General features: G+C 36.3%; 7 protein-coding genes, 1 long non-coding RNA gene and 1 pseudogene across 9 annotated transcripts; 5 read left to right on the forward strand and 4 right to left on the reverse strand.

The window, feature by feature from the left end:
* Positions 1-1,742: 1,742 nt before the first annotated feature.
* Positions 1,743-11,741, reverse strand: LOC142612892 (vicilin Jug r 6.0101). The gene is given in 7 exon segments (XM_075785068.1): positions 1,743-1,903; positions 2,710-3,024; positions 9,116-9,248; positions 9,250-9,393; positions 9,489-9,569; positions 9,982-10,184; positions 11,252-11,741. Coding segments are annotated over 7 exon segments (1,527 nt in total).
* Positions 7,105-7,811, reverse strand: LOC142613847 (uncharacterized). Its single transcript, XR_012840317.1, has 3 exons — positions 7,679-7,811; positions 7,479-7,566; positions 7,105-7,340 (listed from the first exon to the last, which is right to left on the reverse strand). It is a non-coding gene; the product is annotated as an uncharacterized LOC142613847 (long non-coding RNA).
* Positions 11,742-40,098: 28,357 nt separating the features above from the next.
* Positions 40,099-41,021, reverse strand: LOC142612172 (major pollen allergen Ole e 6-like). Its single transcript, XM_075784288.1, has 2 exons — positions 40,820-41,021; positions 40,099-40,103 (listed from the first exon to the last, which is right to left on the reverse strand). The coding sequence occupies exons 1-2, from the start codon at positions 41,019-41,021 to the stop codon at positions 40,099-40,101; spliced, it is 207 nt and encodes a 68-aa protein (XP_075640403.1).
* A 1,308-nt stretch (positions 41,022-42,329) lies between these two features.
* Positions 42,330-44,031, reverse strand: LOC142613818 (non-specific lipid transfer protein GPI-anchored 16-like). 2 transcript variants are annotated; one of them, XM_075786327.1, is made up of 6 exons: positions 43,632-44,031; positions 43,501-43,527; positions 43,297-43,356; positions 43,169-43,228; positions 43,034-43,093; positions 42,330-42,789 (listed from the first exon to the last, which is right to left on the reverse strand). In XM_075786327.1, exons 1-6 carry the CDS (start codon positions 43,963-43,965, stop codon positions 42,590-42,592), a joined length of 741 nt encoding a protein of 246 aa, XP_075642442.1. In that variant the 5' UTR covers positions 43,966-44,031; the 3' UTR covers positions 42,330-42,589. The 2 variants fall into 2 exon arrangements, with proteins under 2 accessions (XP_075642442.1, XP_075642443.1); XM_075786328.1 differs by lacking the exon at positions 43,169-43,228.
* Positions 44,032-44,716: 685 nt separating this feature from the next.
* Positions 44,717-46,151, forward strand: LOC142613726 (non-specific lipid transfer protein GPI-anchored 15-like). Its single transcript, XM_075786199.1, has 3 exons — positions 44,717-45,135; positions 45,355-45,450; positions 45,860-46,151. The coding sequence occupies exons 1-3, from the start codon at positions 44,817-44,819 to the stop codon at positions 45,988-45,990; spliced, it is 546 nt and encodes a 181-aa protein (XP_075642314.1). The 5' UTR covers positions 44,717-44,816; the 3' UTR covers positions 45,991-46,151.
* A 2,345-nt stretch (positions 46,152-48,496) lies between these two features.
* On the forward strand, positions 48,497-49,579 carry LOC142611549 (non-specific lipid transfer protein GPI-anchored 26-like). Its single transcript, XM_075783611.1, has 3 exons — positions 48,497-49,008; positions 49,116-49,160; positions 49,346-49,579. Exons 1-3 carry the CDS (start codon positions 48,684-48,686, stop codon positions 49,528-49,530), a joined length of 555 nt encoding a protein of 184 aa, XP_075639726.1. The 5' UTR covers positions 48,497-48,683; the 3' UTR covers positions 49,531-49,579.
* A 10,834-nt stretch (positions 49,580-60,413) lies between these two features.
* LOC142614050 (F-box/kelch-repeat protein SKIP30) lies at positions 60,414-65,172 on the forward strand. Its single transcript, XM_075786578.1, has 2 exons — positions 60,414-60,589; positions 63,955-65,172. The coding sequence occupies exon 2, from the start codon at positions 64,033-64,035 to the stop codon at positions 65,062-65,064; it is 1,032 nt and encodes a 343-aa protein (XP_075642693.1). The 5' UTR covers positions 60,414-60,589; positions 63,955-64,032; the 3' UTR covers positions 65,065-65,172.
* An 11,342-nt stretch (positions 65,173-76,514) lies between these two features.
* On the forward strand, positions 76,515-80,635 carry LOC142613896 (uncharacterized). The gene is made up of 10 exons (XM_075786417.1): positions 76,515-76,740; positions 77,296-77,460; positions 77,756-77,936; positions 78,126-78,182; positions 78,276-78,346; positions 78,663-78,741; positions 78,828-78,887; positions 79,524-79,627; positions 79,723-79,783; positions 80,146-80,635. The coding sequence occupies exons 1-10, from the start codon at positions 76,607-76,609 to the stop codon at positions 80,521-80,523; spliced, it is 1,290 nt and encodes a 429-aa protein (XP_075642532.1). The 5' UTR covers positions 76,515-76,606; the 3' UTR covers positions 80,524-80,635.
* Positions 80,635-85,281, forward strand: LOC142612173 (putative disease resistance protein RGA3; annotated as a pseudogene).
* The last annotated feature ends 35,414 nt before the right edge of the window (positions 85,282-120,695 follow it).

A 120,695-nucleotide genomic window follows, 5' to 3' on the forward strand; every position in this document is an offset into this window, starting at 1 on the left:
AAATAAATACCTGTAAATAAGAAATGGCATTTACAGGATTAATCTCGCGCACTTTGAACTGCAGGGTCTTGTCTCTACCTTCAGACCTTCTCTTATTGATCCCAGCAGTAGGCAGCTCAGTTGTTGTTTCCATTGGAAGTTTGGAACCACTTTTTGTTGGTCTCTGCTGCTTAGAGTACTATGGTGTTTTCTAGTGCTGGTGTTTCTGCATTTTTTTTTTTTTTTTTTTTTTTTTTTGTGTAGCTTCGAACATTTATTAACTTGAAATTTTATTTTGTGTTACCTTCAACTCCTTCTTTCGTGAAACAGAGATTACACTATTATCTTTATGTTGTTGCTTATTGTTGGGCTGTGTTTTATATAGAGAAGACTCATACCTCAATTTTGTTTTAAATTTTAGGCAAAACTTGGGTTCAGTGTCTAGTAACACTAAATTGTGTAATAGCATTGAATTTGTCATGAGGGTGACATGTGTCCATTTTTAACCACATGTCATCATCGCAACGGGTCCATTACATTGGAGACACTGGACTTAAGTTAAATCTTTATTTTAAAAAAAATTAAATTAAAAACAAGTGACAGCCCCTTGGCAACTTAAGTGGCATAAAAAATTATCACCATTAATCATATCAACATTTTTTTACCAACTATTTTAATACAATTCCAACGATTCCAAAAAATTAGGACCTAGACTCACATATTTAAAATATTAAAAACCAAATTGACACACTATATAATTAACCTTTTTTTTTTATTTGAGAAACACACACACATATATTTTAAATTATGTTTAAATTTTATTCTATATTTAAACTCTTAATTAATTAGAATCTTACGTCATATAATTAATTAGAATCTTATGTCATATTTTCTTTAATTGATAGTCATAATTTAATATTTTATGTAATTAATATATTTTCTTTAATTAATAGTTTCTTTAATTGATAGTCATATTTGACTTAATTGGTAGTTTCTTTAATAGATAAAATAAATAATTCTCTATACAAGCACATCATAATAAATATTTATTAATAATTATTATAACAATATATTTAATAATTACATTTTAAAGCACATCATATTAAATACCTATTAATAAATGTCATAATTATCAAATTCATAATTTTCAAATAGGTCAAAATGCAAAATTCATCTTTTAAGTTTCATCATTTTTTCATTTCAGTCATATAAATTTAGGTTACATTGAGTATGCACTTTCCTTTAGGTTACATTGAGTATGCACTTTCCATGAGCGTAACTATTATAATTTTCAAATAATACAGAATCATAGTAAACTTTTTTTTTTTTTTTTTTTTTAGAAGATAGTAAACTCCCTTGTTTATTGCAAGAGTTGCTGACTCATGTTTGGGGGAGAGACTAAAATTTTAAAATACCTTAACGAGGAATATAATACAATTTGGATAGAAGCATCCGTCTCTTTGAGCTTGCAAGAATAGTCAGTCACCAGGAGAGGGAAAACACAAATAAAATCCAAACTCCTTTTTATTTAGTAGAAGTGTCTCTTATTCAAGGTTAGTACTCCAGCATATATTTACACCATTGCTTATATACTCAAGCATATTTTTACATCTTTGCACATACTCAGCATATATCATACATATAAGGAAACCACAAAACCCTAAAACCCTCCTCAAAAGCTCTTATTTTATAGCCTCTTCCTACACCAACATTCAACCCCCCATGCAATCCTCCTCACTCAAAAGCACCCCCATGACCATATCTCACTCAAAAGCACGACCATATTCCTCTTCTCGTTCCTTTGGCCCCTGGAAAAACAAGTCCCCATCTTGGAGGTTGAAGATGCTTTCCACCTCTCTTGCTGGCAAGTTAAAGGCCAACTCCTTTGCCTCCTTCTCTAACTTATTCATAACATTCCCTTTCCCTAAACAACCAAATAAGGAAGAAATAAGCACACAACACAGAAATGTAACAACTTTAGAATATAGCTAATTTGCAAATGTCCAATAACACATTTCTAATCTCCCTAGTTAACTTTTTACTAAATTTTTTTTTGTCAAGAGAGTAAAAAATTAACTTAAGTAATTGCCAAATTTGCAAATATGGGTGTCCAATAACAAATTTCTAATCTCCCTAGGTAAGTATAGGCACCATTCATGAAGGTGACCCGTAAAATATAGACTAAGACTTAAATCTACGAATATCTCATGAATCACATGAGACTTGGAAAGTGAAAAGGATACTCCTAAAATTGTAGTACACTTTTTAGTCATTGGAATTTAGGAGTACTTTTCTTGTACCTTAATAAAGTATTTTGCTTGTATAGCACTAGAGGGATGCCACAAGACTTGCGTCTAAAACTTAAACTTAGGACCTCACATCACATGTATAAGGCCAAAACGACTAGACAACCCCTGGGATATATTCTAGTCTATTTATTCATAAGAAGCACCTTAAACTTAGGACCTCACATATATAAGGCCAAAACGACTTGACAACCCCTGGGATATATTCTAGTCTATTTATTCATAAGAAGTACCTTGCTTATAAATTAATACAATATAAATTATGAATACAATATTTTGCTTCTACAGTGCATGACACAAGGAATAACAATACTATAGTTTGCTTCTACAATGCATGAAACTCCTACAGAGTAACATTACACAGTTTTCTCATTTTTTTCTAAATCAAAAGCAATATGGTGGATCAAGGTAAACACAAAAATACCTGCAAGATTGTACCTAATGTTTCCTTTGGCATTGATCTCGAAGCAAACGACTTTCAGGTCACTATTCCGTGAAGCAATGACCACAAAAGGATGGCTAGCCGGAGTTACAAACACCACACCAGGTCTCAAGGCACCGCTAACCTTCCGGTATCTTGTGCTACTCTTTCTTGGTCTAGAGCTTTCCCTGCCTCCTCTTTGCCCTCTTGATCTAGAGGAAGAAAGATGAGGGCATGCCATCTCGAAGTATCCTTCACCTTCAACTATGACAGAGATCTTTGTCGCCTTTGAGTAGTAAATCGGACCAACCATAGAATATAGATCCCTATAGTTCAAATATTACAAAAACATGTATATATATCCACTGGCGGAGATAGAGGGGGGGGGGGCGAGGGGACACCTGCCCCTGACTCCTAATTTTTTTTTTTTTTTTGTATTAGTAGTCACATGAAAAGAAAAAAAAAATTCTACTTGTTGAAACTTGAAAGTGACCAAACCACCTATTTTACTATTTTTTTATTTTTATTTTATATCATTATTTACACAATTTTTACTATTTATGATACACTTTTTTTTATATCATTATTTACACAATTTTTACTATTTATGATACACTTTTCACACTTGAAAGTGACCAAACCACCTATTTTACTATTTTTTTATATTTTATATCATTATTTACACCATTTTTACTATTTATGATACTTTTCACAGCATTTTATCTTTGAATGATGCTAGAGATATTACAAATTTTACTACTTATGTCTTACAAATTGGCATGTCACCAATCACAAAAAATAATTTCAAACATTTATTCATTATATTTTTTTAAGTAACACTAATCATATTTTTAGTCCATCAGTTTTTAATAGCTATGAATTGGTTGTTTTTGTTTATTTATTTTAATAATATAAAATATATTCATATTTGCTTATGATTGTTTATTTATTTTGTTATTATTTTTTATTAATGTTTTTTAGATAAATTTCACTTTTAATATCGTCTTTTAATTTTGCCCCCTTTAGACTAAAATCCTAGCTCCGTCACTATATATATCCATCAAGAAAGGAATTAGTTGAAGAAAGTAAATATTTTTAAAGGAAAAAAATGGAAAGGAAAAAAAAAAATCTTATAGAAAAAATGGAAATGGAAAGTAACTTGTGTATATTTTTACTTCAATGACGTCACCTATATAATAAATCTATTTAATAATCATATGAGTTGTTTAATCACTTATATATCAATCATATGAATGTTAAACAATCATTTAACAACACGGCACTACAAAAAACGGGGTCTATAGCCGCGTTTCAAAAACACGGCTATAGACCCCGAAAACGCGGCTATATCCTATAGCCGCGTTTTCTAGAGCCGCGTTTGTAAACGCGGCCTAAGCGGCGCGACAACAGACCCGCGGGGTCTGTAGTCGCGTTTTTAAAAACGCGGCTACAGACCAGACCTGAAGCCACGTTTTTGAACCACGGCTATAGGCGTCAGGTCTATAGCCGCGTTTTTGGAAAACGCGGCTACAGACCCGCTTGAACCGCGGTTATTAATGCGGCTACAGGCTACAGACTATAGCCGCGTTTATAAAAAACGCGGCTATAGCCCTCTGTCAGTTCGTTTGCCTACCTTGCATAGAAACTATAGCCGCGTTTTTAAAACGCGGCTATATCTTCTCTTTTTTTTTTTTTTTTCCTGCCCTCTTTTTTGTTGTTTTTTTCCACATTATCGAAGCTGAAGAATTTTTCCCTGCTATCACAAGTTTCCAACACAACACAACCATCCAAAATAAACAAGTTCCAACACAACCATCCAAAATAAACAAGTTCCAACACAACACAACCATCCAACAGCAGCAAGTTTTCAACACAACACAACCATCCAAAATAAACAAGTTCCAACACAACACAAGCATCCAACAGCAGCAAGTTTCCAACATGTCACAAATGTGTTATCTATCTCAAGAACAATTAAATTTAACAATGTGGCTCATGGATTAATACAACCACTTCCAGAAGCTTGTTCATCATGTCACAAAGCCAATTTAACAGGGCATGAAGCAGCCAAATAGGTATAGAGAAAGCTCAAAAAGGGGCAACGTTGGTATTGCACGATTTGTGGTTGATTAAAAAGCTTTTACTTTCTTTTAGAAAATAAAAACAACGTAATACTAATACATGAAGCCCTTCTTTAACCTAGGCACTTTGTATCTTCATTAGCACTCTACCCTCACGGTGACTCCCTAGATTTTGGTTCAGCGTCTATTTTAGCTCTTGAATTTAAAAAGTTCTTTTTCAAATTCAAAATTTTTAAAATACACTCATTTAGTCCTTTGTGAACAAATAGTAACAAAATACCAAAGAGAAATGAAATGAGAAAAGAAAGAAGGCCAAAATACCTCAATATTCAATATTTTATTCATCACTACATCTATTCTTTCTAGTACATTGAGTAATATATATATATATATATATATATATATATATATATATATATATATATATATATATATATATATATATAAAAGGGCCCTTTCTAGTACTGGCAGAAAGTTAATTCTAAAAGTTGGCAATTGGATTTGTTCCAAAGCAATTACGCAGCCTTCACTTGCAATATTAACTTTTCAAGCATGAAAAGGTACTTCCATAATCTTCTTGTTTTTGGAAAATATATAAAGCTATATTAAAAATAATTCTTTCAAGTTGAGGGAACAAAAAAAAGTAAGGGAAACTATTGTCTAAAAATAGTAAAAAATGACATGTCAATTATGAAAGTAATAGAGCGTACGACTTTAAATAGAATAAAATGACAAACAAGAATACAAGTGGTTGACCCTTATTAATCTGTGAAGAATCCATGGTCAAATCCCAAAATATTCTGGACTTAGGCTTTATTGTTGTTGTAGTTGCTGTTGTTGTTGTTTATATTAAAAATAATTCTTTAAAAAAAATTAAATAAATAAGAACTCTGCTTTACATAGTACCTAGATTTTTCAAGATCTGTCACCCTAGCCAGCAATTACAAGCCTTTGACATTATCATCTAGGGTGTGCTTTTTCCTGGGTTAAAGTTACTACCCTAGTGATGATACCTGGCCCACGCTCTACTTCTTGTATAGGCGATTTTATGTAAAACAAAAGTTTCAATTTGGCAAGTCTTATTCCTTTAACAAATAAATTTTGTTAAGGTATAAAAAAGAAAGATGAAAATTCAAGACTACAAGGATAGCTTCAAAGGCTTCATCCAATCATTTTTAGGCTTTTAAACCCTTCCCTAAACTTTTATGTATTATACGATATTTGAATCCTTGATCAAGACAAAAGCGATTGAATCTCTGAAGAAGAGTATTCTAAATAGATGGTGTCAAAATTATTATTAAACAAAAAATTCATTTTTGGTTCTAACCTTTGAGGAAGGAAGGTGCAAATGGAAGCCAAGCAATGCGTCAATTCCTCAAAGGGATCCTTGATTTGTCAACCCCTCAATCTGATGATTGACATATTATTTATCCCATTGAGTATTACTCTTCTCACTTCCAAAGGAGCATGCCTTACAGTGGATAGTATAAGGAAGTTAGCAGGAAGAATATGTAAAGAAGATGACCAGCATTCAAAAATATTTCAACTACATTCAGTCATTTAGACAAGTTTTGACTAGTACAATATGGGAGAATATGGCAAAAAATATTACTGCATCGAAGAGGAAGACAATGGCAAAATGTTCAAACAAAACGAGGGAGATGTATCACCATCCAAGTTCATCAACAATTCACCGGCACAAAGATACTTTAATAGGTAGCCCGGACATAAATTTTTTACAAGTTAAACGGGATTTCACACCGCATCACATTACAAAACTCACCTTCTAAACCAAATTATGGTTCCTGGTTCCTTAAAGGAAATTTTCCACCTTCAATATCAGAGACAAGAAAACGATTCATACTCTCTAAATGTTTCCCAACCCTACAACATAAAGACAAGTTTTAAAAAGTAAAACATAATTACAAGTTCATTTTTCCATATTGCTATGTAGTATAAAAGTACCAGTATCAAGTTGTTAAACTTAAACTTACCATTCCATAATTGATGGATGAAGAGTTCGGTTATCTAACATTACAGTCAATTCATCATTAAATAAAATCAAAGGTAAGGACGACTGTTTGCAAGAGTCCAGAGATGTTTTTAAGAGTTCCAAAGCCTCTTTTTCAGTTTGAATTATGTGTGAAATGATGTTCAGGAATGGTGAATGCACAATCTAGAATATATTCGTAAGATACAGATCATGACAAAACCTAAGAAATTAATGCTGATTGCGTCTCAACGAAATCATTCACAAACAAGAAAATTTAAAAATCATCAGCTCATTGAAATATTTTAGCAATGAAAACAACATACATTTGAATGCAAACACTCTATTATAATAATCATAACAAAATTCATAGAACACTGAGCAACAAACTAATCCATTAACACAAGGCGCCATCACCCATGGAAGATTTCTAATTGAATTACTACTAGGTCCAACCTGAGATGCAGACGCACAGCAAACTCTATTCGCATCTCCAAAGCAGGAAACTATATGTAGAGTTCCAATTAAGCTTATCTTCTTGTACCTCGGATCTGGTTGCTTACCTACTCAGTGGGAGGGGCAGAACAAATCAAATTGCTTTACAAGTAACAGTAACAGTATAAAGACAATGAATACAACCAAAACAAAGATTCCAAAATTCATCAAAATTTTTTAAAAAAATTAATGTATACATTACTTACCAAAAAGGCTTTTACAGTACCTGCTTCCTTACTATCATCAATAGTTTATTTGCAATGGAAGATCCATATGAATCTGCACTTGATCAAGCTGAAAGTGCCAAATGGCTAAAAGCCTCATTAACTTGCACAAATAGGAAAGCCAGTGAAACAATGTCATGTAGAACCACTTATATAAGAATGCCCACAATACCATGAAATACCTTGTACAGATTTTCAACACTGTATCCATCCAAGTAATCCAAAATACCTGAGTTTCAGAACAAAGAACACATCAAGAAATCTTGGAAACAAATGACTTCAAAAAATGCACATGAATCTAGAACAAACAAGGCACAGTTAGATGAGAAGAAAGAGGAATCAAATCTTGTGCATATTTGGAGGAGGCCGACGAGAGTCATAGTCTCCAAAGCAGACTGAACTTCAAAAGTAACGCCTGATCCAAAATGAGTAACTAGTGCGCCTAGAACCTGCAAAGAAACCACCACAAAGATTTCCCAAAATACATATTTTTCATCATTTAACAAACTAGATTATTTTGAAACTGCTTACTTCCTGTTTTGAGTAAATATCTATGAACTCTTCAAACAGACAAGTATACATGTGAATTCCAAACTCCCTTGCTTTTTGTTCTTTGCAAGCCAACAGTTACTCAGACAACGAAACAAAACAGTGGGAAATAATCCTAATGAAAACAGAGATTGGGTTTTGTGTTTATCAGGTTTTAGTTTGTGGGTATGGTGGGTTTTGATTGAGGAAGGAGAAGGCAGAGAGGAGAAGGGGAACGTGAGAAATAGGGTCTGAGGAAGGAGATCTCGTTGGTTTGTGGGTATGGTGGGTTTTGATTGAGGAAGGAGAAGACACTTAGGGTTTTTTGCGATCTGATTTATGGATAGATTTTTTTTTTTTTTTTTTATTTATACTAAATTTTGGAGCTGCGTTTCATTAAACGCAGCTCCAACATTTAGGAGCTGCGTTTAATGAAACGCAGCTTCAACATGTCTGGAGCTGCGTTTCTTAAACGCCGCTCCAGAAATAATGAAAAAGAAGAAAAAAAATTCCCTACAGCCGCGTTTTTAGAAACGCGGCTGAAATCCTACCAGCCAAACGCAGCCTCAACACCGAAGAACGCGGCTTCAGTGCGGGTCTATAGCCGCGTTTACTAAACGCGGCTATACGTGTTTCCTGGAGCTGCGTTTTTCATAAACGCGGTTCAAAACCCCTGTCTGTAGCGGCGTTTTCGAAAAACGCGGCTAAAAAACGCGGCCCAAAAGCCCGTTTTTTGTAGTGCGGGTGATTAAAATATATACATGTGAAGATTGAAGGGAAACGTGAGTAAAATATTAAAAATCAATTATGCAATCATACAAATGCTTGATAACTTCTTGTTTGTTGTGTAATATATTGATACATAATCAAATTTTTGTTTCTTTGTGCAATATATTGATATATAATGAGGTGTTAGTGTTGGAATGATGTATAATTTGTAGCGATTGATACACAAAAAAAAAAAGTAAAATGATATTCCAATTAAGATTTTCACTTAAACAAGTTTTAAAAAAAATGTATTTTTAATATTTGATCTTTAAATATAGATGGGATAAAAATACATTGAAAATAGAATGGGAGATTTTTTATTACTCTAGTGATGTTAGCAAAGGCAACAGAGAGGTCGACGTCTTGTAGCTGCTTGTAATCATTGGGTAGGGCTTCGTAGAGACTGCCATATTGGTTCGACTTAGATGGCTGTTTGTTGAAAAGATTATATATATGGAGCGCTTGAGAAGCTACCAAAAGGCCAAATGCCAGCTGAACCTTGCTTGTGTTGACGCAAGGCGTCGATTTTTTCTTTGGAGGCTTTCATAATGCTTCCTTTCCTCTGCTTATGAAAGAGCTTGTCCAATTGAAACCCGTCTGCCTGGCACATTTTGAAATTGAAAGAAGAAATATAAGAGTGAATCAAAATTAATTATAGAATCCCCAAGTGAAACAAATTAGAGAGAGAACCTATACCTTCAAAGTGGCCTGAAGAACTTCCCGGCTGAATGCCGTGTAGAAAGATTCTGGGTCTTCGCCACCTGGTCCATTGAATGCCTACACCACAAGAATTACTGCAAGCAATCATAAGTTACAAAAATTAAGGGCCTGTTTGGAGCAAAGAGGAGGGAGTGAAGTTAAGTAGAATAGATTTAGTTCATAATTAGTCTATTTTTAGACAATTCTACTCTATTCTATTCTCCTTCACTTTCTCTCCCCCCTCTCTCCCCCTCAATTCATCTCTCTCCCCCTCTCTCCCCCTCTCTCCCCCTCAATTCAAATAGACCCATAGACCCTAAGTGTTGCTTTCTAAGATGTCATGGTCTTGGAACATATTCAAACCAGTTGGAATGTAATGTTACCATTTAACCCTAACCCTATGATCGATGTTATTTCATCATTATTCTTCTACTCTAATTTCATTATGCCATCTTTGTAACAAGAAACTATACGGAGACATTGAGATTACCTCGAAATGCCCAGGAATAGAGATGGTTTGAAGGATTTTGACAACATAAAGCTTCTCGTTTTCATCCCTATTGATCATATAAAAAGGCGTCCCCATTGGAACCCTAATTACATCTCCACATTCCAGGTTAAAGCTCTTTCTATCCTCATCGCACACAATGCTCATTCTCTCCTCATCCCTCACCATAGTAATAGTTGCTCGCCCTGATCACATTATACAATATTAACAAGAACCACAAATTTAGAATCCAAGCTAGATCTAGAATTGTAAATAACACAACGTAGTTCTTAAATCTAACAAAATAAGTAATAGTTTTTTTAATAACATATTTCACATTAGATGACATGCATGTGACATGTCATAATTCTGTTGGTGCAAGATTATGCATGATACAAATAGTATAAGTAGGAAGCCGATATAAAAGAATTACTATATATAATTTCATGACACATTATAACATATTATAATAAAAGTAATACTATATATAAATTCATGACACATTATAACACATTATAATGAATGGAGATTCGATTCGATTTGATTTGATTTTTATAAATTCATGACACGTTATAACATATGATAATGTATTAAGGTGTAAATGTGTAAATCTTAGTAGTACTATATACTCCATTACCAATTTAAAAAAAAAAAAAAATTCAATTTATTACCTTAATCAAGTGATGAAGACAGATCTACTCTCAAGGAAAAAGATTATCTCCATAACATAACATATCAAATTAAGAAGATCATCTCCATAACTTAGACATATCAAATAGTAAAGCTTATGTACTAAAATTTAAAATATTTCTAGAAATACTTTATTCCATGTTTCCATTACCGATTTAATACCTTAAACAACTGATAAAAAAAAAATTAAAAAGCTACAATCATCGAGAATGAATCCATTTCATAAAGTTTTCATAAAGTCGTGATTGAATGTGATGCAAGTTTCTACTTATTTAAGTTTTTAACTTCTTTTTAGTCCTATTTATAGGTACCATTATAGTATACAACTAACTTTTACCATTATAGTATTCAACTAAATTTTACTATTTTCTTTTTAAATTTTCAGCAATTTTTTTTTCAATTAAAAAAAAAAAGAAAAAAAAAGAAAAAGAAAAAAAAGCTGTTCCCAGAGAGGGAACGGAACCTAAGTGCTCATTTGAGAAAATTAAAAACTGCCCCTAAAGGAGATGATCATATCCCTTATCCTCATCATTGCTCTAACTAATAACTAAATAAGATAAGAATTAGTAGGACGAAAAATTACCCTTGGCAACAAAGAGAACAAGTTCAGCATCAAAGTGAGCTGGGCTTATGAATGTCAGAGGATCGGCTTCAAGAATCGCCACACGATAGTTCTCAATGCCACGAAGAAGTTTGGACCTCTTTGTAAACCTCTGAAGAACCTGAACACTACCTTCATCAGTCTCAACCCTGGACTCAAAATCCTCATCTTCAAACAAGAAAGGATTATCTTCCGCTTCTTCTTCTTCTTCTTCTTCTTCTTGCTCCTCTCTCTCCTCTTCCCTGTCATAGCTTTCCCTTTCCACTCCACCATTTCCCTCTCCTCTTTGCCTCTCTCGCTCCTTTTTCTCTCTTATGTACTCGTCACAATTTCGCTCACACTGTTGCTTTTGTCGCTTACATTGGTTTTGGCATATTTTGAGCTCTGGGTCCTTGGCCTGAGCTAAACTAGCACATAAAACCAAAAGAGACAAGAGCAAGAGAGCTAAAGAAACCTTAGCTTTGGAAGCCATTCTTGATGTCACTATAGACTATAGAGTTTAGTTCTTGATGAAGAGTGCGAACATGGTGGTGGAGTATATATAGCGTGAGTGAATTAGGGAAAGATATGGTGATGAGAACGAGAAAAGGGAAGCCATGCATGAGGACGAGTGGACCTAACGTGTCTATCATCTGAGAAGGGATTGACAGGTGCTAGCTAGCTATATATAGCAAGGACAACAATTATGTCATTATCTTTTTTTTTTTTTTTTTTGAAAAGAATTATGTCATTATCTTGAAGCAATTGTTTCTTCGATCTTCTACATCATTATATGGGATAGGAATACCATTTTTACTATTAAAAAAATTAGGGTAAAATTCAATTTTCAAACTAGCTCTTCTGATTTAATTTTTGTGAATTTAATTGTACATTTTAAAAAATGATTTAATGTGATCATTTCGTTCAAATATGTTACTAAACTATGCCATTTATTTTTTTTTTTAAATAAGAAGATATAGAGGAAAGCTTATTGAAATGTGTGCCATTTAATAGACCTTGTTATTTAGTGAGTAATAATTTAAAAAATTACACAGTTTCATTTGCTAATAAATTCGAGTGGAAGTACCTAATTAATTCATTTTGATAAAATAAAATACTAAATTGAAAAATTAAATTTTAAAGACTAATTTAACTATCAAAGTAAAAATTAAGGAAATAAATTAAATTAAAACAAAAATCTTAGACCTTGGTAGAAGCAAAGTACTAGCCATGCTACACCCAAAAAAAAAAAAAAAAAAAATCTAATGTTTCTACTTTCAATCTATCCATGATTGCCATGACACCTAAAGTTAAGGAACTAAATGATAAATGATAATTGATGGGGCCTCAATAGCTTCATATATAATTGTTTCCAATTATTTTTGTTTTATATCAATTTAAAAAATTGATTATCATTTATAAATTATTATGTATTAAAAGTTGTACTATTTTTGTTTGTAGCCCTCTGGCTTGACCCGGGTTGTATTTGAAGGTGATTCATTGGTGATCATCAATGCACTTACCAAAGAATCTGGGGAATTGGCCACCTATGGAGCTGTTCTAGAGGACATTCGTGTACTGGTTTCAGGCTTCCAGATGGTAGAATTTCAACATGTTCCTCACAATTGTAATGCAGTAGCTGAAGCTCTAGCTAAGAAAGCGAGCTCAACATTTGGTCTACAGGTTTGGTTAGAGGATATTCCCGCAGACCTTGTCCCTCTTGTGTTAAGGGATGTTCTGTATTGGTTGTTTTTTGGATTAAAGTCCCAGGCCTTTGGTCTGGTTTCTAAAAAAAAAACGTTGTTTTCGATTAGAATGCATTTGTGATGGTATGGACAAAGGAAACTAGGGGATGCTTCAAGGTTAAGGTTGGTGACTGTTCTGAAATTTAGATTGATTAAAAAAGGTTGCAGAAAAGACAAACACTTAGCTCAGCCGGTAGAGCGCATGGCTTTTAACCATGTGGTCGTGGGTTTGATTCCAACAGACGGCGTGTAGTTCAGTTTAATTAGGCCTTTTATGCCAAAAGGTTTACATTTCTGAACTTAACAGCATAATAAACTCCTGACCTAAGTCCAACTTAACAGCGTAATACACTCCTGACCTGAGTCCTAACTCCTAACTCCATCGCTACTATTTAAAAATAAAATAAAATAACATTTTTCACATATGGCACAATATTTAAATAAAATTATAATTTTATTTAAATAAAATCATTTTTGTTTAATCCAAACTTAACAAGAAATGAAACTCTATCTTTTTAACAAGTCCAACTTAAACTTAAACTCATCATTATCATTAATATTTAGCATTGCATCCGTTCTTTAAGGTTTGGAATTGGCACTTCTTTAAAAGCTTTGTTTCTTCTTTGCTTTACTTTCTCAACTTCTCTTTGCTTTATTCTTGGTAATTTGTTTAACTTTCTCATTTTCTTGTTCTTTATACTTTCTTTACACTCTAGACAAGCACAGGAGTAAGCTAATTTTTGTCCTTTCATCTAAAATATGGGGTGAGAATGGGACGGGGCATAAGGCCTTTTTGGCTATTTATTTGATTTTCACAAACAATTTCTTAAAGTAGCCTCAAACGAAGCTATTTCATTAATTAAGTAACATCAAACTAAACTATTTTGTTATGTAATCTCAATTGACACCTGATTATATATATATATATATATATATATATATATATATATATATATATATATATATATATATATATATATATTAGGCCTATCCAAGACAACCCAGTAACCTGATCCACCCAAAATTTCAACCGACCCAATTCGAAAACCGCCTGATCCGACTTCGGTTGACGGGTCAGCGACAATTTCTGAGGTACCCAACCCGATTTTGGCGGGTCAACTGGCAGGTTCTTGCATTTAAACCCAATTTCAACCGACCCAATCGATTCTACTACCAAAAAGGCCACCGATCTCCACTGCCTATACATTTTCTCAATCGATTCTTGCCAGATCTGACGAGATCTAGTTGAGATCTAGTGTGATCTCGTCGAGATATCACCAGATCTCTTCGAGATCCGCTTGGATCCAACAAGATCTTGCCATAAAAGGCTAGTTTTCGGCCAAATTAATCCGCTGGATTTTGGCCAGATCTCCCCTATTTTATACCAGATCTTACCCCGATTGAGACCTGATTTTCTGGCCAGTCGGTGGCGGGTCTGAAAATTTGGAGCCCGACTTGGTCAGGTCAATCGCGGGTTGGGCACAAACCCAACCCAGACCGACCCGTGGTCACCCCTAATATATATATATATATATATATATATATATATATATATATATATATATAACCGAAACCTCTGAAACTCCCACAATTTTCACGTTAGCACAATATTTAAATAAAATTATTTTTGTTTAGTCCAAACTTAACAAGGAGTGAAACTCTATCTTTCTAACAAGTCCAACTTGAACTCAAACTCATCATTATCATTAATATTTAAATAAAAGTATCATTTTATTTAAATAAAATTATTTTTGTTTAGTCCAAACTTAAGAAGGATTGAAACTCTATCTCTCTAACAAATCTAACTTAAACTCAAACTCACTATAAGGATAAAAGAATCAGATAAAGGTACTAGGCCACGGGCCACCTTCGAGGATGCCAAAAGGCCGAAGGACAAACAAATATTAAAGAGGACAAGTAGGTTATTGGGCCAAGGATGAGGGCTGGTAGTAACAGACATGCGGTGTTATCCGAGGAGATAAACTTCCTCAAAAAATATAACGGAAGTCTGAAGCTTGACCACCCACCAAATACTGGGCAAAGGGAAACCGTGCTTGGAAGGATAAGCTTCAAAGAGGTGAGTCAACAGAGAACTGAGAAATATCTATGAAGAAAGCTGTTATCACCGCATTGAATACTCTGCACCTAACCAATAGGCCGCATAAATGTGGAAGTGATGTCTGAACAGTGATTTTCAGTCTTACAGTTACACATAGAGACTTCAAGAAAGTTCTGATGAGACAAGCATCTAGAAGATTAATTATTTGATCAACAAGTGGAAGGTTAAGATAAGAGGAGGGGGAGGAGTACAAAAGGAAAAGGATTCCTTCACATAAGAGGATCATCTAAAAGAGAGAGAGGAAGAGAGAGAGAGAGAGAGGAGAAGAACTAAGTGTAACTGAGAACTCTGAACATTTGTACAAGGTCTGAAAAAGATATATATAAGAACAAACCTTCCTCGGACTTGACCGAGAAGCATTTTCCTCTTCAACTTGTTCTTCTCAAGCATCCCAATACTAAATCAACCCATCGTGATTCACATTTGACTTGTTAAGTATTCAGCATTGAACCCACTCTCTAATAAATTTATTTTTGTGGCCCAACATTTGACTTGTTAAGTGTTTGAGCACACTCTTGACGCTTCAGCATTTAGGACGCTTCATCAATTAATTTACACAGCACCCTATCCCCTACGTTCTACGGTGTGATGAAGATCCTGCGGTAGAAGTTTTTCATAGGGATTCGAGTGGGAAATTTCCCTTTCACCCTCTTGTCCTATGTAAAATGCACAAAGAATCCAAATTCCCCATTTTTTTGAATCTTCAACTCTCAAGAAACAGTCTGAGGTGCTATTTTCCTATACTTTTGTAAGTAACCTTTAGCCCACCTACTGATTACTAGGACCTTTTCTTCATCAGCCCTTTATTTTTCACTTTATTCTTCTAACACACCTTGCTCACTTCCTAAATGGGTAGATTTGCTAGTTTGGTAGATACTCCCGAGGGCATAGAAAGTTTTAAGGCCCGATATAACATACCACCTAGGGTTTCTATTCGGCATTGCCTTCAAGGAGAATGTCAATGCTTTAAGATCAAAAGGAGAAGTGTTGATCCCTATGATTGCCTTTATAGAGGGAGGGATGGGGATCCCTATGGATAGAGTAACTAGGGATTTCTTGATTTCCCACAGACTTTGCCTGACTCAGTATTCCCCAAACATGTTTAGGATACTAGGTAGTGTAGACGCTCTCAACAAAAAGATGGGTGTAAACCTTACCCATCACGATGTTAACTGGGTGTATAATTGCCAGCTCCTTAAGAGTACGGGTACTACCTTAAAACTATGGTCCTTGAAGTCAGACTCATCTCATGTCTCCCCAAGTCAAACAAGGGTATGGACAAAGATTTTCTGATTGTCTCGGGTGAATGGCATGATGGGCTTCATTGCCCAACACTAGATGGGAAACCAGGTGGGGTACTTAGGTTTAGGTTCCTTGTTCTAACCATGAACAATTTAAACCCATAATCTCTTCTTCTTCTTCTTCTTCTTCTGGTAATCCGAAAACATATTTTTCTCTATTTAACAAATCTCCTTTCTAACAACACTTTTGTTTTTGGGATTTTTGCAGATAATAACTTCACAGCCCCCAATCTCAACTTCATCAACGAACCCGATCTGACGAGGATTCTCAAGTCTGAGATCTTCCTTCATACATACGGACAGCTACGGGCCGTTCACATCATCCTTGGGTACAAGCCGATATCCACAAGCTTCCAATCCCCAAAATGCGTCATATAGGCAAAAGATCCTCGGCTACACCAAATCAATATCGCGATACCTGGCTTTCTCAACAGTCCTCCCCCCGCAGGCACTCATCAAGTTGAACAACTTGCTTAGCAAGCTTCTGAGGAAGAAGCAACCCCTTGAAACCGAGTTCACGAGGAAGAAACAACCAAAGTAATAGAGGTTGTAGACTCCAATGAGGATTTCGACGAGGACTTTGGATTTTTTGACCAGTCCTTCTCTATAGAGTCCCCTTTTGCTACCTTCACTCACTAACCCTCACAAGTAAGTAACTCTCAGGAGCCATCCAATGTCCTCGAAGCCATGGTGCTCCAATGTAAGCAAAAATATATCCTCCTCGAGCTTTTAGAGTCACATGCTGGGGGATCTACCCCTGAAGTGGCCATTCAGACCCGACCTTCAACTCCCCTTCTAATCCATACTACCCCCTTTGAACCAGCAGATAAGAAGAGGAAGCGGGATAAAAAAGGTAAGGAGGTGTCCAAGGAGGGCGAAGTTATTCCTTCCAAAGAGCTTGAACCCCAAAAAGGGGCAAAAATAGCCAAAGGGGCGCAAAGGAAGTCCTCAACCGAAGGTACTGTTGCTAAGACGATGCCTAAGCGTCGTCCTAGGGTTCTGACCTAGAATCCCCCTCTCGAGCTGGATGGAGCCCCCCTCCTAATGGATTCTTCCATTAGGGACTTTTAAAAAGGCAAAGCCAGCTATGTGGCTAACGCCTTGGAACAACCTTTATTCCTTCCTCAAGATATGGCCGACTTGAGGACTTTAAAGAAGCATGAGGTGTTCCTTACTCTGAAGAGGGATTTAGCCATAGTATGTCCTTTAATTTACTTCTTGTATCGCATGTATGTGCATTATTTTCATTATTGCTGTCATACCCTTATATTTTTGTTACATATACTTTGCTACTTTCTTCCAAGAAATCTAGGCAACAAACATTGCTGAGGAATGGGTAGATGATGCCCATGCTCAACTGAAAAATGAGGAGGCACGCCGTGTAGCTGCTGTCAAGACTCTGGGCATGGCCAAGAAGAAGATTAAGGACCTTGGCGCCAAACTAACTAAAGCAGACAGAGAAAAGAAAAGTGTTGAGGTTGTACTAGTCGGGGCTTAAAAGTAGGCCAAAGACTAGTGTCTGCAACTTCGCAGGGCCGAGGAGCAATTGGCCATTGCCCACAAATAGATCGAGGCTCAGAAAAAAGAGCTGGAGAAGAGAGAGGAAGCTATTGCCCAGGTTGAATTTTCCGGCTATGACATTGGAGTAAAGGAGACCAAGGACGCTCTCATGGCCCAAGTCACGGGAGTTTGTCGAGGATACTGCTTGCAAGTGTGGACTGAGGCTTTAAATCTACCTGGAGTGGGAGCTTCCTCGAACCTGAGGAAGACAGAGAACATCTTCTACCCTTCGGCTATGAGAATAGTAGCCCCTTCAGCCTCTTAAGCAATCATTGCCCCTAAAGCTCCCACAAATGTTCAGTCTATTAGCAAGGCCTCCAACACTACTTCATCCACTGCCAAAGCTTCTACAACCGCTCAACTTTCTAGCGTGGCTGCCCCAAAATCCATTTCTAAACCCACCTAGGTACCTAAAGGGAAGGGGGTTTCTCAGGGCAAAAAGGTTGCCACAAAAACCTCCTCGAAACCCCCAAAGGCATCAAAGGAGAAAAAGACTTCCCCAGGGAAAAGAAACAGAGCAGTCAGAGTCATGATCAACAACTAAGGCTGATCCTCCACCTATAGCCAAGGAGGCTTCCAAAGAGAAAGAAGCAACCAAGGACAAAGTGTCTGAGTCTTCTTCCCAGCCAGCAGCTAAAGCTAACCCTCCTCCACCTACTAGTAGCTAGGGTAGTGTAACTCTTTATGTATTTATTTTATTTTATTTTATTTTTTAGGAGAAGAAGTAATACCAAGTGTAAGGTACTTTTCTTGTTTTTCCTAAGAGAGGATTTTATGATTCAAAGGGAAATCTCTGCTCTTACTTAATAAAAAGAAAATTTTAATTCCTTTGAGACATGTGCTAATATTTATTATTATTATTATTATTATTATTATTATTATTATTATTATTATTATTATTATTATTATTATTATTATTATTATTATTATTATTATTTTAAATAAACCCTGTTATTGACCATATTTCAATCTTGTGTACATTTGAATGTATAAAAGAGAATGACTTGTAGATCCCTAAAAACTATCAATTGGCACTAAATTACTCTAACATATTTGTAAATACCAAAGCAACAAGGCAAAAGAAATGCTGAATAAAATACGTAGGTACTTGAGATTGAATCAAACAAACGATGTAATGTACTCAAGGTGGGTGATCTGAAGAGCAATGCATAATGACTAAATGCTCATCACCAATGAATATTTCATGGATATACTTTCAAATGCTTTAAGTGATGCTTATGGAGATTTCTTCAACTAGGGCGATGCATTAAGAGTCTCTAGTATCCATTACTAGTACATCAGGTGCTAGTTTACCCAAGGTAGGTGATCCATGAAATCGAACTTGACCAAGATTTTGTTTAGCCCTCAATGATAAACTAGGTGTTAATTTACCCAAGGTATGTGGTCTGAGGAACTAGACATAACCGAAGTTCTGTTTAACACTTAAAAAAGTAAGAAGTATTAGTTTACCCAAGGTATGTGGTCCGAGGAATTAGACATAAATGAGGTTCTGTTTAACACTTAGAAAAGCGAGAAACATTAATTTACCCAAGGTATGTGATCCGAGGAACCAAGCATGACCAATGTTCTGTTTAGCACTTAGAAAAGTAAGAAGCATTAATTTACCCAAGGTATGTGGTCTAAGGAACCAGACATAACCGAGATTTTGTTTAATAATTAGATGAATAAATAGTATTAATTTACTCAAGGTATGTGGTCTGATGAGCCAGACATGACCGAGGTTCTGTTTAACACTTAGAGGAATAAAATTAAAACATATAATAGTTGAAACAAAAGATGGCAAGATTGCCTTTCATTAATAATAATACTTTCGAAGATTATTTACATTCCACGGACATGGTACAACATTTTTATCTAAATCTTCTAGAAAGTAAGCTCCTATACCAGCTACCGAGGTGATGCAATATGGCCCCTCCCAATTGGGTGCTAGCTTTCCCAAAGATGGGTTCTTTGTGGTACCTACTACTTTCCTCAATACCAAGTCACCTGGTGTCAATGGTCTTGCCCTCACACCTATATCATACCACTATCTATGCTTTTGCTGGTAATGCGCTAGTTGAACCATAGCTGCCTCTCTTCACTCATCAACCAAATCTAAACTTCTTTCCAACAACTAATCATTATTGCCTAGGGTGAACAAGCTTGTCCTTCGAGTTGGAAACCAAGTCTCTAGAGGGATCACAGCCTCGGGCCCATATGTCATTGAAAAGGGTGTTTTCCCGGTTGACCGACGAGGAGTGGTCCGATATGTCCAAAGAACATGTGGTAGCTCTTCCACCCATCTACCCTTTGCCTTATCCAACCTCTGCTTAAGTCCATTAACTATGACTTTGTTGACTACTTCAGCTTGCCCATTTCCTTGCAGGTAGGCTGGGGTTGAATATCTATTCCTAATGCCCAATTTACAGCAATATCTCTTGAAAGTTTTACTATCAAATTGAAACCCGTTGTCCGAGATGAGGGTATGAGGGATCCCAAATCGGGTAACAATACTTTTCCAAACAAACTTTTTTGCATCTACGTCCCTAATATTGGATAATGGCTTAGCTTCCACCCACTTGTGAAATAGTTGGTGCCGAGTAGAAGCCATCTTCGGTTTCCCACAGCCTTGGGGAATAGTCCCACAATATCCAGGTCCCACTGAGCAAATGGCCATGGACTAGACAAGGGATTAAGTACACCATCAGGCTGGTGAATGTTCGAAGCAAATCCCTGGTATTAGTCACATTATTTAACATACTCTTATGCCTCTTTTTGCATACTAGGCCACCAATATCTCTAGGTGAGAGCTTTGTGCGATAACGATCTGCCCCCTGTATGACTTCCATATATTCCCTCATGTAATTCCTCCAAAAGTGGTTCCACTGCCTCAAGATGGACAAAAAGCAAGCATGGTCCTGAGAAAGAACGTTTGTACAACTTTCGCTCCTCGGATAACAAAAAACGAGGAGTTTTTCTTCGTATCTTTTCTGCCTCCCCGCTCTCATGAGGTAACACGCCTTCTTTCAAAAATAAAACTATGGGATCCATCCAACTAGGTCCTACCCTGACCTAGTGTACCTGGACTTTCTCCATCTCCTCCTCAGCAGGCTTATTTAAATCCTCAACAAGGATGATCCGGGGAAAATCCTGTCCGGAAGAGGTTGCCAAAGTTGCTAAATAATCTACATGTGCATTTCTACTTCTTGGGATTTGTTGTATGGTGAAAAACTCAAAGCCTAACTGTAAATACTGAGCTTAACTCAAATACTCCTGCATTCTTAAATCCCTAGCTTCCAACTCTCCCTTTACTTGTCCTACGATTAACCTTGAGTCTGAGAACATTTCGACAACTTGTCCTCCCATCTCTTGAATCATAGTTATCCCTATTAGTAGAGCCTCATATTCAGCTTTGTTGTTTGTGGCCGAGAAGCCTAACTTCAAGGATTTCTCAATGGTGATTCTGTCTGGAGACACTATTACCAATCCTACCTCGGATCCCTTTTGATTTGTCAACATATAGCTTCCAGGGTGAGGGTCCCGGTAGAGAAATTGCTGGAACTTGCTTTCCTTCTAATCTATGATCCTCGACCTCTACCTTTATTAAAGACTCGATAAACTTTGCCACCAAATCCGCAAGAACTTGCCCTTTAGTTGAGGTACGAGGCATGTACTTTATGTCAAATGCCTTCAAGATCGTCCCCCATTTGGCAATTCTCCCTATATAATCAACTTTTTGTAGCAACGATTGCAGAGGGAGTTGAGTTAAAACCACTATTGTATGTGCTTGGAAGTAATGGGGGAGTTTAAGTGTAGCATGCACCATAGCCAAAATGGATTTCTCTTAGGGTAAGTAACGAACTTCTGTTTCGTGTAGCGACTTACTCACATAATAGACTGGCCTTTGTACCCCATTTTCTACTCTCACCAATACCAGACTAATTGCATGAGAGGCCACAACAATGTAGGTAAAAAGGACTTCTTCCTTTTCGGATCTAAACATAATGGGTGGCCGAGAAAGGTAATTCTTCAATTGCTAAAAAGCGAGGGCACATTCTTCACTCCATTCAAAACCTTTCCACTTGTGCAAGAGTTGGAAAAAAGACCTACATCTATCTGCTGATCAAGAGAAAATCTGTTCAAGGCTATGGTCATAGTTAACTTTTGCACTTCTTTGGGATTTTGAGGAGGCTGTAAATCATTGATTGCTTTAATCTTTTCAATGTTAACTTCAATCCCACAGTGGGTGACCATATAGCCCAAAACTTTTCTTGAGCTAACGCCAAATGAACATTTAGAAGCATTAAGGTGCAATTTATGCTTTCTTAACATCTCAAAGACACTTCTGAGGTCACCCACATGCTCAGTCTCTACTTTACTTTTCACCACCATATCATCAATATAAACCTCAATTTTCTTGCCAAGTTGGTGTTCGAACATTCTAGTCATCATCCGTTGGTAAGTAGACCTAGCATTTTTCAATCCGAAAGGCATCACTTTATAGTGATAATTTCTAGTAGGTGTCACAAAAGCAGTCTTCTCCTGGTCGGCCAGAGCAAATGGTATTTGATGGTACCCCTGAAAGGCATCCACAAAGCTTATCCAAGGATGTCCAACCATCACATCCACTAACTGGTCTATTCGGGGTATCGGGAAGGGATCCTTGGGGTTGGCCTTTCCCTTCCCCTACTGTTGATCTTCCTTGACCCGTTTGTGCTCGTCAATACAATCCATCAATTGACGCATGTTGCGCGCAGGCTTTCTAGTCAAGGATTTCCTCAGCTTATTTTCAATGGGGAGTCTAACCTTAAACGTCCTTATAGCCACATCTTTAAATCTCCGTCTATTTTATTAAACATCTCCCAATACCTATCTGAATAAGTCTTTAAAGTTTCCCCCTCCCTCATTGCTATTGATAACAAGGAATTCAAGGGATGAGGAACCCTACTACATGTAACAAATCGATCCCTAAATGCCCTGGTAAGTTCTTGAAAGGAGCTAATAGAGTCCTCCTCTAGCCCATCAAACCATCTCATTGCCACAGGCCCCAAACTAGATGGAAATACCTTACACATCAATGCCTCATTCCTCGAGTGAACTACCATCCTCTGATTAAAATGGCTTACATGCTCCACTGGGTCTGTCCTATCATTATACATGGTAAAAGTTGGCTATGTAAACCAGCAAGGAAGCTTTGTCCTCTCAATCCTCCATGCAAACGGTGACTTTGAGATTTGGTGCAAAGCCTTACTCATAGCATCATTCCCTAAGCCCCTATAGGTCGGGCTTCTACTCCTTTGCCTGTGATGGTGTTCCTCATTATAAGAGAAGGACTCGCTGGGAGGGGTTCTTGATCTAGGTCTTTAACTATCATCATCATCATCACCTTGAGCTCGATGGAGACTCCCTTCTTTGCTTATGGCGTAATTTCCGACGTAATTTCTTACGTAAATGATCTATCTCCAGTTGCAAGTTTCTAGTATCCTCCCCATGTGAAACATAACTCCCAGTTCTAGACTGGCTTCTACTAGTGTGAGTCGTATGCACACTCACTTTACGATCTCTCCTTCGCTCTAGATTTAGGAAGTGGTCATGGCACTGAGATCCCACAGATTTTTCTTAGTTTGGCCCTAAGCCCACCATGATTGAACAAGTTCACAGATGTTCAGTCCCCACAGATGGCGCTAATTGTAAGGACGCAAACTGATCCACAACCCAAAATATTTGGACAATGACCCAACAAGCCCACAACAATAAATTTGTTAGAGAGTGAGTTTAATACTGAACACTTAACGAGTCAAATGTGAATCATGATGGGTTGATTTAGTATTGGGATGATTGAGAAGAACAAGTTGAAGAGGAAAACGTCCTTAGTCAAGTCCAAGGAAGGTCTGTTCTTATATATATATATATATATATATATCTTTTTCAAACTTTGTACAAATGTTCAAAGTTCTAAGTTACACTTAGTTCTTCTCCTCTCTCTCTCTCTCTATCTCTCTCTTTTTTCTTATATGATCCTCTTATGTGAAGGAACCCTTTTCCTTTTATACTCCTCCTCCCCCTCTCATCTTAGCCTTCCACTTGTTGATCAAATAATTAATCTTCTAGATGCTTGTCCCATCAAAATTTTCTTGAAGTCTCTATGTGTAGCTGTAAGGCTAAATATCACTATTCATGCACCACTTTCACATTAATGCGGTCAGTTAGTTAGGTGTAGAGCATTCAATGCGGTGGTAGCAGCTTTCTTCATAGATATTTCTTAGTTCTCTGTTGACTCACATCTTTGAAGCTTATCCTCCCAAGCACGGTTTCCCTTTGCCAAGTATTTGGTGGGTGGTCGTGCTTCAGACTTTCGTTATATTTTCCGAGGAAGTTTATCTCCTCAAACAACACCGCTTGTCTGTTACTACCGGCCCTCGTCCTTGGCCTAATAACCTACTTGTCCTCCTTAATACTTGGCTGTCCTCGGGCTCTTTGGCATCCTCAGATTTAGTCTGTGGCCCAGTATCCTTATCTGATTCTCTCATCCTCACAATTATTTTTTTAAAAAAATTATTTAAATTTTTTATACCTCATTATAATTTTTTTTTTTTTTTAATTTCTTCAATTAGATTGGAAAAAAATAACAACTTAAAAATACAAACATAAAATGTATCAATCCAAAGTCAAGTTCTAAAGGACACAAACTTTCATAAAAAAAAAAAAAAAAAAAACACCAACGAACCGTGTGTGTATATATATATATATATACATTCTCCACTTAAAAGGAGTCCAAGTAAAAATCAAATACCTTAAAATTCTTGAACTCTACGTTAATACCATGTATGTATCAAAAGTTTTTTTGTTTTTTGTTTTTGGAGGGGGAATATATACAAAAGGAGAATGTATATAATCAGGTTTCTTACTAAAAATGTAATTAAAAACTGGATGCTACTTTGAAAACCAATTTTTTGAAACCCTAAGATTGAAAGGGTTAAAACAAACCAACATCAAAATCTGAATCATAGTATTAAATAGATTGAAAGAGTTTTATTTTTAAATTATGTATATATAACAATTGAACTCTTCGAATACTAAAACATCATGATAGACATATATATTAGAACTTTGGGAGACTAACCGCTTGGTGGAGAAGTTATTGGCACAAGCATAGATGGCTCTCAGTGGTGATGGCTTGATTGGTGAGGAAGAAAAGAATTCGCATTATATATATAATTTTGATCTCAAGTCTCAACAACAAGCTATTATCCTAGGGTAAACTTGGCACTAGATTCAACCCACCAATTGATTGTTTCATCTAAATAATTACATTGTGTTTTAACTGTTGACTTTTTGGTTAATTTTTTTTAACATTTAAAATTTTCTTGCAAATTTTAACAATTATAGCAATGGATTATTCTTTTAAGGGCAGAATATCTTTCTTTTATATTTCTCTATGTGTAGTTACATTTTTTTTTTTTTGTTTATATTTTGTTTCAATAATTTGTAGGTACTGAATTTTCTAATTCTTTAGTTTCATCTGAATTTTTGGGTTTATTTTTTGCATTATATGAAACCGTATGGCATATTTCAACGGCATCTTTCTCTTATATTTCTCTTTTGTGTGTAATGACTATAGTCATATATTTTTTTTTCTGTTGTTTCAATAATTCTAGGTTTAGAATCTTGTAATTTGTTTTAAATTATTTTTTGGCATTTTAGAAGTTTTAACATCTGAATTTTTGCATTAGTTTTAGCAATATTTGAACATGTTTGGTAGATTTCAACAACAATACAATGGGTAATTCTTTTGAAGATAACTAATATTTCTCTTATATTTCTCTATTGTGTAGCCATATATATTTTGTTTTGTTTCAACAATTCCTAGGCATTGAATCTTTCGATTCACAAATATTTTAAGTTTTGACTTCTTCATCAAATTATAACACAAATTCAAGTCAGATAGGAGAAATTTATGCAATCGTATAGTTTTATAATCAATTTAAGTTCTTGTGCATTGCACGTGTTAGCAACTAGTATATCATAAAAGAATGATTAAATTTAAGTTTAGCCATCAATGTATTGCAACCCTTCCTTTAAAATTTAAGTTGACAAATTAATAACATTTTTAAATTTTTGGCATGCAAGTTTAACTCTTATCATAAGAGAATGATTAAATTTTAGTTTAGCTATCAATGTATCGCAATCCTTCCTTTAAAATTGAAGCTAACAAATTAATAACATTTTTAAATTTGTGGCATGCAAGTTTAACTCTTTTTATTAATTATTATATACGGTTTAATACATCATAAGAGAATGATTAAATTATCATAAGAGAATGATTAAATTTTAGTTTAACCATCAATGTATCGCAACGTTCCCAACCCTTCCTTTCAAATTGAAGCTAACAAATTAAGAAAATTTTCAAATTTTTGGCATGCAAGTTTAACTCTTTTTATTAATTATTATATATACAGTTTAACATATCATAAGAGAATGATTAAATTTTAGTTTAGCCATCAATGTATCACACAAAAATTTAATCATTCTCTTATGATATATTAAACTGTATATATAATAATTAATAAAAATAATTAAACTTGAATGCCAAAAATTTTAAAATGTTCTTAATTTGTCAACTTCAACTTTAAAGGAGAAATATATATATATATTACGTGTTATTGGAAATAGAATGTATTATGGTTGTGAAAAAGTAAATGTATATTGGATAAAAAATAATTTTATTTTGATTTTCTAGTTGCAATATTCATGTTGTTAATGAATATTTTGATTCATATAATCATTTGGAATTACATGTTAATTAATGATTTTTCATGCAAGCAAAAGTCATCATGGGACATGGGAAAAACAAGTGAATATTTTAGAAAATTCTTTATAAAATAAGTTAGTGTAGGGAGCCCGGAAATAAGCCTCTAAGATTTAAGGATGAAACTTAGGTTTATTTCGACTCGATACAACTAATTTGTAGAGTATGGAAACATATATCAATTAATCTTGTGGTAAGGTTTGATTAATAAGTGCAACATGGAAATCACAACTCAAAGGAAAATCAAGCTCTTCCTCCAGAAAGATCGAGGATATGTATTATATCATTAATATTCAAGTAACAATGTTCTAACTTGATTTCTTTGTCCCCCTTCATTTGGCTCTCCATGCCCATATATACTAATGTTGAATGCATCCTTGCCCTCTATCTGGATGGTTGGGGATCCTCCTTTGGATACTTGTCCCATCGAGGCAATGCAGGTGGCTGAGATATGCTTAGCAAGCTATAAGAACACTGTTCAGGGGTCATTTCTCTATTAATGCAGCCAGTTAAGTTGGTGCAGAGCATTGAATGTGGTGGTGGGAGGTGTCTCCTTTAGGAAACTTCCTTCCTCCACCCATGCATGTCTTGTACCCTTCGTTTGTCATCTACTCCCTTATCCTCAACTTTTCAAGGTGTTAGCTACCATTTTGTCTTTTAGTCCTCCTCGGGTAAGTGTGATCCTAAGGGTAGGGTACCTCAGTCATCGACCCTCCGACAATAGCCCCCTAAAATCTTGTTCTCTTGACACATCTTGAGAGCAAAGTTTTAGTAGAAGGTGGGAGTGTTGCCAAACGAAAAATGCATTCTCACGCGGGAATGTCGCTTCACCTATCTTATGAGCGTTCCTGACGCTTCGAAGTTCACGACGCTGCAGTTATTGCGTCAAGCAACTGCTTGTCTCCTCACATTTTATGGTGCGATGACGATCCAGTGGTCTAGGTTCTTTGGGATTAATGAGCAGTAAATTTACTGCTCATTTCCCACCCCAATAAAAGGGAGGATGGGGGTAACCTTCTCCCATTTTTACGCTTTTGTAATTTTCCTTTATAGTAGCTACCCGAGGAGACTTCCTTCTAGAGGTCGTAAGTGCCTTCAACTTCCTATCCCACTTTTGTAGAATTTCTTCCTTCCATTTTCATCTTTTCCCAATAGGATAGCATGGGTAGGTTTGCTAAGCTGGTTAATACACTCGAGGGTATGGCTGCCTTTAGGGCCAAGTATAGGACCCCTGAGGACGTAGTAATAGAACACTGTGAGTTAGGAAAATGGAACACGAGGAGACCTACCGGTGTGGTAGTTATCCCCATGATTGCCTTCATTGAGGGTGGGATGGAGATTCCCATGGGTAGAGTGATGAGAGATTTTTTTATCAACTTTAGGCTTTCTCCCACCCAGTGTTCTCCCAACCTTTTTAGAGTCCTCAATAGTGTAGATATGTTAAACCGAAAAATGGGAACCCACCTTACCTATCACGACGTAAATTGGGTTTGTAGTTGCCAAAGAGGAAAGGATACATGCTACTATTTTAAATGTAGGGTTTGAGCCATTAGATTAGTCTCATGTATTCCCGAGTCCAATAAGGGTATGGATGAAGATTTTCTCATCGTCCCGGGTGAATAGCACCATGGTTTCCACTACCCTACCCAAGATGGAGAACTAAGTAAGGTGCCTGAGGACTTAGTATAATTAGAGTACCACCTCCCTTTCCATTGGTTTTTCTTACCTTTTATTTTGTTTTTCTTGTACTTCAATCTTCTTCTAGTTGCCTGACACATTTTTTTATTGGTTATATATATATAGACGAGATCCATACCGCTCTAAATTATGATCTGGCGAATTTTGAGGATCTCAATAGGATTTTGAAGTCTAAGATTTTCCTCAACTAGGACAGAAAGCTTCAAGCCATTCACAAGATCCTTGAGTTCACACCAATTTTCAAATGCTTCCAGTCCCGAAAGCACGTAATCAAGGCCAAAGATCCAAGGCTTGCACGAATTAACGTGGTCGTTCCTGGATTCTTGGTTGAGCCTCCACCACTAGGTCCTCGGATGCCGGGCTATCCGATCAGCTTGTGGCCAGACTTCTTTACTCCTAGGAAGAGATGAGGAGCAAGAGGAACCAGCCTCGGAGCCTACTTATGTTGATACAAAGGACTTCGAAGTGTTCAGCCAAGCTGATATTGGTGAATCCTTCAAGTCTGGTTCTCAGTCCCAAGTTACCACCCAAATTAATACTAACCAAGAGGCCGCTAATATTCCCAAGGAGATGGTGCTCAAAGAGAAGACTCTTGATTTGCTAACCCTTCTAACGGCTCACGCAGGGGAGAATTCTCCTGCAATGCCAATCATTCTGAGGCCGCCTACACCTGCTCCACCTCTCCCTTCATTTTCTAAGGTTGTTGAGAAGAAGAGAAAAAAATGAAAGCAATTGGGGAAGGAGAACTCCAAAAAGCCCAGACTTAGAAGGGCTCAGTAGAAGAAGGGCTCATTCGAAGGGGCGGGTAGGGCCATTGAGGGGGAGCAGCGTGCTAAAGCCCCCATCTAGAACCTCGCTTTTGTGCTAAGTACGGGGGATGCCCTCATGTCTTATGCTACTTTAAGGGATGCTCAAAAGGGCAGATTTGGGCTAGCCTCCAAGTGCCTTGAGCAAGCTTTGCTCCTTCTTCAGGACATGCGAAAGCTGAGGGACATGCAGAAGTGCAAAGTGTTCCTCTCGTTGAAGAGGGACATGAGGAAGTGCGAAGTGTTCCTCTCATTGAAGAGGGACCTTGCCAAGGTTAAGTTCTTATATCCAAGTCTAGTTTTCAATGCATATGTACATGTTTTTTTTTTTTTTTAATTTTATGTTTAATGGGTTTTCTTTCATTTTGTTGCAAATGGTGCAAGCATCTTTTATGGCTAAGGAATTGGTTGACCATGCCCTCTCGAAGTCCCGAGAGGTGAAGACCAAACGAGCTGCTTTAAATAAGGCTCTAGCTGAGGCGGAAAAGAAGTATAAGGAATCTTTTTTCCTTCTGGTAAAGGCTGAGAGGGAATGCAAAAGCACAAAAGCTGCCTTGGGTGGGATAGAGAAGCAGGCTGAGGAGTTGTGTTTTCAACTGAGGAAGGCAGATGAGCAGCTAGCCTTAGCTAAAAAGCAAATCAAGCTCCAGTTGATGGAGCTGGAGGGCAAAAATGCCAAAAAGGCTAAGGCCAAGCAAGCTGCGTATGATGCTGGTATGAACAAGACTACCAAGAGCCTAACTGCCAAGCTACGAGACGTTACTCGGACCTTTGTCCTTGAGGTGTGGGGAGAAGCTCTAAACACTATGGGGGTAGATGCTAATTTGGAGCTAAGGGGACCTTCCAATGTTTACTACCCCCCAGCTCTTCAGATTGCTCCCACCCCCTCTCTGTCGGTGTCCAACTTAGTGCCTCCACCCTTTGAGCCTTCCTCTGAGAAAGAGAAGAAAGAAAAGAGTCAATTGGTAGAGGTGGAGTCGGAGGAGGCTAAAGCAGAGGAGCAACCCAGGGGGAAAGGTAAAGGAAAAAAGAAAAAGACCGCCAAGTAGACCTACTAATTCTAGACTTAGGCTGATTTTGTGATAGTCTAACTTGTAATAGGCAAGTTTTAATATTTAGCCTTTCTACTTTCTCTTCTCTTCTCTTTATGCTTCTTGTAAATATGGCGCTGGACTAAATGAATAAAAAAACTTTTGAATTTAATATTTCATCTATTACCTTGTTTTATTTGTGTATTTACTCTTGGCCTTGAAGCCCCTAGCATATTTTGTTTGATTAATTCCATTTTCTTTTTGCAAATGCCACTTTGATCGAGACATGTAACTCGAGGAGTGATAAGCAGTCGAGGTCTCACACAACACTTAACCAATTTCATAAAGAGTAAATTTACGCAAGGTATGTGACCCGAGAAGTCGAACACGGCCGAGGCTCTGTTTAACACTTAATCAACTTAATAAAGAGTTAATTTACCCAAGGCATATGACCCGAGAAGTCGAACATGACCGAAATTCTATTTAACACTTAATCAACTTCAATAAGAGTTAATTTACCCAAGGCATGTGACCCGAGGAGTCGAACATGGTTGAGGTTTTTTTTAACACTTAATCAACTTCAAAGAGTTAATTTACCCAATGCATGTGACCCGAGGAGTCGAACATGACCGAGGTTCTGTTTAACACTCAACCAACTTCAATATAATGTAAGATAAAGTGTTTAACCATAGAGAATGATCACTAAATAACAAACGAAAATTTGAAAGAAATCCAGAATTTCATTAATAATAATATTTACACAAATTATTTACATTTCATGGCTAAGGAACATTGATTTCGTCCAAGTCCTCTAACCAATAAGCTCCTACTCCTGTTACTGACGTAACATGGTAGGGTCTTGCCTAATTAGGTCTGAGCTTTTCCCAAGCCAAATTCCTAGTATTTCCTACGACTTTCCTCAAAACCAAGTACCCTGGTAGAAATGTTCTAGATTTTGCGTTCCCGTCATATCCCTGTCTTAACTCTTGTTGATAGTGAGCTAATTTCACAGTGGCAAGCTCCCTTTTTTCGTTGGCTAGGTCCAAAATGGCACATAGGAGTTAATCATTTTTTCCACTGTTAAATTGATCCGTTTTCATCGTCGAGAAAGCTACCTCTGACGAAATGATTGCTTTGGAGCCAAAAGTCATCGAGAAGGGGGTTTCCCCAGTGGACCGCCTTAGGGTGTTGCGGTACGCTTAAAGGACATGGTGTAACTCGTCCACCCATTTTCCCTTCGCTTCTTCTAACCTTTTCTTTCGCCTGTCTATAGTGATTTATTGGTGGCTTCAGCTTGTCCATTACTTTGAGGATATGCTGGGGTAGAAAACCTATTCCTTATATCCAACTCTCCGCAATATCTTCTGAAAGCCTTACTATCAAACTAGAGTCCGTTGTAAGATATGAGAGTGTGGGGCACCCCAAACCAAGTGAAAATATTCCTCAAGACAAATTTTTTTACGTCCTGATCCCATATATTTGTGAGAGGCTTTGCTTCGACCCATTTAGTAAAGTAACCTGTCCTGACGATGAGCCATCTTCGGTTACCTAGTTGCTCTTAAGAAGGGCCCCATTATATCTAAACCCCATCATTGGTTACCTGTTGCTAAGGATCTTCCCCCCATATGACCACCATAGATTCCTTCATGCAACTTTTATAGTAGTACCTCAATGGCTTCGGGATAAACACAAAGCAAGTAGGGACCTGCATACGACCGCCTATACAACTTTTGCTCTTCTGAGAGCCAATACCAAGGTGCTTTTCTTCAGACCTTCTTAGCCTCGGCTTTGTCCTCGGGTAGAGCTCCTTCCTTCAAAAATGATACAAGAGGGTCCATCCAACTTGGACCGACATGGACCGAGTGTACTTAAACTGGAGCTCGATCTTCCTAGCCTGGCATCTTTAAATCTTCCACCATGATGAATCGTGGCAAAACTCCTCCCAAGGATGTGGTTAAGGTAGCCAAAGAGTTAGCATGAGAATATCTGATTCATGGTATTTGCTCTAAGGAAAAGTCTTTAAAGCTTGCTTGTAGCTGCTTAACCTGACCTAGATACCACCTTTTCCTTAAACTCTCCCAATACTTGTCCTACAACAAGCTTTAAATCACTGAATGCTTTCACTACTTTACCTCTAAGCTTCTTAACGGCTTCTAATTCGGCCCAAAGGGCTTCGTACTCATCTTTGTTATTGGTGGTCGAGAAGGTCAATCTCAGCGACTTCTCTATGGTTATGCTCTCGGGGGGTATGATGAAAATCTTGACCCCTGATCCTTTTTGGTTGGCTGCCCCATCAATATACAACTCCCAGGATAAGGGCAGTGGTGCTTCTACCATCATGATATTTTCATTGAAGTCACACTCCTACGCGGGGCTCTCCAATAATTTATCCTCAGTGAACTTAGCAACTAAATCAGCTAGGACTTGACCTTTGACCACAGTTTGCGGTTGGTATTTTATATCAAATGCTCCGAGCATGGTACCCTAATTTGCTATCCTACCCATATAATCAGATTTTTGAAAGAGCGCCTACAAAGGAAGTTGGGTGAGGACGACTACTGTATATGCTTTGAAGTAATGGGGAAGCTTCTTGGTGGCATATACAATTGCTAAAATAGCTTTCTCCAAAGGCAGGTATCAAGTCTCTGCCTCTTGCAGAGATTTACTCACATAATATATGGGTTTCTGTACCCTTGAATCTGTTCGGATAAGAACCAAACTTACGGCATGATCCGTAACTGCAATATACGCATATAAAACTTCCTCCTTCTTAGGTCGAGACAGGATGGGTGGATTGGCTAAGTACTCCTTCAAATCCTGGAAGACTTGATCACACTCCTTCGACCAAGAAAAATCCTTCCACTTGTGAAGCAGCTGAAAGAATGGTCTACACCAATCTGCCGACCGAGAAATGAATCCGTTCAGGGCTGCGGTCATTCCCATCAGACTCTGTTCCTCCTTGGGATTCTGAGGTGGGTGTAAGTCGTTGATCACTTTAATCTGGTCAGGATTCACTTCAATTCCTTGATGAGTGATCATATACCCCAAAAACTTTCCTGATCCCACACCAAATGAACATTTTAAGGCATTCAAGCACAGCTTAAGCTTTTAGAGGAGAGAGAAGACCTCATCCAAATCCTGCAAGTGTTCTGACACAAATTTTCTTTTTATTACTATATCATCAATATAGACCTCAACATTTCTCCCCAATTGGGCTTCAAACATTCTAGTCACCATTCTCTGGCAGGTGGAGCCCGCGTTCTTCAGTCCAAATTAGTGTGGGTGATACTGTACCCTACTAGCCGGTATGGCTGGTATACTGTACCAGTCAATGCATCAGTACAGGTACACCCCTGTTTCGCACTAGAAAAATTACCGATCGTACTTGCTGCATACCGGCGCAATCCGGCTGTTTCGGCCGATAAATGAAAACAATGAAAACCCAGTTGAGAAAAATGAAAAACAAGGCTACCCATTCGAAAACCCAAATGAGAAAAATGAAAAACAAGGCCAAGTCTTGTGAAGCTAAGCTGTGCTGCGCTGAGAGAGTGAAAACCATAGGGTGACCACGTGATGTTGTGATAGTTATAAGCTGTGTACTTGCCAGCGGCAATTTTTGGTCTAGAGGCAAAGACATGGTCATGTGTTTTTAGGAATTCCTTTGCCAATATGTGTATTATAGGCTTTTATAAGGAGGTTGACCTAACAATGGACGATACAAATTGGTTCAAGGGTTTTAAAGGAGCTTCTACTCCATTTGATCTATTTTTTGTTATCTGTGTTTGGTTACGCGAATAGTTGGGGGCTGTTTGTCCAGAACTCATAATCCTTGAGCCGCTGACTCATAATCCTTGATGAGTATGTGATGGTGACAATGATGTTGTGATCTGAAAATCTATAAATTATCTTTGCTAATATACATATATAATTTATAAGTTTAAAGTTTAAACTATAATAAGTTTAAAGTAATTTATAATTATCTTTGCTAATATATATATAGATATATATATATAATTTATAATTTATATCTTTGCTAGATAATTTTTTTTTTAACTTTAAACTTATAAATTTTCTTTGCTACTATATATATATATATATATATATATATATATATATATATATATATATATATATATATAATATAGCAGTAAACCCAAAACGGTACACCGATATTGATTGGTACCTGAAATATATTGTACCGCTGGCCAAACCAGTACGGCCTTCGGTATGGTATTGACTTCGTTGGTCCAAATGGCATCGCTCGATAATGATAGTTTCTTGTTAGGGTCAGGAGTGCGGTCTTTCTTGGTCAGGAAGTGCCAAGGGGATCTGATGGTATCCTTAGAAAGCATCCAAGAAACTCATCCGAGGATGGCCAAACGTGGCATCCACCAACTGCTTTATTCTCAGGACTGGGAAAAGGTCTTTAGGGCATGCCTTATTTAGGTTTTTCAAATCAACACAAACTCTCCACTTTCTTGACTTCTTCTTCAAAACCATAGTATTGGCCAGCTATTCAGGATAAAAAGCCTCCTTGATCGCCTAGGCCTATTTAAGCTTGTTGACTTCTTCTCTTACTATTTCGCATGCTTGTCAAAAGAGCGCCGAGGTTGCTGCTTCCTCAGTTTTGCCTTCGGATTCACGTTCAAATGATGACATATGAACTCTAGATCAACTCCTAGGGCCTCATACGTGCTCCAAGCAAAAACATTTATGTTTTGCTTTAGAAATGTTATCAGCTCTTCCTTTTCACATGGGAGTAATTGCACTCCCACTTGGAAATATTTGTCGGGGTCTTCCTCGATGACCACCCGATCGAGATTCATGGTGCTTCGATGCTCTTCCCCTTACTCGAGGCCCCTAAAACCCTAGAAGTTGGTTGCTATACGTCTTGGCTCTCATTAGAAGGACTTAGCTAAAATGCTTGGTGCCTAACCGCTGCTATCAAACATTGCCTAGCCGTGGTTTGGCATCCTATCAATTCCCCCGTGCATCCTTCAATCGGGTACTTGACCTTTTGATGTAACATTGCTGAGACGACCCCTATGGCATGGAGCTAAGGCCGAGCCAATATAGTCGTGTACGGGGAATAGGCATTTATAATGACAAAACTTACGTCTACCACTTCATCACCAATTCGTACAGGTAGCTTAATCATCCCTCTAGGGACCATAGTCCTCCCATTGAATCCTATGAGAGGGGAATCATACTTATCCAGATCATCGAGCTTCAACCCTAGCCCTCGGTAAAGATCGGGATACATGATCTCAACTCCACTTCCCTGATCCACCATGAATCTTTTGACATCAAATCCTCCAATCCGCAATGTGACCACCAAGGCATTATGATAGGGCTAGGTCGTACCCAACTTGTCTAACTCCATAAATCCAAGGACTTGGTCTGGCTCCATCTTTGCTCTTTTAAAAACATTTTCTTCTTCTCTCTTGGAATGCAGGGAAATGGTTAGCACTCTTGACAACGTGGCGGTTTGCCTATCTGGGTTGGGAAAGATGACTTGTATAGTCCCCAATGATGGGCGTGGTGCTATCTCTCTTTGATACCACTGGCCTGATGCTTCTCCGTAACCCAAGGATGAATGCATAAATTGTTTAAGCCTCCCGGACTTCACCAACTGACCCAAAAAATTGTGAAGAGTCCTACAATCCTCAATTGTGTGTCCTTAGTCTTGATGATACTGACAGTAAAAATTTTGATTTTTTTTTTAATTTTTCTATGGCGTCCCCACCCATTTTATTGGGTCAAATGATGTAAGGCTCGTTCTTAATTTTCTCCAACACCTGATGTACGGGGACTTTGAATACTAAATTCACCACTAGAGTATTGATTTGTGGTGCTTGATTGTAAAAATCGCTCCTTAGTTGGTTGGAGCTGAACCTATCAAGCTGATGATCTCTTTGCTCGGGAGCGAAGGCTTTTGCTTTGCCTAGCTTGGGTTAGGTCATCCTCGACCCTTTTGTGCTCGTCAATGCGGTCCATCCGCTAATGTATACTCCAAGCTAGCATCATGGTTAGGGATTTTCTCAAATTAGAATTCGTGGGAAGCCCCACCTTAAAAGTTTTGACGGCTACATCCTCAAAATCACCGTCTATTTCATTGAATAACTCCCAGTACCTATCAGAGTAGGTTTTCAAGGTTTCCCCCTCCTTCATTGCCATTGAAAGGAAAGCATCTAGAGGCCTTGAGATTCTACTACATGTAATGAATCTGGCCCCTAAAAGCTTGGGTGAGCTCTTCAAATGAATCTACCAAGCCCTCCTCCAACCCATCAAGCCATCTCATGGCAATAAGCCAGAGACTAGAAGGAAACACCTTGCACATGAGGGATTCATTCCTCGCATGAATGACCATTCTTTGGTTGAAATGGCTAACATATTCCACGAGGTCTGACTTTCTATTGTATATTGTAAAGGAGGGCTGTATAAACCGTCGAGGGAGCCTTGCCCTTTCTATCCAGTTGGTGAAGGGAGATTTGGAGATTTGGCGCCACGCCCGACTCATGGCATTTCTCCCCTTGTCCCTCCTACGCCTCTACCATACTTCCCGATATGATTAAGGTGACTTAGTATCAGATTCGGTTGGAGGAGTTCTAGGCCTCCTTTGATAACTTCGCTCCTCTTCTGAGCTTAAGCCTCGACTAGTTGTTGGGGTTCTGTTTTGCCGATCATTTCTTCTGCGTCAAAGTTTCCTTCACAAATGATTCACCAGCCTCCTAAGGCTACAAGTCTCCTATTCGCTAGATAAATGGCTTCATGGCCTTGAATCATTATGACTGTTGTGAGTAGAATATACAAGTCCGGAATGCACAGGTTTAGCCAAGAACTCACAATCCTTGCGGTTTTCCAAATTGAAAAATTGATCCTATAGCCTAGAACTTATAGACTCTTCCTTATCTGCCATATTGCCAATCAATATATTAATCAAACTAAGTGTGGATGAAGACTAAGTGAAGCTTCCCACAGATGGCGCCAATTGTAGGGGGCCCGAAAATAAGCCTCTAAGATTTAAGGATGAAACTTAGGTTTATTCGACTCGATACAACTAATTTGTAGAGTATGGGAATGTATATCAGTTAATCTTGTGGTAAGGTTTAATTAATAAGTGCAACATGGAAATTACAACTCAAAGGGAAATCAAGAAGTTAAATTCAAACTCTTCCTCGAGAAAGACCAAGGATATGTATTATATCATTAATATTCAAGTAACAATGCTGAGGGAGCTACAATACTTCTCTCTCTCTCTCTCTCTCTCTCTCTCTCTCTCTCTCTCTCTCTCTCTATTCTAACTTGATTTCTCTGTCCTCCTTCATTTGGCTCTCCATGCCCTTATATACTAATGCTGAATGCATCCTTGCCCTCCATCTAGACGGTTAGGGATCCTTCTTTGGATACTTGTCCCATCGAGGCAGTACTGGTGGCTGGGATATGCTTGGTAAGTTGTAAGAACATTGTTTAGGGGTTATTTTCCCATTAATGCAACCAGCTAAGTTGGTGCAGAGCATTGAATGCAAATGTGGGAGGTGTCTTCTTTAGGAAACTTCCTTCCTCCACCCCTGCATGTCTTATACCCTTCGTTTGTTATCTACTCCCTTATCCTCGGCTTTCTAATGCACTAGCTACCATTTGGTCTCTTAGTCCTCCTCGGGTAAGTGTGATCCTTGGGATCTGGTTGCATTTCTTTGCTTGGGTTGGCAAGTTTATCTTCGGGTCAGGTACCTCAGTTCTCGGCCCTCCCACAATTAGTTTTTAGCTAATGACTACAACCCCACTCAATATATTTTTGTTAAATACGAATTTTAACAAATTTATCATTAGATTACATTTTTTTATATCCTCTGTGCTTGCAAAATTTCCAAAAAAATAATAAATTAATCGCTATATTATCAATAAAATATTTACATTTTAAGTTTTTGTAGTTCAAAATTATATGTAAAAATAAGTTTATAGATCGACCAGTAAATAACATCTTATTAACATAAAATTTGACAAGCATATTAAGAACATAAAAAACATATAATCCAAACTGTTAAATTTTTAAAATATGTATCATTGTTAATATTTTTAGCTTGAGTTGTAGTCATTGCCATTAGCTATAATTAATTTTGTAGCAAAATCTTGTCTTTCTTAAAATATATTTTCCACCAAAACAAAGTATAAAATCCAAGTATGCTTGGCTAAATTGCCTTAGTTTCGTTATTAAGCTTTGGCCGAACAAACTCATGTTAGTGTTAATTACTTGTTGGCTCATTGCTATTATTCAATGCAAAGGAGGAATCCTAATTAAGCTAACCATAATGTAAAAGTGAGAAAGAATCCCTCTCATTTAAATTCTCTAACTGTCTTTAACTTTTATTTAGACGTAATAACATTTTTAAAAAAAACTAATTAATGAACTAAAAAAATAATAATAAATTAATAATGTAAACCAAATAATATCAAATTAATGTCATGTATATCACATCTTAGTAAAAATTTACATTTATAATTTATCTATCTATCTATATATAATTAGTAAGTTTTGGTTTTAATGGCAGGGGAAATGCTTTGGGATAACATTCCTTCTCATTGAAATTCTCTTTAAAACCAAAACTTACTTATCATATATATATATATATATATATATATATATATATATATATATATATATATATAGATAATTTATAAATGAATTATTCTTGGTAATCCTCATAATATAAATGAAAGTAATAAGACTATTGGGTATAAAGTACTTTGAGAGTACCATAAATATGTATTTTTTACCCTCACATAATAATGAGTCTTATTAATTAAATTCATAATGGAACTCGCAATTCATCTGAAGGGGAAAATAGGTATTTAAGGTCCTGTAGAATATTCTATAATTTTTCATAATATAGACAGTCAAGCACATTGTAATAATATTTTACCAATCATTAGAAGCGGACATCATAAGCTAAAACTTTATAATAATAATAATAATAATAATAATAATAATAGCATCTTTTTTTCATTTGATAATTTCATTCTTCCTCATAATATATTATACATAATAAAATGAGCTATAAGTCAAAAAAATGAGCTATCTTATTAATATATTACAGCGGAAGGTTAATTAATAAACCATAATATGATTTCAAATGCCTTAAAATTTTTAATAGGCTTCAACTTTGTGCTTCTATATCTAAACTTAAAAATCATAAAAAGATTCAATTAAAATATATTATGCTTCGATATAACACTTTAAATATATAATACTTCTAACCTATTTAAAATTATTTTAATTAAATTCATCTAAAACTGCTTCTAATTTCATATTAAAAATCTATTTAAAACCACTTTTAATCCATATTTTTTTATAATAACTTATTATTAGTTCAAATATAAATTTAAATAAATAATTTGCATTTTCTAAAAAATTGGTTGTTCATTTTCAATATAACTTAGTAATGGCTCAATTTTTATAACTTACTTAAAATGGTAAACATAAAATAAATTTATTTCATCCCAATAACAAAACTAAGTTGGTTTTTTCTTTTGAGAAGAACAAAATAAAGTTAAAAAGTAACAAAATATCGACTTCTTGTTTTTTTTTTTTTTCCACTAAAAATAATAATAATCAGGAATTAAGAACTTGCATGCTCTACCAAATAATATCTATATAATGCCTTTTCAAAAGTTACAAAAATGTAAAATCTGCCCTTAGTAATATTCAACTTCAGGGGAAATTTTTAATATACGCTTAATTATATTTACTTTTAATTATATTTATGCATGGGATTACAAGTCATCCTATAAGATTGATAATGTTAATAACACATTGAATAACAATATAGCAATCTCTTTAGAGAAACAAAATATAAAAATATCACAATTAACAGAATGTCATACGTATTATAAATTGCAAAATTAATACATTAAGATTGGAATGAGTGTCTTAAATTAAACAACACAACTTAATTTGTCGCACGATTCATCTCCCTCTATTCCTTTGAGTAAGACTTTGTGCTTCCGTTCATTTGCTCAGGGTAGATTGATGTTAAGTTTTTCTGCACAAAGATCAAACGCATATTAAGGCCAATTTGTATGGTGCCCAAAAATTCCATAGGATTAGTGGGGTTCTCATGGAAAAAAATTGGAAAGAAACAAATTAAAAGAGGACCTTGTATTTGTTTAGTCTTTAGAACAATTTTTTTTTTCTTTTTTCACAAGCATTGAGGAAGTAAGTTGTCAATTGTAGACAAAAATTTGGTGTCCCTAAGTTACGAAGGCCGGTTTGTATGGCGTCCAAAAATTCAATAGGATTATTGGGCTTTTCATGGAAAAAATGGAAAGAAACAACTTAAAAGAAGACCTTGTATTTGTTTAGTCTATAGCACAATTTTTTTTCATAAACTATTTTTTTTCAAAAGAATTGAGGTGGTAAGTTGTCAATTGTAGACAAAAAACTGGTGTCACTAAGCTATGGAAAAATGTGGTGCTCGTAACATTTTCATTATAAAACATACCAGCAAGCTCTTTTTCACCACAATCATTGTCACACTTCATTTCACAGAAGGTGCTACCATTGCCTTCACCCAAGCATCCTTTGCGGCAGTCATTGAAGCATTCCTTGAAGTTGTCCTCCTCAGCAGCCTTGGCCTCTTGAAGGCTGAATGCTGCAACGACAACAATGCACATGAGAAACACTGCAACGAACTTGTTGGCCATTCTCTTAATTAGCTTATGTGTATGTGTGTTAAATTTTTTATTTTTTATTTTTTTTATGCTTGCCTTTTCCTTTTTGTTTTTCAGTGTTCCATTGACAATGGCGTAGAGGGTATATATAAGGGGTCTTGTAAGGCTGTCGTTATTTTGGATACTTCCTAGAATTATGGGATGATTTGTGATTAAAAGTATGGTTGATGTATAGGATTTACTAAACTTGGGTTGGCGAATGATTCAACTTTGTCCAAATTTAGCGTTTGCTTAAGAAATCATTGGAAAATCGGTCATTACGCGTCTTTGGTTGTAACCACTTATAACCAAATCTCTCTCTCACGCACAAGTATGCACAATGATAAATGAGTTCTTTTATGACCACAATTTTTATACCACGGCTTCTACCACAGCTCTAATGTGGTAGTGAGTAGTTCCATATCACTTCGGAATTGTGGCAAAAAGTTATGCCACAAAAAGTTGCGTACACATATTTTCTCAAGATAAATTGGATGCGTTGAAAGAATCCTTCTGAAATGGCATCCATGTCCACAAGAACTAAGAGCATGCTTAGCAGCTCTACTGGGACTTGCAATTGCAGCTTTCTCTTTTATCCTTACTATTTTCTAACCGTTTAAACTTTTAACAGTCTCCGAACATTTTAGGTCAATAGTGACCAACTTATTGTATACATTCATTTACACTATTTTCTAACGGTTTAAATTTTTGAGATTGTAAGAGCATTTTAGATCAACAGTCACAAACTTGCCATTTACATTCATTTACGTGGGAAGAATGTTTTTGCACACCCTCCATGTGAAGACTTTAAGCTTATTTAACTTCCACAACTGTGATTAGGATATCTAGTAGTTGTTGAGATTGGTATGAAATTTTGTTGTGGGACTTGGCCATCTAATTATTGTTGACTTTTAACATCTTGAATATGTCGTGTGGGTGCCATTTAATTATATGAGCAAAGCTTCCATCAACTACTCCATTGTATTGGATGTGGGATAACACAGTCATTTTTAAATACATGACGTGCCTATGTGCATGGATTTTCAGCTCACAAGAACACGCAAACCAAACTCTCCATGCATTGAATGTACCTTCATGGATGAAGCGAGTTGGTGGAAATCCCAACCTGGAGGACTATTGCTTAGAAGTTGAATGCTTGAATGGTTATTGATCAAAGAAAGACATGCTAAAGAAAGAGAACACATGAAAGATCTAAATTAAGGGATATGGAGTAAGTGACTATTGGTGGTAGTGGTCTGAAATTGAGCTTGTTATTAAATGAGATGTAAAAACCAAAGGATGTGAATAACTCAAATATGATACCCATTTCAGTATTACATCAAATGGATCTCAAATATGATACCCATTTCAGTATTACATCAAACAACCAAAGATACTTGACATCCAATGATCCTCATGGAGCTCCAAACAAATCTAAAACAAGTAAATTCTCAACCCTGAGAAACAGAGTTAAATATTTATAGAAGGAAGGACTACAAAAACAAAATAGGAAGCAACTTTAGTATTACTTTTTTAATTTTTGAGATAGAACTTAGCAGTAATCAAAACACCATAATTCCCACAAGTAGTGCTAGGAGAGGTGCTGGGGAAACATAAGATGAAGCAGATGCTGGTGGGGTCAGCACAGGTCGAATTCCTGGATTTGTTGTGGGTGCTTTTGTTTCCACTGGTGGAGATGCTGGTGTCAATTGCAGAGTTGTGTCAGATTGTGGTGCTGGAGTTAGTGCCACTACCTTAGAAGCTGTCCAACAAAAAATTTAAATGAAAAAAAGTTAAGGTATCAATCAAGATTACATGTGACCGATCCTGATTAGTCTACTAAGTATTCATAGCCAACCCTAAAAATTTGTGACTAACGTTTGATTGTTGTGTTGTAGTTAAGGTATCAAGCATAACAATATTGAAGATTCTAGTTTAAGAGATATATATTATAACAATACTCTTTTAGTGAAACGAATATTATTGAAATTTCAGAACAGAATTACCTCGTGGACTCAAAGGAGAAGCAGCTATAGGTGAGGGACTTGGTACATGTGAGATAGGACCTGTCAAGAAAGTTCACATTGCTTATTGTAAGCACAAATGACAAAGGTAGATGAATTGAAATTTAAGACAGTTACCTCGTGGACTCAAAGGAGAAGCAGCTATAGGTGAGGGACTTGGTACATATGAAACAGGACCTGTCAAGAAAGTTCACATTGCTTATTGTAAGCACAAATGTAGACGAATTGAAATTTAAGACAGTTACCTCGTGGACTCAAAGGAGAAGCAGCTATAGGTGAGGGACTTGGTCCAAGTGTGACAGTACCTGTCACGAAAGCTCACATGGTTTAAAGTAAGCAGAAATGTAGATGTGAAATTTGTGTTTTACATGCTTCTTTGCCATTGGATTTTTCAATTTTATGTGTCTATGTATAGAAATATATAATAAATCTTAGAAATTTTTTAGTACCCGGAGCTGGTAGGGGTGCACTGGAGGCTGCAAAATGCAATGAATTGCACCATCAGATATCTTTTACATTTCAAACGAACACTAAGCGTCATTAAAAAGTTCAAATTCAGATTAGATAATGTGATTCACACCTTTGCATTGAACGGGCACGGCCATGTTACATGCTTGTGGAAGAGAAAGTGCTAAAGTTCGGTTAATAGGGAGTTGGACAGGCACATTGGCGGTTAGTACGAGACAAGCACAATCCACACTCGTGCTGGTGAGTGACTGCAAGGAACTGCAACAGTCAGATGTTGGTGATGAACCATTATTGCTACTTCCAGTAATGAAATTAAAACATGGGGTGAAACTGTTGATCATTGATGTTGTACATGGTGTCCTAATCTGCCCTTTAACTAATATTGCTGAAATGACTAAAAGAGTTGCTGATATTGCAATAAGTCTAGAACCCTTGATAGTCTCCATGAGTTCTAGGAATAAATCAACTACAAATGGTCTTCAGTCTGAAAGAAATGGTTTGGTTTGGCTTTGGTTATTGTTGAGGTGTTTTATACATATAGGGTCTAGGAAATTTGGAGGGAAAAAACAGGTAGATTTGACATGGGTTTTGGAGTTGAACTACTCTTAACTAATACTCATGAGTGAAGGAATCCTTATATTTCTAGTTAGGTAGGTTTGACATGTCAGATATATAACTTTTTATTTTTATTTTTGATCAATGGGAAGTTATAATTTTTTTTTTTTCATTTAAATTTTGTTAATGACTCAAGTAATGATATCATAGTGCATAGTCGAACTTGGTCTACAATCTTTAGTGCTTGGACTTGCCGGGCATTTAACTTTGTACGGAAATCTGGATTATGCAATTGAAAGTGATACAGAAAAGGTATTCATTAACAACTCTCCGTAGCAATAGAAAAAAAAAATCCATTGTTTGATCACAGAGCTAGCAGGTGTTACTATTTGCTATTGCGTGGGTATGTTGAGATGATTGAAACTAACTAATCTAAATTTAGATTTTAGACATGTTCTTACAAAGTTTTGTCCATAAAAATGTCTAAATACTTGCATATTTTTCTTTAATGTCTAGAAGTTCTTAAGTTATCATGACAAGTACTCCTAGTTTAGTAAGAGTTGGTCACCCAAAAAATACCAATTCCTTTGTCCCTTCCAAACAAGTTTGCTATATAAAAATCTCATCCTTCCCTTATTTTCTCAACTAAAATCCATATCTCACTATCCTGAATATTGTTCACAAAGTTCATCTATTCTCACTTATAGACATTTCAGGCAGTCACAAATTCCAACATTAGTAAATGGCTTTTAAAGGAATTGAAAAGGGTCTAGTCCTGGTCCTTGTGGCCATGTTATGGAGTGGAGCCATGGCTCAGTCAGGTTGCACAAGTGTGCTCTCCAACCTGGCCCCATGCCTTAACTACATAACTGGAAATTCATCGACCCCATCATCATCATGTTGCTCACAGCTCTCTAATGTTGTTCAATCATCCCCACAGTGCCTTTGCACTGCCCTTAATGGTGGTGCTGCCTCATTGGGTATTAATATAAACCAAACTCGAGCTCTATCACTACCTAGTGCTTGTAATGTGCAAACTCCACCCATTAGCCAGTGTAAAGGTAAGCTCAAGTTTCTCATATACTTATGCTTATGGATCATTGAATTAAGCCGATAATATATTATACACACATTTTTTGCATAAAATTGCATGTTGTCATTGTTTAGAAGTACGAGTATTTTCTTATTAATCCTCGTAAAATGAATGTCAATTTTCATTTTGGTCCTTGTAAATTGTTTTTCCTTTTTGTTTAACAACTCACTATACTATGGTGAAGCAGGTGCCAACGGAACTCCACCAGTTGGTTCTCCAGCAGATTCTTCTGATGAAACACCTGCAGGTGCAACTACCACTTCAGCATCAGACATTCCTTCAGGTATATATAGCATGATACATGTGTTCAAGTTTTGGTATATTTTTTTCTCCAAAAAAGAAAAAGAAAAAGAAAGACGTATATTTAGGGAACAAGGTTCCATATTTAGCTTTCATTTGACATTGTGTCATGCACATATTGTCCAATTAGAAGAGTTCCATAGATAAAATATCCTATGTTATTGACACAATATGAAATTGTTATGACCTGTCTCTACCAGAACTGCAATTGTTATTGAAAGAGCATTGTCCTTAATCATCACCTTTTCAAGCTTAGTTATATGTTGAGACAGGTCACCAACAAGTTAAATGCACTTGTCAATGACAGATTTTTTTTTTTTTTCCTTTGTTTTATTTTATTGCTAATTTTTCTATAGATTGATGTTTTCATTTCAATGCTTGTATGATTGCAGGAGCGGGGTCAAAAACAACCCCATCAATAAATGGGGGTTCATCTGATGGAAACACCATCAAAGCACCTCTTCATTTCATGGTTTTCCTGCTCGTCATTGTCTCTTGTGCTTCAACTGTCACAATGTTCTGAGAATTAGTCTTCTATAGGGATTTCCTGTTCTAGTTTTAGAATAACTCTTTGCCCACCTCGTTACGCTGTTGAAGATTATTCTTGCTTTTACTTGGAGGACTGTGCTTGTATTATTTAGTTTTATTATTTGATGCAATAATAAGGGCTTCTCTTTGTCTCTATTATTTGTTTAAAGACATTATCTTAACTAACCAGACCAGATATCAACCATCATGTTCCAACAAGATAAAAACATAGCCATAAAATTATAAAAAAGAAGTTAGTTACCAAGAAGGTGCAGGGACAAGAATGTTGGAGTTCACAATAATATCTTACAGTCATAGATGGAATGGTTGTAAAATTCCAATTAAGCCCATAAGAATAAATTGAATGAATCCCTTGGAAACTCTTCTTCAGATTTCATTTCAGTCCTTTAACTTTGCTTTTGTTCATTTCAGTCCGCTAAGTTTCAGATTTATTCAGTTAAGGTTTTTCTGTTAACTTTTGTTAAAATTTTTTGAAAAAAAAAAAATCTGAAAAATATTTTTCAATCATTAATTGAATTTTTTTAATTTAAAAAATTTGAAAAAAAAATTATAAAATTAAAAAATTAACCACAACATATAACAAAAATTGATGGAAAAGTTAATGAAATTCAGTTTATATTATACGTTTCAAGTCAGTGCAAAAGATGAATTATCCACCACAATATATAGCAAAACTTCAAAACCAATATATCATTTTGTGAAATCATGAAATTTTTTGTACTGCCAAATCTGGAAATGGTCCAATTTTTATGATGGTTATGGCCTACTTTCTGAAATTTGTACCTTTGGGCAGAATCTTAAAATATAATCTAAAAGTCTCATTTCCATTGCATGCCTATTATACCATGTCTAACACTTCCACAATGTTAGTAATTAATGCCAACACAAAATTGTGTAAACATACAAATTCAAAGTCATGCGCAGAAATCTTTTCTTGGAGTAGGCACCATGGAATTTTAAAACTGCAGAAATTGGAAACTTGGAAGGAATTCCAAACTGTGGACAGTATGTAGATGTTTTCCAAGCATCAAAGACAAAAATCATAGTCTGCATCAATAATTAACCATTGTGACTGAATTTTTAACTGGGAAAAAAACTAATACATTCAAGATTTCCCTGTAAAACTATGATATTGATGTGGGTTTGTTTTTAAAATGGTCTACTATTGAGTTTAGGTCTAATGTCCTCAGTGAAACAAAATACAGTGCTTTCGCCTTCCAAGACTTGAGACAGTTACTTTATCCAATCCTGGGATAGATTTAGATAATATTGGACATAGGAAATTCTCAAATTTTTAGAGTACAGACATGGGAAACAATATAAGAAAATCAAGGAAATGGCAAATTTTTGCAACTATTTAAGGAAATAAGATCCCAAGTTAAGCATGATTTTCTGAGTGCTTTTGAGCATCATTTTTCATGATATCCTTAATTAATGCTTTTATAACTATCATAACCAGCATTATATTGAAATTCTGTTTGAATTGGGTTCTAGTGTTGCATGCTGTGACTGTCAAGCATAATATCCTTGATACTAAAGGGCCACTTCACTTGGTCTTTCCTGTGGTAGTTGAAAAAGAGAAAAAAGCAACTCTACTTACACAATCTTTTTTACAACATTTTTACATCTTGTTAGGTGGCAATTTGTTATGATTTTCACATAAGCTCACCATCAACACAACTTTATTGTTTACCATTGACAACTTGTGACTTCAAAAATTGTGGAAAAAATTGTGTAAGAAGTTGTGCCTCATTGAAAGTGAAAAAGATCAACATGCCATGCTGTAAAGATTAGAAGGAGAAGGCATCTCATACCTCGGATATATGTATTTTATTTTTTATTGTGGTGAACTCCACACATACTATAAGAGAATGATGTTTATATCAAATATATAAGATAATTATTAAAACACTAAGTGCTAGCTGAATATGAACCAGAATATTCAACCACCACCTCAATCAGGTTTTGTTAACCAGCATTCAACCACCACAGTTTTTCAATTCTGAATAAAATTAAACAAGTTTGAACATAATCATGAGGATGGTCGGTGCTTCCCTAGATTATTCCTCGTTCTGACGTGCTCATACTGGACCATGGCCAGCCTTTCAATTTGGACTCGTATACCTCATCAGATGTAGAAAACATAGCTCGTTGTACTCCTAAAATTTTGCATGTTTTTCCTGAATTATATTACATAAAAAGATGGTAGTAGAAATACATAAAGAGAAAGGCACAAATACACAAAAGCTAGCATACACAAGAAAGACTCAAAAGGTTGACTTTATTATTTTAATTTTATAAAGTTCCAAGGATTTAGTTGCTTTCCAAGAATCTGTTAAAAAGTAGGAAAAGTTGGTGACCCACATATAAGCCAGATGCCTCACTTATGTTCACAAAATTCCCTTTATAAACTACATACAAAGCTCAGAAAAGATACAAAAACAGGAGCTTCCTTCATTGCTTATTTGATCATAGACAATATTTTGCAAGAAAATCTAATATTATCCAATGGCAGATAAAAGAATGCAGATAGCTCTGGCTTTTGTCCTTGTGGCAGCTCTATGTGGAGGATCAATGGCTCAATCAAGTTCAAGTTGCACCAATGTGATCCCTTCATTGCTTATTTGATCATAGACAATATTTTGCAAGAAAATCTAATATTATCCAATGGCAGATAAAAGAATGCAGATAGCTCTGGCTTTTGTCCTTGTGGCAGCTCTATGTGGAGGATCAATGGCTCAATCAAGTTCAAGTTGCACCAATGTGATCATTAGCATGTCTCCATGCCTAAATTATATAACAGGAAACTCATCCACCCCCTCTTCTTCCTGCTGTACACAGCTTGCTAGCGTGGTCAGGTCACAGCCACAGTGCCTCTGTGAGGTCCTTAATGGTGGTGCCTCATCTCTCGGTATCAACATTAATCAGACTCAGGCTATGGCACTTCCCGGTGCTTGCAATGTCCAGACTCCCCCTATTAGCCAATGCAATGGTAAGAATAAAACCCTCAAACCAAAAATGCAATATGAATTTCAATCAAATATGGAAACTTTTTACACTTAGGATGAACTTTCTAACACATTTTCTGCAATTGGTCAGCTTCATCTCCAGCAAACTCTCCTGCAGGAACACCATCTTCTTCAGGTACAAAATTTGAGTCCAACTTATGTTAGTTCCATACTGGAATAAAAATTGGTCCATTCTCATAATATTAGCAATATATGCTGAATGTGACACAACAAAAGTATGAAGCAGCTTAACCTATGAAATTTTGGATTTTATGGTCACATGTAAATTAACATTTTAGTCTTGTTACTTTATTGGTGCAGGAAATGGATCTAAGACTACCATCAACTGGTGGGGAGACATCAGTTGGGAAAACTACCGAATTGACGTCTTCTCTGCTTCTCTTCATAGTTTTCATAGCATCATATGCTTTGACTTTCACCATCATCTGAGCTATATTACTGTGTTTCTAATCTACTATCACCATACATATATAGGAGAGTTGTAATCTTATATGATTTTTTGGTATGTTCCTTTGGTCAAAGGCAGCATATCATTATACTCTTCTTTTTTTCGGAGTTGGATTCATTTTCTTCACATTTTGGAATAAATTTTGTATGAATTTGGATAACCATTGCATAAAATGGAAGTGAATAATTTTTAATTTATTGTTGCGATAAATTTACATACACAATTTTTGTGGTAAACTTTTTTACAAGAGCTGAGATGATAAGATGCAGATGATATAGACAAATAAAGTAATAATAATAGTAGATTAATGTGAAAATTAATAACAGCTTGTTACTTCAATAAATTGTAAAAAAATATCAATATATATATATATATATATATTTATTTATTGTGTCTTTAACATTCCTTAGTTTGTTAAGAGGTCAGATTAAAAGTACTGCATCAAACTTTCTGATTAAAATTCTCAAGAAAATAATAATAAAATAAACTCAGCCAAAAGTTACAAAAAAAAAAAAAAAAGGTTTCAATGATGATAGATGCATTGATCTATGTCAGAAGCTCCCAGCAAGGACAATATTATCCTAACAACATAAAATATTATACAGCAAAAAAGAGAAACCATATCAGCAAGCAACCTCAAAATCAGGGAAGTTTGACCCGCATTCCATTGCTGGTTAAGGTCTTGTTCTTTTAGGATTTGTTGGTGTTTTAGACTTAATAATTTTTTTTTATGGATCCGAATAACGTTTGCTCTTAAGATATACATTAACTCATTTATTTTTGAAAAAAAAATTTCGAAAATTGAAAAAGTTGTCAATTTTCAAAAAAAAATTTCTAAAATTAATTAATTATTGTGTGCCCTAGCACACATTAGCAAAATCTTTTTTTTATTTAATTCTTTCACATACACGCATACTTGATGTAAGGTCCAATTCCTAGTCAAACAAAATGACCTTCCAAATGACCCATTAACCACGTCTTATTAATCATTGAAAAATAGCCCTACAACCCCTCATAATATGTAAAAGTTTTGGCCGTCCCTCTTGGACTCAGTGCCTGAGTTTTGACGTTGGGATAAAATGGTACTTGTAAATTCTAGTGCCCTAGACTTTTTAACTTGTAGATAATTGTAACCTCAAGGTTCTCAACAGGTAGAGGTAGACAGCATGTTACCATAAAAGTAATTTTCCACAACCATACGTGCCAATTTATTCAATTCAAAGTTCTTTTATATCATCAAAGTATTAGTTTTGTTTGTAGGGAATGCAAGTGGAAGCTATCAATTTTTGGCTCAGAAATCAGAATTTAATCATGTCCTTTTAAAAAAAATGAAAACCCAATCAACAAGGGAAGAACCAAAACCGCGTGTTAAGCATTTCATGCCCAGAAAATGTTGCTAATTTGTCTTTACCAGAAAAGATTTGGCACCCAACATGTGACGTAATTATCCAAAATGGGGACCAAAAGTGAAAATTACCATTCTATCACCAATGAGTCCTAAATTAAATTATTTTAATTTAATTATTTTTTCCATAAAATTGATAAGAGAGTGAGACAAATTTGTTTATATTATTGTTCTAATACAAGTCTATTTATTCTCTATATATATATATATATGAGATAGGTTCAAGTTACACATTTTTATAACCATTAATTTTCATAAGATCTAACGGTTAAAAAGACATCATTAATACATGTTTTGTTAATATAGAGGCATTAAATGCCAAATTAGTCAATTTTTCTTAAAAACCTATCCTTATTCATCGTTCCCAATACTTAATACTTTTCCTTTTTATTTTTAGAGAAAAAATTAATCATTTTCCTTGAAAGTCTCCACCAGTATACCATCTTCTTTAAACAAATCCCATGGTTAATGTTGCTGCAACCAAATTCACGTGAGTGATATAGTGGGTTCTAACTTCTATTTCAAGAATCATGGTGAAGGAAGGAACATTTCTTGGCAATTTTGCGAAGTTTCTATTCTCTACCCTCTTCTTAAAATTGGAATTCCTAGGTTTTTGGTGGTCATCACTTCAGTGGGCAAATGCAAAGAGAGAAAGAGAATAACACAAATTGACCTCCATTGATGCACCTGACCGTGTAGTTAAACTAAATTTTAAATCATGGATAGATAATTCACAAAATTTCTTATCGTCTTAAAAACAAAGAGATATCCACCTATTTTTTAGATGAGTAAAGATAACAGTTTAAGATTTGGTTTTACAACTATTAATATTAATTTCCTGCAAATCCCTTTGTTTATCTTCCTTATTTCTCTTTATTTATCCATCACAATTTTATTTTTTTCTGATGGGATTTATCCATCACATTTGGTGGACCATAACTAATCCAAATAAAGTTAGGATACTTGTAAATGTAATTTTTTTTTTTTTTGAAAAATTGTAAATGTAATTAATAAGGAGAGAGATAATGAAGATGCTATTAATTAGGTAAGTACTAAATAATGATGTAGATAATATTATTTTCTTTTTAACCGTTAGATCTTATGAAAATCAATGGCTATAAAATATGTAACTTTTATGAAGTTACACTAGGTGTAACTTGAACCCATCTCTCTCTCTCTCTCTCTCTCTCTCTCTCTCTCTCTCTCTCTCTTATATATATATATATATATATAGCCAAAACTTAGAGAAAATTTAATTAGATTTTAATTGGATTCTCAATTTTGCACCACGTGTCTCATTTGATTTTTAATTTGTATCAAGTGAATTATTGAGTGTAAATATAGTCCAAATTAAATTAGATTCTAAATTGGATTTTAATTGGAGTCCAATTTTCCGTTACGTGTTCATCAAAATTTTTAATTTTTGTGACAAATGAATTATTGGATGCAAAAATCGAATAGTCAAAAAACAATTATATATATTGAGAAACCATTACATATTTTAGAAATATATAATTTTTTTAAAAAAAAAGTGTAAGCTAATACTATATATAATTTGAACATTTTTTTTTTAAAAAAATGTATAATTTGAATAATTGTGATTATTTTTAATTGTAACCATGTATATGTATGAGGCTACACACTGATAAATTATAAAGGCTGACAAATTTGTTTCAAAATCTTTCTATACCTACTCATAAGTCATGAACTTTTATTCTCAACCAATCGCAGATTTGCGCGTTGCACGTGATTATTTGTTAAGGAGGTCTCATTATTATTATTATTATTTTGTAATTTGAACTAATTTAATGAAATGTAATGCATTTCATAATCATATTTATCACAAAATAATTTTTTATTATTTTAGAATTGTTTTATTTAAATTTTGAAACCTTATTCTTCCATAGTCGGTTGACTAATTTTTACATCTCTAAGTCAATTAAACACATCCTTCTCAAAAAAAAAAAAGTCAATTAAACACATTCTGCATGCTACATGTAAACCTTCTTTTACATAAGGGTTGAAATAATGTGGGTAATTTTTTTTCTATGGAAGTTTAAAAAAAAAATTAAAATTCTTGTACCTTGTCTTGATGTTTTCTAAAAATTAAATTTGGCGATTCTCTTTCAATAATTGTGAAAATTCCAAGCAGTAATTCAAAAGGTAATTCATGTTTCATGTTCATGCTTTGATTGTGTAATTGTGTGATTGATTTGGGTTGTAATTTATAAGTTGAATATATTGGTGTATATCCAAAAGGCCTAACTCCTATGTTTAGAATATTGAATATAGTGTTGTGTGTAATTTATAGAATAGCAACGGTTGTAGTTATTAAAAATTGGTTTTTCATTGTCTTTTAAGTTATAAAAACCTTACATATACTTTTTTTTTCAAAAAAACCTTTACATATTTTTTTAATGTGAATCTTTACATATACCTTAATAAGTAAACTCTATACATTTCATTTCCTTAGGTGCATAAAAAAATACATCTATTCCATAATAATAGTGGCTCATTAGTTTTTTCATGATCTTATATATAACATTTCTTACTATTATCATATTTTACTGGCTTGTGATTTTCATAATAGAGGCATTAAATGAGAGTTAAAATCTTAGAACCTTTCATTAGATTTTTAAAAGTCATGGTGTGTGAAGAATATAAGCATTTAAGGATTCTTTTTATATTTTATTATTTATAAATAATGTTAAATGAAATGTCAAAAAAAGGATTTTGAAAATTTTCATCTTAATTTCTTATATATTTCTATTATTACTAAAGAACGTCTTCATTTTAGGTTTGATAATAAATATGGTTTTCTAGATTAGAGTTTGATTAGTATTAAGTTTAAATTTTGTATGATTGTATTTAATTGTTAATTATATGATTTAATTAAGTGAATTTAAGGATTTATTTAATTGCATTGTAAAGTTTTTAATGACATTCGTAAGGTCATCTTTAATTTACTTTTTACTCTTTTAGCTGTCAGCCTCTTTGTTTTCCAATTAACGGTTACTAATTAATTTATTTAATTGACATTTGATTTCTTTTACTAATCTCTTTCACTCTCTCTTTTCGTTAACATCCTATTATTTTCTCAAATTTGATGATAATTCTAGTTAATGTACTAAATATACATTGTAACATTTATTTTTATTTATTTTGCTGCCATGAAGTTAGTATATCCATAACTATTAGTTTATTATATGATATGTTTGGTTTGATATTATTATTATTGTTATTATTATTGTAGGGACACGATTTTCAGACCAAGCCCAAAATGTAAGGGATCTTGGCCCAGTGAACCCAGTATAATAAATTTGTAGAGAGTGGGTCAAAGAGCTAGGCTTTAGTGCATGGATAACAGTTAGTATGGTTTCGGATGATGAGCCAACAAGAATTGTACCCGGTTTGTGCAAGAAAGTTTGTCCTCGGCACAATCCGAGGAGCTCTATTCTAGCATATATCGGATGATCATGGTTACATGAGTTGTTGAGGTTGCTACAGTGCTTTCTCTTCTCCTTTTTTCGCCCCCCTCTTTCTGGGATCTCTACCCTTATTTATATTACATCTCTCCCTTCATCCTTACCCTACATGTGGACTACATGTGGACAGTTGATGGTTTATGCTGATACTTGTCCCATCAGCCCCCTCTAAAAGTCTTCTGGCGTGGCTGTAAGGCTGTCATAATACTGTTCAGAGGTCACTTCCTCATTAATGCGGTGATAGCAGCTTCTCCTTAGATATTTTTGAGCCCTTATCCCTCTTGTACATTCATGGTACTCGTTGCTATCATTAGAACTTCCTAAAAGGCCATTTTTGATCATTAGGATCTATACTAGATTTGCGTTTAACTTTAGTCTGAGGAGATAGTACTCATCGGACTCGGACGACCCATGCTTCTCGGCCAAAACCACATGCTCTCGGCCAAATCCCAAAATCCATGACCCCACAATAGCCCCTCAAAACTCTGGTTTTCTCCTCTCATCCAAGGAGAAAAGTGGGGTTTTGAATTCTTAAGAGTCGATTCTGCTTTGATCCTTTGATTTACACCTGAGGGAGTGTCGTTTCATGCGCCCCATATTTATACTGTGAATTGCTTCTTTTAGAGCTACCAATCTGAGGATTTGGTTATAATATTGGGCCTGTCTTGACACTTAGTGAGAAACAAATAGATGTTGTGGAATGATAATTCCCCAAAGTATGGGGTCCGAGGACCGATGCATGATTGAGTTATAGTTTAAACACTTTGAAGAGAAATGTTATGAAGTTTTAACTTTCTCATATCATCTGGTCTGAGGACCGAGGCATGATTGAGTTATAGTTTAAACACTTTGAAGAGAAATGTTATTATGTGTTAATTTCCCCAAATCAGGAGGTTTGAGGACCCGGCATAGCTAAGACTCTTTTAACACTTTAATAGATGCCAGTGTGTATTAATTTTCCCAAAACAGGAGGTCTGAGGACCCGGCATAGCTAAGACTCTTTTAACATTTTAATAGATGCCAGTGTGTATTAATTTTCCCAAAGCAGGAGGTCTGAGGACCCGGCATAGCTAAGACTCTTTTAACACTTTAATAGATGCCAGTGTGTATTAATTTTCCCAAAGCAGGAGGTCTGAGGACCCAGCATAGCTAAGACTCTTTTAACACTTTAATAGATGCCAGTGTGTATTAATTTTCCTAAAGCAAGAGGTTTGAAGACCCGGCATAGCTAAGACTCTTTTAACACTTTAATGGATGTCAGTGTGTGTTAATTTCCCCAAAGTAGGAGGTCCGAGGACCCGTCATAGCTATGGCTCTTTTTAACCACTTCAATGGATGTCAGTGTGTGTTAATTTCCCCAAAGCAGGAGGTCCGAGGACCCGTCATAGCTAAGGTTCTGTTTAACCACTTCAATAGATGTCAGTGTGTGTTCATTTCCCTAAAGCAGGAGGTCCGAGGACCCATCATAGCTAAGGTTCTGTTTAACCACTTCAATCGATGTCAGTGTGTGTTAATTTCCCCAAAGCAGGAGGTTCGAGGACCCGTCATAGCTATGGTTCTGTTTAACCACTTTAATGGATGTCAGTGTGTATTAATTTCCCCAAAGCAAGAGGTTCAAGGACCCGGCATAGCTAAGGTTCTGTTTAACCACTTCAATGGATGTTAGTGTGTGTTAATTTCCCCAAAGCAGGAGGTCCGAGAACCCGGCATAGTTAAGGTTCTGTTTAACCACTTCAATGGATGTCAGTGTGTGTTAATTTATCCAAAGCAGGAGGTCCGAGGACCCGGCATAGCTAAGGTTCTGTTTAACCACTTCAATGGATTAGAAAATATTAATATATACCTTTAAGAACTAGCCCCGCCGTAGAGCCCCTTCTCATGTGTTACTACCACTTCTTCTAATGGAGGCTCAGCGAACTTGGCCACCAAATTTGCGAGGACCTGACCTTTGACAAAGGTACGAGGCATATACTTAATGTCAGAAGCCCCTAGAACTGTGCCCCATTCAGTAGTCCTCCCCATATAATCCGCACTTCGTCGTATAGACCTGAGCGGAAGCTAAGTTAGGACAACAATCGTGTGTGCCCCACGTAGTGACTTGCTCACATAGTAAACTGGCCACCATAATGGCTTTCCCCAATGACTTTTGCTGATGGGGGCCTAAGCCCACCATATTTAACCGTTGCACTCACTATTACACAAGCTCTTCCCACAGACGGCGCCTATTGTAGGGACACGATTTTCAAACCAAGCCCAAAATGTAAGGGATCTTGGCCCAGTGAACCCAGTACAATAAATTTGTAGAGAGTGGGTCAAAGAGCTAGGCTTTAGTGCATGGATAACAGTTAGTATGGTTTCGGATGATGAGCCAACAAGAATTGTACCCGGTTTGTGCAAGAAAGTTTGTCCTCGGCACAATTTGAGGAGCTCTGTTCTAGCATATATTGGATGACCATGGTTACAGGAGTTGTTGAGGTTGCTACAGTGCTTTCTCTTCTCCTTTTTTCGTCCCCCTCTCTCTGGAATCTCTACCTTTATTTATATTACATCTCTCCCTTCATCCTTACCCTACATGTGGACTACATGTGGACAGTTGATGGTTTATACTGATACTTGTCCCATCAGCCCCCTCTAAAAGTCTTCTGGGGTGGCTGTAAGGCTGCCATAATACTGTTCGGCTGCCATAATACTGTTCAGAGGTCACTTCCTTATTAATGCGGTGATAGCAGCTCCCCCTTAGATATTTTTGAGCCCTTATCCCTCTTGTACATTCATGGTGCTCGTTGCTATCATTAGAACTTCCTGAAAGGTCATCTTTGATCATTAGGATCTATACTAGATTTGCGTTTAACTTTAGTCCGAGGAGATAGTACTCCTCGGACTCGGACGACCCATGCTTCTCGGCCAAAACCACATGCTCTCGGCCAAATCCCAAAATCCATGACCCCACAATTATTATTATTATTAGTATTATTATTATTATTATTATAAATTTAGTGTTTCTAAAATAGCATGTGTTTTGTATTCTCTTTTTCTATTGATTCATTGTAATGTTTTATAGGAATACTTTATAAAAAAAAACTTTATTCTATTTTTTTTTAATTGAGTGTTTCTAAATTGGTATTTGATTTGTATTTCATTTTTCCATTGATGCATTGTAACATTTCATGGGAAGACTTTATAAGAAAAAATTTTATTTATTGAATTTAAGTAAACTATTATATGTTTAATTTTTTTAAAAAAATGAGACAAAATTTAAATAATTTAATGATATGGAAGATGTTGCTAAATTTAAATGTTGAAGAAAATTAGATTAGAAGAAAAATAGTAAAAATGAAATTTATAGCAATAAACACCAAATTATTTTAGTTATGCTATGTAATAAAATAACATTATATTTTTATATACTATCTTTATAATGCAATAATATAACATTTAACAACTAATGAGAATAAAAAAGATAAAAACATAAAACACAAAACTAAATCGTATCAACCCAAAGGATGTATGAATTATGATGTGTTTCAATTCTTTGTTATCATGGTTCGTAGAGATGCAATCTATTTTCAGCTGAGCTATTTACAATTGGTTCTACACCCCAGCTAATTCCTATACTTTGCAACTCCACTATTTCAGCAAATTTGTCCCAATCTAGCCAAGCAGCGAATAACTTATGCTCTAATGTATGGGATACATGCCAATATGTGTCTTTCATGAAGTCTCCATTTGCCCATTCACTAAAAGGTCAAGTTGGATTACCAGTCAATTCCAATTTTAGCAAACGAACTAACTTCTAGCAGTTTAAAATTGATTTTTGCGATGCATTTGGTGGAACTTTCAGTGCTACATCAGTATGTTTTGATGGTCACCCCGTTACACTAAAATAATATATATATATATATACACCAAAAATAGAGAGAGAGAGAGAGAGAGAGAGAGAGAGAGAGAGAGAGACTTTTGTGTGTGGAAAAATATAAAATTATGCATGGAATAAGAGAGGGAATGACAATTTTATAGTATGAGAATAAGAATAAGAAGAGTAAAAAAATAAAGGAAGATAAAAAGATAGAATAATAGTAATATTAAGAGTGGTGGGGATATAAAAAGTTAAAATGGAATGAGAAATGTTGAAGAAAGTTAAGGTAGAGAGTAGTGGCGATATGAAAAATTAAAATGAAATTGAAAATTTAATAATAAATAAGAATAGGTAAAAATAAGATAAATATGATATTTTGATTGTAATATAATGAAGTTTTTAACTCATTTTAAATGTTAAAAAATTAGATAATAACATAACTGCTAACGTAGCTCAACATAAACGTAACAATATTAAATACTATACTTCAGCTTTTAGTAATATATAGATATATAGATATAAATTTCATGGAATAGTGTAAACTAAAATGCCACTTAGGCATTTTTAGATATACACTACTGTAAGTTTCTTAAAATTTTCTCCCTCTTTCCCATACGTGTTAAAAATATTTAATATTCTTTTTTTAAAAAAAATTGCCACTTAGCTCTGCTAATTTCTCAAGCAATCCGGCTAATTTCCATATTTTCGTGCCATTTTGCCAAGTCGTTAATGCCTTCAAGTTCAACCATTTGTCCCAAATGCTGAAAATTGAAACCACTTCTGACTTCTGTGTGCATTGGGATTTGGGCACCCCATCTGGACATATCTTCATGCCATCCACTCCCAATCATACACTAGCTCTTCATTAAAATTCTTCATATATCTTACACACCACCCTCCAAGGAGACAAAATCTGTACTAGATGGCCAGAAAATTTTAAAAGAAATTTTTGTTTTTTTTTTTTGCTAAACAAAATAAAAGATAAACATTCTAGTGTCAAATGGAATGACACTAATATTATTTTCAAATTGATTAGTTTAGAAACATCACAATTTTTTTTTAATTATTGACATTATATGTTGTGATTAATGTATAATAAATATGTTGCCTAGAACTAATATACTTATTTTTCCTACTTTTTAAAAATGTTCTATATATATATATATATATTTTTTTTTTTTTTTTGATACACGATAGAATTTTAAAGATTTGAACCCGGCTCTTATCCCCACACCTCACAAGCGCTTATACCTATAAAGTGATTATTGCACCAAGAGTATGCGGTGGTAAAAATGTTCTATATTTCTTAAATATATAGATCTAAATCACAATTAAACCTTCTAATTTAATGGTATTCTATTCTCCGGGGAAAAGCCAAAAGTCACTTTATATATCATTAATGTGATATTGTGAGCTAACAACCCTTGCTGGTGAAAAAATCAATTCAATTTCAAGCCCGGCCCCCCCCCCCCCCCCCCCCAAAAAAAAAAAAAAAAAAACCAAGCGATGAAATGTCAACAATCACACGCCAGCTAAGCATGAAAAAGCCAGCAGAATTTACTTGTATTTTTATTTTGATCATATCAACCACGTGCCATAGATGTGTCAAACCTAGAATGGTTCATGAAGGAAAAATAACGAAAGTGCCATTTGCTGCAGTGACAAAAGGGAAAACAAAGAAAAACCCAAAGGAATTGAAAGAATATCTCAAGTGCCTATTCTATGTTCAGTAGGGTACGCCAATGCTATAGGCTATAGCTATATGCCGTATACGAATTGAAATGTTAGGAATACATATTTTTTCACTAGTGTGTATGACCCATTGATTGTATTTTGTACAAGAGCACTATTTTCTTTCATTCAAGTCTATCCAAAAGTTGTCACAAAAAAATAAAATAAAATAAAATAAAAGTCTATCCAAAAGTTAAAAAAAAAAATCTAAAAATTGTGAAAAATACTGTTTTTTTTAAAGGTTTTTATATTTGAAACTTATTAATTAGAATCAAATAATAATAATGAGAAAATAGAATTTATATATATATATATATATATATGTTTGTGTGTGTGAGTGTAAAATAAAAGGGTCTAATAATAACCATATTCTTATTTTTATAACGCTCTCACAGAAAAGAAAGTACACATTTCCTTGGACACAAGTTGTTATAAAAACCTTTGCTTTTGTAACTCTGCGTTTTTGTTTTTATTTTTATTTTTATTTTTATTTGTAAAGCTGTGAAAGTCCATCCTCTTAGGCAAAGCTTCTAAATCCTACGCTACCCGCTTTCTTTCTGTAGAAAATCTAAGCAGCAAAGTGCCAATCTTTGGTTCTTCTAGGGGCTTTGGCTTTGAGGTAAATAACTGCTTGTCTTTCTGTCTCTCTTTTGCAAGCCAAATTTGATAAAATCAGAGTCTTTTTTTAGTTCTTCATTTGAGAATAATTTGTGGGAAATCGGTTTAAATTTTGGTTTATTTTTTAATTCTGTTGAATACCCATTATTTCTGAGGTTGAATTCCATGTGGGTTTTATCTTAAAGCTGAAGGATTGTGCTTGTAGTTGTCTTTTTGGTTTTCTTTTTTGTGTTTTGTTGGTGGGGTTGAAAGTGAGGGTTTTGATTTTGATTTTGATTTCTGTTGCTTTGAGGTTTGATTTTCTTGTGTTTGTACATGAATTGGTCAATGAATTAGCCCATAAGGGTGCTTGGTTGTGATTGTGGAATTTGATTAACTCTGTGCAGTTAAATGAATTTTGGTTGTTGTATTGCCTGTGAGTTTCCTTGATTCTGTGTTAATATAAGTACAAATGCTTGTGGGTTTTACTTGAGAGTTGAGAGTTCTGTTGTTAATGTTAGTGTTTTAGACATGGATGGATCATGTGTCAATGTGGACGGTTGGTGTTCTTTGATCAAATTCTTGTGTTCATCTTTTTAGTTCGTGAGGTTTCTTTTAGTTTCTGAAGGATGGAGAAGCTCTGTTATAGATCCCATACTGTTTACCTTTGTGTTTTCAGTGAGTTATACTCTTAAATCTATGTTGAACAATGCCTTTTTTGTTGTGTCATATGGTTGGGTTCCCCTCAAGCCAAATTCATGTGTCATATTTTGAATTCTTTTTTTTGGAAATTTGAGTGTTGGCCTGGTGTTAGTTTTAGGTTCAAATCTAAATCATTTGAAAAAAGTTCCATGTGGAATTTCTGCAATCAGTTTGCTTTTTGTTCAAAATTTGGGACTAACGCTGTTGTTTATATTACTTCAGAATTTGGTACTAATGCTCTTTGTTGATATTACGTAATCCAAATAAGTTCATACCATAATCTGCTACTCCAAATTTTCTTATATCTGGATATACTTGAATGTATTTATTGACATCAGCTGGACAACCAACATAAAAGTTTTAGTTTGAAAGATCAACCAACAAAGTTTGGCAATGAGTTATAGCTCAAATGACACTCCCTTCTGCATAAAAATAAGTGAAAAGTGAGGTTTTGGGTTCAAAAATCATTGAGTGCTTGTATAACTTACCAATAAAAAAAGTTTTAGTCTGAAAGGGTATTACTCATTCAAAAATCATAGATAGGCTATTTATGTATGGATACTCATATTGTTATACAATTGGCTTACTACAAAAGGACTTGGTTTTGCATTCTTTAGAAAATTACAAGAAAAGATATCCAGTCGCCTTCTTGTTTAACTACATTATACTTTTACAAATTAACAAATTACTATGACTTAGAAATCATTGTGACATCAACATTTTGTCTGTTGCTCATTTGGTCGCAACAGCCATGTTTGTTGTTTCATTGTATGTATGTACGCATGCATGCTTATGGATATGTACATATGATCCCAAGAGCCTTGTAATTCAACTAGCACTTCCTAGTTTTTCCAATGGAGACATTCAGGGTTCAAATCCCCCCACCCCCATTATTATAACCATCAAATATGCATATGTACATATGTTGTTTCATTAAATGTATGTATGCATGTAGCTGTGACATGAATATGTCCATATTGTGGGAAAGGAGAGTTCTTATGAATGTTTTTTAGTAAATTCACTCTTCCTTTCTATCTAATAAGCGATGAAAATTTTTAAGTGAGCTGGCTAAATTTTCTTCTAACCAAATCCTCATTTCCTAGCTCAACTTTGGTCATTGCTTAATCTATAATTAAGGCCAATTGGGACATGGAAAGTGTCTAAACTCTGTTTGGATATGGGAAAATTGAGGAAAACTATCAAATTGATGAAGAAATCAAATTCTTATTTAAAGCAGTTTTTAAGTTTGCCTTCCATTCCTCATCCTTTGCGAGATTTAGTAGTAGCATTTATTGTCAATGATATAGAAGGGGAAGTTATGAGTTCCTATGTCTTAATTCCTTTTTCCTAAAGGCTTTGTAACAATTCAGATTTGAAAGCATTTTGTGACTCAAAGCTTTAGATTTGAAACTGACAGCTTAGTTCTGTTTTTTGAAAATCCATATATCATAGGCTGTTGGAAAATTGAGATCTCAAATTGAAAGTTATGTGTCAAAACATTACCCAATGGATTAAAGATATGAGCCAAAAAATGGTGAGATCAGATCTCTTTTGTTTGGTTTCATAGGGGACCACAAGATTGTTGAAGAGTGATACTGTATTTGTAGTTTAGTAGGTTAATGATGAATGTGAAGGAAGAACACTCATGGGGTTATTTTTTATTTTATTATAATTTTTTTATCATTATTCATGGGGTTAAAATATTTGAAATGAATATATATATATATATATATATATATATATATATATATATAGTGAGGTGTGAGGCTTTCAGCCCTATGATCGTTATATAGGGTGTTCATAGGGTCAAGCCTTCTTTTCCTTCTGAATGTTTTTATCTTTTAGAAAATATACAGTAGGACCTGCAGTTTTTTTATGGACATTTGACATTTGATGGAACTTATTGCCATTCTAAAATATTTTCAGGGTACCTTAAAATACTTATTGCTGGAGATTTTATGATCCATTACAGTACTTTGTATACTGGTTCTAATGGCTGTTATATCAGAATAATTGTCTACCCTCTTTTTCTTGTCCTTGTTGATGAATGTTACTGCCAATATATCGTTACTTAAAAATCAAATCACCCTACCTACATGCTTGTTTGTTACCCTTTTATTTAACTTAGATCACATGGAATTGACCAGTTTTTGAAATTGATCACAAATTCTGGATAACCCTTTGAGGCCATTACCATCTATATGGTTAATTACCCTCACAAGCCTCCTCTTTATTGGATGTAACACATCAGCCACATAGATAAATTTTTCATAAATGCCTAAATTAGAAATCACACAGAAATTACCAGCTATTCCCTTTTCCATTGCTACATGGCCTCCCCCCTACCAATTCCCCTTCTTTTAGATAATTTGTTCAGGTCACTTTGGATGACTCATGGATATACATCATACAATTCTGTATTTTTGTTTGCAAAGGAGTTATAAAGAGTCCACTTCCTTGCCACTGTTGCTTTTATGTTTCGATTGAGATAGTACAGTCACAAATATAGGTTACTACTGTTGGTGGTGATGCTTGCAGGCTTCAATTAGATGCTTCAAAAGAGAAACACAGTGATTCCATTATCATTTAAACTTTCAATTGCATCTTGATTTGTAATTTATGCTGAGATTCAATAGCAGTTACTTTGTTCTCATATATCCATATCTCTATATTTTGATCTTTCAGATTGCATATGTCAATGCTCCTGTGCATCAAGAAATAACCAGCGAAGAATCATATGAAAAGGATGAAACAGTGATTATTATGTCTGAGCTGATTGAAGGACTTCCTGACGCTGTTGCCCTGAGGTGCCTTGCACGGGTTCCCTTCTACCTCCATCCTAGGTTGGAGCTTGTTTCTCGTTCGTGGAGAGCTGCTATCCATAGCTCCGAACTATTTAAAGCTAGACAGGAGGTTGGAGCAACAGAGGATCTATTATGCGTGTGTGCTTTTGAGCCTGAAAATTTATGGCAGCTTTATGACCCTCTCCACGACCTTTGGATTACGCTCCCTGTTCTCCCCTCCAAAATTAGGCACCTTGCCCACTTCGGTGCTGTCTCCACTGCTGGAAAGTTGTTTGTGCTTGGTGGTGGCAGCGATGCTGTTGACCCCTTGACTGGTGACCAAGATGGGAGCTTTGCTACCAATGAGGTATGGTCATATGACCCTGTGACTCGACAATGGTCACCTCGTGCATCTATGCTTTTACCTCGTTCTATGTTTGCGTGCTGTGTTTTGGATGGAAAAATTGTTGTTGCTGGTGGTTTCACCAGCTGCAGAAAATCAGTTTCTCAAGCAGAAATATATGATCCAGAGAAAGATATATGGATTCCAATACCTGATCTCCACCGCACCCACAATTCAGCTTGTTCAGGGGTGGTGATTGGAGGCAAAGTTCATGTCTTACACAAGGGGTTATCAACAGTCCAAGTCTTAGATGATGCAAGGCTTGGATGGACGGTTGAGGATTCTGGTGGACTCCAAGGCCCAATGGCAGTTGTTAAGGGTGCATTCTATTTAATGAGTCATGGAGTTATCTTAAAGCAGGATGGGAAAAAGCTGGTTGTACCAGCATCTGAGTTTCGTCGGAGAATTGGGTTTGCAATGATTGGGCTGGGAGATGAGATTTATTTTATTGGAGGAGTTCTTGGCCCTGACCGGTGGAACTGGGACATTGAGCCAATGTCTGATGTTGATGTACTGATGGTAGGGAGTGAGAGACCAACTTGGCGCCAGGCAGCTCCAATGACAAGGTGCCGTGGAACTATTTTTGGGTGTACACAGCTGGTAATTTAGGTCTCTTATTATTTGTTCTTGTTGTTCCTTCTTGTGAAATTGTCCTCTTGTTGAGAACACAGATCCCTCCTTTTTAAAACACAAGGAAATGAGCTATTTTCTAAGCTACCTTGTTTTGTTTGTATCTTTTAAAGCCAAAATCCTTGGCGTTATTTTCACTTCTATTGCTTCTTTGTAGTTCTGACAGGAAGTCCTATTTAGAGAGGCAGCATTCAAAGTCTAGCACCGGTAAAATAGTAATCAATCAATCAATATATCTATTGCTATAAATAATGGCAGAAGACATTTCCACACCCCATGTGTCATGTGTCAAGTCAAATTCAGCACCGAACCAACACAATTATTCGTAAGCAAATTACAACGTTTAACACAATCTCGTTCTCCTCATATGAATGACCACACTTTTTTCCACCACTTTCTTGCAGTATAATCTATAAATTAAGTATACGTTTTTTGTTCATCCGGTTTTTTTGAGTCTTGTGTACTGTACACGGGACCCATAAGTATTTTTTTTTCTTTTTTTAGAAAAACAACTTTAAAATTGGGTCTTACAGTATTATTCACATATTTAAAGATTATTTTATTACAATATTTTTAATTTTCAGCAATAAACTGTGTTAAAACAAACCCTAAGTAGGAAAGAATTCAACATAATTTCATAGAATTATTTGGTCTATTTTTTTTTGGTGTGTGGATAATTTGATAATTGGGGAGTATAGTTACAAGGATCTCTTGCCTATTTGGTCTGAAGTCTAGACTTTTTATTATTATTATTATTATTTTTTAATGAGATAGTTACAATATGCTGCTAACTATGTAGCTTGAACCATTTCTCTTACTTTAACAATACTCACATGTCTTGTTATCTATACTATTATTTAAGGGGTTTCCTTTATTTGAACCGATTTTTTTTTTGTTCCAAAATACTCCTATTTTTCTAAGTTTAAGTAGAGACAAAACTAAATGACAATAAAGTAAAAATACATCTTTAACTCCTACTAAAATATTGCCTATAAAATAGGATTACTCTTCTACTAAAGACAAATTATAAGGTCCTCATGGTAGACCACATCCCACAAAAAAACTTCCTATTGTTTAAAATATTGCGGACTCATTTTATGATAAAAATTAAAGTAAAAGATAAAAACATTTAAACCTATCCGTTTAAAAACAAAATTTAAAAAGAGTGTGAGGGTGTTTAAATGATATCTATTTAAACACTGTTTGTTTCAAACACCATTTTCTCCCTTATTCGGTAAGGTCCATATCACGTGGAGCACAAAGCATTTAAGCTCAAGAATGTTGATATGCAACAATATAACTTTGTTTACAAAACAAGTTCAACTTAAAGTTCTTTATCATATTGTGGACCTTAAGGGTTAAAAGTGAGATCCAGAAGAATTAAATGGACAAGGAGATTAATATTTGCATGGTCCGCGATTGAGGATATCTGTTTACATAAATGCAATAGGGATCATGGTTAGGTGAGAAAAGCAATGCAATTTCCATGGAGAAAAGCTGCATTTCTAAAGTTCTTTCATTATCTACAGATTTGCCTAACTGTTCTTTCAAATGGATATGTACGGCTGAGTTTGGATACGGATGAAAAAAGGTGCGTCTGCGTTCAGCGTTTTTTTTTTTTTTTTTTTTGGCCCTTCTGCTTCACGCGTTTCATAGGAGAAGCGGCTAGTGTTCATGCTACTGTGCATGAACAGTAGCCGATTTTGTTGACTTTCAGCAAATTTGTGGGTCCCGTGTACTATTCACGGGACCCACAAACTTCACTTTTTAGATTTTTTAAAATTAAAAATGGGACCCACGGTACTATTCACACATTTAAAAATTATTTTGGTACAGTGTTTTCAGTTTTCAATTTTCAGTTTTCAGCAATAAGCTGTATCCAAACGGACCCGTAGAGAGACAAATCGTGCTTTTCATGTATTGGCTGTGTGTTTGGATTGGGTGGCTGCGTCCTGCGTTTACGTTTTTGACTTTTTTTTTTTTTTTTTTTTTTTTTTTTTTTTTTTTTTTTCGTGCGCACATCTTTCAACAGGGGACAGCTGCACTGTTCACCACTGTGCGTGAACAGTAACCGCACAGTGGTGCACTATTCATGTACTTTTCAGATTTTTGAAAATTAAAAATGGGACCCGCGTCACTATTCACCATTTAAAAATTATTTTGCTATAGTGTTTTCAGTTTTTAGTTTTCAGCTGTATCCAAACGGACCCATAATAGACACTTTTAAAAGAGAAGCATATACTAAGGGGGGGTTTGGATACAGTTGTTGCGTTTCAACGTTTTGCGTTTTTTTTTTTTTTTTGATTCTGCTGCAGAGGGGACATGTGCGCAGTGTGCATACTGTGCGCATACTGTGCGCGCACTGTGCATGTACTTTTTTAGGAATTTTTTATTAAAAATGGGTCCCGCAATACTATTTACACATTTAAAAATTATTTTGCTACAGTATTTTCAGTTTTCAGTTTTCAGCAATAAGTTCTATCCAAACGGACCCTAGTCTCTTAAACAAAGGTTTTGGGGTAGTTTTAATGTTGATTCTGGACCCAAGGCCCTTCTTGATGTAATTTCTAAGGACAGCAGCAAGTCCTCTTCTTTGGTATTGCTTTGATGTTCACTACTTCGTATTTTAATAAAATCTTTTTCTCTTAGCAAATAAAAATGATAGAGCACCTTGCCACGAGAGGAATTTTTTGGCTTGTGGCAAAGAGAGGATTTTTAGAGTTACTTTATATATTTATTTTACATACTTCACCATGCCTCGTTGTACGAATTGTTTGAATTGGCCAAGTATATATATTGATTGCTGAAACAACCACAAATGCAAAATCCATAGCTTATGTTTTGTTACCAACCAAGAAATGAATCCATTGTGTTCTAAAAACTCATTGCGACAATACAAAACAAGACAAAATAGAGAGAACAGAGTAATCGAAGGTAAAAGAGATGTCAGTTCAAGTGGGCAAATGACCACAAAGTCTCCAATGCAACTGAATTGTTTAAATAATCAGATAGGTTTAATTTTGATTTTGAATAGATAGGTTTAAACTTTTTTATCTTTTACTTTAATTTTTATTTATCATAAAATGAGTTAACAAAATTTTAAACAAGCAAGAGTCTTTTAATGGAATGGTAGACTACTAGACAAAAATAACTTAGTCCATTATGACGACTTTATAATTTCTCCCTACTAACCCACTTATTCAGAAGCAAACTTCACTTCTAAACTTTTCTCTTTCTTTATTTTTTTAATTGGCCGAAAATATTTTTTTTTAAACCGGCGTTAAAGTGTTTTTTTTTTTTTTTTAATTTTAGAAACCCACGTTAAAAAGTTAAAACCCTAAATTCATTCCCTTGCCATCCACTTTTTTTTTTTTTTTTGAGAAATGCTATATCTACAACATTTTCACAATATTGCATATGAAATAGAATAAATTTAAATTTTTTTTATAAAAAAAGTATTAAGAAATTTGAATTTCCTCCCTAACTCCACATTTACACTTTTCTCTTCTTTTTTTTTTTTTTTTATGTGATTTTTTCTTATTTAATTGACCGCAATTTTTTTTTTCGTTATCTATTTCTTTTTTTTTTAACCCACGTCTAACTTCCCCTAAGTTGGTTTTTTTTTTTTTTTTTTCAATTCTTACCTCTTTATTTTTTTTTTCCTTTTTGATATTAGGTTTTTTTTTTTAATTCACGTTTCCCTTGCTCTACTCCTTAATATGAGATCTCACGTTTTTTGTTTTTTCAAATCAATTCTTATTTTTTTAATTTTTTAATAACAATTCTTTTTTTTTTTTATAACAATTCTTCTTTATATGGAAATTAAGGAAGAGGGGGAAAAAAAAAACACTCATACGATAAAAATATCACTATAACTTTTCATCCATATCCCTTAAATTTAGACATTACTATTCTCCTGTTGGTTTTCAAATTGCTAACTGTATCACCACAATTTGGTTGGATCATTTTTCTAAATGAAAACTCCCACATCCATCACTCTCATATCTCTCTCCCTTTTCTACTTATTCCAAACCCATTTGTTTTCGCACCCTCACATGCATTCTCCAACTTCAATTTCAATCCATGTGAGTTTTTATTTTTTATTTTTTTCTCTATTAAACTTTGTTTGATAATGGGTTCTATTTTTTCCCCATTTTATGAATTTTTTTTTAACACATGAATCTTATTTTCGATAATACGGTTGTAAATTTTGGGGACAAAGGTAGCACAGTGTTTGTGGTGAAGGACTAGCACAAATACAATGAACTTTTATTTTTTTTAAATAAGTAGTAAAATTTTCTATTCCATTTTTTTTATACATTGTTTTTAAGGAGTTTTTTTTTTTCTCTCTTTCATGTCAAATGAAATTTTGTCTAATTATTTTAATATCTTTTTGCAGCATCATCCGGGCTTATGTAAAGGAAGCAATTGTGGAGTTCAATGTCACTGAATCAATGAAGTTTTATGATGTTGATTCAAATATAATTTTGTCTTCTTCAAATTGATGAATACTCATCGACATCAAATCCTTTCATTCCAAAGGCATTACTAGGATTCACAAGGCTATGAGGAGCATTGAGAGAGAGAGAGAGAGAGAGAGAGAGAGAGAGAGAGAGAGAGAGAGAGAGAGAGAGAGAGAGAGAGAGAGAGAGAGAGAGAGAGAGAAGAAATTTCTTACCCATTGATAATTTTTGTTTGATGAACTATGTTTGCAATTTGTTACTCATCTCTTTTATGATTCTTTTGCATGTATAATTTTAATAATATATATACTTTTCCCTGTTTTTTTTTTTTTAGAGAGTTTCAACCTATGGCGTCCACTTTTGATAATTGCTCTTTATTACTAGACCAAGACACCAATTAGTTTTTAGTGTAAGCGGGGATTGAACCATAGATCTCTTATACAACCATTAGAGATTTTATCAGCTGAGCTAACTAAAACCCACATTTTCCCTGCTTTTTTAAAAACAAGATCAACAGATCTAAAATGTCCCTCTCTTAAAATTTTAAACCTTCTTCATCTCCCTTCCACTTTTGCCTTCTCTTTTAAGAAAAATATGGGTGTTTCATATGAAATTGAGACTCTAGCACTCAAACTGGCTGTTGGTTGTCCGATAGGGAAGGATGCTCATTGCTTGATAAACAAAGTGTTTGGTTAGGAATTGATTTGGAATTGTCTCTATCTAAGGTTCTACCAATATTTGAATTCTATTCTTCGTCTCAAATTTAGATAACTAGAAAAAGCAAAATTTATCTTTTATTTATTTATTTTGTAACGGTATTTTTTTTGGATAGTAAAATGTTATAACTCTAATTAAATGTTGCAATGATGTGATCAAGATAATTTGTGTTTTTTGGACACCAATACACACTAGGAAAGAAACTATTTTTAGGCTTCTGACGACATTAAGTATCCCTTACCCATTGTGTTTTGTTTCTTGGTTTGGAAACTTATTCTAGCAAATAGGTGTACTTTCTACTTATAATCTTATATCCGCCCCCCCTCACCAAAAAAAGAAAGAAAGCAACAGTTAATAGGTGCAACTGTGCAAGCTGATTATAAATGTGATTGCAGCTTCACTACTATACAACCAATCTACCATACAATCACATAATAGTGCTAGCCTCGTACAAAATATTCACCAAGTAGCTGAAAGCATGAAACTTCTCCTCCAAATTATTTCCAAAGTTTCATTTAGGATCAATTTTAAAATTTTAAATTCTATTAAAATCATTGAAAACAACTGCGCACCCTTGTGCGGTGATCTCTCCACAAGCATAAATGCTTATGAGTTGTGGGGGCAAGGGCCGAGGTTCAAGTCTCTAGGAGGGAGTTTCACACACATATACACTTAAATTATGCTAGAGTAAAAATTCTATTTTGTAAAAAAAAAAAAAAAAAAATTGAAGAATACCGTATTCACAAATTCTGCTTTAAATCCTAATATTTTATGCATGAATTTATTTAAAAACTTGGATTTCTACTATGATTTTATTTTTGGTAGTCCCCTTTTTTTGGTTTTCCTTGGTTCTTAATGCTTTTTTTTTTTAGAGAGAACCTTACTCCTTAATCTGTCACCTATTAATTTTATATGATCTTATGGATTATGTATTGTTGGCTTTTGATATCGAATAATATAAACACATGGATCTTGTGCTTACAATTGTTTTGGAGGGTTTTATCCCGTAAATGCTTAATACTCATCACATTCCTTAGTTTTTTTTTTATTGGAAAATATATTAATCCCAAATTATAATTTATGTAAGGGCAAAACTTAGATACAGTACCTTAGGTACCTCTCTTAAAATTAAAACACATGTCCACTTACTTAACAATGAAACCAGCGTTAAGTCTCCGTCTATTTCTTTTCTTTCCCTTGTTATTGACTCTTGTACTCCCGCGGAAAACCTCAAAACACAAACCCAGCTCCTAACGTTCTCTCTCTCCCTCTCTTTTCTTCTCTTTCTCTCTCTCAAATTGGATGAAATAGATGATACTAGCTCTCTGAATTCTCTATCTCGCTTTGTTTTCGCAGATTAATTGGCTGGAACTAAAGTGATTCGTTGGTATGTATTGGCTAATCTCATTATAGGTTTTCAATTCTAGTTGCTGGGTTTGTGTCATTTTGAGGTTTGGTAGAGTTTTTCTTTGTTGATCATGATCTGGGTTATCAATTTATGCTATTGGGTTTGTGTTATTATTGCTTTGGTTTGTTTTGATTTGGGTTTTCAATTCTAGCTGCTGAGTTTGTGTTATTTTGAGGTTTGGTAGAGTTTTCCTTTGGCTATTTCTAATAAAGGTTTCAATTTTGGTTAATGGGTCTGTCTTAGTATTGCTTTGGTTAATTTTGATTTGGGTTTTCAATTATAGTTGCTGAGTTTGTATTATTTTGAGGTTTGGAAGAGTTTTCCTTTGGCTATTTCTGATGAAGGTTTCAATTTTGGTTAAAGGGTCTGTCTAAGTATTGCTTTGGTTAATTTTAATTTGGGTTTTCAATTATAGTTGCTGGGTTTGTGTTATTTTGAGGTTTGGAAGAGTTTTCAAATGGCTATTCTGATTTGGGTGTCAATTTATGATGCACCCACTACATAATTCTCCGCAACAATTGAGGAGACTAATGTTCCATGCCCTTCTATGTCCCTTGTAGAGTTCATTTTAATCTTGAAGTTGGGTTCATTAGCTATCAGACCCTTGTAAAAGCTCCTAGCACATATGAACTTTGCATTGCACATTGATGAATTGAAATCTTATTTTCTACAAAGTATGAGGCATGGATTGGTTGCTAATTTAGAACACCAATCCATGTTACTTCTATTGATTCTTTCTTCATGCATATATACTGCAAAACATTTGTTTCTTAAACTTCTTTCAACAATTCCTTTATATATTGTAGTAATTTTTTTTTATATTTTTAGTGAACTTAGTTCATCAAAAGTAATAAGTTGTGTTTGTTAATTTACTAGTTATGGAGAAAGATGGGAAGAGCAACCTTGAAGAAGTTGTGTTTGTTGACTCAGAGGAAGTTTTTTTATTTTAGAAACGACTCAGAGGAAGATACAACTCCAAAAATTGGAGAAAATATAGACACTAAAGAAGATATAACTCCAAAAATTGGAATGGAGTTTGATTCAGAGGTTGAGGCATATTTATTGATGTGATTAATAAATCATGAGTTTTTGTTTTTGGCAGACCACTGTGTTAGCATGGGCAAGGAGTTTAGCATGCAAGAAGTTTAGCGTGGTCTTGGATGAAGATGCAAACATCTCTTTAATGATTGCTACAAGTGACATTAATTTGTTTACTGATTGCTACGAGTTACATTACTTTGTTTTGTTGTCACTTATCAGTTTATTTACAGATGCGTGTTTTGGGTACTTCTATCGTTATAACTTATCAGTTGTAACTTCTTTATTATTGGGTACTTTTTCTGATCCAAATTCATTACTGACTTTTGATAATTTTAACTATTTTGCCTTACTTTCTTTATTACAATCATCTCAAACTTGAACTGTTTTTACCCATACTTTCTTTATTACAATAATCTAGCTCGTCAAGTGTTCACCAAATCAGATTACAGCTCTGCTAAAAAAGCAAAACTCCAACAAACTACATGATTGAATTCCAAGGACCTATATTTTTTTTTTTTGGATAGGACAGAGACCTATAGTTGAATGCAAACAGTGCGGCTCTTTTATTGAATGCAAGTGAGATAGTATGTTTTTCTTGAAGGTCTTCAACCCTTTGGTAGGAATTGGGGCAAAATCCCTGGAACAAAATCCCTTGTTTGACATCAAGATTCACTTTTATTTCAATTGGCACACTTTTGCAACCATTGTTCAGGATGGTTTTCTTTGATAGCATAATCTTACATAGCTTCTCTTTTGGAACAACTTCCTTATCATTATATAACATAACTAGCTCAATTTTTAATTGGGGGGGGGGGGGCTGATAAGAGTAAAAACACTCAAATTAATTGATCTTTTTCTAATAATTTACTTTTTTGATTGCCTCAATCCATTTATAAAGCAATATCTCATTCCCTCTAAGGCAACTTTCATCACTTGACAAGCTTCCCACCCCCCTAATCCTTTTTTCCCTCCATCTTCTTGATAAAACTTAAACTAATACCATCCCAATTACACCACCAAAAGCCATGGGTATAGAAAGAGTCATGAGCCTACACCTACTTCATTACATTCCAAGAGCTCATTAAAGAGCTAATGGATTAGAAAAAGAGATGGAAAACTAAACAATGATGATGACCTCTACAAATGAACATTACAAATTGGCACACCCTTGATATATAAGGTTACAAAAAAATGTTGTTAGGTGATTTGATAAGAGAGTCCACAACCTGGACAGCCAAGCTGGCTGCATCCACCCCACCATTAGTCCTTAGTTAAACATCCGTATCATTTTGCTCAAAAGTTTAAACATTTCCATGTGTTGAAATTTATGACTCATTCTGCAGTGAACAAGTACTGCAGTTAATGGCTTGCAAACAAATGAACCAATGTGTTTTCCACTTGTTTCTCTTTTGGCATTGAATGTGCAGAGAATGATGTTACTATTCATGGAGTTAGAGACTAAGAATTTGATAGAAGCCCCAATATGTTTATGATTGCTACAAGCATGGTGATACAAGCAGTTTAATATTCAACCACCTCAATTAAAGACATCTAGTGAACTGGTCTGACAACCAACACTATCCAAGTTGCAGTCCTAGCATAGCCAGATATTTGATATTGTGTAGCAGCTCTTAATATGCCAGAGTTGATGCCCCAATTCTTGCCAAAGGTTTGAAGTCCTTCAAGAAAAACATGTTATCTCACTCACATTCAACAAAAGAGTTGAATTGTTTGCATTCAACTATAGGTCCTTGGTTTCTTGCACTATTAGTTCTCGTTATTATCTTTAAGTGCAGGCAAATGAAGGCAGGTGTGGACTCTTTTTATAAAGGATGAGGCAACTTGTGGTGAAGATAGAGCCATAACTCACAATAAATTCAAATGAAATGGCGTAAATACCCCACTTAAAAAAAAAAAAAAAAGCTTAGTTTTGATAGTAAAATGAAGTGAACGGTGTTTTATTAAATTGTGAACTCACATCACAAATATCACATGGCATATTGCAAAAGAGAATTCACTAAAGTAAAAACAGAATTCACTAATTAAATACAATGCTTGTTGTGCAATTTTTAAATAGCTTGCAATTGTACAGAATAATTTGAATATATTCAACAGCTTAAGTCCTACTGCCTATTCAATCTAACACGAACTGCCTCTCTGCCGTTTGAAATGGTTGAGCTGCAAATCACTTTATGTCTCCATTAAACTACCATGTCTTCTAAGAAGCAAGCAGTGAAGGGAAAAGGCAAGTAAACACCTTCTTCTGTAAAAAATTTGGACAGAAAACAGGCAAGAGCAACCTTGCATCTTGTGACACGATAATGAAGATTTTCCTTGAGAACATGATTCAACTGAAAGGTCGAGTAAAAAATGAACAAATCTTTAATCATGCTAACCCAATTGTCATTATTTTCCTGCAATAATGAAAGTTATAGATTCAGTAAATACCACATTTAAAAATCAAGCTACAATGTTAATGAGAGTCACCAGAGCAGTCTTAAAAGATACGACAAATAAACCAAAAAAATTCACTAGCCATTAAAACATCTTCAGGTATTGTTAATATCAATCCAGCAACTTCCAAAATATGCAAATCAAGATATTTGTATTTAATTCTCTAACATTAGTATATGATTGTTGTAAGAATCTTTTGCCTTTCCAATTCCAAATTTCAGATTTGAACTATCAATCAAACACCAAAGACAAAAATCAAAGATTGGAAAAAAAAAAAAATAGAACTCAGCTTCATCAATGTGAACAGAGAAATCAATGTCCATCTGCTGTTAATTTCATTTGAACAATTGACACCCAAATCAGAATAGCCATTGGAAAATTCTTCCAAACCTCAAAATAACACAAACCCAACAACTATAATTGAAAACCCAAATTAAAGTTAACCAAAGCAATAGTAAAACAGACCCATTAACCAAAATTGAAACCTTCATAAAAAATAGCCAAATGAAAACTCTTCCAAACCTCAAAATAACACAAACTCAGCAACTATAATTGAAAACCAAAATTAAAATTAACCAAAGCAATACTAAGACAGACCCATTAACGAAAATTGAAACCTTTATTAGAAATAGCCAAAGGAAAACTCTACCAAACCTCAAAATAACACAAACTCAGCCTCTAGAATTGGAAACCCAAATCAAAACAACCAAAGCCATAATAACACAGACCTATTAACAAAAATTGAAACCCAGATAATAATCAACAAAGAAAAACTCTACCAAACCTCAAAATAACACAAACCTAGCAATTAGAATTGAAAACCTATAATAAGATTTAGCCAATACATACCAACGAATCACTTTAGTTTCAATCAATTACTCTGCGAAAATAGAACGAAATAGAGAATTCAGAGAACTGGATTTGTCTATTTCATCCAATTTAAGTGAGAGAGAAGGAAAGAAAGAGAGAAAGAGAAGAAAAGAGAGGGAGAGAGAGAACGTTAGGAGTTGGGTTTGTGTTTTGAGGTTTTCCGCGGGAGTACAAGAGTCAGTAACAGGGGAAAAAAAAGAAATAGACAGAGACTTAACACTGGTTTCACTGTTAAGTAAGTGGACATGTGTTTTAATTTTAAGAGGGATACCTAAGGTACTTACTGTATCTAAGTTTTGCCATTTATGTAAATTATTAAATTTTACCCAAAAAATAGAAAAAATTATGTGCACGAACTCATTTTTTAGTTAGGCTTCACAAAAAAAGCCTAGATGGGTTTGTATTGTTTCTTCACTTATCATAGGCCCGTTGGGCTTCGTAAATAAATCCCAGATGGGCTTAAACCCATCAGAACACTTTTTGCTGGGTCCGAAACCCAAAAGCCGAAACCCTGAAACTCAAAAAGAAAAACCCTAGTTGTCTCTCTTCGCGAAGAAGAAGAAGAAAAATGGAAGAAACTCTGACCGAAGAGGGAGAGACCAATAAAGATATAGAGGTTGCTCCGGCTCTTATAGCGGTTCACCCGACCCAGAAATCCGTTGCCGTCGCTGTCGGGTCGGACCTTCGCGTCTTCGATTTCCAGTAAGTTAAAAACATGTTCTCCCAACTTTTGAATTTGGTTTGTCCAATATTTATTCGGATCTGTTACATGGGGTCAACCCGGTTTATTGAAAAAACACAAGCTTTTTAATATAATTAGTCTCTGTGTTTGTGTTTTTTGTTTAATTTTGGATTGGAGGTTAATAATGTGTTGGTGTTTGCTCAAGCATGAAGTTTATGCCTTATTTGGTTGCTGCGAAATGTGAGAGAAAGTTAATAAAAACCCAGTTTTTGTTATAACGTTTTAGTTAGTTCAATACTTGCATCAGCATAGTTTGGTAATTTTATTAAAATTCAGTTTTTTACGTTTTCTCAGCTACTAAGTGAGCATTTAAAGATTGATTTTGATGAAAGTTCTTACCTTTTGGCTTTTGTCAATTGAAATGGAGTTCCCAATTTATCAGAATTTTTGGGGGAAAAAAAGAGTTCAAATTTGATGAGTGTCTGACACAATGAGCTAGCATTGGCTTTCAATGAAAGTGTAGAATGTAATCGAGCAACAATTTCTTTCTCTCTTTTTTTTTCCTTCCTTTACAGAGGGGTTAGTGCAGTTTCTTTGGTGGATGATACCAGCGGGCCCTTTCATAAGGATTCCATAAGAGCTATTCGTTATAGTGCCGATGGTAATCTCTTTGTATCTGCAGGGGATGATAAAGTTGTGAAGATATGGTCCACGGATTCTTGGTGCTGCATTTGTACTGTGTAAGTTCTTGAAGCCCCAATTGGCTTATCTATTGTGAAACTTTTAAGGCTTAAGAGTTCTTGATAGAGGAGATTGTGAAATTTTCATGTTTAAGATTTTGTATTGTGCATGGCTGGTTAAGCTTAGGCAAAATGTTGGATGGTATCTGTCTGGGATAACTTTGACATTGAGGATTTGTTCTGCTTGTCTAATCTATGCCATATGTGTCTTATAATCATGGCTTCTTCTATGGCATTCAATCTGCCAGATTTTCTCCTTGTTGTCTCATATTAAGTTTTCCAACTTTCTAAATAGGCCCTCTGAGAAAAGAGTGAGTGCAGTTGCCCTTAGCAATGACAGTTTGTATGTATGCTTTGCTGACAAATTTGGGGTCGTTTGGGTTGTGGACCTAGATGGCTTTGATGGCAATCAAATGTTAGTCAATAAGAAGGCAGCACCATTGCTTGCTCACTACTGTAGCATTATCACTAGCCTGGTGAGTATTGATATAACAGCAGAGCTTCTCAGTATGTAATTTTCAAATTTTTTTCAATGATTCCTCAAGAATAAAAAAAAAAAAAAAACTTGATATGATGTTAATTTTTCTTTTTTCATTTATTTGCATGGATTAATTTCCCTCTTACATGATTTTGACATATGAGCTGGCTATGCATACTCTTTGCAGGAATTTTCACCAGATGGGAGGTTTGTTATTAGTGCTGATCGGGATTTCAAAATTCGTGTAATCCAACTTTTCCTACCTACTGCATAAGTGCTATAGCTACTTTCGTTTCCCATTTGGTCATCTCTTGACAAAATATATGTCTTATGTCAGGTTACTGTGTTTCCAAAGAAACCTTTAGATGGAGCTCATGAGATACAAAGTTTTTGCCTTGGTCATACTGAGTGAGTGAATTCATCTTCAAAATAATTGTTCTATTTCCTTCTTCAAAATTCATCATTGGGTTTGATCTTATTCAAGTTATCAATATCACAAAATGTGAATTTGGAAGAATATCTCAATAAGTTTACTTTATTTGACTTGGCATTTTTCTTTTTGTAAGCATTTACGTGATTGGTGATTGAAATATTTGTGCCAATTGCAGGGTGGTAATATTCCCTGTTAAATCTTTATTGCATTAGTTATCTTTTATCTTCATGTTTGACTATTGTTGTAGTTGCTGGAGAGTAATTTCTGCCACTTTCATGTATCTATTGCCAGATTTGTATCCTGCCTTGATTTTGTTTTCACTTCAGATTTCCCCCAGGGGTTTCTTGTCTCTGGAAGTGGTGATTCAACAGTAAGATCATAACAACTTTGCAAGATTAAATAATTTGTTTCAAGGTACTGTTTTGGACTATAAGTAGATCCATGCCTCTCTTGCAGGTTCGCTTGTGGGATATATCCTCTGGATCTCTCCTTGATACCTGTGAAGTTGGAGCAAAGGTATTGCACTTTTTCTAAGTTTTCCTGAGGTTCCAGCTGACCTGTTGTTCTTCTGAAATATCACTCATTGCCCTCACCTGGGTTGGTGTAGTAAGTCATGAAATATGTCTCCAATGCCAATGAGCTCTAGCTCAAAGGGCATCTTCTCTCCTTAAAAAATAAGGTGGATCAGAGGGTGAGGTCATGCTTTCAAAACCCACTAGGTGTGTAATTGCATTTCAGTGAGCTCTAGCTCAAGCAACACCTCCTACTCCATGTGAAGGGTGTAGGGTAAGGCCATGGGTTCAAAATTTACCAGGTGCATGAGTAAATTAAATAATTAAAAAAAAAGTAATTACCAATTAAAAAATTTGTCTTTAAATAATTACCTGATCCTTATTTGGTCAGTGTTTAAACTAGGGATAGAATGGTTTTTTGTTTTTGTATGGAATGGACAGTTTTTAAGCCATAAGAAACATAAATGGTCTTTGAATTACACCCCAGGCTGCATTAATGATGTTTATACTACCAAAAATTCAAGGTCATTTACCTTCACCTAATAGGTCAGGATATTTAAAACTAGGAGGTGCAATTTTCTTAGCTTTTCGCTGTTAACCTGGCTGTTTACTTTGTTTCATTTTCACATGCTTCCTGAAGGCAGAGCTTTTAGAGTCTAATGGAAAAGAAGAGGAGTGCAATCTGGCTGTTACCGATCTATGCACCTTCCCAGATGGTACACTGATTGCAGTGGCCGCTCAAAGGCAAGTCACTAAGCCTTTCTTATAGAATCCTGTCCTCATGGTGGATTCTTTTTTTGGTTTGTGGTCTGAGTTCTTATTAACATTTTGGATCGCAGCTTGCAAGGAATAGTGTTGTTGAGCTGTGACCTCTCCACTCGAACTCTTTCAATAACAAGGGTAAGGACATCAACCACTTGAGCCATAATAACAGTATTACAGTGCAACTCCCCACAAGAACAGACTGCCCTTGATCAGGCACTCTTGTATGATTTGATTTAATAGATTCATTGTGTCTAGTGGATCTGCTTCTTGATCTTGATTGACGATACCATAGATATTTATAATTACTCTATCCTGTTCAGCCTTTTAGAATTAGATTCCATCTGTGATGTTAGCATGAAATAGGCATACTTCTTGGATTGTGTTAATAATTGTGTGAATTCGAACATCTTCACTGAGTTTCTAAATGCAGACTCATATATCATGAAGCATACTAAAATTTATGATTTTTATATTTTTATCCGGTTCAATTCTTCCAGGTAGTTTCAATCATGGGCGAGGCCTTCATTCCAACAAGCCTAGGGATGAGCTCTTCTGCCAGATTATTGTGGATGGTGACAGGTGTCTCTAACTTGCATGGTTTCGATAACCCTCCTCTGGCCCGAGTGAGGATCATCTCAGGTTTTGAGAAAAGTAGTCCTGGTGATCCAACCATCTTGGAAGATAATGAGATTCTTGGCGGAGATAAACTACTTGAGAAGTTGCAAGGAAGTGTGTCAGTTGAGGAAAAAGTTTTCCTGGCAGCTGCTGAGGCTGTGAAAACAGCAATGAGCAATTTGTTAGTTAAAAAGCAGTACTCTACAGAGAAACGAGAATTTAGAAAGAGAACAAGAAATGATAGAAAAACTAAACAGTGATGAGCTGCTTGCAATGTCAACAGCCCATTTATATCTGATTTTTGGACCGAGTTTGATCTATAATTTGTAGTCCGAGTTATTTATATCACTATTTACAATTTAAGAGCAACTATGGCAGGGTGTAGGTGTGATATTTCTTTAGGGCTTATAAGCTGAGCACTTATATGGAGAGAGCCAAAAGACTCTTATTAGCGAAAGCCGTACTCAACTCCGACAAGAAAATTTAGGCCTTTTTAATTTTTTGGTTGCTCCCAAACAATATTTCTAAACGTAAATTTTGTTTTCTTTGATGATGGTCCTGCATTCTCTTTAGGAACGAAAAACAAAGCATAATAATCTATACTTCTATACTATATAAAAAAGAAAATTTCAGTGTTCAATTAGGTGCCTATAAGTTTACTGGTGTTCCAATACCCTAGTTGCTTTGTAAGCTGTAGATTCTATCTATTGGTTTGGGTATATTAGTTTTACATATGTTTTTTTTTTCTTTAGTAGTACGTGTTTACCTCCTCAATAAAAAATTACAAGTAATGTTCAACTTACAAGCACAAATTTCTTTACAAACAGCAAATGTGGTGGGTAGTTATCTATGCTACTATTTAAGGGGCTTTTTTTATAGACCAATTTTTTTTCCCCAAAATATCCCTACACTTCTAGGTTTAAGTAGAAACAAAATTAAATGATAGTTTGGTAAAAATACATGTCTAACTTGTACTAAAACATTGCCTACAAAATATGAATACTATTCTACTAACCCAGTTCCTTAAAGTAACTATATGTTTATTATTATTATTATTATTATTATTATTAAATAGAAAAATAAGTTAAACAACCCACGCTGTTTTTTTCCTTAAAAAAAAAACACCCAATGTTTATACAAAAAAAAAAAAAAAACTAAACTAAACTAAACTAAATAGATATATACGTTTTTTAATAAGTAGATACATTTCTAACTCCCACTAAAATGTTACTTACAAAAAAAATTATAATAAATTTAAATTATAAATTTTTACAAAAAAATAGAAGAATCTCTGAGCACGCGCGTGAGCTCTACGGTGAGAAACTTGGGGTCTGTTTGGTAATGTTGTTTTAGTAACGTCATTTGTATTTTTTGGAAATGCGTGTGGGTGATTCACGTGTATGCACTTCAAGAATTCGGAGTTGCTTGGGGCCTAAGAACTGAGCTTGAAAATCTTGGAAGTACACTGTCTACCATCCAAGCTATTCTCCAAGATGCAGAGGAGAAGCAGTAGAACAGTGAGGCTGTCAGGAATTGGCTAAGAAAGCTCAAAGATGGAGCTTATGATGTATATGATGTCTTGGACGAGTTTGCAATTGAAGCTCTAAGACGAAAGGTGGAGAGAGAGAAAGGTGTGAAAAGCCAAGTAAGTAGTATTTCACAGGAAGATGACACATAAGTTGAAGAATGTGAGGGATAAACTGGAAACTATTTCCATAGAGAGATCGAAGTTTCACTCGAGAAAGGGAGACATAAACATGGAAGTTTTTGATATAGAAGCACGACAAACTAGCTCACTTGTGAATGAAAGTGAGATTTAGGGAAGCGATGAGGAGAAAGAAAAGATAATTGAAGTGTTGCTCACTATCGTTTCTGACCAAGATAACCTTGCCATTTATGCAGTATGGGGCATAGGGGATTTGGGGAAAACAACACTTGCACAATTGATATACAATGATCAAAGGGTTGAGAGGCATTTTGAGATGAGAATTTGGGTGTGTGTTTCAAATGACTTCCATATAAAAAGGTTGGTGAGAGTGACCATAGAGTCCATGGAAGGCAGTGCATGTAGTTAGTAGATTCGGATCCACTGTAGCAACGCTTGCAAGAAAAATTGTGTGGGGGGAAATTTTTACTTGTTTTGGATGATGTTTGGAATGAGTACCATGAAAAATGGGATGGCCTAAAAGATGCGTTGAGGTGTGGGGGGAATGGGAGTAAGGTTATAGTGACAACTCGGATTGAGAAAGTTGCACTTATGATGGCCACACTTCCTATACACCACATGGGATGTTTGTCTGAGGATGATTCTTGGTCCTTATATAAAGGGCGTGCATTTAGGATGATAAGGGTAGAGGAGAAATCAGGATTGGAATCAATTGGTAAGGAAATAGTGAAGAAGTGTGGAGGCGTACCTCTAGCAATAAAGGCTCTTGGAAGCCTTCTGTGCTTAAAAAGTATGTAAAGCGAGTGGTTATCTATGAGAAAAAGTCAAATTTGGGATTTACTTGCAAGTGAGAATTCCATCTTACCTGCCCTGAGGTTGTGTTATCACCATCTACCTCCTCATCTAAAGCAATGTTTTGCTTATTGTTGTGTATTCCCCAAAGAACGCTACCTTGAGATGGACAAGCTGAAAACATTATGGATGACCAATGTTTTATTCCCTTCAAAGGATCATTAGAGTTGCATGATGTTGGGCTTGATATCTTCAATGAATTAGTTTGGAGATCTTTCTTTCAAGACGTTAGGGAGATCCTGGCTGCATAATGTGTAGAATGCATGATCTTATGCATGACCTTGCTATGTCTATTATGAGGTTCAAATGCTCTACATTGGAATTTGGTACAGAGCTAAAAGTTACATACAAGATTTGTCACTGTTCTTTTACCATAGTTTCTTCAAATGAGGACATATACAAAGTCCGATCTCTACGCTCATGCACTGTGGTAGCAATTAATTATAACTGTGAGCGTAAAGCATTTTTGTCCTTTCTTTTGAAACAAAAGTATCTTCGGGTGTGGGGTTTTGATTATGATGCTAAAATACTATTACGATCAATCAGCAATTTAAAACATTTGAGGTATCTTGATATGTCTTTCTCTACAGTCAGTGTTTTGCCTGAATCAACAACTTGCCTCTTGAACCTACAAACACTGAAACTAAATAATTGTTGGTATCTTTGTAAATTGCCTATTGGTATGAAGAACATGAAAAACCTTATGTATCTTGAGATGGCTAATTGTAATTCTCTTACTCGTATGCCTGAATGAATGAGACAATTGATTTGCCTCCAATCATTGAGTGTTTCATCGTTGGCGGGAGAAATGGTTATCAGATGAGTGAGTTAAAGGGACTAAACCTTCGAGATTATTTGACAATAAAGAAACTTGAAGATATAAGAAATTTATTGGAGGCCAAAACCGCAAAATTGGGAAACAAAATCTTCACTCACTAAGTTTGATTTGGCAAAGAGAGGACAAGAGCCATGTATTGGAACATGTTGAAGATGTTCTTGATGGTCTCCAACCTCATTCAAACCTGAGAGAGCTGTGCATAAATCACTATCATTGTTCAAAGTTTCCAACGTGGATGCAAGATTTATTCTTCACAATTTCATTGAAATTTGGCTTTCTTATTGTGAAAGATGTGAATTTCTGCCAACCCTTGGCAAACTGCCATTCCTCAAGGATCTTACTATAACTAGCATGCATGCTGTGAAATATATTGACAATGAGTTCCAAGGGGATAGTGCAATATCGTTTCCCTCATTGAGGAATATCAACTTACTTTGTATGCATAATTTGGAGAAATGGGGAACAATAAATGAAAGAGAGAGTTTTCCCCACCTAAGCAGATTATCCATCGCATATTGCCCAAAGTTGAGTTGCCTATAATTCCTTCACTTACGAGTTTGTATATTACGTCGTGCCCAAAGATTATTGAGTTGCCTATAATTCCTTCACTTACACGTTTGTACATTGAAATCTGTTAGAATTATTGTTAAGTGATTAAACTTTCCATTTCCTAAAAAGCTTAAGCTTTTGGGAGAATCGGTAATTTAACATGGTATTAGAGTAGGAGATCCTGAGTTCGATTCTTGTCTTTACTATACCTCCCATTTAAAATGTTAAATTCCCACTTGTTAGGCCTCCACTTACTAAGGGGAAATTTCGGTTCACAAGTGAGGAGGGAGTGTTAGAATTATGATTAAGTGATTAAACTTGCCATTTCCTAAAAAGCTTAAGCTTTTGGGAGAATTTGTAATTTAAGAAAATCAATAGTGCAACGTTAATTAGTTCAGTGGTGAATCTCACTTCACTTTCTGACCTTATGTTATTTAGTTCAGTGATGATAGTTCTTCTAGATGGACTATTTCAAAAACATAAGATCTTGAGTCCTTGAATATTCCCTTGGTGTGTAATTTCAAGCCACTAGCAAACCAGTTGAATAATCTTTCCACATTGAAAGATTTAAAACTTAATTGTTGTGACGAGATCAAAAATCTTCTTGACACACTCCAGAATTTGTATTCTTTACGGCTACTGGAAATAGCAGGGTTTAAAAATCTTTTGTCATTTCATGTGAATGGTTTGCGGGGCTTATCTTCACTACAAAAGCTATGGATTCAGGACTGTGATGCATTCTGCTCTTTCTCTGAAGGAATTTAATATTTAACTAACCTTGGGGACTTAATAATTAACCGGTGTCTATAGCTGATGTCACTACCAGAGGGTATTTAAAATCTCACTGCTCTTCGTACTCTACGCATCTATGTTTGTGAAGGCTTGTCTTCTCTGCCGAAACAGATAGGATGCCTCACGTTGCTTTCATATTTGGAAATTGAGTACTACTCTAATCTAAGGTTTATACCAGAGGAGCTAAAGAATCTTACGGCACTCAAAAAATTGAGAATTGTAGGGTTTCCACATCTAAAGAGGCGATGCAAGAATGATCGTGGCGAGGATTGGTATAACATTGCTCACATCTCCAAAATTGAGATCTCTGACCATCGTTAAGGATTTGAATTTCTGAAATCCTAAGGATGAGCAAAAAGGTAACTGCTTGCTTGTTTATTTTAATGTCTTTGAGTTGTGAATTTGCCATGAATGGATAACTGAGTATGTTCATATTTTGTGTATTGAAATGTACTTGCTCTGAGGTAAAGCCTGATGGATCTTAATTTCCTATTATGTGTGCTTGCAGTAAACCTAGTGGCTGAGGTTCAAGCCTACAAGGCACTTGGTATTGCCAAAGATAGCAAAATCTCCCAAGAGCTAAATTTAGGCTTTGCTTGCTATCAGCCTTCGGGAGCTGAAAAGACTAAATCGAGTCGCTGAGGTTCGAGTCTACAAGATGTTAATATTCCCTATTAAATCTTTATCAAATAAGTTATCTTTTATCTTCTTATGTATGTATTGTAGCTGCTAGAGACTAATTTCTGTCGCTTTTTTGTTTCTATTGCCAGATTTGTGTCCTCTCTTGCTTTTGTATTTACTTTAGGTGGTTTCTTGTCTCTAGAAGTGGTGATTCAACAGTAAGATTGTAACAACTTTGCATGTTATAAGTTGTTTGCTTTAAGGTACAGTTTTGGACTACAAGTAAATTGATGCTTCTCCGACAAGTTAGGCTAAAAATGTATTGACCCCTTGTGATGAATTAACCAATTAATTAGCCAAGTAAATTAATTAGGTTTAATTACATGAAATGAGCATGGCAGCACAAACAAATTACCAAATAACTAAATGCAGCGGAAACTAAATTTGACACAGTAATTTGTTTACGAATGGGGAAAGCCTACATGACAAAAATCCCACCGGGTGATTTTAAGGTCACCACTCCCAAGAATCCACTATTATCAAAATAAGTGGTTACATGTAAAGGAAACCTAGTACCTTATACCAACCTACAGTTGAACCCTTACTTCAATACCCAATTGGACTTGTTCTGTAGTGACAATTTCTCCTTGTATTGCACGGCTCCCAGTACGTGACTAACCAAAAGATGCGCGGATCCCAGTATGCGACTTGATCACCAACTTGAGAAAGGATGTTGGCTGCAAATTTTTTCTGGTCATCAAATGATGAAGATCATGAAGTTGGTTGGTCACAAAACCCTATGGTGTACAAACACAGCAACTTCTCAACAACTAAGGCAAACTAGGTTTTCAGTTACACTTGAGGAATTATGCTCTTGTGCAATTGTGCTCTTGGTTGTGCAACCTAATACGGTCCTTAAAATAATCCTTATATATGTTTAGGGTTGTGAGAAAAGAAAGAACAAATACATACTCATGGATTGGATGAAATACAGTCCAGAAAAACTGAGTTTCATAAACCTTAATTGATAGCCATCTATCGAGCTAATTGTCGAGCCACGGGCTTCAATAGCTTTTTAACCTTGATAAATACTAACTGTCGAGTTTTAAAATCCAGCACTTCATTACTTGATTCTTGGACAGACTTGCATAGTTTCAATACTTGGACGTGAACTTGAAATCTTGTTTCTTGAAGTATTAAACACATCCTAGATCTTTCCAATTACAAGTAAAGTGAGTTTTTTCAAAGGATTAGCCAATACATAAAATGTTGACATATGTTCCTAACATCCAATCACATATGTCCTAACAATCTCCTCCTTTAGCAATCCGTGACAAAACTATAATAAACAAATGAACATATGAGAGAATTCATAAATCACTCAACTCATACTCACTCGTTAAGTACAATAAAATCTATCCTAACACAAACTCTTGAAAAACTTTACAAGAAGAGAGTTTATGGCAAAGAAAACTTTGAAAACCTGTATTTCTGAAATACTTAAACAAAACTCATCAAGGCATCTTTGTGTGAAACAAAAATAAAAGATTGTGTACAATAAATAAGAAACATGTGTATAAAGGGAGAAAAGAAACAACACATGTAAAGATCAATGTATCTAAACTATAAAGAAGAAAAAGATACATCAAAATCCTCACTACATCCCTCATAAACACTCAAGAACACTCCCCTTATCTCCTAACTAACCCTCCCCTTATGAATATGACTACTCTCATCTCAAAACTACTTCCCCTTTTTGTCACGGATGACAAAGGGGTAAGTACATCAAGTAGACATATCATCATCACTAGGTGAGCCAGCATCCTCATCTTCATCACTGCCGGAGCCATCGTCACTCTCATCCTCGAATGCCGGTGGAGATGGAGAAGAAGCAACCGTGAAACCACCCATCATAGCCTGTCGTTGTGCAATATGACCCACACGGGTGTTCACCTGACACAACTCATCACTAAGTGTGTCTAGGCAAGCATCCATGTGCACAAGCTGTACCATGATGGCTTCAAGAGTCACTCCACCTGCTGAAGGCAAAGGAGCGGAGGTGAATGGAGCGGTAGAAGCTGGAGGAGCAGCCGTCTTAGTCTGAGTCCGCCTCGAGCGAAGCTGTGCAAAACTTTGCTTAACGGTAGTGGCATCAATAGCACACATGTAAGAGAAGTGGGTAGACTCAGGATAGGAGACAGAGAAATGGCGAAGGAGCTACGTGATAGCTGAAGGGAAAATGAGCTTATCACGGGTCGTCATATCCTTATAGACATCTATAAGGGACATAATGAAGTGAGAAGGGAAATCTATGGTAAGGTCCTCAATGAGGGAAAGAAAAAAGCGAGCACGAGGCTCTGTGATAGTGTTATAGTGAGAAAGAGGATGGAGAACAAAAGTCATAAACATGTTAAGGAACCTCGAGCCTTTAGTAAAGGTCGTGCAACGGGTGAACTAATGATCACCCCAAAAAGAAGGTGTCTCACAGAAACAAGACGAGAGTTCGTCTTTAGACACAATCCTCAGATGCTCACAACCAGGATAGTCAGGATACTCTACCCTAGGAACGTGTAGTACCTCGGACACAATACCCGGAGTAATTACCATGCGTATATCCCGAATGCGAGTGACAAACTGGGGTATAGAAGTGTCAAATCCATGTATGTTAGAATAGAACTCCTGAATGATCATGGAAGGACACGTGACTGGAATGTCACAAAGTGACTCCCAACCCTTACTGTGAATGACAGTGGGTAGATTAGTGTCTGAAAAATCGGACAGAATGACTTGGCGTTCCAAATGAATGCCTCGTCGTGAAAAGTTCTCAAAGAAGTCCAATTTGGCCTTCTCATCATGGAACAGTACGTGAAAAGGAGTGAGGTCAGAAGGAGAAGAAGATGAAGATGCTTCGAAACGAAGAGGGTTCTGAGATGGAATAGATTTATGCTTAGGTTTCATGATGCAATTAACGTAAGAGAGAGAGAGAGTGAGAAACAATCAGAAAAGTACCAAGCAATACATATATCAAAATATATAGAATTGAAGGTACGTATGCATGAGAATGCATGAACATGTGATATGCAAAACATACATCATGGGCTCAGCCCAATCCAAGCCTACCATTACACAACATAGCAACAAGGTAAACACACATCTAAAATGCATAAAACATTGTTAAAATGCATATGTGATGCAATGCATGAAGTTTAAAGATCATTTTAACAAAAACTCATCCCAAAATTCTATCAAAAACCTCAACAATTTTGAAAAATCCTAAAAGATTTCAAAAACCCAAAGAAGCTCGATGGATCGAGGTAGCTATTGAGAAGCTATCGAGGAGACAGAAAGTTTCTCGATTGATCAAGATAGCTATCAAGAGCTATCGAGATTGCGACAAAGAAAGCTGAAGAGTCTCGATAGATAGCCTATCTGTCGAGAGCTATCGAGATTACTTAAAAAAAATTTCAAAGAAGAGAAAAACACAGATATGAATGCAATCAAGCATGCTACTCAACCAAAGATCCAAACAGTATTTTAAGCTCTTAAAATTCATCTCTCAATGAAGAAAATATTATGCATTTAGATCCAAAAACACACACACACACGCACACTAAACAAGTCTAACCAATTTTATATTTCAAAAACGAGTTAAGACAGTTTAGTGAGCATACATCAACACATGTAAGCCTTGTGATGACTAAATCACATTGTACCTGCATATGTATCAAAAGTAGTAAAGAATATTGCATGTTATGTGTGAAAACATCGCAAGATTGCATAAGTGTCTCTATGTTATGACGATTTGAGATATGAGTAAATCAATTTAACTCACACAAGATCATAACTGTTTGATGGGGACTATCACCTTCGAGGTACATCTTATAACTCCCACATCTCCTAGAATACACGCTTGCAATCATATATAAAGCATTTTGATCTTTTTTCTTTTATTGTGTCTTTGCATATTTGTCTTTTATTAAGCATATCGTGCATGGGCATATAAGAGAGAGAAAAGAAATACCCAATTATGTTAAGTTTTTTGACATTGCACTTTTGCTATGCCGAAGCATATAGATGTCATTTCATAATTGGCGGACAATAGTGGTGAGATGGTTATTTATGCATTTCTCTTAGGATTTTTTAGTCATTTCCTTCAAAAAGAGTGATACGAGTGTTAAGTATAAGAGATTACTTAACCTTACTCATCACAAATAAGAGCCACAAAGCTCACTTGCTTAGTTGTGCATAGAAATGCTCATCTAAGCTACAAAAGATAAAAAAATTTAGAAAACTTTGTTTCATTGGCCATTCAAGGTATACAAGTACCAATGTACACAAACACACACTGTTTTTGTATTTTTCTAATTTTTCAATTTCTTTTGAATGAAAAAAATAAAAACAAAACTGAAAAACAACCAAACAAAAACATGTCAAATAAAACAATGCATAAAAACTAGTTTGTCTAAAAAAAACACACAAGTAATGCAAACATATCAAAAAGAGGGAGAGAGAAGAAGTGACTAAATCACTTGGAACTCTTTTCCTTGCACACCTTGGAAGAACCTTTCCTTTGAGCAAGCCCTTGAACTGATGGTGAGGGAAAAGAATTGAAACCGAAGTTTGAAAGGAACATGAGGACTTTGAGAAGATCTCCTAGAGGCACAAGAGAAGACGAAAGCTGATTCTGGCTTCCTGACGACATCATGCTGTTGCTCTGTTGAGTGGCTAACCACTTATAGCAATTTGGTCGAGTATGTCCAGCTGTGCCACAGTGATGACAGAGATGTTGTTTCTTCTCTTTAGACTTTTGAGCATTACTCTTTTTAGCCTTAGGGTTTTTGGTTTCTTTCTTAGCAAGCTTAGGGGGTGCTCCTAAGATAGATTTACCATTGTCTATGTTCTCACTAGCTATCACAGTTTTAGCATCATTATTTTTAGAATCAATATTTTTAGCAGGAGAAACAAAAACAATAGTACTAGAAGAAGCAATATTAGGAGAAGAAAAATCATACCTTAAACCGGTTCAATCAGAGGCTGATTTTTGCATGCTGAGCATCTCGTCAAGATTTGCACTTGAGGTCCTCTCCAACTGAGCTCTCATTTGGAATAGTTCCGCCTCAAGCTTCTTGGTCTTTTCAACTAAGAAATTTTCTCAAACCTCAATGCTCCAATAGTCTGATTTGCTTCATCAAACTTTGTGGAGAGTTGTTCTCGTTCAAGCTTCACATCACTGAGCTTCTTGGTGGCCAACCTATACAACTTCTCATGTTTCTCCGAGACCTTGTATAACTTTGCATAGGCAGTGTGGATGTCATCTTGCTCGTCCATCTTCTCAAATTTTGACTCCACCAAGTTCTTTTCTTCATCCACATCTTCTACAATCCCTTCAGTAGGATTGACACTAGCGGTGAAGGCATTCAAGATTTCATCATCCTCATTTTCGGAATCATCCTCAAGTTCAGTGTCGCTCAAGGTAGCAGCAAGTTCCTTGCTTTTCCCAATAGACTTAAGATAATTAGGGCACTCTTGTTTCAATTGACCGAATCCTTGACAACCGAAACACTTAGGCCCTGAAGGAACAGTGTACTGACCATCATCCCTAGCATCCTTCTTTCTTTTGTCTTGGCTCTTAGACTGTGAAAAACTTGATTGCCTACGGTCCTTGTTGAAGCCCTTTGCATTGGCATTCTTCATGAACTTCTTAAACTGCCGGGTGATGTAGGACCTCATTTTAGAATCTTCATTATTGGAAGACTCATCAGTGTCACTGCTTTTGGCCTTCAGTGCCATGCTTTTGCTCTTGCTCTTGCTTGACTTCCCGAGCCTACGGTCCTTGTTGAAGCCCTTTGCATTGGCATTCTTCATGAACTTCTTAAACTGCTGGGTGATGTAGGACCTCATTTTAGAATCTTCATCATTGGAAGACTCATCAGTGTCACTGCTCTTGGCCTTTAGTGCCATACTTTTGCTCTTGCTCTTGCTCTTGCTTGACTTCTCGAGCCTAGACAAACTCAACTCATAGGTCTGCTGATTTCCAACAAGCTCTGTCAAAGGAATTTTATCAATATCCTTTGATTCCTCAATAGCCCTAATCTTGGCATGAAGTCTCTCGAGCAGAGATCTGAGCACTTTTCTCACAATCTTGGGTTTTGGAATGGTTTCCCCAAAATTAAATGTTGAGTTTACTATGTCCTTGAGCCTAGCATAGAACTCATCATATGACTCATCCTCCTCCATCTTGATTTCTTTGAAGCTAGTAGTGAGCCTCTGAAGTTTTGAATCTTTGACAGTCTTGGTTCCTTCATAGGTTGTCTAGAGAATGGTCAACGCCTCTTTTGCAGTTTCAGTGGAGGAAATCTTCTTGAACTTCTCAATTGTGACCGCACTAAATAAGACATTCAATTCTCTACTGTTGAAGTTAGCCGCCTTGATCTTTGCATCATCCTAATCGGTCAGTGCTTCCTTCAGCTTGGTCCAGCCTATCTCCACAGCTTGCCACACCTTCTCATCTGAGGACTGCAAGAAAGCTCTCATGCGTACTTTCCAATATGCATAGTTAGTTCCATTAAATAAATGAGGTATAATAAGAGATTGTCCTTTATCCATGACAAATAGGAGTCAATGGATCTCACAATAAAGATTAAACCCTAATCAAAGTGTGCCCGCTCTGATACCACTTGATAGTCCAAAAATGTATTGACCTCTTGTGCTGAATGAATGAATTAATTAATTAGCCAAATGAATTAATTATGTTCAATTACATGCAATGAGCATAGCAGCACAAACAAATCACCAAATAACTAAATGCAGTGGAAATTAAATTTGACACAGTGATTTATTTACAAATGGGGAAAACCTACGTGGCAAAAACCCCCACCGGGTGATTTTAAGGTCACCACTCCCGAGAATCTATTATTATTAAAACAAGTAGTTACAAGTAAAGGAATCCCAGTATCTTATACCAACCTACAGTTGAACCATTATCCCAATACCCAATTAGACTTGTTTTGTAGTGACAATCTCTCATTGTTTTGCACAACTTCCAGTACGTGACTAACCAAAAGATGCGTAGATCCTAGTACGCGACTTGATCACCAACTTGAGAAGGATGTTGGCTGCAAATTTCTTCTGTTCATCAACTGATGAAGATCACGAAGTTGCTTGGTCACAAAACCCTACGATGTACAAACACAGTAGCTTCTCAAAAACTAGGGCAAACTAGGTTTCTGGTTACACTTAAGGAATTATGCTCTTGTGCAATTGTGCTCTTGGTTGTGCAACCTAATACGGCCCTTATAATAATCCTTATATATGTTTAGGGTTGTGAGAAAAGAAAATCCAAACACATACTCATGGATTGGATGAAAAACAGTCCAGAAAAACTGAGTTTAATAAACCTCGATAGATCTATCAAGCTAGCTGTCGAGCCATGGGCTTCAGCAGCGTTTAAATCTCGATAGATACTAGCTGTCAAGTTTTAAAATACAACACTTCATTACTTGATTCTTGGATAGACTTGCATGGCTTCAATACTTGGACTTGAACTCTTGTTCCTTGAAGTATTAAACATATCCTAGATTTACCCAATTACAAGTAAAGTGTGTTTTGTCAAAAGATTAGCCAATACATAAAATATTGACATATGTTCCTAACATCCAATCACATATGTACTAACAATTTGGTTGTGGGATATTTCCTCTGGACGTCTCCTTGATACTTGTGAAGTTGGAGCAAAGGTATTGCAATTGTTCTAAGTTTTCCTGAGGTTCCTATTGACCTCTTTGTTCTTCTGAAAAATGTTGGCATATTTTGGAAGCAAGGTGGTAAATTAGAATGTGAATAAGATTAAGAAGGTAAAACCATGGACAGACTAGACTTATTGCTCCTGAAGTTTTATTGACAGAGCAATGGATTAGAAATTTGGTTTCTATCCCTATGATGCAGAGCTGCTACTACTACTACATAATACCAGACAGAATTCTCTGTTCTGCATAAAGGCATTACAACAATACATATTTATAATTGAAAAGCTCATTCTAGAACCAAACAACTAGCATTCTGGATACAAAGACTGGCCCTTGAAAACTCCAACAGCTTATCATCTTGGAAATACAACATCCCTTCATCTAGAATTTTCTTTATTAGATTACAAATTAATTTCCAACAAAATATCACTCACTGCCCTTGCTTAGGTCGGTGTATTAAGTCATATGAAATTTTCCTGTAACGGCATCTTCTTTCTTTGTAAAAACGAGGCGGAGGATGAGGTCATGCGTTCAAGACCTACTAGGAGTGTAATTACTTGTCAATTAATTTTAGCTCATGCAGCACCATCTACACCATGAGAAGGGATGGGGGGGGGGGGGGGGTAAGGTCACGGGTTCAAAGTCTACTAGATGTGTATTTGTGTAATTATTTAAAAAAAAAAAAACAAATTAAAACATTTGCCTTTAAATAATTTCTGGATCCTTGTTTGGTTGGTGTTTGAACTAGGAGTAGAATGTTCTTTTTGGTTATGTATAGAATGGACTCGTTTTTAGTCATAAGGGCCATAAGTGGTCTTTGGATTACACCCCAGGCTGCATTAATGGTATTTATATTACCAAAAAATCAAGGTACATTTAGTTTTACCTAATATAAAAAATAACAGAAATGAGTTGGCATTTTTAAAACTAAAGTGCAATTTTCTTAGTTTTTTTCCATTAGCCTGCTTGTTTACTTGGTTTTATTTTCACATGCTTCCTGAAGGCAGGGTTTTAGAGTCTAATGGAAGAGGAGAAGAGTGCAATCTGACTGTTACTGATCTATCTACCTTTCCAGATGGTACACTGATTGCAGTTGCCACTGAAAGGCAAGTCATTAAGCTCTCCTTGTAGTATCCTATGCTCATGGTGGATTCTTTTTTTGGTTTGTGGCCTAAGTACTTATTAACATTTTTTGGATTGTAGCTTGCAAGGAATAGTATTGTTAAGCTGTGTCCTCTCTACCCAAACTCTTTTAATTGCAAGGGTAAGGACATCAACCACTTGAGCAATAATAATTGTAGTATAGTGCAACTCTTCAGAAGAACAGACTGCCCTTTGATCAGGCACTATTGGATGCATTAATGTAATAAATTCATTGTGTCCAGTGGATCTGCATTGGGTCCAATACTATTCAAAAGAAAAAAATGTCCAGTTCATCTTTTCTTGATCTTGCTTGATATTACCATAGCTATGTGTAATTGCTCTATATTGTTCAGCCTATCAATTTCAGGATTAGATTCCATATGTCATGTTAGCTTGAAATAGGGATACTTCTTGTAGTGTGTTAATAATTTTTTTATTTCCATCTGGTTTAATTCTTACAGGTAGTTTCAATTATGGGAGAGGACTTTATTCCAACAAGCCTAAGGATGATCTCGTCTGCTGGATTATTGTGGATGGTGATGGGTGTCTCTAACTTGCATGGTTTTGATCACCCTTCTCTAGCCCGTGTGAGGGTTGTCTCGGGTTTTAAGAAACACAGTCTTGGAACATAATAAGATTCTTGGTGGAGATAAACTGCTTGAGAAGTGGCAGGAAAGTGTGTCTGTTGAGGAAAAAGTTTTCCTGGCATCTGCTGAAGCTGCGAAAACAGCAATAAACAATATATTAGTTAAAAAGCAGTACTTTACAGAGAAATGAGAATTTAGAAAGAGAACATGAAATAATAGAAAATTAAATAGTGATGAGCTTCTAGCAATGACAACAGCTCTTTTGAAACTGATTCTTTGAGCAATTGAGTTTGGTCTATAGTTTGTAGTCCTCAGGTTCAAGTAGTCCTAGTCATTTAGGGGTGATTTTTTATTTTTAAATAAGGGAAATGCTTGTTACAGACACTGTTGCATGCACATTTACAAGCGAGAAAATTTCACTGAAAACGTGACTTGAAGTACTAAAGTTATGCACACAACATCTATAACTAAAAGCCGAAGCATAGCATTTACTATCACAACACTCCTGTTGAGCCACATCAACGGCCACATCTACCACTTATTTTCTCTTTCTAAACTTTTTTTTCTCTCTATTCTTAAAAAAAAAAAAAAAAAAAACTCTTCTCCTTATTAGTCCACATTAACTATTAGGCCTGTCCACGGGTCAGGCCGGTTCGGGTCTAGACCTAAACCGAACTCAACCCGTCTGAGTCGGGTGGTTGGATCTCAGGCCCGTATTCGACCGAATAGTCAAGTCGGATCCGGTGCTTCGGGCCACCGGATGGGCGGGTCGGAGTTGTTGATTAGGCGGGTTTGGGCCATTACTAGGCCTAGTTTTTGGACTTCTATGCAACGTTTTTTGGTTCAATTTTTTCAGCCCTTTAGGCCCAAATTAATGAGTCTGGTGTAGTTTTAAAAATTATTTGGGTGTCATTTTTTGAACTTCCCATATAAAATAGATTGGGCCTCCATTTTCTTTTTCTTTTTTTAATGGGCCTTCAAGTAAACTTAAATTAAGCTACTTCACTTATAATATATTGCGCATTCAGAACAAAAACTTTCTAGAAAAAATACCTCAACAACCTACCTGGAAAACTTCCTATTTTCATTTTTCATCACTTGTGACTTGTTAAATAGCCACAATGACTACCCAAAAAATTAACACAACAAATAACCTGGACAAAATAGCAAACCAATACACAAAACATGCATTTCCAACAACCACACAAGTAGTATGTCCAACCACAGCAAGCATAAGCTACAGATTTATATTGCAATACTTCCATCTATATAATAGGCAAGTCATATAGGCTAAAATGAGGTTACTGCAAGTTTATAAGGCAATAAATCATAAGAAGGCAGTAACCTTGTTGGCTATAAAATGTTCCCAGCAATATAATTACAATTATAAAATACCGCAGGTATTTCCAAAAAAATAGCTTTTCCCAAGCATTAAATGACAAATACTCAAGCTTATAACTAATAGAAAAGAAAACCTATATAATTCCTAGGATTTCTTTTCTATAAGCATTAAGACTAGTATTGTTAGAAAAGCAATTTACAAAAAAGGTTCCACAATGTTCCCAAAAGGCTGCCTCCATTACAAAATAAATGATTCCGCCTACAAAAGACAAAAAAAAAAATTTAACAAATAATATATTACTGCCAAATACAAGACCAAATATAAAGGGCAGCATGTTTATAACAGTAAGAAGCCAAAGGCAGTAACATACCAAGTCAGTTATCAATCTTCAACACTAATTATGGGTCGTTTGCTTGAGCTAGAACCGAATTTGGTGCTGGTACTTGCTGATGCACTTGATGATGATTGTTGATTTAAAACTAGAAAAGAAAAGGAAATAAATACAACATATTAAAATTTGTTTGAACATGAGACATTCAATAATAATTAATAGAGTATAAGTTCTAGAATTTAAACATATTACCTAAATCATGAAATTCCTCCTCATCCCTTGATTGGCAATGAGAAATTGGTACTTTGGCTTGAAGCCAATTTTATGCACATACAAGGTTTTGAACCATGAGAGGAGAGAGAGAACTTCGAAATGGATCAACAATGCGGCCTCTGGTGCTAAATGCTGACTTAGATGCAACAGTTGAAACTGGTACAGCCAGCACATCCTTAGCCACTTTGGACAACATTGGGTACCTACTAGAATTGTCTTTTCACCACCCCAATACCTCAAAATTCACATCCCTTCTACCATCACAATTTTCAGCCAAATACTTTTCAACCTCATTACTACAGCCTACAAATTGCTCAGCTTCTAAGAAAAGCTCATATCGAGAGTGAACCATCACATATGGATCACTAGCATCACCTACCATTTGTGTCCTCTCACTCCCACTTGGTTCTTGCACATTTGGAGAATTAACAGAACGGTATAAAGTATACAACTTCATCAAAATATCTTTCACCTTATCAACCTTCACTTTCCCCACTTCATTCCCATAAATTTCAGAAAAAGAAAACTTCAAAAACCTCAATTTTTTTCGTGATTAAAGAACCACAGTCACATACAAAAGAGGATTAATTTTATCACCTTCCCCTCAATACTTCTCAAATTTAGTTTGCATGTTTATGGTTGTGTTTTTCAAGAGGATGTTTTGGGATTTAACTAAATGAGAAATACTCTCCTGAATAACAAAGATCTTATCAAAAAATGCATTTGAGGTAACATACAAAGAACCAGAGAACTTCTTTGTTGCGTTGTACAAAGGCCTCAAGAAAGTCACAAATGCCCTACAATTTTGGAAATCACTCATACAAGGAGATCCCAAACCACCATTATCTTCCTTGCTCCTAAAGTATGATGAATAACCATCATCTTCAAAGTCCATCCTAAGGAATACTTTCTCAAAATTTTCAGCAGTTTCTAGCATAAGGTAAGTTACGTTCCACCTAGTAGGTACATCTAGACAAAAAAGACTCTTGACTCCATACCTAACCTCTCCATAAAATTTCTAAAAGTTTGATTTCTATTGGGTGAGGACTTCACATACCTCTCAGCTTCACGCACCCTAGCAACAAATCCATCAATTTCTTTCAAACCCTCCCCAACAATGAGATTTAGGATATTTGCACAACACCTCATGTGCATGAACTCATTTTCTAAAACTGTCCCATTCCAATTGTTTGTTACCCTATTCAAAAATTTAATTGTGGTTAAATTGGAGCTCGCATTATCCCCTGTCAAAGTGAATATGCCATCAATACCCCACTCACGCAAAGACATCTTAATTTTTCTACCTATAGTCTCCCCCTTATGATCTTTAACTTGACAAAAATTTAAAATTCTCTTATGTAACTTCCAAGCATCATCAATAAAGTGACACGTGAGACACATATAATTCAAATTTTGTATAGAAGTCCATGTGTCCGTAGTAAGACACACCCTACAACCCTTCAAGGACTTCCTTAGCTTCTCTCTCTCACTATTATAAATTTCAATCACATCTCTAGCCATAGTTTGACGAGATGGAATATCCTTTAGACCGTGCTTAGGTTGTAAGGTAGTTACATATTTCTTAAACCCATAACCCTCAACACACCTAAAAGGCAACTTATCAATTACAATCATTTCAACTAGAAGCCTCAACAGAAAAAGTTGTTGACACAAGTTTGAACCCTTCATCTCCATCATTTTTGGGTTCAAAAGCTAAGGTTTTTTTGCCCTTTATCTTCTTTATTAGGGTTCTTGGGATAGATTATCACATGAGCTAACAAATTACCAGTACCACAACTCTTACTATCAGCACGATATGATTTTTTACAATAATTACATACAGCCATAGTGACACCCTCATCTACCTTTACTTTTCCAAAATGATTCCAAGCTAAAGACTTTTTCCTACCATTACCAGTCTTACTCACTACGCTAGGTGGAACTAGGGGCAACTCACCATCAGCAGCTTCAGCTTGGGTTGCAGCAGCAACCTCTTGGGGGGCAGTAGCACCATCAGCTTCGGTGGCGGTGGAACCATCAAGTTGTGTAGCAGTAGAACCATCAAGTTGTGTAGTGGAGGAATCCATGACCTAAAAAAATCAAATATAGAAATTAGCAAACTAGAACAACAACAATTAATAATAATAATCAAACAAACCAAAAAGGAAAATCTTTGATGCTTGAATTCAGATAACAGTATTCTACATAAAACATAAAACTCTAACATAAAACAATATCCTACATAAAACTAAACAGAAAACATAATACAGTATCCTACATAAAACTCTAACATAAAACAATATCCAACTTTTAACACAAAACACAAAGGGAAACAAAAATCATACCTTAAAGAAACCAGGGTTGTTGGAGTTTTGAATTTGAAGGCTGAAAACCCCACTTGGACAACTTTCAATTCTTGAGTAAGATTAAAATAGGAACATAATTAATGAAACAAATAAACAAAGAACAAAAAAAGTGAAATGGTTAGGGTTTCAATTTTTTTAGTTAGTGTTTCAAATTATAAAACTTGGGAGTTTATTTGATTTTTAACAATATAAATTTTACTAAATAATAAAAACAGAAACAATGAAGACATTCACAACAGCTTAAATTTCATGCATCAACTCTAAGTCTCTAACAAAAAATGAACAAAATCCCAACTTTGAATACAAAAAACAAAGGGAAACAAAAATCTCTATCTATTTAATAATTTAGAGATCTTTCATTCATATTTAGCATTACTCATCATTAACAAAGCAAAGCACTTATGAATCAGTTAAGATTCTCTTCAAAAGAGTTGTTATAATTTGTGCCTGATAGTTTCACACAACATAGATATACTGATAAATAATACATGGCTTTTACCAAAAATAATAATAATAATACATGGCTTGGTAAAAATTCAGTTTCCGGAAAATTATCAAGCATGCTAGACCCAAATAAAGAATAATTAAACCCCAAAAAAATGAAAATGAAACGAGACCCAGATAACTAATTGAACAAACAACTTGGCAACAACAAAAACCAAAGAAAACCCAAATGATAAAATCAAATGAAAATTGAAAAAGAAGATTGCTTTTTGTGTACCTCGCAACCAGTGACTTTAGAGAGAAAGGAAAAGTAAGAACTGAGAGTTTGAGAGAGATTAGAGAGAGGAGTGGCTGCTGGTGGTGGCGGCAGCAGCGGCTAGGTGTGAAGAACTGGTAGTAGAGAGAGGCAAAGTAAGAACTGAGAGTCTGAGAGTGTGGTCTGTCCATTGGTGAAGATCAAAGCTTTTAAAGAGTGAAGAACTGAAGATTGAAGACTGATGAAGAGTGAAGAGATTTCGTATGAAATTGGTGAAGGCAGAGAGCGTCTGTGACTGTGTGAGACTTGAGGTTGGGGATTTGGTGAAGAGATTTGAGGATTTGGTGTTTTGAGAGAGAGAGAGAGAGAGAGAGAGAGAGAAAGAGAGAACGTTTGAGTCTGTCTGAGACTGAGAGTGAGAGATATGAGAATGAGATTAGGTGAAGACTGAAGAGAGATTTTAGGTCCGTTGGATTGCAATATGAGTTTAATTTGAACCGTTGATTTGAATTGTTAGGGGATATGAGATTAAAATTTACATATTTCTCTCATGATTTGTAACTGTTGGATTGTGAGTGTGGTGTGGTCTGTCATGATTTGTAATCGTTGGATTGTGAGTGTGGTGTGGTTTGTCATGATTTGAAGCCGGTGAAGTGACAAATATTTTACTTTTAAAATTTTAATTGTGACCGTTGATTTTAATTTGAACAATTGATTTGAATTGTTAGGGCTATAGTATACTAGTATGTAGAGTTAAAGTGATATTGATATGATGTGATGTCTCTGTGGTCTGTCCAAAAAAATCAGCCGGATGTGTATCATCACTTTGATCAAAAAACGATCATAGCCGTTGATTTGAAGATTTAAACAACCGGATTTAAAATTGGGAACTTGTGCCCAAAAAGTTGACATGTTTTGCTCTCCACTACACGTTACCCACTAACCAAAGCTCCTGATTTGACTTTACTTACATGATGGGAGTGCTTGAGGCTGAGTGGAAATTGGTGGGTTGAGTTTATTTTAACAAATATTCGGTCGGGTCGGGTTGTTCGGATTTTTTGTTGTGTAACCCAAGACCCGAACCGAATAATCGGTTCCTATTAAAGCAATATCCGTGACCGACCCATAGAAGCACTCGGATTCACCCGTGGACCTTCGGGTCGGGCGGGTATGGTCGGGTGGGTTGGATATCACGGGTCACTGGACAGCCCTATTTACTATTACACTTTCTTCAACATTTCCCCTCTTTCTTTACCTTTTTGTGTCCATACTACTCTCTACTTTACTTATTTATCTCCCCACTACTCTCTACTTTACTATTTCACTTTCTTCATCATTTTCTCTTTCTTATGTTTTGACTATTATTCTTCCTATTTTATTATGTATAAATTCAATATCATTTCTCTCATTCAATTTGTATTTTCCCCACAAAAAATTGTGAGTACTCTCTCTTTCTCTCTCTCTCTCTCTCTCTCCTGTGGATTTTTTTTCTTTCTTATAATTCTATTTAAGGTTGATGGTTTATTTTTATGGTTTTTTAAAAATATATGTTTTGGTATTGTATTTTTTTAATTTACCATTACAAAGTCTTCACTCTCCCTGTTATATAGCTTTGCTTGAATTTTGATTTGGGTTAATACTTTTTTTTATAGGTAATAAGAGTAACATTAACCATGATGAAAAAAAACAAAGAAAGAAAATGCATGGTGTTCATGATGGTGAACATAAGAAAAAACAACAAACAACATCAAAGTAAAAATAACTCAATGGACAATTCTAAGAGTAGAAAGAAACTCAATGATAAAAGAACAATTCAAAGAACCCTAGGACCTAGACTAATTGAAAAGAGTTTGCTGGCATAAAGCTTATACTTAGTTTTTTGAGAAATAGGAATTTGAGTTTATATCAAAACATAATTTACATGACTGAGAATTTGAAAATGCCTACCAATTTTTTTGAGTGATAAATTATTATAGAGTCTATCTTTTATTCAATTATTCATTTTGTTTCATCTTAATTTTGGTTAAGATAACATTGTAATATTGTGATGAATTTATATTATTATGATAATCTCATTATTCCTTAATAGAAGAGAAATTTGAATAATAAATTTGAAATATATAAAGTTTAGTTGTATATCAAATATATCACACTAAAATAGAAGTTAGAAAAATATAGATCACCTTAATAAAAATATTAATCAAACATACAAAATATAATAGAATGATATATTTATACTTTGTCAAGATAAAAGGATAAAAAATACTTGTAGAAAAAAATCTTTTTAAAAAAAATAAATAATACTTGCAATAATTGTTACTTTTTATATATTACACTCCATTACATAATATTTATATATTCCTACACATCGTGTGCGTTTGCAACTAGTTGTAATTGGAGCAACATCGCTTTCATCTATGTCTATCAGCGACAATTTTTAATTATGGGTCAAACACAATAAGCCATGTCAACCATTGAGAAAATGATATCTTCCTAAGCAATTTTTTTAATTTTTTTTTTTAGGATTGAAATTTGAGCTCCTCCCTATCGAGAGAGTCGAAAAATTCACTAAGCCAGATGCTTGGCTGAAGCATCTATATAAGATATATAAAGAATGAAAGTGTAGAAATTATTGTTACTACCCTCTTGTTGAACTTCATTAGCATAGCATTTCGGTCCATTTAAGTCCATTTGGTCCATTTTGAACTAATTAGGCCTTAAATTGATTTTTTGGTGAGTTACCTTTTCAAATTTTGGTTTAATTTTTCAATTGAAAAATATGAAATTTTATTTTATTTAAGCCAAACTCTTTAGTTTGGGGCTAAAAAATATAAACAAAATAAGCATTAGAAATTAATGATATGGATCCAAATAAAAACAATAAAAATGATAAATATTCAAAAGATTACTTTAAAATTCAATTTTTAATAATATAGACATTATACTTATATTTGAAAAAAAAAATGCTACAATTCTTGTATGTGAAAGTTAGATTTGGAAACTCTTATGAAAAAGTGTATGAGATATCTAGCAGCAAATTTTGATGAAAAAGCTCAAGAATGATAAAAATGGAAGCTTTAACATCATAACATCGAGAGAAAAAAAAGAAGTAGTGCAAGGAAAGTAAAGATGACAATAGGATGTACGTGGAAAACCTTTTGAATGGGATGAAAAATCACGGGTGAGTAAGGGTGAATGTCCCCTACTCTGTCAAGCTTTTTTTTGTATGAAAATGGAGGTTTCCCTTGTACAGTGGTGATGTTCTCACTAAAGGAAATGTCTTTTCTGTACCTCACTTTCTTACAATCTTTCTACTTTTTTATCTATTGTTATATCCTAGTTCTTACCCTAATAGTCTAGCAACATGTTTCTCTTATAGTCCAAGGAATGTCGCTAGATACATAAGACATATGTCAAACTGTGATTCCCCCAATTAAACCCTAATACAGTTGTTGTACTATGTAGTGGTTGGAGGAGAGAGAGTAAGCATGTCGAGGTCAATATAGTAGCATGAAAAGTGACCCTACCACTATGTGGGGAGCAATCCTTGGACAAGGAAAGGGACATCAAGGGAAGTGAGAGTAATGCATGTGTCCCCAACAGTGGTCTAGCACAAACACAGCCAATGGGAGGGAAGGATTTCATAACCTCTGACCAAAGAGGGTCACTATCTCCATTTTTTGAGTGTTGAGTGTCCATGTCACGTGCAATCTCACTCTTCCCCAAGATGGTCACACCATTAGCATGGACCAAAAATCACTTATCCAAGCCAACATTCCTTTGCCTAGCTCACAACCATTCCACATGTAGAGTTCAGATTTAGCCACATCAGCATACCCCTATGCCTTGACTAGTATGCTGTACAATTCTAAATTTATATAATAATTAAACTTAATGAAACATGTTACATGTGCTCCATAGAATAGGGATGAACAATTTTTTAAAGAATTTTCTTGGATATCTTCAAGTTAGTTAACCGATTATGGTATTTTAAAAAAAAAAGTATTTTTAATAACATCTTTTCTATTTATATTAAATAATATTATAATTGTGGGGGTAAAGTAGATAAAATATTTATTTGGGCCTTGAGCCTGATTTGGCAGTGTAAGTCTGTCCGAGCAGGGCTTTTTGAAGCCCTTAATCCAGTGCACACTACGAAGGGTGGAGGAGTCGTCCGAGGAAGAGTACCTTTTCGGACGGGCCCAGTAAAGGTCATGGGACATGCCAAGGGGTTTAAAAACTGAATTCCGGAAGATCTGTTGGGTAAAGGCATGATCCACGCATTGGAAGGAGGGAAGAACGTATGAGAGATATCAGAGGAGAAAAATCTGCTACCACCGCATTAAAGGTCTTGCACCTACCTCCCTAGCTGCATTAATGGAGAAATGACCTCTGAACAGTGAGGTTCAGCCTTCCAGCTAATATTTGAAGGTTTCAAGAAGGTGCTGGATGCGACAAGTATCTATTGAAGAGATTGGTGATACACGTGGAAGAAGAAGAAGATAGATATAAAAGGTAGAGGAGGGCAAAAGAAAGAGGGGGACTTGAACTGGAATTGTAATAGTGTTCTGAAAAAGAAAGAAAAGTAATACAAGTTGTCCTCGGCTTGCGTCCGAGGAGAGTTTCTTTGCTGTTCTCATTTATTGAACACGCTGGTAACAACAATCTATCCTATTTTTCTCTTATCCAACATCCATAGTCTAGGTTTCAAGACCACACTCTACAAATTGTTATTGTATAAGGCTCTTTGGGCCTGAGTCCACCTAGCGATTGGACCAGGTACAATCACCACCTACAATTGGCGCCGTTTGTGGGAACCTAGGGCTGAAGGAATTGGAGCGTTATGGTGGGCTTAGATTCACATCGTGCAGAGTCTCAAGGGTCCTAGCGTGAAGATCACTTTGAACGTCTCGAGCGTCAGAGGGATTGGGAGGGAAGTGTGCATACGGTACACCCCGGTGCAAGCCATTCGCATGATGGAAGCAGAGCCACCCATGAGGATGACGCCAAGGCCATGCAGAAAGAGATTGACCACCTTAAGAAAAAATTATGCCGTGTTAGATGAAGGCAAGCTTCACCTCTTTCCGATCCTTCCTCTGGGGGCTCCCAGGGAAGCAGTTACAATCCAAGGTCCAAGACCCCTCCTAGCGAAACCTTCTCTTACGAGAGGGATGAGCTTCCGGGTTGTAGGCATAAAAAGTTTCTCTCTAGGGGCTTAGAAAATGACGCTATGAGCAGGGCGTTGCATCAGATCTCCAAGTCCTCTTTCTCACGTAGGATCGAGAAGGGAAAACTTCCATGACGGTTCACCCAACCCACCTTCACCATCTATAATGGTAGGACGGACCCAGTTGAGCATGTGAATCATTTTAATCAGAGGATGGCAGTACACTCTCAGAACGAGACCTTGATGTGCAAAGTATTTCCCTCTAGCTTGGGACCTGTTGCTATGAGATGGTTTAATGGACTGAAAGCGGGTTCTGTTGATTCTTTCATGGAACTCACTAGGGCATTCGCGTCCCGATTCATTACATGCAGCAGAGTTCCTCAGCCTTTGGACTCATTATTATCTATGGCCATGAAGGAGGGTGAGACCTTGAAAACGTATTCTGACAGATACTAGGAGATGTTTAATGAAATCGACGGCGATTTTGACGAAGTGGCAATTAACACTTTCAAGGTGGGCCTCCCAACTGATCACGATTTAAGGAAATCTTTGATCAAGAAGCCCGTGTGGAGCGTACGTCGGCTTATGAATCGCATTAACGAGTATAAAAGAGTTGAGGAAGACCAACAACAAGGTAAGGGTAAAGCGAAGGCTATCCCTCAAGAGAGGAGGGATTTCAGGTCGGATGGGTACAGTAATAACAGGTCGAGGAGAGATTTCTCTAGGCAATCTGGTTCAGCCACTCCTCAAGTAGTTAACACCGTATTCCGAGAACCAGTACACCAATTGTTGGAGAAAGTCCGCAAGGAGTCCTATTTCAAGTGGCCTAGTAAGATGGCAGGGGACCCTGCAAAGCGAAATCAGAACCTTGTTTGCCAATACCATCAGGATGTAGGCCATACTACCGAGAACTGCCGAACACTTTGGAATCATTTGGAACAGCTGGTCAGTGAAGGAAAGTTGAAGCAACATTATATCAACCCAGTGGTCAAGGAAGTAATTCGGGTTCGATTAACCAGAGGAATAATTCATCTCAACCCCCCTTGGGAACGATTAATGTCATCCTTGCAGCCCCAAGCAGGACCGGTTCCTGTCCTACTAGGGTGATGTCCGTATCACATATTCTCACCGAGGAGTCTAGCTCCAGGCCGAAAAGAATTAAAGGTGCTTCTCCGCCTATCATAGGCTTCTCGGACGAAGATAAAGTTGGGACCATCCAACCACATGATGACGCCCTAGTAGTTACTCTAAGGATAGGGAACTACGATGTGAAGAGGGTGATGGTCGATCAAGGTAGTGGTGCGGATATTATGTACCCTGATTTGTTTAGGGGGCTCAATTTGAAGCTTGAGAATCTTACGACTTACGATTCACCATTGATAAGTTTCGAAGGCAAGGCCGTCATACCGAAGGGACAAATTCGTTTGCCGGTACAGTCAGGTCCGGAAATAGTTGATGTGGATTTCATCGTGGTTGATGCTTATTCCCCATATACGGCCATCGTTGCAAGACCGTGGCTGCATGCTCTGGGTGCTGTTTCCTCAACTTTACATGTCAAAGTAAAGTTTCCGTCAGGAGGACAAATTGAGGAGATTCTGGGGAGTCAACTGGTAGCAAGGCAATGCATATCGGCAGCAATACTGCGTCAGGCCGAACCAGAATCCTCGGCCTTGGCTGCGGAAGACTTATAGCAATTAATGACTCTGGATGTGCCGGGTGCGGTGACAGCAGAGGAGGTAACGTGTGAAGAATTGGAAAAATTTCTTATTGATGATGACCTTGAAAGGTTCTTTCAAGTTGGGGTGCGACTACCACATCAAAAGAAGGTAGAATTGGTGATGTTTTTGAAAAGCAATAGTGATATATTTGCATGGGATCCCTACGAGGCTCCGGGGGTTGACCCAAGCTTCATTTACCATCATTTGAATGTCAATCCTGCCGTTGTCCCCAGGAGGCAACCACCTCGGCGTTCTTCCAAAGAACATGCCGAGGCCATCAAGGAGGAGGTGCTCAAGCTCAAAAGGGCTGGGGCTATTAAAGAAGTTTTTTTATCCAGAATGGCTGGCGCATACTGTTGTGGTAAAAAGAAGAGCGGAAAGTGAAGAGTATGTGTGGACTTCACAGACCTGAACAAAGCTTGTCCCAAAGACTCATTTCCAATGCCTCACATCGATCAACTAATGGACGCCACAGTTAGGCATCCTCGGATGAGTTTCCTGGATGCCTTCCAAGGCTATCACCACATACCTTTGGCGTTGGATGACCAGGAGAAAACCGCCTTCATTACTCCTACAGGAAATTATCACTATAAAGTGATGCCATTCGGTTTGAAAAATGCAGGGGCTACTTACCAAAGGATGATGACCAGGATGTTCAAGTCGCAGATTGGAAAGACTATTGAGGTGTATGTGGATGATATGGTAGTGCAGAGGAAGACGGTGCCCATGCATGTGAAAGATTTGGATGATACCTTTCAAACGCTTAGGAAGTACAAGTTGCGCCTTAATGCCTCCAAGTGCTCTTTTGGGGTGGGCTCTGGTAAGTTCCTAGGCTACATGGTGACTCATAGAGGAATAGAGATAAATCCGGCACAGGTCAGGGCCATTCATGGCTTGTGACCACCTCGGAATCCAAAGGAAGTTCAAAGGTTGACTGGGATGACTGCTGCTCTCAGCAGGTTTATCTCTCGGTCCGCTGATAGGTGCAGGCCCTTTTTCCAGCTGCTGAATAAGTGGAAATGATTCGAATGGACCGAGGAATGTGCTTCGGATTTTCATCAACTTAAAGAGTATCTTTCCCGGCCACCAATCATTTTTCGGCCAAAGATCGATGAAGTCCTGTTTGCATACTTAGCTGTAGCTATCCATGCAGTCAGTTTGGTTCTAATACGGGACGATAGCGGAGTACAGAGACCGGTTTACTACGTTAGCAAATCTTTGAATGAAGCCGAAGTGCGATATCTACCTTTGGAGAAGGAGATTTTGGCCGTAGTTCATGCTACGCGAAAGCTTCCTCATTATTTCCAATCCCATACCGTTGTGATTTTGACTCAACTTCCTCTCAAGTCGGTACTGCGAAGTGTTGACTACTCAAGGAGGGTAGCCAAGTGGGGAACTATTTTGGGAGCTTTCGATATCAAATATATGCCTCGCACCTCCGTGAAAGGCCATGTCCTTGCCGATTTGGTGGCAGAATTCGTCGAACCTTCATTAGAAGAAACCGCAAAGGAGTTGCACATGGATGAAAAATCAGTTGGCATGGTCACATGCGAAGGGCTTCTGGTCTAGAAAGTATATGTCGACGAGGCGGCGAATCAGAGAGGGTCAGGTGTCGGGCTCGTTTTGGTATCCCCTGAAGGAATCACCTTTGAAAAATCGTTGAGATTGGCGTTCTCAGCCACTAACAACGAAGCTGAGTATGAAGCGGTCTTAGTTGGTATGGGTATGGTTCAGAGAATGGGGGGAAAATCAGTTCATATGTCCTCAGATTCTCAGTTAGTCGTGGGCCAAGTGATGGGAACCATAGAGGCAAGGGATCCGAGAATGCAAGAATACCTGGCTAAGGTCAAATATTTATAATCCAAGTTTGATTCTTTCATCCTGACGCATGTCTCTCGAAATGGAAACACACATGCAGACTCATTGGCCACTCTGGCAACATCCTTGGCTCAGGGCTTGCCTAGAATTATCATCGTCGAAGACTTGTTAAAGCCTGCTTTAACAATCGCAAGTGCCATCCGTATCCATCAAGTAAGACTCGGACCTAGCTAGATGGACCCCGTAGTTTCTTTTCTAAAAAGTGATGTGTTGCCCGAGGAGAAGTCTGAAGCAGATAGGATTCGACGAAAGGCACCTCGATTATGGTTGTCCAAGGATCAGAAGCTGTATAAATGCTCCTTTTCCGGACCATACCTGCTGTGTGTACACCCTGAAGCGACGGAGACACTTTTGGAAGAATTGCACGAGGGGATTTGCGGAAGTCATACTGGAGGGAGATCCTTAGCCCATAGAGCTCTGACCCAAGGATATTGGTGGCCCAATATGTAGAGAGAGGCTCAGGACTACGCGAGAAAATGTGACCAATGCCAGAGATTTGAGCCTAACATCCATCAGCCTGGTGGTGTCCTTAATCCTGTGTCTAGTCCCTGGCCATTCGCTCAATGGGGACTGGACATAGTTGGGCCTTTCCCGAGAGCTACGGGAAATAAAAGGTGGCTACTCGTGGGAACTGATTACTTCACCTAGTGGGTTGAAACTGAGCCTTCATCAAATATTAGGGATGTAGACACCAAAAAATTTATCTGGAAGAACATTATCACTAGATTTGGGGTACCTCACACACTTATTTCTGATAATGGTGTGTAGTTTGACAGTAAAGCTTTCAGAACGTATTGTAGTGACTTGGACGTCACAAATAGATATTCCACTCCAGCTTATCCTCAGGAAAATGGGCAGGCCGAGGCCATTAACAAAGTTATAGTCAATGGACTTAAAAAGAGGCTGGATGATGCAAAGGGTAGATGGGTAGAAGAATTGCCACACGTTTTGTGGACATATCGGACTACACCACGAAGATCCACTGGGGAAACACCCTTTTCCATGACTTACGAGGCTGAGGAAGTGATACCTTTGGAATCTGGGTTTCCGACATTAAGGACGAGTTCTTTCAGCCCGGGAAATAATGATGGCTTGCTAGAGAAAAGCCTGGATCTAGTTGAAGAACGGCGAGAGGCCGCCATGGTACAACTGGCTTATTATCAGCAGAAGCTCAAACGGGGATATGATGCTCATGTGAAACTAAGGCCACTTGCGCCTGAAGATTTGATCTTGAGGAAAGTCATGGGTACTTCCAAGAATCCAGCGTGGGGAAAGTTAGCACTAACCTGGGAAGGACCATATCGAATTACTTCTGTAGCGGGTACAAGGTCATATCGCTTAGCTGATCTAGATGAAAAAATTGTACAACGCCCCTGGAATGTAAATAACCTACGAATGTATTACTATTAATAAAAGGCACTTTTGCCATTTGTTGTTCAGTTATCATTATGCAACATTTCAATTCGTTATTCTAAACATCAAACAGAAACTTGGTCATGCATGGTCCTCAAACCACATACCTCGTGGAAATTGATATCTTGTTAGATGTTAAACAGAACCTTAGTTACGTCGGGTCCTCGGACCTTCTACTTTGGGGAAATTAACATTTCAATTCGTTATTCTAAACATCAAACAGAAACTTGGTCCTGTATGGTCCTCGGACCACATACCTTGTGAAAATTGATATCTTGTTAGATGTTAAACAGAACCTTAGTTACGTCGGGTCCTCGGACCTTCTACTTTGGGTCATGCATGGTCCTCGGACCACATACCTCATGAAAATTGATATCTTGTTAGATGTTAAACAGAACCTTAGTTACGTCGGGTCCTCGAACCTTCTACTTTGGGGAAATTAACACTTCGTTCCTTCATTCTAAGCACCTAATACAAACCATGCCTTGATGTACCGATGAATCATGTAAGTTTAATTGTTTACTTTGTGCCCCTAACTAAATTTTTAGTTAAGTCTTGGATCGTGTGTTGTTGTACTTCATATATTATAGTTTCGATGCATGATTTATCTGCTGATAACTAAGATTAATAAAATGAATGTGCTTTTATGGGGGCCTGTTAGTGTTTGGGGTGTTGTAAAGACTTCACTGTGCATTAAGGTGAAGCGAATTAGTATTTTCCTACTGAAGATTGGAAACCAGTTGAATAGCAACCTTTCAAACTTCCCTTTAATCTTTGTCAATGGATACATTGGAAATAAAATTTTGAAATAAAAAGGTTAAAATGAAAGTCCTAATACAAAAAACTCATCGCATAAGGAAAAGGGGTCCTAAGTGGCCTAAGCCTTAAGCCTTGGTGGGGGGGTCCTGCTTGGATGTGCTGGCAGCCCCTTTAGTTTTGTTGTCCTCCTCTGTTTGTTTTAGCTCCACTTCGAATGAGGTCTGGACTTGTTTCCCTTTGTCTTTTGCCACCGGTGGAGGAACATTGGGCTCGGCATCCTTGCTTGGAGGCTTCTCGGCTTCATCGTCTTGTTCCTTCTCTTTATTAGAACCAGCAGGTTCTTTAGGAGTTGGAATGGGCTCTTGAATGACGGATGGATGCGGTGAAGGCGCTGTCTCGTGGGTAGGTGCGACAGGAGGAAGCTCTTCGAGCACTTGGATGTCCTGAGGAAGCCAAATGTTCTCAGGTTTCCTCAACTCGGAAGTCGTGGGAATCCTTGCCACATTCAGAGCTTCTGCCCACACTTGTTGGCAATACTCCCTGCATAACTCTGCCAACTCCTCCATCAAGCGATCTTCTGTCGCCTCGACCCCTTTATTGTAAGCAGCCTTCTTGGCAGCCTTCGTAGTTTCCTTGAGGTTGCGAACCTCTTCCTTCATTTGGACGAGCTCTTTATTTAAGGTAGAGTTTTCTTGCTCAGCTTTAGACAAGTCCTCGTCCCTTTGACGCAGAAGTTTGCGTTGCCCCTCCACTTGAGTTTTAATCGTTTTAAGGCTGGCCTCGGCACCATTTCTCTCCCTCTTCTCCTCTGCCAACTGCCTGGTTAGGTTCTCATTCTCCACAAGGGCTTGGCCTAAGGCCTTCTCGGTCTCCTGTCTAACCTCAAGTTCAGCTGTAGCCTTCTTCCAAGAGTCTTCCACCCATTTTTCTGCAGCAAAGACTTCTTGTATGGCTTGCGTTAAAGTATTAAAATAAATGCATTATTGTTGAAGCAAATTCAAAGTACATGTGAACGATTTTTTTGCTAAAATGTAATGAAAGCAGTAAGATGGAGGTAAATGCGGGACACTCACCAAAGTCAAGTCCCTTTTGAGGGAGAGAAAAAGATGTGGCTGAGTCATCTTGTTTAGGGCTTCCATGTCCTTTGGCAGGAGAAGAGGCCGCTCCAAAGCCTCCGCCAGGTGATGAGCGTGTCCTTGTTGGAACGCCCTGATGTTGAACTGGCAGGAGTTGGGGCCCCATCTAGCTTCAGTGCAGGAGACCAGTTTGTCTGTGTACGGCGTACCTCAGCCAGGTCAGGGCTTTCCCCACTTTCTACTGAGGAAGCACGCAACTTACCCTTGCCTACTTTCTGTCACTGCGGTTGTTGCTTAAGCTTTTTTTACCTTTCCATATCTGCCTCCTCGGCCTCATTCTTCCTCTTCTTCTTAGGTTCCGGGAGGGGAATCTTAGGGTCAGTGGGAGGAAGGGGTGGTGGCAGAAGGGGAGGGGGTTGCGACCCAACCGCACCCTTCTTGGAAGCCTGGGTGCCCCTCCTAGTCATCAACTTTCTAAGGGTTGACATGTCGTCTTCCTCGGAGCTGGAGTCGGGCTATGCTATCACTAAACTCTTTATACCGGAAGTTTCTGCAGGCACCTGTTCTTCGTCCGAGAGGATGACGAGATGATCCTCTTGAGGTCTTTCAGCTTCTTCAAGGTGAAACTAATCAATTTCCTCGTCTAGGGATTGTTGTGAGGACGCAGGTTCTTCTCGGATGGCTGTTGTTTGGGAGTGTGCCGAGAGAGGAACTGCTGCGATGGGACGGGAGTATAGGATGACGAAGGGGTCGTCTGGGAGTTCGTGGATAGAAAGGAAGCCTTGTCTTGAAATGTCTATCCTTTTGTGTCTTTGGTCTCTTGCGGTGATCGCGTTGCCAATTACTTGGAAGTTTTCTGATAAAGGATCGTATCCTAATATCAGATGGGCTGCCCTCACTTGCAAGTCTTTGCTAACAAATACTTTGGATTGAAGAACGCGATTGAGGTCTGCAACGCTGCAAAGGCTCAGACGAGGCCGCACGTGTTGTTTGTCTACAAAAACATTCAAATAGACAAGTATAGTTAAGTTAGCAGTGAACATCAACTACAAGGATAATAATGAACGGTATAACTAGAAATGATGAAGATTATAGGACTAAGTCGCAGGTTAGGGAATCTAACTCCTATAGAATCACACCTGGGTCTCCCCACTTGACTGGGCAATGAGGACCGTCAGACCAGTTTTCCGAGGCGATGAGATAGTCGTCTTTCATGCATTTGTTGGATTTGGGAAGGCAGGATATTAGCCTAACAATGCTAGATCTGGATTTAAGGTAATACCCTACGTCTTTAAGCTTGTGGCACTCATACATATAAACGACATCGTGCAATGTGAGGTTCAAACCCATTTGCTCGTTTAAAGCGTCGACGCAACCTAAGATTCTAAACACATTGGGTGTACATTGGTTTGGGCATAATCTATGGTTGCGTAGGTATTCGCTGGTTACGTTTCTCATAGGAAGGGTCATCCCACCCTCTAGAAAGGCGATGATGGGAATAATCACTTCTCCCTCTGTCCTAGCATTACCTATGGCTTCTGCAGGGCAATACCTTAGGCCTACGTCTGGAGGGATATAGTACTTGGCCCGAAAACCCTCCATACCGGCGTTGGTATCTACTAAACACTTAAATCTACCCATTTGGTGGGAGTAAGAACAGGTGTTTGGAAAGGGAAATGATGTAATTGGTATCCGAGGACAATAGCCGAAGAGAAATGAATAAAGAGGATTGAGAACTTACGGGAAGTGCCTAGACGATTCTTCACCAGCTTCTTGAGAGGAAAGAAAATGAGCGATTTTTAGATTTGATTGATTTCTGAAAGGTTAGAGTTAAGTTCGGTTCCCTAGGCGTGTTAGCGTGTGGGAGGTGGCCTTGAATCAGAAGTATCCTGCCCAAATTTTTAGAAAAAAACCTGGGCCGTTATATGCGAATCTCGCCGTTGAACGTGGGGAACAAGATGTAACTCGTAGTCATTAATGCGGATGTTGCAGGTTTCGAAGCGTCAGGGGCGGTTTAAAAGAAGTAGACTGACCCTTACACATATGGCAATTCGTGGAGCATGCGGAGATTCTGCCGTTGGATCAAAACTCCATTTCTCTCCTCGGATGGGAAGAAAAATGAAGTTTTGAGGGGCTATTGTGGGGGTAAAGTAGATAAAATATTTATTTGGGCCTTGGGCTTGATTTGGCTGTGTAAGTTTGTCCGAGCAGGGTTTTTTGAAGCCCACAAGCCAGTTCACACTACGAAGGGTGGAGGAGTCGTCCGAGGAAGATTACCTCTTCGGACAGGCCCAGCAAAGGTCATGGGACATGCCAAGGGGTTTAAAAACTGAATTCCGGAAGATCTGTTGGGTAAAGGCATGATCCATGCACTGGAAGGAAGGAAGAACGTATGAGAGATATCAAAGGAGAAAAAAATGCTACCACCGCATTAAAGGCTTTGCACCTACCTCTCTGGCCGCATTAATGGGGAAATGACCTCTGAACAGTGAGGTTCAGCCTTCCAGCTAATATTTGAAGGTTTCAAGAAGGTGCTGGTTGTAACAAGTATCTATTGAAGAGATTGGTGATACACGCGGAAGAAGAAGAAGATAGATATAAAAGGGAGAGGAGGCAAAAGAAAGAGGGGGACTTGAACTGGAATTGTAATAGTGTTCTGAAAAAGAAAGAAAAGTAATACAAGTTGTCCTCGGCTTGCGTCCGAGAAGAGTTTCTTTACTGTTCTCTTATCCAACATTCATAGTCTAGGTTTCAAGCCCACACTCTACAAATTGTTATTGTATAAGGCTCTTTAGGCCTGAGTCCACCTAGCGATTGGACCGGGTACAATCGCCACCTACAATAATTATGTAATTTAATTTTTTATTAAATTATGTTTTACATATATATATATATATCACTATTTATTTTTATTGAATACAAAATATATTATATATTCCATTACATAAAACTTATAAAATAAAAAAATACTTTTAAAAAACATATATGCTATTTAATTTAACTTACAATTTTTATATTATTTTCTTATAAAATAATTGCATTACATTTTTTTCCCGCCCTGCGTTTGCTACTAGTTCAACCTATACCACAATAAAATGAGTGGAGACCTTTATATTTCTTTTGAGGGACTCCCAAACAATATTTTCTAAAATTGATTTTTTTTTTTTTTAATGTTAATCCCGCATTCTCTTAGTAACCCAAAAGCACATAATTAACGTGGAGCCTAAACCGAAAGCACGTAATTAATGTTAAGAGACCGAGGTTACTGGTTAGTGATTAGAGATTAGTGATTGCATAAAAACAAAAGGAAAGTGAGTAATGCTATTTTGGACAATTTGCCTTGTGGATTCATGTCCCCATGTGTCACATTTATTGAGAACCAAGCGTGTCGAATGCAAGCACTATCGTGACCTTTTGGCTTTTTGTTATGATATGTTCTTCTTTTCCTGTATTCTTCAATTGGCCAGAAAACTGCAAAATAAGGAAAGTTTTGAAATGTCAGCTAACCGATTTGACGGCTTATGAGTAATTCATGCTTTTATACATCAATGTTAAATAGACCTCTTTTAGAAAGGGCTACATTAGCATCCACAGCCCATTTGCAAATGTAAACCAATTTTTCAAATAAGCCCAAAAACGTCACTCCATCAGTTATTGTAAAAGCTAACAATTGTAAATTTTTTTGCAATTCAGTTACAGTGTAATTCTAAATGTAGAATGCACTATAGCTAAATTGTAAATGTAAATAATATTATTTAATTCTCTCTCTCTCTCTCTCTCTCTCTCTCTCTCTCTCTCTCTCTCTCTCTCTCATTATTTCTCTGCTCTCTTCCTTCTCTCTTCAGACCCAAAACCCATAGCCACCACACCACGGTGGATCGGCTTGGCTGACGGCGACGACGTGGCTTGGTTTCTCTCTCTCTGGTTGACGGCGGCAACATGGATCGGTGTTGGTTTGTGTTGGATTTTTGGAATGGGTTTTAGAGTGGTGATTGGGTGGTGTTTGGGTGGTTGAACAAAATTAGGGTGTGCTCGCCGTGGATCTGAGTTTACCAGTGTAAATCTGGGATTTGCTTATCGTGGGTTTGTCGCCATGGGTTTGGGTTTTGCTTGCCGTGGGTCTGCATTTGCTCACCTTGAGTCTATTTTTTTTTTTTTTTTGGTGGTGGGTTTTGCTCATAGTCATGCTCTTCAATGGTGGTGGTTCACAGTGGTTGCTGGGTATGAGGTGTGGGTTGGTTTCAAGTTTGATGGTTCATTGTGTGGGTCACAATGGGTCACGGTGTAGTTCATGGTTGTAGTTGAAGTATGGGCCACGGTGGGGTTCATAGTTGTGGTCGAGGTGTCACAGGTGTGGGTCACGGTGGATCATGGTGTGGTTGAGGTGTAGGTCACGGTGGTTGTGGGTTGTGTTGTTTTGGTAGTGCTGGGTGGCGGTGGGTTGCTGTGTTTTTTTTTTTTTTTTGTAGTGTTGATGATCAGAGAGGGTGGTGTTGATGGTTTGAGTTTTTTTTTTTTTTGGTGTTGACGGTAGAATATGGGTTGCTGGTGGTGTCAAGTGTGTGTAGTGCAGCGGTGCTGGTGATTGTGGTTCTTGAACAGAAAGAAAGAGAGAGAAAGAATAAATAATGTGTTGTATTGTAAATGATGGTGATTGTGAGATATATTATTTTATTGTGTAAAAATATTATTTTAATAAGTAGGATAGGAAAATAAAAGTTGGGATGCTGGAAGTATTGTAAAATTGTATTGTATAATTGATAAAGTGATTTTTTGGGATGGTAAAATAAGATAGAATGGAAAAAACCATTGTGGGTGCTATTAAAGTTTGAATGCTAAAATATTCAAGAAGATAATGGAAAGCAATTTTTTAGTGGAAAAAATAAATGGTATGTGTTGTGTTGTGTTGATTTGCTTTTTGTAACTTACACCCCCCCTAAAAAAAAAAAAAAGGAAGACGGTAATTTGGTAATTTTTATATAATTTTGCAGTAGATATTTGAAAAGTAATAGATTGTTAGAGGACTAAGGTCTAAAGTTATTTGCCCATCCAACACCAGCAATGGATGAAAACATTTTTCTTGTTTGCATTGTTGGATTGCTAGAGCCTAGAAAGTAGAAACTAGAAAGATAAATAGAAGTGAATTTTGTGCTATATAGATTTAGTTTGATTTTCTTAATATTCTTTCATTTGATTGGTTCAATATGGTGCATTGGGTTTTTTGTGGTGACTTAATATGTAATATTCAACCAATTTACAACATTATTGAAGAAAAATACAATGTGGATAAAGTGTTTGTGGAGTGGAGAGTGGAGATTCATTGAGGAAAATTCGCCACTTCACTAGTCTTCTTCAAGAGAACAACACTTTGTTCTCTGTGTCTCAAGTATCCTTTACCTACTCGCGAATGGCCTAAAGCCATCAGCAAGAATTGTGTTTGTAAAAACTGTTGAATCTTTTGAGGCTTTCAATTTTATGACATTCATAATAGTTGGGATGAAACTATTCTGTGTCACATTGAAAAATAAAAAAGGATAGTTTAAGATGTGAAATTCCAGTGTCGGATTATGTGTTGATAATATATACACACCCACACACACACCCACACACATAAGTAACTAATTTAAAGTAGATTAATCCGTTAACAACCTTATATATGGTGGCTCAAGACACTTCTTAGTAATTTTAATGAAGATGTTTAAGGTTTAAATTACTACTTTCCTGTTATAACTATCAAATTAAACCAAGAGTCTTATAGTATAACTAGTTGGCATTTCTTAGTATTTCTAATGGAAACATTCTACATTCAAATTCACAAACTCCTAAACTCTCGATATAAGATTAAATTGACAACCACCTTGTTTAACTTCCACTTATACATGTTTTGAGAGCAAGATCTTGCAATCTAACTGAAAATTTGAATGGTATGGAGAAATCAAAATGTTACATGTGATAATTTTAAAAATTGGGATAAAATTTCCACTAATAAAAGATGTAAATTCATTCCAAATAAAAAATACATGTGTGGGATAAAATGGTTATTGCTATTTTTTACAATAAAAATCATTATTAAATTGAATAACTAACTAAAATAAAGGTGAAAATACACTTTTGGTTCCTAAATTTTGGGCCGATTCTCGATTTAGCCCCTAAATTGATTTTGCTCATAGGTTAGTTCCTGATTTTAGAAAATCATTTTTATTTTTGTCCTTGTCATCAACCCAGTAACAGAAAAATCTGAGGTGACAGATGGAATGCACTGTGTCCACAGTAAATGCTAACGTAATTAATAAAATAATAATAAAATATTTTATTTGATATTTTTTAAATGCCACCTCAGCATTTTTTAAATTAAAAAAGACACGTAATATTTTCTAAATTAAAAAATAAAAATAATTTTTATTTTTCAATTATAATTTAATTCAAAAAAATAATAAAAAATGAAAATAAAGGAAGTTCAGATCTCAAGCTCTCTCTCAAGCTCATCTTAGTATTTTTATTTTATTTTTCAATTTGACTCTCTCTCTCTCTCTCTCTCTCTTCAAAAGCAAGTTCAGATCTCTCTATCTAACTCACCCTCTCTCTTTTCCTCTCTTACTGGTGGTGGTGGTAGAGTCATCCCACAATGAGGACATGAAGGAATAGCGGCGGACGAAGCGATAGTCAACGGACTGGACCTCAGATCAAGCTCTCTAAAGCTCTAAAGCTCTAGAGCTCGACAGACTAGTGTTTTACTTACCCAAACGAAAATCTCTAAAGCTCTCTCTTAGATTGGTGGTGATGGTTGTTGAGGTGGAGATCGGTGGTTGTGGGTTTAATCTGGGCTCAGATCGGTTGGGTGTGGCCATGGGTCTTCACTCTTCAGCCATGGGTCGGTGGGGAAGATGGGTTTTCAACCATGGGTCTTAGGGAAGAAGAACAAGAAAGCTATGACAATTAGTTTGTTTTTAGAGTTCATGGGTTTGACTTGTTGTAGAATTCGGTGTTGATTTTGTTAGAATTTGTTGAGTTTGATCATCCAAATGGGTTGGCCGATTAAATATGTTGGGGAAGTACATGTTCTTACGTTCTTCCAAAAAAAAAATAGTAATGAAAAGCAATAAAAAAATTACAAATTTAATTATTTAATTTAATTAGATTTAAGGTTTTGTTTTGTTTTGTTTTTTTTATTTTATTTTTATATTTTGTGACATGGTTTTTTTTATTATTAAAATGTTGATGTATCATTTTGTAAAAGCAAAATTTTTTAAATATTATTTTATTAACCAAATTAGCATTTACTGTGTACACAGTACATTCCATCTGCCACCTCAAATTTTTTTATTACTAGGTTGATGGTGAGGATCAAAATAAAAATGATTTTTTGAAATCAAGGATTGATTTACAAGCGAAATCAATTTAAGAAATAAAAAATCAGTCCAAAATGTTGAAACCAAAAATATATTTTTTCCCAAAATAAATAGACATATATATCTCCCAGAATAAACTTTAGATAACATCCACAAAAAAAAAAAAACCCAATAATTGAGCAAAACAACTAGAAGTATGTCCCACGTTTAAAGTAAAATCTAGAATGAACCACTATAATGATTACGAATGACACCACCTACTTTTAATGTACTAGGATTATCTTTCGAACTACCATCTCTCCACTAACTACAACTCGCCACATGGGTGAGTTATGACTTTTTCTATGCAACTATCTGTGGCACTAGAAGAACTCCCAAAAGATCCAAGATGTAATTATTTCAGTCAACCTAGCTTATATTAGTTTTAGCGGCACATTAAATAAGTTGGACCACTTGATAAGGGATTAGAAGAGAGAATTACAAATTGGTTCACATCTATTTCAAAATAAAATAAAATAAAATTTGTTCACATCAATGGTGCATGGGTTGCAAGCTATGGTCAAACCTAGGGGTGTCCAACAACAACCGAGACCCGATTCACCCGGCCAGCCCGTCCTACTTGGCCCGAAAATCGGCCTACCCGACGCCGGTGACGGTCGGCGGCGGGTCTTCTCCACGAAAAACTGATCTAGGCAGGTCGGATGGCGGGTTTTCTTCTCCAAAACCCAATGAACCCGATCCGACCGACGAAACTCGTGAAAGAAGACCGGATCTACCTAGATCCACTAAGATCCGGTGAAGATTTGGTAGTTTGTGGTTAGATCCGGCGATGAGATGTAAGTTTTCTCTTAAATCTGGGCTTGAGGTGGTGTTTTTTGCTTCAATCTCGTGGTTGTCACACAGATCCGGTGAGGGTGGTGATGATTCGACGAAGATCCGGCGATGAGATGGAAATTCTTGTTCAAATCTGGGCTTGTGTTGGTCTTTCTTGCTTCAATCCCGTGGTTGTCGCACAGATTGGGCGAAGATTCAGCAAGATCCAGCGAAGAGTCAGTGAAGATTGGGCGAGATCCGGCGAAGATTTAGCTATTTTCGACAAAGATTCGGCAAAGATTGGAGGTTGAAACTCACTCCGACTTCGACCGACCCGACTGTTGTCCACCAAAGCCCAATCCGACTCGACCCCGAAGTTGTCGGCGGTCAGCTGCGGGTCGTTCAACCTCCCACTCGATGGTAGCGGGTCGGTTTCGGGTTGGGCATAAACCCG

Source organism: Castanea sativa, chromosome 10 (genome assembly GCF_040712315.1).
Source record: "Castanea sativa cultivar Marrone di Chiusa Pesio chromosome 10, ASM4071231v1".
Classification (NCBI taxonomy): Eukaryota; Viridiplantae; Streptophyta; class Magnoliopsida; order Fagales; family Fagaceae; genus Castanea; species Castanea sativa.

Excerpts from the sequence above, each read along its gene's own strand:
- LOC142612172 (XM_075784288.1), bottom strand. The coding sequence starts at position 41,021 with ATGGCCAACAAGTTCGTTGCAGTGTTTCTCATGTGCATTGTTGTCGTT.
- LOC142613818 (XM_075786327.1), bottom strand. The coding sequence starts at position 43,965 with ATGGAGACTATCAAGGGTTCTAGACTTATTGCAATATCAGCAACTCTT. Across the intron at positions 43,094-43,168 it reads TTCTCCTTTGAGTCCACGAG|GTCCTATCTCACATGTACCA; the intron begins GTAACTGTCTTA and ends CTTTCTTGACAG. Across the intron at positions 42,790-43,033 it reads TTCTCCTTTGAGTCCACGAG|CTTCTAAGGTAGTGGCACTA; the intron begins GTAATTCTGTTC and ends TTTGTTGGACAG.
- LOC142613726 (XM_075786199.1), top strand. The coding sequence starts at position 44,817 with ATGGCTTTTAAAGGAATTGAAAAGGGTCTAGTCCTGGTCCTTGTGGCC. Across the intron at positions 45,136-45,354 it reads ACCCATTAGCCAGTGTAAAG|GTGCCAACGGAACTCCACCA; the intron begins GTAAGCTCAAGT and ends ATGGTGAAGCAG. Across the intron at positions 45,451-45,859 it reads AGCATCAGACATTCCTTCAG|GAGCGGGGTCAAAAACAACC; the intron begins GTATATATAGCA and ends GTATGATTGCAG.
- LOC142611549 (XM_075783611.1), top strand. The coding sequence starts at position 48,684 with ATGGCAGATAAAAGAATGCAGATAGCTCTGGCTTTTGTCCTTGTGGCA. Across the intron at positions 49,009-49,115 it reads CCCTATTAGCCAATGCAATG|CTTCATCTCCAGCAAACTCT; the intron begins GTAAGAATAAAA and ends GCAATTGGTCAG. Across the intron at positions 49,161-49,345 it reads AGGAACACCATCTTCTTCAG|GAAATGGATCTAAGACTACC; the intron begins GTACAAAATTTG and ends TTATTGGTGCAG.
- LOC142614050 (XM_075786578.1), top strand. The coding sequence starts at position 64,033 with ATGTCTGAGCTGATTGAAGGACTTCCTGACGCTGTTGCCCTGAGGTGC.
- LOC142613896 (XM_075786417.1), top strand. The coding sequence starts at position 76,607 with ATGGAAGAAACTCTGACCGAAGAGGGAGAGACCAATAAAGATATAGAG. Across the intron at positions 76,741-77,295 it reads CTTCGCGTCTTCGATTTCCA|AGGGGTTAGTGCAGTTTCTT; the intron begins GTAAGTTAAAAA and ends CTTCCTTTACAG. Across the intron at positions 78,347-78,662 it reads TTTTGCCTTGGTCATACTGA|ATTTGTATCCTGCCTTGATT; the intron begins GTGAGTGAATTC and ends ATCTATTGCCAG.